The sequence below is a fragment of the Microcaecilia unicolor genome, chromosome 3, assembly GCF_901765095.1.
Source record: "Microcaecilia unicolor chromosome 3, aMicUni1.1, whole genome shotgun sequence".
NCBI lineage: Eukaryota > Metazoa > Chordata > Amphibia > Gymnophiona > Siphonopidae > Microcaecilia > Microcaecilia unicolor.
In genome coordinates, this window is record NC_044033.1 from 205803525 (window position 1) to 205912089 (window position 108565).

Consider the following 108565-nt stretch of genomic DNA (forward strand, 5'->3'; position numbering starts at 1 on the left):
TCTATCCTGCCCGGAGAACTGCCCTGCATGCATCCTTCCTGTTGCTGATCTCGGTGCTGATTCAAAATGGCCGCCAAGAGTTGAAGTCTCGCGAGGTCACTGCAACTCTCGGCGGCCATTTTGAATCAGCGCGGAGATCTGCAACAGGAAGGATGCGTGCAGCACAGCGCTCCGGGCAGGAAAGAGGGGGCTCCTTCCTGCCCCGAAGGTGGAAGAGGTCACTAGACCACCAGGGCAGTAGTAAGGTGAGGGGAGGGGAGGCCATCCTGCCCGTTTGTCCGACGGCCCACCCACCAGCCTGCCCGTTTGTCCAGAAATCTGGACACACGGGCAGATTGGCAAAACCCGCCCGGTTGCCCGGACGTGTCCTCAAAAAGAGGACATGTCCGGGTAAATCCGGACATATGGTAACCCTAAGTAACACCATATTGTTATAAACTCCATTGGTTACCTGTGAAGGTGAGACCTTATTTTAAACTACGAACTGTGGTCTGTCAGTCCCTATATGTAACAAATAGAAGTAAAACAAGAACATAGAAAAGAAAAATAAGGTGATACCTTTTTTATTGGACTAACTTAATACATTTCTCAATTAGCTTTCGAAAGTAACCCTTCTTCTTCAGATCAGAAATAAGCAAATGTTAGTAAAGATCAGAATATATAAGTGAAACACAAAAGCATTTCAATGATAGTCTCATAGAAAGAGGGTGGGGTGGGTTGGGTGAGAAACGGGGAGCTGGGTGGAAGAGAGACAAAGAGAGATGCATTGTAGATAAGAGGGTAACAAAGCAGTTGAATTTTGTGGTTTATAAAGGGCTATATTCCCTATATGAAAATGCTCCTTTGTATAATAAAAACGTCTTTTTTAGCAGTGCTTCAGTCAACTGAGAGACCTGGAAGTCTCTGAGCCAATCACAGCGCGCTGTGATTGGCTCAGAGACTTCCAGGTTTCTCAGGTGACTGAAGCACTGCCAAAAAAGACGTTTTTTATTATTGCGGAGGTGAATCACTGCAAAACAGATGGCTTTTTTCGTTGGCCGGCCTCAACTGCACTCTTGTTTTTTATTATTGTGGTGGGGGGGGGGGGGGTGAGTGGCGCGGCGTCTTTGGGCGGCACAGAGGCGTATTTGGCATGTGCAGAGCAGACAGCATAACGTTTTGCTGCTCTGCACATGCTCGACCAGCCGATTGGCCGACTGTTTTAAGATGGAATACAGAATGCAAGTGAGCTACAATGAGTAGCTCATTTGCATTCCCTTTCCTTGATGCATAGCCGTTCCCTACCGATTCGCTATGGAATTCGGTAGGGAACGGCTCTAACGACGACTTTAGTGCATCTTGCCCTTAGTAGGCTTTTAAAATCTTTTAAATAGATTGCGGGGGCAAGTATTATTAAGATTTCCATTAGTGAGTTTGGTCAGATTTATTAGACAGCTGTCACTCTTGGCCTTACCAGGTGGCTTCTGTTTGGAACTCTCTTCCGACTTCAGTGCGTTCCTTGAGGGATTATGTAATGTTTTGTAAGCAACTTGAAACTTTCTTATTTAAGAAATATGTGAACTGATTTATAGTTTAGAATGTTTAAGGTTGCTTTGCAGTTCCTGGATAAATTGTTCCAGTTATTATTATTGAGATCAGCATTATTGAGTGCATTCACTCTGCAGCTCCTCAGTACCTCTCCACTCTCATCTCTCCCTAAGTAGTAGTAGGTTTTTGCAGAATATACAATCAAATGCAAAGTAATTGATAACTAGGCAGCTCTGTATTAAATCATGCTTGAAATCCAGAGCAGGGCAAGGTCAGGGTACATGCTTACCTGCTTGTACACACATCTATAGCAGGGCTGGTTGATGCTATTGTGGTGGCCTTGTTTGTCTGCCTCTCTCAGGTGATGTAACAACTCTTCCTAGGTTTGAGGAGGGGACTTCTGGGTGTTTTCAGTGGAAAGTCCCTGGCCCGGGGCCAGAGGCCACCAGCTCCACTTCCAGGTTTCACATTCACAGTCAGAAGCCCAACAGTATCCAGAAGTGAGAGTCACAGACCAATAGCAAAGCTGGGCAGGCTTCACATCATCAGTTACTGGGCAGAGTTTCTATCAAAGAATTAATGCATTACTTTGGATACAGTTTAAACGCCAGACTTAGGATCACGTGGAGGGGCATAATCGAACGGGGCACCCTTGAAGAGGGGAGGAAACCCGTATTATCGAAACAAGATGGGTGTCCATCTTTCGTTTCGATAATACAGTCGGGGACGCCCAAATCTCAACATTTAGGTCGACCTTAGAGATGGTCGTCCTTAGGTCATCCTTAGAGATGGTTGTCCCCGGTTTTCAGCGTTAATAGAAACCGAGGACGCCCACCTCAGAAATGACCAAATGCAAGCCCTTTGGTCATGGAAGGAGCCAGCATTCGTAGTGCACTGGTCTCCCTGACATGCCAGGGCACCCTAGGGGGCACTGCAGTGGACTTCAGAAATTGCTCCCAGGTGCATAGCTCCCTTACCTTGGGAGCTGAGCCCTCCAACCCCTCCAAAAAACCCACTCCCCACAACTGTACACAACTACCATAGCCCTAAGGGGTGAATGGGGGACACCTACGTGGGTACAGTGGGCTTCTGGTGGGTTTTGAAGGGCTCACATTTACCACCACAAGTGTAACAGGTAGGGGGGGATGGGCCTGGGTCCGCCTGCCTGAAGTGCACTGCACCCACTAAAACTGCTCCAGGGACCTGCATACTGATGTCAGTGAGCTGGATACGACATTTGAGGCTGGCAAAACATTAAAAAAAATTTTTTTTTTTTAGGGTGGGAGGGGGTTGGTGACCACTGGGGGAGTAAGGAGAGGTCATCCCTGATTCCCTCCGGTGGTCATCTGGTCAGTTCGGGCACCTATTTGAGGCTTGGTTGCAAGAAAAAATAGACCAAGTAAAGTTGGCCAAGTGCTCGTCAGGGACGCCCTTCTTTTTTCCATTATCGGACGAGGATGCCCAAGTGTTAAGTACGCCCCAGTCCCGCCTTCGCTACGCTGCCTACACGCCCCCATGAACTTTGGTCGTCCCTGCAATGAAAAGCAGTTGAGGACGCCCAAAATCGGCTTTCGATTATGCTGATTTGGTCGACCCTGAGAGAAGGACGTCCATCTCCCGATTTGTGTCGGAAAGATGGGCACCCTTCTCTTTCGAAAATAAGCCTGCAAGTGACTCCACTTTATCAGAATAGGCTAATCCAGTCCTGGATTTCTTACAATAAACACTAGGATTTATAATAGGATTGTATATTTGTTTGAAACGACATGGAAAACGTCAACAAACATAACCCAGATCGTTTCATTTCATTATGAAATGCAAATAAGCAGGAAAAACTCTCAAAATGTCATGTTTATTTTCTTTCGTCACCTATAGTGTGTACTCTTTAAAAAGTGTTCATGTTCTTTCTCAAAAACGCTATTTGCAAGAGGGATGCATTATTTAGAAGAAAATGTGCACTGTTTTCTGATAGCTCATGCATGCATCTAACCTTCTTTGGAAATAATGTGCACTCTTCCAAAAGAGAGATCCTCGGAACGACATTCCTCCCGTAATGAAAACATGCCCCAAAAAAACTCCAAACAAAATTAACATTCCCTATGGGAAATAACACAAAATGAACATTTTCTGGCTTACACACCCCTAATTTTATAATCCCTGCTGTTTTTATAACAGAACGACAGCAGTTGGTAATGGAACCCAAGCGGGATGGGGCCATAGTGAACTCAGTGCTTGCAAATGGGAACAGTGTTTCTGATGTTAAAGTGGGTGCTCATCTCGTATCCAGTGATCACTAGATGATGTGGTTCAGTATTAAGAAAGGGAACGCAGGGAGTTCAATGACTCCTGTAGGCAGGCAGCAGCAAGGGTGTTCGGATCAGTATTTCCTATCTCTCCATCCTCTTCCCTATCATAACTACATAAGTATTGCCACACTGGGACAGACCAAAGGTCCATCAAGCCCAGCATCCTGTTTCCAACAGTGGCTGATCCAGGTCACAAATACCTGGCAAGATCCCCAAAATGTTCAATACATTTTATGCTGCTTATCCAAGAAATAAGCAGTGCATTTTCCCCAAGTCAATTTAATAATGGTCTATGGACTTTTCCTTTAAGAAGCCGTCCAGACCCTTTTTAAACCCCGCTAAGCTAACCGCCTTTACCACATTCTCTGGCAACGAATTCCAGAGTTTAATTACAAGTTGAGTGAAGAAACATTTTCTCCAATTCATGTTAAATTTACTACTTTGTAGCTTCATCGCATGCCTGGCTGATCGCAGAGGGATGTATAATGGAAGTTATATTAGAATCCATAATAGGAATTTTTGTTAGTGGGGAAACACTTTAGTTATTGGGATTAACCACGATTCACCCAAATGGGATTTTGGATATATCCAATGAATTTTTTGGTAGCAGCTCAAGGTGAGATACATTCAGGTACAGTGGGTATTTTCCTGTCCCTGGAAGGTTACGTGCATTGCCTGAGATCACAAGGAATGAGAGCAGAACAGCTGCAGTTAAGGAAGGTAAATGATTCCCCTGCCTGAAACTCCAAAATGAGAAGCTGTATCAGTAACTCATCCATACCACCCTTCCCGTCACTCCAGCCTCTGATCCACGGAAGGACACTGGGATAGTACCACAGTCCCTTCAGTACCAATCACATGTCCTACTGAGCCACACTTTGATCTTACCCCATTGAACGCTGGGGGACTCAGAAGTATAAATCCATGCATGGGGGCAATTAAAACAGGACCGGATTGATCTGTCCTTTTACTTTTACTACTACTACTACTACTACTACTACTATTTAGCATTTCTATAGCGCTACAAGGCATATGCAGCGCTGCACAAACATAGAAGAAAGACAGTCCCTGCTCAACGAGCTTACAATCTAATAGACAAAAAATAAAGTAAGCAAATCAAATCAATTAATGTGAACAGGAAGGAAGAGAGGAGGGTAGGTGGAGGCAAGTGGTTACAAGTGGTTACGAGTCAAAAGCAATGTTAAAGAGGTGGGCTTTCAGTCTAGATTTAAAGGTGGCCAAGGATGGGGCAAGACGTAGGGGCTCAGGAAGTTTATTCCAGGCGTAGGGTACAGCGAGACAGAAGGCGCGAAGTCTGGAGTTGGCAGTAGTGGAGAAGGGAACAGATAAGAAGGATTTATCCATGAAGCGGAGTGCACGGGAAGGGGTGTAGGGAAGGACAAGTGTGGAGAGATACTGGGGAGCAGCAGAGTGAGTACATTTATAGGTTAGTAGAAGAAGTTTGAAAAGGATGCAAAAACGGATAGGGAGCCAGTGAAGGGTCTTGAGGAGAGGGGTAGTATGAGTAAAGCGACCCTGGCGGAAGACGAGATGGGCAGCAGAGTTTTGAACCGACATGGGATTGTTAATGACCCTATCCAGATCCCACAATGCACCAGAGATTTAACATCATAACCCAAAACTGAGCCAAAGCTACTTTGCAAAAACACATAGGGCCTGGTGACGAGGCACAATAACCTTAAACATAGTCGGAAAAACAACGCCCCCCTCCCTCCTCTGTTGTAATCACCAAAATCCATGAATAAATTCCATTTTCCATGAGCTTATCTCTCCCCAACCCTATGTAAATCACAGGTTCCCCTCTCTCAAGCTCACTCTTTCCTAATCACTTACATCCCCTATAAAGGACAGAGGGGTCCTCTCCCCTTTCTAACCCCATGTGATCACTGACATTAGGTGGGAAGGATGGAGAATCCTGTATCTTGCTGTCTGAGGAGGAACGAAGGAGGTTCATCTGTTCTCCCGTCTCTGGGAGGCTCTACAGTGTAAGTAGAAACCCCCAATAATACTGGTCAACCGTCATACATGTAACATATAAAAGGTTTATTGTTACCAAATGGTACAACACACAGGGCAGAGCAGCAGGAAGAAACGTACAGCTGACAATGTAATTCTGATTCAAAATTTTAAAAGTTCAGTAATTAGCTAAAGACGTCCTTTATCCTGCAGAAATAAATCACAAGAATCTCTTCTCTTTATGAAGGTGCATCCTATAAGCAGAAGCCAGAATACCTCAGTGTTACACTCAGGGTAGACCCTCGCAACCTCCCAATGTCCCCATTCCCTAAGCCCTCCCGTCCCCAGGATCTTTACCCATTGCCCTATAATCCCCGTGTTCTTGTTAGAACCCGAATGAAACCAGGGTCTTTGCTTTCTGCCAAAACCGAATCTGCACTTGAAATTAGCCACTCAGATTTGTCAGAAAGAGCCCACCCGACCATAAAAGGCCCATCCCCCTACCGGCGGTGGCCCCACTCACTCTCCGCCACCCCCATCCTGTCCAACCACCACCCATAGGCCATCCCCTGGCCTACGTTACGTCCAACGGCCTGTTTGTGGGTAGGAATGAACCCTACTCATTCCTGCCCTGTGCCGTTGCTCCATCAAAATGGCTGGCAAGAATTGTAAAATGGCTGCCGGGCCCTCCCACGGCAATCTTGTGAGGCTGCCATGGGAAGTCTCAGCAGCCATTTCAATGGAGCAGCGGCAAGAGGCAGGAACGAGTGGGGTCTATTCCTGCCTCCTGAAGAGTCCACTAGACCATCAGGGCTTAAGGTAGGCCAGGGGAGGGGGCTGTAATTTCAGTTTCAGCCAATAATGCACCGACATTTTCAGCTGAAATCCGAGTCCAACACTGAAATTTGGTCGGCCTCTAGTTCTTGTCCCCATCCCCTGAGCTCTTCAGTCCTAGAGGTGAGAGGCTCTGTGTGCTGAGCTCTCCAGTACTCTGAAGTGACAAACTGGCCCCGTCCTGACCTGTTCTGTATATCAGGTGTGAATCACTGTTGCATCACTATTTGATTGTGGATAAATGCCTCACACAGGAATAATTACAGATTAATGACTGTAAGTAGCATTATTATCACTGTAAGAGATTTCGGGTGCCCTTTAAGGTGAGAAAAATGTGATACTGCTCCTACGGTGATCAGAGTATCTTTCATAGAACCTTAAATATAATGGGGAAGAGGGAGGAAATGATCTAGTTTGGGGGACGTTAATACATGAGCCAGAATACTCCTAACAGATTCAGAGTTACTGAACACGCTCTCAAAAATAATAGACAAAAGATCTGAGATCCCTAAGCAGTACAGAACAGATAATGCAACAGCCACAGCCGGGGCTGAACCCCCTCCCCGGGGTCAGAGAAGAGGCTCAGCTGTAGGTGTGAGGAGCATTGATAGAAATACTGATTCCACTAAATCCCGGCTGCTAATGCAGGAGGCGCTTTTCTGATCCTTAGGCTGTGGAAGGCTTTAGATAGAAGTTTGCTTTTCTGTCACAGATGACGTTTTGGAGGTCTCGGAGATCAGCTTAACTCAGGAGACCTGAGGAGAACAAGCATCGGAGAGCTGTAAACAGTGGTTATTATTCTAGAGAGGAAACAAGAACTGTAAATGAGAGGTGAGGGTGTTATTTCTCAGACTTCTCTTTTCTGCCGCCCCAGTTGCGTAGCTACAGGGGGGGGGCCACGGCGGCTTGTCCCCCCCAAATTGGCTCCAGGGCCCCCGGTTTGGCTGGTGGAGGTCTCCAACCCCACCAGCTAAGGCGTTTGTCCAGCGCTGGTCTTACATTGCCTGGCACCCTGTCCTGTTTTCAGCGCCGTGCACAGCGCTGAAAACAGGACAGGGCGCCAGGCAATGTGAGACCAGAACGGGACAAATGCTTTAACTGGCGGGGGTTGGGGCCCTGCCAACCAAGGTACCTTCCAGCGGCGGCAGCGGGGGAGGCAGAAGCAGCGGCAGGAGGGTGGCAGTGGGGCCAAAATGTGCCCCCCACCTTGGGCTATGCCCCCCCTCCTGTCGAGGTCTGGCTATGCCCCTGCTGCCCTCACATCAGTAAGACCTGAATTTGTATATGCTGACCCCTCCCTCCACCCCATCCCACAGCAGACCAGCTCTGTCTATCTGTGTGTCCGTGTCTTTTCCTTACGGTCTGTGTTACTGTATCACCTTCTCATGTAGTGAAATATGTGTTAGGAAAACTGCTTTATAAATAAGTGATATTCTGAACAGAGCCTCCCTATTCACCCCCCACCCTCCTGGTGTTTTCTGCCCAATTGTATGATGAGCAAGGAATCCCCAAGATATTTTCTGAGCATGGGCTCCCTCCCAGGTGAATTCTATGTAGGAAACCACTCTGGGTATGTATTGCAAAGCACCCCAGCAGATATATTAAATACAAGGTATCCTGCTCCCTTGGGTGCACTCTAGACAGAAATTCTCCTGGCTGTACATGGTCCCACTAAATATATGTTGAGTAGGTCACTGTTCCTCTGACTGCACAGATACTATCACAAAGAGAACCATCAGGCACAGTCACTCTCATGCAACATATCCAACAAGAAACTTTCAGGTACAGTCATTTTCAGTCTCTGTCCAGAGATTATTTACCTTCATTTGGAGGAATCCTCAGTTGAGTTGTACCTGAAAAAAAAAAAGAAGAAGAAAACCAAAGTAGAGTTACTCACTTTGACAAACAGCAGTATTTTCAGAAGGACAGTAAGATCAGGAATTTGAGCAGGACCAGGATGTGCCTCAGCCAATCAGCAAACTCTCTAAGTCACCACCCATAACACACACAGTGGTGACATCATGAAGTTCTAACCAACAGCAGCAAGATTTTAACACAGACGGACAACCTAAGGGAATACGATACTGTCTGACCTTATCCACAGTTTTTACAAAGGATTCGGATGTGTATGGGGGTAATGCTATAAATCGGAAACCACAATGGGCCGTGCATAGCATGAATTCGATAACGACATCTGGGATCCAAGATTCCTTTATAGAATTGAAGCATAAGTCAGCATTGGCATGTGAACATTTAGACGCATCCCCTTGTCGCATCGATAGCAGGCGTAAGTGGGCGCAACTAAGCACACCAAGGTCCGCTTGTATTCGATAGAATTCTATAAGTTGCGCATGTTACTTGGAGCCCATCCACACTGCGCTCATGTGCAGCCCCCCCCTCAAATTTATACACTAACCCTGTAATTCTATATAAGGTGTGTGGACGTTTATGCGTAGATTTGTGCGCATGCCAAAATCTACGTACGTGACTCAATTGTTTAATGAGTCATTTAGGTATGATAATTACAATCAATCACCTTACTTTCTAATTCTTCCTACTTTCTTACTCATCTATATGTTACAACTTTGCCTTACCCTTCACTGCCAATTATAATGTTCTAGTACATATTGTGTTGTCATTGCAAGTAGTATACCATCTAACTCTCTAAAAGGAGTTTGCAAATGTTATAATTAGTTAGTTTGTGAGTGTCCCTTTAATTGTGGAAAAACCTCCACTTTAAATATATTACAAAACAATTGAAACCTCAAACCTCCAAACAGGAAAAATACAAAAGTATTTACTATATCCTTGTTATATCAGGAGTAGGTTAATATCATTGGTTCCCTAAGAAGGAAAAAGAGAAAAAAAACCCAGACGCAAAAAACTCATATTTAGTGAGAAAAAGCGAATGAGATGAAAAACTCTCTCACCTTCTTTTTGTAACTAATAAAGGGACACTCACAAACTAACTAATTATAAAGTTTGCAAACTCCTTTTAGAGAGCTAGATTATTTCAACAGAGTTTGTTTTTCTCCTGCTAAATATTAAAGTAGTATACCATGCCATACTTTGTACTGTTCGAATATTTTTACTGCTCTAATTGCCTACTGCTCATGTTTGATCTATTCTTACTGTACACTGCCTTCAGTGAATTCCTTGAAAAAGGTGGTAAATAAATCCTAATAAATAAATACAAATAAAGAAGATGTCCCCTAGAGGTCAGATGTTGGCCCTTGACTTGGTCTGGTTCTCTGGGTTCCTTCCTGTTGGTCCCAGATTCACTTCTTAGGGGCAGGAGGGTTTGTAGCACAAAAATATAACACACAAAGGTGGATTGGCAAAAGATATTTTATCTAGAAATAGGCTTAGGGAAGAAAGATAATCCAGCACTGCTTAGCACACCTGAGTCAATAAATGTGCTGAGTAGTGGGCTGTGTGGAATGGATGCAGGTGGGAGGTGTGTGGATGTGTGTCTGAAGCAGTGGCGTAGCTATGTGGGGCCACAGGGGCATGGGCCCCCCAAATTTCCTCTGGGCCCCTGGTTTTGCTGGCAGGGGTCCCCAACCCCCGCTAGCTGAAGCCTTCATCCAGTGCCGGTCTCCGGCGCCGCTGCATTGCCTGTCCTGCTCTCTCTTCCCCTCACATCCTGCACGCTCCTTTTAGTGAAATTGAGCATGCTCAGTTTCACTAAAAGGAGTGTGCCGGACATGAGGGGAAGAGAGAGCAGGGCAGGAAACGCGGCAGCTCTGGTCAAGGCTTCAGCTGGCGAGGGTTGCGGACCCCTGCCAGACAAGGTATTTGCAGCGGCAGTGGGTGGGGACCAGCAGGGCAGTGAGGCGGCCTATGATATTATTTGGTCTGCTTTGATCCTATGTATCCTGATTCACCAAGAAAGTGTGAATTCCTGTGAACTAGTACAGTTTATGGAGACAGTGGCTTTTTCTGGTGTTTTATTGCTCGGAAGCACAGATGTAGAAACATCCAGAGGCAGCAGACATCCTATATTGACATCCCCAGGGATCAGACTTGGGGGGTGGGGTGTCGAAGAATGTCAGAGCGGCTCTCCCAGAGGGCCTTAGGCTGACACAGAGTAGGCCCCAAAGCCTCAGTTAGGTTAACTCTTAGGGCCTTGCACAGCATAAGGTAATACTGACAATAATTAGCTGATAACGACCAATTATCAAACCTAATTGGCCGTAATTAGAATACGAACATGCTTTGCTAGGCGTATTCTGTAAAGCATCGTGCGTAAATTCTCACACATGAGTAGTGTAGGTGTGCCACGCCTATCAATCACATCTCAGCACGCGGTTACAGGCCAGTGAGTGTAGATTTAGGCAAAGGTATTTACACCAAATTTTCATAGGAAGTAAATGGACGCACCTAAATCTAAGCACAGACACACAGCCCAGGAATATTCTATACACACATCTGAACTTAGGCGTCTTATAAAATACGCCTAGGTGTCTCTATCAGACATGCCTAGATTCTAGGCACCATATACAGAATGGGCCCTTAAATGACTTAGGAGCAGACATTATAGAATACAGCTAGCATTAACACATCTATGACATAATTTTAGGGGCCAGTTTAGAGAATTTCTTTTTACATGTTTCTGGAGGGCTCACAGGAGTAGTGACAGGAGTCTGCCTTCAGCACCTCACTCCGTATGGATGTGAGTTTGGTTATGTTTAGTAGTGAAGGTGACAGTAATAGGAGAGGTGACATTATCCAGTTCTGCTCATTTTACCTTTTTTATTCTTCAGGTAAATGATGAGTCCCACTATGAAGAACACAACCCCCAACACGAACCCCACGATTCCCGTCAGCAGTTTGCTCCTCGCAGACTCCGAGGTCTCAGGCTCTGTAAAAAACACAACACAAAGCCTAAGTGTTCACAGGCTGATTGACAGGGAGAGCAGAAGCCCAAACTCAGCTACAGGAGTTACACAGATTGAATAATGGGGAGCAAAAAACATTTGCCAATCCCCTGGAATTAGAGACTCTTAGGTGATATGTACAACAGACACTGTCTCCTCACACTCATGTGTCCCTAGAAATTTTGGAACTGTGGAATAGTGATTTATTTAAATAAAGAGCATTTTATTCACACAAATTAGCCATCTGAAAATTCTGCACCCTCATTGCCCTTGGGGGGGCAGTTTTGAAACTCCCCATAGTAGTGCACCATCTTTGGGGTCTTTTCACACATGATTTCTGCACCAAAAGAGAACATGAAGAGTTTTACTTTTAAAATGCCTGGGTTGAGAGTACATGCAGGTCACTTGCACCTGCTTTGGGCAGGAAGAATTTTGCCTGAATCGTGAGAAGGTCCCCAGAAAAATATGGTAGTTAGGATGAACTGAACTGGGCTGGGCCATTTTGTAGATGGCAGCCCAGAGAAGCGTAAGTGAGTGGGTATTGCTCCTGCTTCCATCTTACAGCTATGGGGGTGGAGACAACGCTAGACCACCAAGGATAACTTCTGATTTGGGGTGTATCTGGGGCCACCGTAGAGGCTGGGGAGGCAAGCAGGAGTTTTTTTTTTTTAGTTATGTGGGAGTCAGAACTATGCTCAAGGGGAGGCATTTTGGAGGGAGTCTGTCTGGAGTACAGTGTCGCTTTCTCTTCTCGCTACCAACCCTTCTAATGCTAGCCCGGATCTGGCGTTATGCTTCCAGTGCTAAATGCGCCAGTCAGCGTTTTTTTAAAGGAATTGCTGCGGTCTGTGCTAGTGGTTTTAGCGCATGTGCTGAAACCATTAGAGCATTTGGTGCACAATAATGTCAGAACTGACCTGGTGGTAACCCCCTTTCAGGTCCGGAATTAGCTTTGAGCCTTGGCCCTACATAGTGTAAACAATGGATTTGCATTACCTGCTCCACTCCACTCAGGATTTTACAGAACTCAATCATATCCCTCCTCAACCATCTCTTCTCCAAGCTGACCAACCCTAACCTCTATAACCTTTGCTCATAGGAGAGTCATTCTATCCCCTTATTCATTTTGATCTCCCTTCTCTGAATCATTTCTAATTCCTCTGTATCTGATTGAAGATGTGGAGACCAGAACTGCACACGGTATTCAAGACGAGGTGGCACCAGAGGCGTCATGATATTCTCTGGTTTCTTCTCCACTGGAACCACAAGCTGAGAGTGAAACATGAGGGTCTGGGTTCAATCTGCTCAGACCTTAGAGCCTACTACTACTACTATAAATAATTTCTATAGCGCTACCAGCCGTACGCAGCGCTTCACAATTAAACATGAAGAAAGACAGTCCCTGTTCAAAGAGCTTACAATCTAAAAGTTCCCATTCCCCCTCTGTGTGACAAAGGACTAAGAGCTCTTCACCCTGCTGAGGACGGGGGATGGGAGGCTACACTCCTAATAGAAGGACACTGGGGGGGGCACACTCTGAATAGAAGGAAACGGGGGGACTACACTCCTAATAGGACACTGGGGGGGCCACACATAATAGAACACTGGGGGGGCTACACTCTGAATAGAAGGAAACGGGGGGGCTACAGTCCTAATAGGACACTGGGGAGGGGTTACACTCTGAATAGAAGGAAATGGGGGGGGCTACACTCCTAATAAAACACTGGGGGGCTACATTCCTAATAGAAGGACACTGGGGGGGCTACACTCTGAATAGAAGGAAATGGGGGGCTACACTCCTAGTAGGACACTGGGGGGGCTACACTCCTAATAGAAGGACACTGGGGGGCTACACTGAATAGAAGGAAACAGGGGGCTACACTCCTAATAGGACACTGGGGGGGCTACACTCTGAATAGAAGGAAACGGGGGGGGGACTACACTCCTAATAGAACAGTGGGAAGGGGGGATCATTTTAAAATGGTTTTTCCTTGCACAAAATCTGTTGTCTGCACATAAAAGGTTTCTTATGAAATTATCCCCCTCATGAAAATGCGCCTGGTGACAAGAAGGTTTCTCACTTTTACAGGACTCTGGCGTGTTCAGTGCCATAGCTTGTGCAGAGTGTGGGTGGAGTCAGGAAGTGCACACAAAGGTTATAAAACACTCACTGATGCATATTCTTCAGCTTTATACACTTACACCAACCCCTGAGCAGGTGTGAATGGACCCTGGCTGCATTGTAACCATCGTTTCAGCAGATTTTTTTAGGCCTTTAAGTGTATTTATAAATCAGCCTTAAAATATGCATCTACTTGTCCTTGCAGCCTAGGGAATTTGCTATAAAAGTATTACTCAGATAAACAGCTGGGGAAGGGGGTGATCTTACCCCAGTTCACTCTGAGGGGCTGCTGCAGGCTGCTGTGCTCCACCTCACACGTGTAGGTGTCTCCGTGCTCCAGGACAGTCTCCAGTATCGCATCCACCCGATAGGTCCAGTCTCCATTCTGTAAGAGCTGTGCATAGACCACCCTGCTCTCTTCCACCCCATTCCTCAGCCACTTCACCTGAATCTCAGAGGGGAAGAATCCGCTGACCATACAAACCAGCAGGTTCTGGTGTTCCAAACTGGGAGACCTCGTAGGGGTGATTTTCACTTTGGGGAGGACTGTAAAATAGACACACAGCCTGATTATTATTCTCTGGGGAGGGGCAGATATGGTCTGTGAGATTTGGGACTCTACGTAAATTCATCAGAGCTGATGGGAGAGGGAAGAGGCACCACTGAGACCCCAGGAAGCATTAAATGATGGGAGGATCCTGGCTCTATGCCTGGGGTGGGGAAGGAGTCACTTAATGGTGACATCCAGAGGCTGGAATAAAGATCAATGATTACAGGACTCCCCAAGACAGAGGAATGTCTCTGCAGTGACCAGGCAAGATAAAGGGGAGGGGGGGGGTGAAGGCTGATGGTGCCTTATCTGAACACTGTCTGGCATTCAGCTGGAGGCTGTAATTGGGGGGGGGGGGGTTCAAAAGTAATAACTGAAGGGGAATTATCTGCCTGCAATGGGGAGAGGAGCCTGTTGAATGTGGCCAGAGGTCAGAGGGACAGAAAATGACAGGGGTGCAGGCCAGGGACAGAAGGACACAGGGTGACAGATGGAGCATGTCACAGGGACTGGTAGATGGATAATAGCGTATGGGGAGGGGGGCCTTTGATCCCATGTCTTTGGGGCATCTTTTTCTTTAAACCTCTGAGCTGGGGTCTGTACTGGTTCCCCCAGTTCTGTTCAGGGAAGAGAAGGGGAAGGAGTGAGTTTTGAGCAGAAGAGAAACCGGTCACTTGACTGCTAATCCTTGCTCTTGCCGTTGCCCTATTTGTCCCCTTATTCCTGGTGGGGAGGGGGCCATTCTGTTCTCACCTCTTTTGTGTGCTGTTAGCACTGGGGGGGGGTCCTGTCTGTTTTCTCTCGAGTTTCTCAAGGGTCTCTGGTTTCTTCTCTCCCGGGTTTTATATCCCCGTTTGGCGGGAAGTGGTGAGGAGGGGTTGTGCTCGTTTTTCTTTTCTTTTGGAGGGGGGGGGGGGGGGGTCTGTGCTCTGACCTGGCTCTGCATAATGTGGGGGGGGGGGGGGGGGGGGGGGGGGGGTTGTTCTGTCTCGTCTCTCTGCTGTGGTGTCTCTGTTCTCACCTCTCCTCTGCTCGGTGAAGGGTTTATCTACCCCGTAGTTGTGTCTGCAGGATGTCTCCACTTCAGCCCGTTTCTGCTCCATAAACGCTGTGTTATTGTTCCAATAATCCGCCTGCACCACTCCCAGCTTCGTCCTGCCCACGAAGCGCCCGATGTCACTGTCGAAGTACAAGTTCAGCTCCCGGTTAATGAAGTGCCGTTCCAGGAGCCGCATCCCCTGCCCGCCGGCTCCGAAGTGACACTCAGCCTTCCACTGATACAGGAAGACCGCTGAGAGAGAGAGAGAGAGAGAGAACTTGTCATCCTGAAAGTTAAAGAGAATCCAACCCCCAGAGAGAGACAGACTGTGATCCTTCCATTTGGGTTTACATTATCCTTATTGCAGCTCAGTTCTCAGGTTTTCAGATCTTAAAACCTATCTTTTGGGGAGATTTGTAAATGCTTCTTAAATGTTAATATTGATCAGATACTGTACTTTCTAGAAATGCCCAGAAATGTGTCTCTAATGCGGTAAATGCGGATAGAAATGTCAATTGTATTGTATTGTAGACTGTCACACTCCTTGACAGCCAGAGAGAGATAGAAAAAGAGACCGTCTCACCTCCGACCCTGAGAGACGTTTAAGAAACCATCCATCACATGCAGAGAGAGAGAGAGAGAGAGAGAGAGAGAGAGAGAGAGAGAGAGAGAGAGAGAGAGCGAGATTGAAAAGCCCTTAAAAAAAAGTGGGAGCATGAAAGAGAGAGAGAGAGAGAGACAGTAATATTCTGACAGTCAGAGAAAAAGACCATCTCACCCCCAGGGACAGAAAGACAGTCCATCAGAGAAAATGAAAAGCCCTAAAAATGAAGAACTATGAGACAGATAGAGACAGAGAGAGAGAGAGAGAGAGAGAGAGAGAGAGAGAGAGAGAGAGAGAGAGAGAGACTGCCTGCCACACTTCAGTAGATAAATGAACCATCAAAGCCTCAGACAAAATGATAGAGAACAAAGAGACACCATCACAAACTGACAGCACGAATGAGAGAGAGACTGTCCGACCATGTGACACCCAGACACTCACACCATGAACAACAGTCACTGCCAGGGAGACAGGCAGAGAGTGTGATACCCCACCCCAAAAAAAGAATATATATATATAGAGAGAGAGAGAGAGAAAGAGAGAGAGAGAGAGAGAGAGAGAGAGAGAGAGAGAGAGAGAGAGAGAGAGAGGCAAAATGATGGATAATGACACGGTTCCTCTCTCAGCCCTCTCTCCTGCTCTTCTCTTCATTTCTTCACAGTTTCTCATATTGGTTTATTTTTCATTTGTTTCTATTACCTTGTTTTACTGTATCTGGTTTATTTATCTTTTACTTTAAACTGTTTATCAGAGAAACAAAGAAATACTCAGAGGGTGAGACAGTGGCAGAGACCGTCACATCCTAAGAGAGACATGAGGAATTGGAGGAGAGAGAGTTTTACTAGAGGGAGGTCTTGTCAGATGGATCTGATTAATTTCTTTGCCTGGTCCAGGTACCAGAGAGTTGGACTGAGGGAGAGGCTAGATGTGGTTTATTTAGATTTTAGCAAAGCCTTTGACACAGTTCCACATAGATGACTTATAAATAAACTGACTGATCCCTGTAGGCGCCTTAAAGTGACTGACTGAGGGGCCGATGCTCAAAACCACAGATAGACCCACAACGCAACAGTAATGCAAGAAACTAGTTCAGTGATGCTTGAAGCGAATTATATATACATCTGAGTGATGCCAGTTAAATTGCACTATTAAACATGAAGTGGAGGGAGGAACATGCCTGACACATGTGCAGAAAGGTTTTGTAGTAAGCGCGGATGTTGTGCACTGGTGCAGAGAAAAACCGAAGTGTCAGCCCACATTAGCATTTTTTCTTCAAGACCTAAATATGAGCCTTCCAAATATTACTAGCACTTGGGAGATTTTCTGAGGTTTATATTTAAGCATAGAAGAACTGGAGCTGATGTGTATTTCACTCGGACACACGCACATATGGTGTGCACCTGGGGCGGACCGCCCCTCCCGCCCCCCCCCCTTGGTACGCCACTGCCGGCCTGTAGTTTCCAGCTACTTCCCTATCACCACTTTTGTGAAGAGGGACCACATCCGCCGTTCTCCAATCCCACGGAACCTCTCCTGTTTCCAGTGATTTATTAAACAAATCCTTAAGAGGACCCGCCAGAACCACTCTGAGCTCCTTTAATATCCTGGGGTGGATCCCGTCCGGTCCCACGGCTTTGTCCACCTTTAGCTTTTCAAGTTGTTTATACACACTCTCTTCCGTGAACGGTGCTATATCTACTCCATTTTCATTTGCACTTTTGCCAGTCCATCGCGGTCCTTCTCCAGGATTTTCTTCTGTGAATACAGAACAAAAGTATCTATTTAGCAAATTTGCTTTTTCTTCATCGTTATCTACATAGCGGTTCGCAGCGTCTTTCAGTCTCACAATTCCTTTATTTGTTTTCCTCCTTTCACTAATATACCTGAAGAAATTTTTGTCACCCCTCCTTACATTTCTAGCCATTTTTTTCTTCCGCTTGCGCTTTCACCAGACATATCTCTCTCTTGGCTTCTTTCAGTTTCCTCCGGTATTCCTCTCTGTGTTCAGCTTCTTGAGTTTTGGTGTATTTCAGGAACGCCAACTCTTTAGCCTTTATTTTCTCGGCCACTTGCTTGGAGAACCATATCGGTTTCCTTTTTCTCTTGCTTTTATTTACTCTCCTTACATAAATGTTTGTGGCTCTATTTATAGCTTCTTTCAGCCTGGACCACTGTCCTTCCACTTCTTGTTCGTTCTCCCAGCCCATCAGCTCCTTCCTCAGGTATTCCCCCATTTTACTAAAATCAGCACACCTGAAATCTAAGACTTTGAGTTTTGAGTGGCCGCCCTCCACTTCAGCTGTCATATTGAACCAAACCGTTTGATGGTCACTGCTGCCCAGGTGGGAACCCACTCGGACATTTGATACACTATCCCCATTTGTGAGTACCAGATCCAGCGTCGCTCCCTCCCTCGTGGGTTCCATCACCATGTGTCTGAGCAGAGCACTTTGTAAAGCATCCACTATCTCTCTACTTCTTTCCGATTTTGCAGACGGAACCTTCCAATCTACATCCAGCAGATTGAAATCTCCCATCAACAGAACCTCTGTTTTCTTTCCTAATTTTTGAATATCTGCGATCAGATCTTTATCTAGTTCCTCTAATTGTGTCAGAGGTCTGTAGACAACACCCAGGTGGACAGAGGTTCTATCCTCTCTTTTTAAGGTGATCCATATCGCTTCTTCCTTTCCCCAGGTCCCTGTCATTTCAGTCGCTGTGATTTCATTCCTCACATACAGAGCTACTCCTCCACCTTTACAACCCTCTCTATCCTTCCTAAATAGATTATAGCCTGGTATGTTTGCATCCCCTTCATGGGAACCATTGAGCCACGTCCCCGTGATTGCAACAACATCCAAGTCTGCCTCCAACATCAGGGCCTGAAGGTCATGAACTTTATTGCTTAGACTGCGAGCATTTGTGGTCATCGCTTTCCATCTACATTTCCTGGTATGCGTTTCAACATTAGTGATTTGGGGGTTTCTTTTCTCTTTGGGTACCTTAATATCTTTTTGTTCCACTTTTATTGTTTTTTCTTTGGCTTCCGTTCTGTTTTCAAGAACATCACAGTGCTGAAATGGAGTAAAAGAATTTTGTAGGGGCAACACTTGTGAGGTCGGATGCTTTCTTGTCACATAACGAAGTTTGCCTGAGCCTACCGTGATCCATCTATTCTTAGGTGGTTTTATCCTTTGTGGTAGTGGTGATAATTTGGTATGATTCTGTGCAGTATGATATTGTGCGGTCCTAGATGCTGCTTTATGTGCATCTAGTTCCTGTTTTACTTTACTGAGCTCGTGTTTTAATCTAGTGAGCTGCAGACAGATAGGACAAGCCTTAAGTTTCCAGATAATTGGTCTTGAAACCAGGGGCGTAGCTACGGGTGGGCCTGGGTGGGCCCAGGCCCACCCAATCTCGGTCTAGGCCCACCCAGTTTCTCTGATCCACCAATTGGCGCCGATCTTCTAGGTGCCAGTTAAGCACAGCTTTTTAGTTCAGCTCCACAAGCCTGGAGCGTTAAGGCCTACCTTGTTTTCTTGTAGTGCTCGGGTCCGGATCACAAGTCGGTAGTGGAGTTACTCGCTGCTAATGCCACTGCTGCCATAGTGGTTTGTCTGCACTCTGCAGCTACTCTCACCGGTACCTGCTGCTTTGCCCCTCCCCCGCGGCGTGAATGCGACTCGTCGGGCCCGGTCTCTTCCAACTGTGCCTGTGTACCACTGCCAGCACTGAGCTCCTCCTAGGACCCGTCCCAAATCTGGGTCGGATCCTAGGAGGAGCTCCGTACTGGCAGCGGAACACAAGCACAGTTGAAAGAGACCGGGCCCGACGAGTCGCATTCACGCCGCGGGGGGGACAGGGCAGCAGGCACCGGCGAGAGTAGCACAATGCTGTGTCACTTGGGACTGCCCAATCTTCAATGGTTCCTCAGCTCACACCCTCAATGGATTATTGAGGATCCCAGCTGCAGGGGCTAACGGTGCAGATGGCCTCTCCGTCGGAGCAAGGGAGAAAAGTCAAGATGGCACAAGCTGAATCTTCCGCAATCGTAAAGTTGGACTTGCTTAGTCTTTTTGCCTTACTGCGCTGTTTTTTGCTTACCTGATGCCTCGCAAGCAGAAGGGGAAGTGGAATTTTCTCTGAGCAAATTTCTGCTGTGCGACAAATGGCTGAAGCACAGCCAGTTCCTGAGCTTCAACTGCTGCCCTTGGAGAAACCAGCGACGGTGACGTTGGATTCTCTTTGGGGTGCAATGGAATCCTTGCACAAGGTATGCCTGAGTTTTGTTAAGACTTCCAATGCTAATATGATAAAAATGGATTGTTTACAATGAGAATTAGCATCCCATGTGGCAAGCTTAAAACAAGTGGAACATTCAGTGACTCAAATAAAAGAACAAGAAAATAAATTACTCCAGAATGCTGATCTGGTACACAGAAAAATCGAAAACTTAGAGAATGGGGCAAGAAGTTTAAATCTGAGAATTTTGAATTTTCCTTTTTTCAAATTCACCCCTTTGAGAGACTCATTTAATAAGTTTCTTAAAGAAGTTTTTAAGAACTCTGAGGATAATCTCCCTCCAAAACAAAAAATATATATGTTGCCTAATCCTGGTTTAAAATCAAAGGAGCCAGTTCAAGAGACTTTAGATGTTTCTGCTCTGTTGGAACAGTCACAAGAAGATATTGTATATAGATCTACTTTACTGGTGTCTTTTGTTTTCCTTATGGATAAAGAGGCCTTACGTAGGCAATACTTAAGACAAATTTCCTCTGTTACATATATGAGTGAGAATATCCAGATTTTTCCGGATGTTTCCAGAATCACGCAAGAAAGGAGGAAGACATTTCTTCTTTTACGATAAGAGACAGTACAATTGGGGGCTAAATTTCAGTTAAGATTTCCATGTAAATGTGTTATCTTTTTCGAAAACAAGACATACCATTTTTTTGATCCAGTACAACTTAGATCCTTTTTAAATGCGAGAGTTATAAAATCCCCTCAGGTATCTAACATCGGACTTTGATAAATGAAAGATGTAACATCTTCAATGCCTATTTTTTCTAAATATATGTTTCTTTGTGAGATATCCTTATCCTCTATATAAGGTTTATGTATATTCAGTCTCCCACATTAGAGGACTAAGTAATAAGGAAATTATTTTCTTTTTATGGATCAAGTCACATCAAATTCAACCACGTCCAAGACATGGATACCTGAATGTGGAGTCCCACAGGGATCACCTCTCTCTCCAACTATATTCAACCTAATGATGATCCCTTTAGCAAAACTCTTATCAAACCATAACCTCAACCCGTACATATACGCCGATGATGTGACAATATACATCCCATTCAAACAAGACATCAAAGAAATCTCCAGCGAAATCAATAAAAGTCTACACATCATGAATACATGGGCAGATGCATTCCGCCTGAAACTGAACGCAGAAAAAACCCAATGCCTGATACTCACCTCCCAATACAACACAACAGAATTCAACGTGATAAACACACCAAACCTAAAACTTCCAATATCAGAAACGCTAAAAATCCTTGGGGTGACTATCGACCGCCACCTAACACTCGAAACTCACGCAAACAACATAACCAAAAAGATGTTCTTCAGCATGTGGAAATTGAAAAGAATTAGACCATTTTTCCCAAGATTCGTCTTCCACAGCCTAGTGCAATCCCTCGTCCTTAGCCACTTGGATTACTGCAACTCATTATACACTGGCTGCAAAGAGCAAATACTAAGGAAACTTCAAACAGCCCAGAACACAGCAGCCAGGCTCATCTTCGGAAAACCTAAATATGAAAGGGCAAAACCACTACGAGAGAAACTACACTGGCTTCCACTCAAGGACCGCGTTACTTTTAAAACTTGCACACTAGTCCATAAGATCATTTACGGTGAAGCCCCAGCGTACATGTCTGATTTAATAAACCTACCACCCAGAAACGCCAAAAGATCATCCCGAACTCACCTCAACCTTCATTACCCAACCTGCAGGGGCTTGAAATACAAGACGATACACGCGTCAACCTTTTCCTACAAGAGCACGAAGTCTTGGAATACATTACCACGCAACCTAAGAATGATCAACGAACAAACCTCCTTCCGTAAACTACTGAAGACACACCTGTTCGAACAAACTTATGGAAAGAGCCAAAACACATAGAGACCACTCACTGTCCACAATGCAATACACATCCACATCCGATCCATCACCCCTTTATCCAGTCAACCATACATTCGTCCACGGAACTATGTACACTATATGTCTAGGCACCTAATAATGCCCTTTTTTCCCATTGTCTCTTTTAATGTTTCTATGTTGTTGTCCCACTGTTACACTACCAATGATATTCGAATGCCTCGCACAACTCTGCTCAATGTAATCCATAACTTATTTGTAACAAATGTATTTCTATTATTCAAGTCTTATTGTAAGCCACACTGAGCCCGCAAATAGGTGGGAAAATGTGGGATACAAATGTAATAAATAAATAAATAAATATGTATATTTCTTTGAAATGTCTTATATTTTTTGACAAAGTTTAGCTTTGGGTATATAAACTGGAAAAGATATAAATAAAGAATTAAAAAAAAAAAGAAAAATACCAAGAGCCTCTGAAACATCAACACTAAACAAGATAAAAAGTATAACTTTCAATCTGACATCACAGTGTCTTTCCCCTTCCTGAAGTTACAGACTCCAGTACATCCATCCAGTCCTGCCACAAGGGGGCAGTGCAGGTGGAACATGTGTGTCTGGGTGCAGGGAGCTTTAAGTGTGTTTGTGGGGAGCTGGGGGGTGGGGAGTGGTATTCAAGTTTGCAAAATCAGAACTAATAAAGCTGTTCAAGCACAAAACATCTAAAAGAATGCAAAAACCTAAGCGAAAAAGCAAGAAAATTCTCTAACCAGAGCAGAAAAAGTCCCCACAAGAACATGTAAGGGGCACCTGATTTTATAAAATCTGAGAGAGTATAGAACAATATGAAAATGGAAAGAGATAGGAAAAAAAGTTGTATAAAATCAAGAAAGTCACAGATAACTCCTTCTGGGACAGTGGAAGAGGTGGAAACCCCATTCTACATTGTTAGACAGAGAAACAGCCAGACAGACATGGATCCCTTTAACGATTCAAGTTATTTCCTCTCTTACAAAGCATACAAATGGAACTGGCTGCAGTACCTCCAGTGGCCACAATGTGTCAGTATTACCATATTTATGGAACATAAGAACTAATGTGAAATAGGTTCATGTCTGTCTGTCTGTCTATGAGTAAAATTACTTTCTGAACACACGAGGGAAAGTAACCAAATTATACATGCAGGAAGAAAATGGGAATCTTTCATGTAAGTTCAAAAACAGGAAAAAAAAGATCAGGTTACTGTTTTCAGAGAACAGTAACTCCCGATAAATCACCCTCTTTAGCAGAATATTCACAACTGGTGCAACTCAAATTCTTCACTCCCAGAGCCAGAAAAGGCAGACCAAGAAAGACATACTCCCCCCCCCCCCCCCAACACACCCTCCACAATTGGACACCTTCCCTCCCTACACACATCCCTCCAACATCACCCCCACACACACACACACACACACACACAATACACACACTAACACACTCTCCTCAATCAGATCTGTCACATAATCACATGCAAAACTCCAACATATCCCACCTCATACATAGCCACTATCCAAACTCATAACTCTAGACCCACAAACCCCAACTCACAAATCCCACACACAAAACAGACCCCCCCCCCCAGACAGACACACTCTCCATGCACACCAGTCCGTCTCCCTATAGGCAAAACATCCCCACAACCACAGCACACACACACACACACACACACACACACACACCCACACATCACCCCTCCTCCCCAATCCTTCTTCATAGATGTTTAAGTGAAGAGTCCTGTAATGAGCTATGTCAGTTCTCAGCACTATCAGCATCAGATATTTCCTGACCTTTGATTTCAGAGCCCCTAAATGATCTTTATCTGTGGGTCCCTGCACAGTGGGTTTTCCACCTGGAGGGTCCCTGTAGTGAGTGCTGTCAGTCCTCTGCACTGTCACTATCAGAGATCTCTCTCGGTTTCTTACCTGGAGGGTTCCCGCAGTGAGTTAAGTGGGTTCTCAGCACAGTCAGGATCACTATCAGAACTGCCAGACTGCAGCCCCCAGCTCCAGGCGCTCGGACAGACACCATCGTGTTTTTATTTATTAAACAAAGCAAAAGAAGTGACTAAAGCCAGTAAAGTCCCCTTTCTGGGTGACAGGGAGACTGGCACTGCTGCCCCTACTGACACTGGCACACCAGCAAAACCCCTCCCCTGAAACACTGGAGAGAGGTGTGTGAGCCAATCAGGGTTTGAAGCTCAGTTGTGTCATCAGTCACCAGGGAGAGAGAAGTGTCAGCGCTACTGGGAGCCTGGAGTTTGTGCACCAGTCAGACAAGACCCGGGACAGGAGGTACATGATGGGGCTTAGAAGTTTTCTTTTCATTTAATAAGGTCTTTTAACAATTAATGTGCAGCGCATTGAACAAATAAACATTGAAAAATGCGACTAATATACAATAAAAGAGTAAAAACAACTTAGCCCCAAATCACTATAAAGAGATCCTCCGCTTGCTTTATATCAGGCATAAAGGGAACTAAGCACAATCTCACTTTTCAAAAGTTTTTTTTTAATTAAGGTTTAACACACTCACTCCCTCCTCCCAAAATAACTCCACACCACCCACCAGGAAGGTGGGCATCGAGATGGCAGATGGCCTTGTGAGCAAGTACAAAGTGATGCATTTTGGGGGAAACAGGAACCCAAATTATAGCTACGTCATGCAAGGTTCCACATTAGGAGTCACCAACCAGGAAAGGGACCTAGGCGTCGTCATTGATGATACGTTGAAACCTTCTGCTCAGTGTACAGTGGCGGCTAACAAAGCAAATAGAATGTTAGCTATTATTAGGAAAGAAATGGAAAACAAAAATAAAGGTGTTATAATGCCTTTGTTTTGCTCCATGGTCCGACCACACCTCAAATATTGTGTTCAGTTCTAGTCACCACATCTCAAAAAAGATATAGTGGAATTAGAAAAGGTACAGAGAAGGGCGATGAAAATGATAAAGAGGATGGGACGACTTCCTATTAAGAAAGGCTAAAGCGGCTAGGGCTCTTCAGTTTGGCAAAGAGGTGGCTGAGAGGAGATATGATAGAGGTCTATACAATATTGAGTGGAGTGGAATGTGTAGACGTGAATCGCTTGTTTACTCTTTCCAAAAATACTAGAACTAGGGGGGCACGCAATGAAGCTACAAAGTAGTAAATTTGAAAAGAATCAGAGAAAATATTTCTTCACACAACGTATAATTGAACTCTAGAATTAGTTGCCAGGGGGGGTCACATGATGACGTGGAGCTGAGCGGATGCCCTGAAAACCGGCTCCGACCTCCGCGCTCGATAAATTCACCCGCAAAGACCCCGTAGCGAACCCCAAGTAGCAGAGCTGGGATTTTAAAAAAGCGAGAGCGGTGAAAAGAAAGATCGCCGTACCTTCTTTGGTGGGGCAGCACATTGGTTATGCCCGCTAAGACTCCGCGGGGCAAAACGAGTGCTCGAGCAGTGCATAGCAAGATGGCGGCGGCCCCAGAGCCGATGGTGACAGGAATGTTACCGTCTGATATGGCGAGGGATCTGGCACAGGAGATCTCTGCTGTGTTGGAGGAGAAGCTGTCGAAGCTGCAGGCATCTGTGGATCAGATTCAAGAAACATTGGAGTGCCAGGGCATGCGTCTCCAGCACGCGGAAGAGCGCATATTGCAGTGTGAAGATGTGGCGGCGAGCACAACAAGCAGAGTGGAAGCGCTGGAACGGCGATGCGAACAACTAATACAGAAGGCAGAGGATCTAGAAAATCGGAGCAGGCGGAACAACTTGAGGATTGTGGGAGTCCCGGAATCAGTGAAAGCAGCGGATCGTCGAAAGTTAGTGGAGCACTGGCTTCCCACACAGTTGGGCCTGGAGTTGGAGGGATCTTCTCTGCAGGTAGAGAGGGTTCACAGAGTGGAAGCTGTAAGAGCCAATGAAACAAGGCCGCGACAGGTTCTGGCAAGAATCTTAAACTACAAGGAAAAAGAAGCACTTCTGCAGAAGTATAGAAGTAAGCCAAGGCTGGAATATGAGGGGAATAAAATCTTGCTTTTCCAGGACTACTCTGCTTTGGTGTCGGACCAGCGGAAGCAGATGGGGCGCCACTGCAAAAGACTGTATGACAAGGGACTACGGTTTGCCTTGCTGTACCCAGCAAAAGTCAGGGTCCTTCACGACAATAAATCCCTGTACTTCACCGAGCCTGCGGAATTAGAAGCGTTTGTAGAGAGACTGTAATGAGGAGAGGAATTACAAGAACTGGATTAAGGATATTTGTTCCAGCTACAAGGTCTGATGGAGTTGGACGGGGAGAGCATAAGTCTGGATAATGAGGTCTGCGATCTTGCTAACTTGTGGTGGGCGAGGATGTTGCGATGAAGGCCGCAGGGACCTACATTCTCGCGGGAATCGAGTATCTTAATTGTTGGACAGTACTGCAAGCAGTCTCAAAGTGATATGATAAGTTCTTTTTCTGCTGTTAATGGTTGCCCCCTTTTATGTTACTGAAACTACAATGTTGGGAACCTGGGGGATGTTTGTATAACTGTTTTAATTCGGAGGGAGGTACTTGGGGGGCTGGTACGGGGAATGGTTGAGAGAGTGCGGGGAAAGGAGTTCGGGAGAGTTGGTGGTGTGAAAGGGGGGGAGTGTGTGAAGAAAATTGTTGTGCACACGGGGGGATGCTTGGATTGGGGGGGTTGGGGGGGCACTGAGGTTAAGGAAGGGAGACGGGAGGAAGGGGAAGAGTTGGGAGTGGGTGGGCGGAGGGTGGGAGAGGGTAGGTAGGATCCTGGATTCGTATAATAATAGGAATTATGGGGAACAAGGGAACAGGAGAGGGGAGAGCATGGCTGGAGATGATGGACAATATTGGCTGGAAGAACGAGAGTACTGGGAGCTGGGCTGGGAGGCTCCCGGGAAATTACAACAGGGTATGACAGTGATTTTTGGACGCTTCAGATTGGATACTGGCTAATTTAAAAATAGTAACATTGAATGTTGATGGCGTACATTCCCCTATCAAATGTAAAAAAATTCTGCAGGCATTAAAGAGACAGAAAGCTGACGTAGCACTGATACAGGAGACACACCTAAGTAAACAAGAACATCTTAAATTAAAGAGGGATTGGGTAGGGGACATTTGTTTTGCAGCTTATAATGGAAGGCAGCGTGGTGTTGCCATTTTGATTCGCAAGTCAGTGGCGTTCAGCCTGCATAAAATGTACCAAGATGAAGAGGGAAGATTTGTGATAGTGGCAGGCTCTTTGCAGGGTGTTAAGGTGGGATTCTGCAGTGTGTATGCGCCCAATGTTTATACACACAAATTTTTCACTACAATGATCGCTAAATTAATACCATTTGATGAATACCAGCTAATTGTGGGGGGAGATTTTAACATAATCAGCGATCCCACCATAGATTGCAAGCCCCCAAAGAAGGTGGGGAAAGACCATGATGAGAGAGGGGTGAATTTGGTAATGGGAAAATTGGGGCTAGTGGACGTTTGGCGCTTTCAACATCTAGAGGAGCACGACTACACTTTTTTTTCACATCCACATGGGGTTCACTCGCGCCTTGACTATTTGCTGGTGTCCCAGTCGTTAAGCCTGATGACCATTAAAACGGGAATTGGCGAACCAGATGTCTCTGATCACGCTCCGGTGTGGGCGGATTTGCAGTGGGGGAGCGGCGGTCGGCCGGCTAGATGGAGGATGAATTCGGCAATGTATCAGAGTAGTGAATTTCGAATTTTTTTACACCAGAGCTGGTTGGATTATGCATCGGATAATGAGGGATCATCAGGGAGCCCAAGAATATTTTGGGAGGCTGCAAAGGCAGTTTTGCGGGGTAGGATTATCTCTTATACAGTTTCACAGAGGAGACGCCGGGAGGCGCAGTTTAGAGACCTCCCGGAAAAATTGAGAGAGGCCCGTAGGAATCTAATTGGGCCCGCCTCTGAGAGTAACAGACAATTGTACATGAAGTGCAGGAAAGAAATACAGGAAGTGTTAGATGCTACTACTACTACTACTACTATTTAGCATTTCTATAGCGCTACAAGGCGTACGCAGCGCTGCAGAAACATAGAAGAAAGACCGTCCCTGCTCAAAGAGCTTACAATCTAATAGACAAAAAATAAATAAAGTAAGCAAATCAAATAATTAATGTGAACGGGAAGGAAGAGAGGAGGGTAGGTGGAGGCGAGTGGTTACAAGTGGTTACGAGTCAAAAGCAATGTTAAAGAGGTGGGCTTTCAGTCTAGATTTAAAGGTGGCCAAGGATGGGGCAAGACGTAGGGGCTCAGGAAGTTTATTCCAGGCGTAGGGTGCAGCGAGACAGAAGGCGCGAAGTCTGGAGTTGGCAGTAGTGGAGAAGGGAACAGATAAGAAGGATTTATCCATGGAGCGGAGTGCACGGGAAGGGGTGTAGGGAAGGACGAGTGTGGAGAGATACTGGGGAGCAGCAGAGTGAATACATTTATAGGTTAGTAGAAGAAGTTTGAACAGGATGCGAAAACGGATAGGGAGCCAGTGAAGGGTCTTGAGGAGAGGGGTAGTATGAGTAAAACGACCCTGGCGGAAGATGAGACGGGCAGCAGAGTTTTGAACCGACTGGAGAGGGGAGAGGTGACTAAGTGGGAGGCCAGCAAGAAGCAGATTACAGTAGTCTAAACGAGAGGTGACAAGGGTGTGGATGAGGGTTTTGGTAGAGTGCTCGGAAAGAAAGGGGCGGATTTTACGGATGTTGTAAAGAAAGAAACGACAGGTCTTGGCGGTCTGCTGGATATGAGCAGAGGAGAGAGAAGAGTCAAAGATGACTCCAAGGTTTCGAGCTGAGGAGACAGGGAGAATAGAGAGCCATCAACAGAAATAGAAAATGGGAGGAGCGGGGAGGTGGGTTTGGGGGGGGAGCGCTATATAATATTAAACTATATAAATTTAAGTTGCACCGCTGGGGCAACAAAACAGGAAAGCTATTGGCAGCTTTGGTGAAGCAACATCGGGGGAAGAAGTTTATTGCAAAGGTGAGGGATGGAGGGGGAAAGACAGTCAAAGAGCAAGATGCGATTCAAAGGGAATTTACAAATGATTACGCGTCTCTCTATCAGGAGGGTACATTTTCGGAGGACCAGTGTAGGGACTTTCTGGCTGGGGTGGACCTTCCCACTCTGACAGTGGACCAACAGCGAATGCTGAGTGAGCCGTTTCGGGGGGAGGAGGTTCAACAAGCCATTAAGCGGTTGAAGTTGGCTAAAGCGCCAGGCCCAGATGGGCTGGGGGTGGAATATTACAAAATTTTGCAAGATTTGCTCATATCTCCTTTCATAGCCATGTGTGATGAAGTAAAGGATACGGGCATTATGGGCCCAGTTTTAAATCATGCTCACATTGTGGTTCTCCCGAAGCCGGGGAAAGATGAAGAGCTGGTAGGTTCTTATAGACCGATCTCGTTGTTGAATCAAGATGTCAAACTACTAGCAGCAGTGTTGGCAGAGAGGTTGGGACGTGTAATCCCGTGCCTGGTCCATTCGGACCAGGTGGGATTCGTAAGAGGCAGATTCGCGTCGGCTAATATCCTGAAAGTGGGTCGAGCTCTGTATGAGGGGCGGGGGCGAGCAGGAGATGCGTTGCTGGCCAGCCTGGATGCCGAGAAAGCCTTTGATAAGGTGGTATGGAAATATCTGTTTTGGATATTGAGGCGTTTCTGCATCCAGGGCGGTTTTCTGGAATGGATTCAGGCTCTGTATAGTAACCCAACTGCTCAAATTATTATCAATGATGCTCTCACTGAGACCTTCCCATTAAAGGGAGGGACCAGGCAGGGCTGCCCGTTATCCCCACTGTTGTTTATTCTGTCTTTGGAACCGCTGGCAGCCAGAATAAGACAGGAGGCTGAGTTGAAAGGTGTAATAGTGGGGGGTGAAGAGTACAGAATAAATTTATATGCAGACGATATGTTGCTGTTGTTGAGCAAGGCGACGCGCACTCTTCCAATAACTATGAATATCATTAAGAGATTTGGGGAGTTCGCGGGCCTCAGCATCAATTTTGGCAAGTCAGAGGCGTTGCCCATCAGCGAACCATGTGCCAGTACAGTGTTGGGTGATTTCCCCTTAAAGTGGGCAGTGGGAGGGATTAAGTATCTAGGAATATATTTGGGGGCAGATCAGTCCTGGGTGTATAAGAGGAATGTGAAAGACTGGAAGAGACAAAAAAGTTGTGTCGTAACTGGATTGATCTGCCTTTGAATTTTTTGGGGCGAGTTGCTTTGGTCAAAATGGTGGTGTTGCCTAAGCTTTTATATCCGTTGCAAATGCTCCCCTTGTGGGTGCGGAAAAGGGATGAAAATTTGTATCGCAGCGTGGTTAGCACGTTTATATGGCATGCCAAGCGACCTCGGATAGCATTTGGGAAGCTTACTCATGAGAAACGACAGGGAGGTCTCAGATTACCAGACCTGCGCATATATAATGTGGCAGCGCTGCTGCGGTGGATTCATGAATTGACATCCGGAGAGGGCTTTTATGCAATGTCGGGTTTTTGGGAGAGCTGGTGTAGGCCAAATGACCCGTTTACTGTCTTAGAATCTTGGGCAGTGCAAGGGGCTAAGCCCAGCTGTGACCTTCCCCGCGGCCCCGCCTACCTCCTTCTCTAAATTCAGCCTGAGACGACTCCCGACTCAAAATCTTCTGCTGCCGCCTCTTCTGTTGAGCAGCGCAGTGGCAGCCTGCAGCCAGGAACGAGACTACGATCAGCCAGCATAACATAAGAAAAAAAAGAAGCGCGGGGCCGCAGCAGCCTTCAGACATGCGCTGACGGCTCTGCCGGTCTCTGCCCCGTGACGTCAATTTCCCGTTCCGGGGGCAGAGGACCGGCAGAGCCATCAGCGCATGTCTGAAGGCTGCTGCGGCCCCGCGCTTCTTTTTCTTCTTCTGTCAACGCTCCTGTAAAGAGGCCCGGCCGGAGGGAGAGAAGAGAACGTGGTCACTGGCGGGAAATGGTAGGAGGAGAGAGAGGAAGAGCAGGGGTGAGCCAGGGGACATGGACAAGAGCAGTAGAGAGCCAGAGAGCAATAGGAAGAGAAAGAGGGGCCATGGAAAAGAGCAGGGGGGAGAGCCAGGGACATGGAAAAAAGCAGGGGAGAGCCAGAAAGAGATGGGGAGAGAAAGAGGGGCCATGGAAAAGAGCAGGGGGGAGAGCCAGGGACATGGAAAAAAGCAGGGGAGAGCCAGAAAGAGATGGGGAGAGAAAGAAGGGCCATGGAAAAGAGCAGGGGAGAGCCAGAAAGAGATGGGGAGAGAAAGAAGGGCCATGGAAAAGAACAGGGGAGAGCCAGGGACATGGAAAAAGCAGGGGAGAGCCAGAAAGAGATGGGGAGAGAAAGAGGGGCCATGGAAAAGAACAGGGGAGAGCCAGAGAGAGATGGGGAGAGAAAGAGGGGCCATGGAAAAGAACAGGGGAGAGCCAGAGAGAGATGGGGAGAGAAAGAGGGGCCATGGAAAAGATGCTCCGATGCCTCACCTTTACTGCTAATGTGCTGGGGGTGGGAGGGTGGGGGGGGGGGTTGACTGACAGAGTGTGTGTGTGTGTGAAAGAGAGAGGCATAGGCGCTCCGTATAAGGGGGAGAGCCAGGGACATGGAAAAAAGCAGTGGAGAGCCAGAAAGAGATGGGGAGAGAAAGAGGGGCCATGGAAAAGAGCAGGGGAGAGCCAGGGACATGGAAAAAAGCAGGGGAGAGCCAGAAAGAGATGGGGAGAGAAAGAGGGGACATGGGCAGGAGAGAGAGAGAAGCTGCTGGGGAGAAACTGGGGGAGACCCTAGCTGTCAGACTGAGAAATGCTGGCTGGATGAAAGGAGGGAGAAAGAGGAAAAATGCTGGAAGGAGGGGGCAGAATGAGGGAAGACACTGGTAGAGAGGGAAAGAAGAAAGACACTGGAACGATGGTGTGAGAGAGGACATGCTGAATGGAAAAGGGTCAAGAGAGAGAACTGTCTAGAAGGAAGGGGAGATAGAGGGAGACAATGGACGGAAGGATTGGGAGAGGGTAATGGGTGGAAGGATGGAGAGAGAAAGAGGGATGACACTGGATGGAAGGGTAGGAGAGAAAGAAGGAAGGTGCTGGGCATGGATGGAGGGGAGGGAAGTATATGCACATGGATGGAGGGGCATGAGGAGAAATGCTGGATATAGATGGAGGGGAAACTGTTGAATTTAAGAGCTGGATCGGGATACTGAAGGATAGGGACAGGGCTACAGATGGTAGATAGGACGCATAAGGACACAGGAGGATGGAGGACACTGCAGAGAAAAAATATCAAATGGAAAGAAGACACTGCATAAAACAGAAGACACTGGGACCAAAGCGAATAGAAAAACTAAATGATCAGACAACAAAGGTAGAAAAAAGTCAGAATTTATTAGCTGCAATATGTCAGTTTTTGGAAATGTGCATCTGTGATGTTTTGCATGTAAGTTTCAATTTTTCTAGTATTTCTGCATGCTGAGGTGACTTGAGGTAACTTTCCAGTTCAGTATTTTGCCTTCATATCTGTTGTGTCATGTGTTTTTCATGTGATCAAGGTGCAGTATTCTGCTAGCGTGTAGTATTTTCAGCCCTTTTTGGGTTTTTTTTTTGTTTTACTAGGTTGTGCACTGGTGTGTTAGAGCCCGGTGTAATTACAGTGCTGCCTTTCCATGCATAAGGTTGTAGCTTGTCCTGTCCTTGGAATTAGTACTGTTATGGTTTGGTAAGGTTATGAGTGTGTTTTTGCACAAATTTGTGCATAGTGTTTTGCAGTTGAGCAATTGTGGTTAGTACATGCTTTGAACAACCACTTTATTCTTTGACATATGATACATATTTAATATCTAAATTTAATAAAAGATATTGTGACTTATTTTTTTTCTATGTTGTCAGACAATTATGGATGTAAGCCCCGCCCATGGCCCCACCCCTAACACCGCCCCCTTTAGCCTCCACAACAGTTGGGCCACCGACCGCCTATGGTTGTGCCCCACTGGCAAAGAGTCTCCCTGGTACTGAGATTGGCAGTAGGTCAGAGCTGGCAGAATGGTGTACAACAGGGCCGGTCTTAGCAAGTGCGGGGCCCTATGCAGACCAATTTGGTGGGGCCCCATCCTAGCCCCGCCCCCAGCCCAAGCTAAATTTGTACAGAAAAACTGATTGAAATAATAAGCACAATGCTATTATGAACCCCCCCCAGAAATTATTCAGTTCAAGTCCACTACAATTAGTAGTTCCAATTCTCATAACCCCAGGGGGGTCAGAGGTGCGGACACACAATCTCTCCACTGCAAAACACTATACACAAACTTGTGCAAAAACACACTCATAACCTTACCAAATCATAACAGTACTAATTCCAAGGACAGGACAAGCTACAACCTTATGCGTGGAAAGACAGCACTGTAATTACACCAGGCTCTAAAACACCAACACACTATCTCGTGAAAAACACAAAACAAAAAGGGCTGCAAATGCTACATGCTAGCAGGATACTGTACCTTGATCACGCATGAAAAACACATGACACCAGGAGCGTAGCTACGGGTGGGCCTGGGTGGGCCCAGGCCCGCCCAGTTTGGGCTCAGGACCATCCAGAGAAACTCCCAACACCTCCATCCCCGACATGTCTCCTCACACCCTCTCCCATCCCCACCGTAGCGCTTCCCTTTAACGCTATCGGCGCTGCTTCCTCACCTCTCAGTCTCTGTTTTCCACCCCCGCGGCAGCGCTTGCAATTTGCTATCATTGGCGCGCTGCCTGACACAGCTGACAGATGCAGCGTGACGTCCTACTCCGGGACCTTCCCTCTGCCGCGTGTGTTCCGCCCTGCATAAACAGGAAGTTGAATTAGCGCAGAGCAGGACGTCGTGTCGTGTCTCTCAGCTGTGTCAGGCAGCGCCGACGATAGCAAATTGCAAGCGCTGCAGCGGGCGTAGGACACGGAGACTGTGAGGTGAGGAGGCACTGGACTTACAGGAGGGAGGTTGCAGGGAAGGGGAGGAGAGGTGCTGGATTTGCAGGGGGGAAGGGGAGAGGAGCTGCATATGTGGGCGGGTGGGGGGTTGGAGGGAAAGGGGAGGTGAGGTGCTGGACATGTAGAAGGGGGGCTGGGATAGGTGCTGGATATGCAGGGGATTGGGGATGGCTGAAGGGAAAGGAGAGAGATGTGGACCATGTGGGGAGTAAGGTAGAGGTCCAGCATGGAGTGGGGTAGGGACAGAGCATGGGTGCCCACCCATCCAACCTGCTGGCCCACCCAAAAATTGCTTCCTGGCTACGCCACTGCATGACACAACAGATATGAAGGCAAAATAAACTGGAAAGTTACCTCAAGAAGTCAGACTCAGCATGCAGCAATACTAGAAAAATTGAAACTTACATGCAAAATATCACAGATGCACATTTCCAAAAGCTGACATATTCCAATTAATACATTCTGAATAAAATACTTTTTTCTACCTTTGTTGTCTGATCATTTGCTTTTTTCTATTCGCTTTGGTCCCAGTGTCTTCTGTTTTATGCAGTGTCTTCTTTCCATTTGATATTTTTTCTCTCACCATGTCCACCATCCTCCTGTGTCCTTATGTGTCCTGTCTACCATCTGTAGCCCTGTTCCTATCCTTTCTCCAGTTTCAGCATCTGCCTTCAAAGTGTTCCGATCCAGTCCTTAAATTCAGCAATTTCCCCTCCATGCATATCCAGCATTTCTTCTCACTCCTCTCCTTCCATGTGCATCTACTTTCCTCCCCTCCCCTACATCCATGTCCAGCATTTCTCCTATATACCTTCCCCTCCATCCATGTGCATCTCCTTCCTTTGTCTTTCCTTCCCTCTATTCCTGCCCAACATTTCTCCTCTCTCCCCTGCCCTCCATGTCCAGCAATTTCTCCTCTCTCCCTGAGCCCTGTCCTCCCATCCATGCTCCTCTCTCCTGCCCCCTCCATTCATCATCCCTATCCAGCAATTCCCCTCTCTCCCTGAGCCCCCTCCCATCCATGCTCCTCTCCCCTGCCCCCTCCATTCATCATCCCTATCCAGCAATTCCCCTCTCTCCCTGAGCCCCCTCCCATCCATGCTCCTCTCCCCTACCCCCTCCATTCCATTCATCATCCCTATCCAGCAATTCCCCTCTCTCCCTGAGCCCCCTCCCATCCATGCTCCTCTCCCCTGCCCCCTCCATTCATCATCCCTATCCAGCAATTCCCCTCTCTCCCTGAGCCCCCTCCCATCCATGCTCCTCTCCCCTACCCCCTCCATCCCTATCCAGCAATTCCCCTCTCTCCCTGAGCCCCCTCCCATCCATGCTCCTCTCCCCTGCCCCCTCCATTCATCATCCTTATCCAGCCATTCCCATCTCTCCCTGAGCCCCCTCCCATCCATGCTCCTCTCCCCTGCCCCCTCCATTCATCATCCCTATAAAGCCATTACCCTCTCTCCCTGAGCCCTGCCATCCATGTCCAGGTCCTCTCTCCCTTACCCTCCCGCTCCCACGTTCAACTGCCTGCCCGCCCTGGCGCCCTCTTTTTCACCCCCCAACCAAGGATGGCTCTTCGTTTTTTTTTTTAACTTTACCCGCCTCCATCGCCGGAATCCAAGTGTCACTAAAAGCGCTCCTCCGCTCCCGAGTCCCACTCTCTAGCAGAACGCAGCAGAACTGGAGCTCTTCCTGATTCATTCATTCTCAGTGTCCCGCCCTTGAGGGCGGGACACTGAGAATGAACGAATCAGGAAGAGCTCCAGTTCTGCTGCTGTGTTCTGCTAGAGACGTTGGGGGGGACTCGGGAGAGGAGGAGCACTTTCAGTGACGCTCGGATTCCGGCGAGGTGGCGATGGAGGGTAAAGTTAAAAGGAAAATGAAGATCCTGGCGGCCGGGAAGAGGCTGACTGAGACACGCCGCGTGGGGCCCCCCTAAGCACGGGGTGCCCTATGCGGTCGCCTCGGCTTAAGACCGGCCCTGGTGTACAATGCCCTCTATCAACAACATTCAAGGTAATAACTAAGTTCTCTAACGTGGATAACACATGAAAGGGATCTAAAACTGGCTGACAAAAATGGCCACTACCTCATGGACTACCGGAAACAAAACTAGACACACTCTGACCCAGTTAGCAGGGGGAAAAGCACCATGGGAGTAGAGCCCACTACCCTACACCCACCACAATGCATTGCTGATGTGACTCTGCAGTGCACCTAACAGAAAAGGTGTCACACTCACCCGAGAGCCACATCACAACCAGGGAAAGGCTGTCAGAGGATAGAACACATTCTGCTGTCATGGCGGTGGGTACGGCATTTGAGGCTGGCATACAGGCTGGCAAAAAATGTTTTTAGTTTGATTGTTTTAGTGTGGGAGGGGGATGGTGACCACTGGGGGAGTACGGGGAGGTCATCCCCGATTCCTTCCGATGGTCATCTGGTCAGTTGGGGCACCTTTTTGAGGCTTGGTCGTGAAAATTAAAGGACCAAGTAAACCCGGTGAAATACTGCTTAATGCCGCTTTTTTTTGTTCCATTATCGGCGAAAGCCGGCTATCTGGTAGCCATGCCTGCCCATGTCCCGCCTTCTCTAAGCCGCTGACACGCCCCCTTGAACTTTCGCCAGCGAGGTGATGGAAAAGCGGCGATGCTGTCAAAAAAAGCAGCTTTCGATTATACCGATTTCGCCGCTTTTAAGAAATCGCTGGCCATCTCCCGATTTATGTCGGGAAATGGCCGGCGATCACTTTCAAAAATAAGCTGGATAGTAACATAGTAAATGACGACAGATAAGACCTGTACGGCCCATCCAGTCTGCCCAATAAGATAAACTAATTTTTCATGGTATGTGATACTTTATATGAATTCCCGAGTTTGATTTGCCCATGCCTTTCTCTGGGCACTGACCGTAGAAGTCTGCCCAGTACTGTTCTTGTACTAAGTTCTGAAGCTAACATCGAAGCCCCTTAAAATGTACACTCCAGCCCATCCCTATCTATTCAGTCACGATCAGGGCGTAGACTGTAGAAGTCTGCCCAGCTCCCATTTTGTTTCCAATTACCGGCGTCGCCACCTCAAACTCCGCTAAGACTCCACTGAACCATTCCTTCTAAACAGGATTCCTTTGTGTTTATCCCACGCATGTTTGAATTCCATTACTGTTTTCATCTCCACCACCTCCCGTGGGAGGGCATTCCACATATCCACCACCCTCTCCATGAAAAAATACTTCCTGACATTAGTCCTGAGTCTGCCCCCCTTCAACCTCAATTCGTGTCTAGTTCTACTGCCTTCCCTTCTCCGGAAAAGGTTCGTTTGCGGATTAATACCTTTCAAATATTTGAACGTCTGTATCATGTACAATGCATGAAAATTATTGTAAATGTATCTGTACAATGCATGAAATGTATTGTAGTGTTTCGGGATCTTGCTTCAGTTGTCACATCTGAGAAATTATTCACATCTGAAGAAGGGACCTCAGTGGTCTTAGAAGCTCATGTGCAATATTTTTGGATAAAACTCACATAGATCCGATAAAAACCATCACTGCCTGCCAAAGACTCCATCTATAAAGTGACGAGCATCACCTTACATATTCCAGTCAAAAAATTGAAAATAAGAGGCTTCTTTCTGCATTTGTTTTCTGTTTGTTTGTTTTATTTTGTATATGTTGGCCTCTTATTCTGATTTTCTATTCTCTGTCTTCTGAATCCTTTTCCAGTCTCTCCACTTTTTCTTCTCCCTGCTGCCTTCATTACATTTCTTCAACATAGACATTAATTTTCCCTTCAATCTCATTCTCTTTCATTTCTTTGTTTTCTGTCCCTAAATCTCTTCCTTACATCCTCATCACTTTATGTTCTCTCGTCACTTTCAGGTGAATCTCAGTCCTCTTTCTCCCTCACTCCTCTTTCTTTCCCTATCTTTTACCCTCCAGTTCTTCCTGTCCTCATCAGCCCCTCACCTCCTCATAAATGGTAAAATTGTGGAGGGGGGGGGGGATGGAGCCTGAGGCTGTGACCCAAGCAACTTTCTGGCCAATACAGTATTGATAACTAGACAGCTGTAGGGAGGGGGAGACCAATTTGCCCCACTTAAACACCCTCCTCCCTGGCTATGTAGTCTTCTACACAGGCCCAACCAAGGCAAGGCCTTTCCTGGAGTTTTTTTTGTGCCAGAGCTGACCCTGTCACCTGATTTACACTGGCCCTGGGTGAAACCTCATGCACCAGGGATCCCTTCCTGTAATCCTGGATCCTGAATTCAGCTATTAGGTAATACCCTTGAGTGATGACCATGACACTTTCCTTCTAGGATTTGTGACCACCACCTCCTCAGCACCGCTGGTCTGGCCAACCTGTGGAGCAGAATAACCAACTCAGGGCTTGAACCAGAAAATCCAAATAAGCTGCAGTCCTATGGTACTAAGTGAGTCACAGACTTACCACAGTGAACAGAGAATCACACACAGAGTCATTATAGAATAAGATGGGAAGGAGGAAGACATTAAGAAATGGGATGAATATTTCTTTATTGGTTCAAACAAATTAAAATAAAACTTGAATAACAAATTATGTTCTGGTGAATATAAACAACCTATATAATACATCCTTTGCTTACTTGTTAAAGAGAGAAACAAAGATTAATGAATCATTAGTATGAAAATAATATAAAGAAATTAAACCACAACTGCCCAGAGAGATCATCCAACGCTGTCCATCTCAAACTGGCTTCCTACCACTAGTTTCCAACAAATTATACTCGGTAAAAAGAGCAATGAAAAGCTCCCCAAAGGGAGAAAAATGGCTTCCAAAAAAGCCGAGTATAGAAAAAGTATTTAATGGCTCCAATATCCAAGTTCTCTGAATTAACAGACTCACATTATCAAACAGTTTCTCAAAAATGAAGCTTCATGCTGTGCACTTATCTGAACGTGGATTAACTTCACCACTTTTCCCGTGTTCCAGATTTAACATTTAAGAGGGTGGTGTATCCAGACCACAGTCCTCGTTGCTGAAAGGACTTCAAAATCCTCCACAAGGAATAAGGATCCCCCTTGTTTTGCCCTGATGCATCAGGAGGTTTTGTTTTGATCTTGTACACCACTTTGTTAAAATATTTTCCAGAGCGATTTCTTATTTAAGCAAAATTAACTATAAACCAATCACTTTCAAGTAGCCCATTTTCCTGGCTTATTAGCCACTTATCTGGTAAATGACTTTTGGGAATCACCTGCATTACATATCACCTTTCAAACAAAGTTTAATATTTAAAAGTGAGAGTCCATTTCTGCATTTTTACAGGATGGATAATGTTGGGATAATCAGGATTGTTCAGTTTAATTAGGAAGATCTGACTTTGCACCAGCCCTGTTTCACTGCCCCAATTGATCAGGTTTTTTTGTTTTGGCTGCTCCCATTTGCACAGCTACAACAACTGGTTTCAAAACAAACAACCCAATAACACTGACTGCACTGAAGGACCCCCTCCCCTGCTTTAAGCTCTGCAGTGCTGAGGTTCTCACAGTAGGATCCACTTGCATGTCAGTCCTTAGTTGTGACTGTCCTGTTGATGTGATCATATCACAAGTCTACCCAGTCCATCAGCTGGTTTCAGAATGAAGATAGTACCATAGTGCAGTAAGTTTCTTGTGTAGCGGAGGGGAGGAAATGATCCAGTCCAGGGGGTGTTAATAAATGGGAGAGAATATTTCTGTCAGTCACATATCATACAGGAAGGGAAGGGGAAGGGAAATGGGACTTGATATATCGCCTTTCTGTGGTATTTTGCAACTACATTCAAAGTGGTTTACATATATTCAGGTACTTATTTGTACCAGGGGCAATGGAGGGTTAAGTGACTTGCCGAGAGTCACAAGGAGCTGCAGTGGGAATTGAAACCTAGTTCTCCCAGGATCAAAGTCCACTGCACTAACCACTAGGAATAGATCTGAGATTCTTAAGTGCTTCAGAACATACGGTGCAGGGGCTCCTTACAGGTCGGGGTTCAGTCCTCTCCCATGGTCAGAGAAGGGGCTCAGCTGTAGGTAAAAGGAACACTGATGGAAACCCCAAGGTGTCGGTAGGGACTGCAGTGGTTCCTCTAAATCCTGGCTGCTGATGCGGGAGGCACCTTCCTGATCCTTAGGCTGTGGGAGGCTTTAGACATAAGGTTGCGTTGCTGTCTCAGATGATGGATTGGAGGTCTCGGAGATCAGCTTAACTCAGGAGACCTAAGGAGGACAAGCATCAGAGACTATCAAAGGTTATAACTTGAGAAGTTATTTATTTTAGAGGGGTAACAAGAATTAGAAAGCTATAAATGAGAGCTGGGGAGGGGGTTATTTCTCGAACTTCTCCTCTGTCCTCTGATACCTCATTAAGTCCTGGATTTGTACATCTTTCCCCCTCTCTCCATCCCATCCTACAGCTGGGCCAAGTTTCTATGTCTGTGTCTCTCCATCACGGTCTTTCTTTCTGTATCACCTTCTCATGCTTTATGAAGCAGCTTTCCTAACATATCTCTTACTGGGATTAAAACAATAAGGGATATTCTGAACACAGCCTCCTCCCCACCAATGCTTCCTGCCCAACTGTACTGTGGGCAAAGAATCCCCAAGAAATGTTCTGGGCAGGGGCTCCCTTCCAGGTGAATTCTATGTAGGAAACCATCCAAGGTATATACTGCAAAGCCTTCACCATAGGAGCCAACTTTTCAAAATGATTGGGGGTGGTGACATTTTTTTTTTACAGGTGGTGCATTCCCCCCTCCACCTCTCCCCCCTTCCCTTCCCCTCTCCCCCCCCTCATTTCCTGTTTCCACAAGGGCGGGACCAGAGCTGAGAGAGAAGGAGAGAGAAGGGCCGAGCCTGCACGCATTCCATCGCTGCTGCAGGCCACTGTAAAATTTGGAGGGAGGGAGGGGGCCTGGAACTCGAAGGAAGGGAGGGAGGGAGGGACGATGACCCTGGAACTCGGAGAAGGAACGAACTACTTCCGGTGAGTGGAATATTGGGGTGCTCCAGCACCCACAGCACCCACAGAACCCACGGAGTCGGTACCTATGGCCTTCACCCCCACTCATTGTATTAAGTACAAGGTCTCCTTCTCCCTGGGTGCATTCTAGACAAACTCTCCTAGGTGTTTTCTGCACACTGTCCCATCCATCATCTTTCTATATGCCGAGGGACATAGGAGCCAACTTTTCAAAATGATTGGGGGTGCTGAATTTTTTTTTTAACAGGCAGTGCGTTCCCCCCCCCCCCAATACCTTAAAACTCTGTCTACTGCAGTCTTCACCTGGGCAGTGGCAGCACCACTTATAGGCTGCCTGCAACCTGCACCAGGACTGAACAGTCCCACCCCTCAGTTCCCCTGTACTGTGGAAATATAAAGAGATGTAAATTTCAAAAACTGACATATTTCAATCACTATACTATAGGTTAAACAAATACAAATAAAATAAAAAATGGAAAATATGATAATATCATTTTAGTGGACTAAATACATGTTTCAGTTAGCTTTCAAAGGCCAAAACCTCTATCCTCAGGTCAGGACAGTATACTGCTGTTATGGTATTCTGTTCAGACACAAGAAAGGAGGGTTTGGTCTCCAAACATTAGTCAAAAATGTATAAAATTAGTCCAGTAAAGATATCACCTTACTTCCATTTTCTGTATTTATTAACACAGCTACCACACTACTTTATCCTAAACTAAAAATAAAATGTAACGCCGATTTTTAAAAAAGGTTCCAGGGGAGATCCGGGAAATTATAGACCGGTGAGTCTGACGTTGGTGCCAGGGGAAAATGGTAGAGGCTATTATTAAAAACAAAATTACAGAGCACATCCGAGGACATGGATTACTGAGACGGAGTCAGCAGGGCTTTAGTGTGGGGAAATCTTGCCTGACCAATTTACTTCAATTCTTTGAAGGAGTAAACAAACATGTGGACAAAGGGGAGCCGGTTGATATTGTGTATCTGGATTTTCCAAAAGGCGTTTGACAAGGTACCTCATGAAAGGCTACAGAGGAAATTGAAGGGTCATGGGATAGGAGGAAAAGTCCTATTGTGGATTAAAAACTGGTTGAAGGATAGGAAACAGAGAGTGGGGTTAAATGGGCAGTATTCACAATGGAGAAGGGTAGTTAGTGGGGTTCCTCAGGGGTCTGTGCTAGGACCGCTGCTTTTTAATATATTTATAAATGATTTAGAGATGGGAGTAACTAGCGAGGTAATTAAATTTGCTGATGACACAAAGTTATTCAAAGTCGTTAACTCGCGACAGGATTGTGAAAAATTACAGAAGGACCTTACGAGACTGGGAGACTGGGCGGCTAAATGGCAGATGACGTTTAATGTGAGCAAGTGCAAGGTGATGCATGTGTTAAAAAAGAACCCGAATTATAGCTATGTCATGCAAGGTTCCACGTTAGGAGTTACGGACCAAGAAAGGGATCTGGGTGTCATCGTCGATAATGCACTGAAACCTTCTGCTCAGTGTGCTGCTGCGGCTAGGAAAGCAAATAGAATGTTGGGTATTATTAGGACAGGCATGGAAAACAGGTGTGAGGATGTTATAATGCCGTTATATCTCTCCATAGTGCGACCGCACCTTGAGTATTGTGTTCAATTCTGGTCGCCGCATCTCAAGAAAGATATAGCAGAATTGGAAAAGGTGCAGTGAAGGGCGACTAAAATGATAGCGGGGATGGGACGACTTCCCTATGAAGAAAGACTAAGGAGGCTAGGGCTTTTCAGCTTGGAGAAGAGATGGCTGAGGGGAGACATGATAGAGGTATATAAAATAATGAGTGGAGTGGAACAGGTGGATGTGAAGCGTCTGTTCACGCTTTCCAAAAATACTAGGACTAGGGGGCATGTGATGAAAATACAGTGTAGTAAATTTAAAACAAATCGTAGAAAAATTTTCTTCACCCAACGCATAATTAAACTCTGGAATTCGTTGCTGGAGAACGTGGTGAAGGCGGTTAGCTTGGCAGAGTTTAAAAAGGGGTTAGACGGTTTCCTAAAGGACAAGTTCATAAACCGCTACTAAATGGACTTGGGAAAAATCCACAATTCCAGGAATAACATGTATAGAATGTTTGTACGTTTGAGAAGCTTGCCAGGTGCCCTTGGCCTGGATTGGCCGCTGTCATGGACAGAATGCTGGGCTCGATGGACCCTTGGTCTTTTCCCAGTGTGGCATTACTTATGTACTTACCTTTGTGGTCTGGCCGTTTACTGTTTCTAATTGTGTTGGTCCCAGTCTCTTGTTTCTTATTTCCTCGATCTTTAACTTTCTCCCCTTTCCATCCAGCATCTACCCCCTCTCTCCCCCCTTCCTTCCAGCATCTACCCCTCTCTCCCCCCTTTCCTTCCAGCATCTGCCCCCTCTCTTTCCCCTTTCCATCCAGCATCTGCCCCCTCTCTCTCTCCTTTCCATCCAGCGTCTACCCCCTCTCTACCCTCTTTCCATCTAGCGTCTATTTTCTCCATCCATGTGTAGTTTTTCTCCTCTTTTCCCTTTCCCTCATCTCTGTCAGTATGCACAGGGCCGTGCCTAGGGTCTCTGGTGCCCCCCTGCAGACTATCAGTTGGCGCCCCCCCCCCCCCCCACCGTGTGGCACAAGATGCAAAGGAAATAGGAGCTGAAAGATGGAGTGCATCTTTGTGGGATTGCTGAACAAATATCAAACCAATGACAAATGCTCCAGTTTTCCCCCCCAAGATCTCCTGTCTCTGCTACCTCCACCCAGCTCTTGCCCCTCATAGGTCCATGCCCCCTTGCAATTGCTCACTACAGATTCTGCATGTTCAATTTGCAGCATCTCAACTAAGGGCAGTTAGATGCATAACTCCAAATTTGTGCCAATTAACAACAATTAACATCAATTATATGTCAACTAGTAAAAAAGGCCCGTTTCTGACACAAATGAAACGGGCGCTAGCAAGGTTTTCCTCGGAGTGTGTATGTTTGGGAGAGTGTATGTGAGAGTGACTGTTTGAGAGTCAGAGTGAAAGTGTGAGTGTGTGAGAGAGAGAGTGAGTCTGGGTGTGAGTGTGTTTGTGAGAATGAGAGTGTGTGCAAGTGTGTATGTGAGACACAGTGTGAGAGAGAGTGTGTGTGTGTGGGCGAGAGAGAGAGTGTGTGTGAGACACAGATTCTCTGTTTGAGTGAGTGTATGAGACCAAGCGAGTGTGTGAGTGACTGTGTGGCACATAGAGAGTGAATGTGATACAGTGTGAGACAGAGTGTGTAAGAGTGAGAGTTAGAACGACATTTCATATCAGAGAGAGAGAGTGTGAGCCGTGCCCTCCCAATCCATGGCCATCTGTCCCCTGCTCCCTCCATTCATCTTTTCCAGCAATTCCCCTCTCTCTCTGAGCCCTGCCCTCCCAATCAATGCCCATCCATGCTCCTCTGTCCCCTGCCCCCTCCATTCATCCCTTTCCAGCAATTCCCCTCTCTCCCTGAGCCCTGCCCTCCCAATCCATGGCCATCCATGTTTCTCTGTCACCTGCCCCCTCCATTCATCCCTATCCAGCATTTTCCCTCTCTGCCTGAGGCCTGCCCTGCAATCCATATCCATCCATGCCCATCTGTCCCCTCCATTCATCCCTATCCAGCATTTCCCCTCTCCCTGAGTCCTGCCCTTCCAATCCATGCCCATCCATGCTCCTCTGTCACCTGGCCCCTCCATTCATCCCTATGCAGCATTTCCCCTCTCTGCCTGAGGCCTGCCCTGCAATCCATATCCATCCATGGCCATCTGTCCCCTCCATTCATCCCTATTCAGCATTTCCCCTCTCCCCGAGTCCTGCCCTTCCAATCCATGGCCATCCATGTTTCTCTGTTACCTGCCCCCTCCATTCATCCCTATCCAGCATTTCCCCTCTCTGCCTGAGGCCTGACCTGCAATCCATATCCATCCATGGCCATCTGTCCCCTCCATTCATCCCTATTCAGCATTTCCCCTCTCCCCGAGTCCTGCCCTTCCAATCCATGGCCATCCATGTTTCTCTGTTACCTGCCCCCTCCATTCATCCCTATCCAGCATTTCCCCTCTCTGCCTGAGGCCTGACCTGCAATCCATATCCATCCATGCCCATCTGTCCCCTCTATTCATCCCTATCCAGCAATTTCCCTCTCTCCCTGAGTCCTGCCCTCCCAATCCATGGCCATCCATGCTCCTCTGTCCCCTGCCCCCTCCATTCATCCATTTCCAGCAATTCCCCTCTCTCCCTGAGCCCTGCCCTCGCAATCCATGCCCATCCATGCTCCTCTGTCCCCTGCCGCCTCCATTCATCCTTTTCCAGCAAGTCCCCTCTCTCCCTTCCATGACCCCCCCTCGCATCCATGCTCCTCTCTCTCCCATGTCCCAGCCTGGCCCGCCCTCTTCTTCCCCCCCCCCCCTCGCATCCATGCATCGTTTTGTTTTTTTTTTATTCTTTTTCAATTTACCTCCGTGGCGTTTCCGGCAACGAAGCGTCAGGGAAGGAGGCGGCGCTCCCGACGTCTAGCTTTCCCTTCGCTGTGTTCCGCCAAAAGAAGGCGGAACACAGCGAAGGGAAGGCTAGACGTCGGGAGCGCCGCCTCCTTCCCTGACGTTTCGCTTCCCGATTTGTTTGTTTTGTCGCGAGGGCGGGGCAGAGACGGCTGGCTGGCTTGAATGTTTCACACCACGAATCCACGAACCCTTCAGCCTCAGTGACGTCAGATGGCTTCAGGGCTTCACAGAACGTTGTCCTCAGAACGTTGAGGGTGCGTTTTATTATATTAGATTATTGCCTAATTATTAAATTTAACGACACTATTCTATAACTGTGCCTAACAAGTTTATAGAATTAGGGGGATTGTGTCCACCCATCTGCCTGTCCTGCCCAGGAGCCTAGTTATAAACTCAGCAAATAAGGAGAGTAATTTTCACTGTGAAAATGATCAGAAAAAGCACCTAAATCATGTAGATGTTGTTTTCAGACTAAAAATGTGCACATGCTTTTGTAATTTGCCCAGATGGTGCGGTATATCAAATGAGAAATAAACTTGGAAATGAATTGCACAGAGGGTAGATGAGATTTTCAAAATAGCTCTATAAACATTTTGCCTGCTTACAGGGCAGGTGAGCTTTTGAAAATAGCTCTATGCATGAATGTGTTACTTGCATGGAGGGTGGGCAAGATTTTCAAAATAGCATTATGCATGAATGTTTTACTTGTATGAAAAACAGGTGAGATTATAAAAGCTCATTTCTGTGGGTGCAGCATTGTTTTACACCTACTGCCTAATGCCAGCAGTTATCACGAGCTGTACATTATAATCACAGACCTCCCAAAGGAGCCCACCAACCTACAGGTTAGACTGGATTAGCTGCATACACATTTAAAAATGGAATAAGGGAAAAAAATCCTTTGTTACCTAAATTTCACTCACTCTTCCCTACTATGAAGCAATTGACTTCCTTTTCTCTCTGGAATACAGAGCTGAGCTGGGAAATTCCAGCGTGGTAGGGCCGGGGAATGTTACAAGGATGTCTTTAGTTCTTTGGCATGCTGTTGAAGGATTTTTGCAATGTTTAGGCTCGACTAGGGACTTAGTATACCCTACTGTGATCCTTAGGCAGCTCTTGTGACTGAAGACTGGAGAATCCCCTCACTTTATGGGAAACTAGCAGACAAGGACAGCAGCTAAAGATCTCCCCTTCCCCTTCCCATCCAGTCTTTGCCCATTCCCCCATACTAACTTCACCCCATCTCCAGCTTTATGCCTCACTTTCTTGTGTATAAGGATCCTGATCCTCTATGCTTAACTCTTGCATCCGCTCCAAGGTGCGTGGGAAGAGCTGGGCGCATGCGCATAGGCGGTAAGGTTTATTTTTTTAAATTTTGAAATACAACTGGACGGCAGCGCCGGGCGCGGCGCCCTTGTAGGTGGGCGCCCCCCTGCGGTGCTTACCCCGCTTACCGGGTTGGCACGGCCATGAGTATGCATCTCCTTCATCTTTCTTCACTCCCCTCCATCCATATGCAACTCCTTCCTCTCTCTTCCCTCCCCGTCATCCATGTGCATTTCCTCATGTCCTCCCTTCCCTCCATCCATGTCCACCATTTCTCCTCTCTCCTCCATGTGCATCTACTTCCTGTCTTTCCTCCACTCCATGTCCAGCATTTCTCCTCCCTCCCCTCCATCCATGTTCATCTCCTTCCTGTATTTCCTCTCCTCCATCCATGTCCAGCATTTCTCCTGCCCTCTCCTGCCCTGCCCTCCACTGCATCCATGTCCAGCAACTCTCCTCTCTCCTCTGCCCTTCCCTTCATCCATAGTAACATAGTAACATAGTGGATGACGGCAGAAAAAGACCTGCATGGTCCATCCAGTCTGCCCAACAAGATAAACTCATATGCGCTACTTTTTGTGTATACCTTACCTTGATTTGTACCTGTCCTTTTCAGGGCACAGACCGTATGTCTGCCCAGCACCATCCCCACCTCCCAACCACCAGTCCCGCCTCCCACCACCGGCTCTGGCACAGACCGTATAAGTCTGCTCAGAACCATCCCCGCCTCCCGCCACTGGCTCTGCCACCCAATCTCGGCTAAGCTCCTTAGGATCCATTCCTTCTGAACAGGATTCCTTTATGTTTATCCCATGCATGTATGAATTCCGTTACCGTTTTCATTTCCACCACCTCCCGCGGGAGGGCATTCCAAGCATCCACTACTCTCTCTGTGAAAAAATACTTCCTGACATTTTTCTTGAGTCTGCCCCCCTTCAATCTCATTTCATGTCCTCTCGTTCTACCGCCTTCGCATCTCCGGAAAAGGTTCGTTTGCGGATTAATACCTTTCAAATATTTGAACGTCTGTATCATATCACCCCTGTTTCTCCTTTCCTCCAGAGTATACATGTTCAGGTCAGCAAGTCTCTCCTCATACGTCTTGTAACGCAAATCCCATACCATTCTCGTAGCTTTTCTTTGCACTGCTTCAATTCTTTTTACATTCTTAGCAAGATACGGCCTCCAAAACTGAACACAATACTCCAGGTGGAGCCTCACCAACGGTTTATACAGGGGCATCAACACCCCCTTTCTTCTGCTGGTCACACCTCTCTCTATACAGCCTAACAACCTTCTAGCTACGGCCACCGCCTTGTCACACTGTTTTGTCACGTTCAAATCCTCAGATACTATCACCCCAAGATCCCTCTCCCCGTCCGTACTTATCAGACTCTCCCCGCCTAACACATACGTCTCCCCTGTCCAGCAACTCTCCTCTCTCTCCTGCTCTCTCCTGCATCCATGTCCAGCAACTCTCCTCTCTCCCCTGCCCTCTCCTGCATCCATTTCCAGCAACTCTCCTCTCTCCCCTGCCCTCCCCTGTATCCATTTCCAGCAACTCTCCTCTCTCCCCTGCCATCCCCTGCATCCATATCCAGCAACTCTCCTCTCTCCCCTGCCCTCTCCTGCATCCATGTCCAGCAACTCTCCTCTCTCTCCTGCCCTCTCCTGTATCCATGTCCAGCAACTCTCCTCTCTCCCCTGCCCTCTCCTGCATCCATTTCCAGCAACTCTCCCCTCTCCCCTGCCCTCCATGTCCAGCAACTCTCCTCTCTCCCCTGCTCTCTCCTGCATCCATGTCCAGCAACTCTCCTCTCTCCCCTACCCTCCCCTGCATCCATATCCAGCAACTCTTCTCTCTCCCCTGCCCTCCCCTCCATGTCTAGCAATTTCTCCTCTCTCTTCCCTCCTTCCCATCCATGTCCAGCGATTTCGCCTCTCTCCCCTCCCTCCCATCCATGTCCAGTGATGCCCCAAACTCCACCTGCACCCCAAGTTCCAGTTCCAACCCCCCATGCCCAACCTCTTCTCCCTCAACAGCCCTCCTTGCCTTCCTGCCGCCCAGCCAGCTCTTAAAATTCATTTTACCTGACTGAATGGGAGTGAAAGAAGCAGAGCAGAGCAGGCTCACCTTCAGCCTTCTCCTTCTCTCTCAGTGTCCTGCCCTCATTTCCTGTTTACGCATGGGCGGGACACTGAGAGGGAAGGAGAAGGCTGAAGGTGAGCCTGCTCTGCTCTGCTTCTTTCACTGCCGTTCAGTCAGGTAAAATCAGTTTTAAGCGCTGGCTGAGTGGCAGGAAAGCAAGGAGGGCAGCTTTCAAAATATTGGGGGTTCTCGAGCACCCACAGCACCCAAGGAGTTGGCGCCTATGCTGAGGGAAACCATCAGGCACAGTCACTCTCAGTCTTTCTCTAGGGATTATTTACCTTCATTGGGAGGAATCCGAAGTTGAGTTGTATCTGAAAAAAGAAAGAAATCAATCAATTAATCAATTCAGAGTTATTCCTAAATCTAGATACAGGAAGATCAGGAATTTGAGCCTGTGAAGATTTTTAGGTTTAGAGCACACCTTTTTCAGTTGTAGATGAAAAACCGGCCCGAGAGCTTGTCTTGAAGGGCCCCCCTTAAATGAGGGCTGGGCCCGTTCGAGAAGGCTCGGGAAGAGGAAGCGGGTGGGGGGAGGGGGGGTGACCCGAGTGAGGGAGCTGGGGAGCGTGGTTGGTTAGTTCATAGTATGCGGGCTGGCCCTGCTACCTCAATGGAGTTGCCCATTGGAGGAGAGGCAGCTAGAGGGCGGGGCTAAGGGAAAAATTAAAAGCAAGAGCTCCTCTGAGGCTCAGGGCATTCCCTGATCCTCAGAGGCAGTTTGCCCACCCTCCCACTCTCATAGCGGGGTAGGAGGTGAGGCGGTGGGTTGTAGTGGAGTTCGTTGTTCTTGTTTCTTTCAGATAGATGACAGTGGAGTTGTCGCAGCGGCAAAAAAACAAACCCCGAGCTACGGAGAGTGGGCTCAGGGGGTCTGAACCAGGGCTTGACAGGCGGGTCGGGTGACCCGGAAATTGTGTGAAGGTCCACACGGATCGGGGCACTTGCTGTGAAGGCAGAGCCCAGAAGATGGCGGCCAGAAGCGGAAGTGCTGCTTTGCTAACATGGCGGAAGGCGGGGGGGGGGGGGGGGGCGACTGATGAGGCTATGCCTGGACACTTGTAGATGGGGGGGGGAGGGGGCTATCCTGTTATAATGTTAAAGTTGGATTGTTAATAATAAATCAAGCTGCGGCCTATGGTTATCCCACACTTGTGTAAAGTGAAATATGTGTTAGGAAAACTGCTTTATAAATAAGTGATATTCTGAACAGAGCCTCCCTATTCACCCCCCACCCTCCTGGTGTTTTCTGCCCAATTGTATGATGAGCAAGGAATCCCCAAGATATATTCTGAGTATGGGCTCCCTCCCAGGTGAATTCTATGTAGGAAACCACTCTGGGTATGTATTGCAAAGCACCCCAGCAGATATATTAAATACAAGGTATCCTGCTCCCTTGGGTGCACTCTAGACAGAAATTATCCTGGCTGTATTCTGCACATGGTCCCACTAAATATACGATGAGTAGGTCACTGATCCTCTGACTGCATAGATACTATCATTTTTCTGTATTCAATGGGAAACCATCAGGCACAGTCACTCTCATGCAACATATCAAACGAGAAACTTTCAGGTACAGTCATTTTCAGTCTCTATCCAAAGATTGTTTACCTTCATTTGGAGGAATCCTCAGTTGAGTTGTACCTGAAAAAAAAAAGGAGAAGAAAACCAAACTAGAATTACTCACTTTGACAAACAGCAGTATTTTCAGAAGGACAGTAAGATCAGGAATTTGAGCAGGTCCAGGATGTGCCTCAGCCAATCAGCAAACTCTCTAAGTCACCATCCATAACACACACAGTGGTGACATCATGAAGTTCTAACCAATAGCAGCAAGATTTTAACACAGAGGGACAACCTAAGGGAATACGATACTGTCTGACTTTATCCACAGCTTTTACAAAGGATTCGGATGTGTATGGGGGTAATGCTATAAATCGGAAACCACAATGAGCCGCGCATAGCATGAATTCTATAACGACATCTGGGTTCCAAGATTGCTTTATAGAATTGAAGCATAAGTCAGCATTGGCATGTGAACATTTAGACGCATCCACTTGTCGCATCGATAGCAGGCGTAAGTGGGCGCAACTAAGCACACCAAGGTCCGCTTGTATTCGATAGAATTCTATAAGTTGCGCATGTTACTTGGAGCCCATCCACACTGCGCTCCTGTGCAGCCCCCCCCCCCTCAAATTTATACACTAACCCTGGGATTCTATATAAGGTGTGTGGACGTATATATGCGTAGATTTGTGCGCATGCCAAAATCTACATATGTGACTCAATTGTTTAATGGGTCATTTAGGTATGATAATTACAATCAATCACCTTACTTTCTAATTCTTCCTACTTTCTTACTCATCTATATGTTACAACTTTGCCTTACCCTTCACTGCCAATTATAATGTTCTAGTACATATTTTGTTGTCATTGCAAGTAGTATACCATCTAACTCTCTAAAAGGAGTTTGCAAACTTTATAATTAGTTAGTTTGTGAGTGTCCCTTTAATTGTGGAAAAACCTCCACTTTAAATATATTACAAAACAATTGAAACCTCAAACCTCCAAACAGGAAAAATACAAAAGTATTTACTATATCCTTGTTATATCAGGAGTAGGTTAATATCATTGGTTCCCTAAGAAGGAAAAAGAGAAAAAAAACCCAGACGCAAAAAACTCATATTTAGTGAGAAAAAGCGAATGAGATGAAAAACTCTCTCACCTTCTTTTTGTAACTAATAAAGGGACACTCACAAACTAACTAATTATAAAGTTTGCAAACTCCTTTTAGAGAGCTAGATTATTTCAACAGAGTTTGTTTTTCTCCTGCTAAATATTAAAGTAGTATACCATGCCATACTTTGTACTGTTCGAATATTTTTACTGCTCTAATTGCCTACTGCTCATGTTTGATCTATTCTTACTGTACACTGCCTTCAGTGAATTCCTTGAAAAAGGTGGTAAATAAATCCTAATAAATAAATACAAATAAAGAAGATGTCCCCTAGAGGTCAGATGTTGGCCCTTGACTTGGTCTGGTTCTCTGGGTTCCTTCCTGTTGGTCCCAGATTCACTTCTTAGGGGCAGGAGGGTTTGTAGCACAAAAATATAACACACAAAGGTGGATTGGCAAAAGATATTTTATCTAGAAATAGGCTTAGGGCAGAAAGATAATCCAGCACTGCTTAGCACACCTGAGTCAATAAATGTGCTGAGTAGTGGGCTGTGTGGAATGGATGCAGGTGGGAGGTGTGTGGATGTGTGTCTGAAGCAGTGGCGTAGCTATGTGGGGCCACAGGGGCATGGGCCCCCCAAATTTCCTCTGGGCACCTGGTTTTGCTGGCGGGGGTCCACAACCCCTGGTAGCTGAACCCTTCGTCCAGTGCCGGTCTCCGGCGCTGCTGCATTGCCTGTCTCTTCCCCTCACATCCTGCATGCTCCTTTTAGTGAAATTGAGCATGCTCAGGTAACGAGGCAGCGTAGACCACCCTCTCTGGAGGTTTAAAAACTGAATTCTTTTCCCACACACCGGCCTATGATATTATTTGGTCTGCTTTGATCCTATGTATCCTGATTCACCAAGAAAGTGTGAATTCCTGTGAACTAGTACAGTTTATGGAGACAATGGCTTTATTTCTATCATTTCCCTCTGCAGATTCTGATGTTTTATTGCTCGGAAGCACAGATGTAGAAACATCCAGAGGCAGCAGACATCCTGTATTGACATCCCCAGGGATCACACTTGGGGGGGGGGAGGGGGGGAATGTCAGAGCGGCTCTCCCAGAGGCCTTAGGCTGACACAGAGTAGGCCCCAAAGCCTCAGTGTAATGCTGACAATAATTAGCCAATAATGACCAGTTATCAAACCTAATTGGTCATAATTAGAATACGCACATGCTTTGCTAGGCGTGTTCTGTAAAGCATCGTGTGTAAATTCTCACACATGAGTGCGGGTGTGCCACGCCTATCAATCACATCTCCGCACGCGGTTACAGGCCAGTGCGTGTAGATTTAGGCAAAGGTATTTCCACCAAATTTTCATAGGAAGTAAATGGACGCACCTAAATCTATGCACATACACACAGCCCAGGAATTTCTTTTTACGTGTTTCTGGAGGGCTCACAGGAGTAGTGACAGGAGTCTGCCTTCAACACCTCACTCCATACGGATGTGAGTTTGGTTGTGTTTAGTAGTGAAGGTGACAGTAATAGGAGAGGTGACATTATCCAGTTCTGCTCATTTTACCTTTTTTATTCTTCAGGTAAATGATGAGTCCCACTATGAAGAACACAACCCCCAACACGAACCCCACGATTCCCGTCAGCAGTTTGCTCCTCGCAGACTCCGAGGTCTCAGGCTCTGTATAAAACACAACACAAAGCCTCAGTGTTCACAGGCTGATTGACAGGGAGAGCAGAAGCCCAAATTCAGCTACAGGAGTTACACAGATTGAATGATGGGAAGCACAAAACATTTGCCAATCCCCTGGAATTAGAGACTCTTAGGTGATATGCACACTGTCTGCTCACACTCATGTGTCCCTAGAAATGATTGGACTGTGTAATAGTGATTTATTTAAATAAAAAGCATTTTATTCACATAAATTAGCCATCTGAAAATTCTGCACCCTCAGTGCCCCTTGGGGGGCTGTTTTGAAACTCCCCATAGTAGTGCACCGTCTTTGGGGTCTTTTCACACATGATCTCTGCACCAAAAGAGAACATGAAGAGTTTTATTTTTAAAATGCTGGGTTGAGAGTATGTGCAGGTCACTTGCACCTGCTTGAATCATGAGAAGAAAGGTCCTCAGGAAAATATGTTAGTTAGGATGAACTGAACTGGGCTGGGCCATTTTGTAGATGGCAGCCCAGAGAAGCGGGAGTGAGTGGGTATTGCTCCTTCTTCCATCTTACAGCTACGGGGGTGGAGACAACGCTAGGCCACCAGGGATAACTTCTGACTTGGGGTGTATCTGGGGCCACCGTGGGGGTTGGGGGGCCACCAGGAGCTTTTTTTTTTTTAGTTATGTGGGAGTCAGAACTATGCTCAATGGGGAGACATTTTGGGGGGAGTCTGTCTGGAGTAGAGTGTTTCTCTTCTCTCAACCAACCCTTCTAATGCTAGCCTGGAACTATGGGGGAGGGGGGGGAGGCCAGTGCTCAATGCGCCAGTCAGCCTTTTTTTAAAGGAATTGCTGCGGTCTGTGCTAGTGGTTTTAGTGCATGTGCTGAAACCATTAGAGCATTTGGTGCATAATAATGTCAGAACTGACCCGGTGGTAACCCCCTTTCAGCGCCGGCATTAGCTTTGAGCCTTGGCCCTACATTGTGTAAACAATGGATTTGCATTTACCTGCTCCACTGCACTCAGGATTTTATAGACTTCAATCATATCCCTCCTCAACCGTTTCTTCTCCAAGCTGACCAACCCTAACCTCTATAACCTTTGCTCATAGGAGAGTCATTATATCCCCTTAATCATTTTGATCTCCCTTCTCTAAATCGTTTCTAATTTCTCTGTATCTGATTGAAGATGTGGAGACCAGAACTGCACACGGTATTCAAGAAGAGGTGGCACCAGAGGCGTCATGATATTCTCTGGTTTATTCTCCACTGGAACCACAATCTGCTCAGACCTAAGGGCCATAACAGTTCCCATTTCCCCTCCGCATGAGAAAGGACCTAGAGCCCTCCACTCTGCTGAGGATGGGGGATGGGAGTCTACACTCCTAATAGAAGGACACTGGGGGAGGGGATAATTTTATAAAGGTGTTTCCTTGCACAAAATCTGATGTCGGCACATAAAAGGTTTCAAATGAAATTGTCCCCCTCATGAAAATGTGCCCGATGACAAGAAGGTTTCTCACTTTTACAGGACCCAGGCGTGTTCAGTGCCATAGCTTGTGCACAGTGTGGGTGGAGTCAGGAAGTGCACACAAAGGTTATAAAACACTCACTGATGCACATTCTTCAGCTTTATACACTTACACCAACCCCTGAGAAGGTGTGAATGGACCCTGGCTGCATTTTAACCACTGATTCCAAAGATTAGTGTATTTATAAATCAGCCTTAAAATACGCATCTACTTGTCCTTGCAACCTAGGGAATTTGCTATAAAATTATTACTCAGATAAAGAGGGGGGGGGGGGGGTAGCGATCTTACCCCAATTCACTCTGAGGGGCTGCTGCAGGCTGCTGTGCTTCACCTCACACGTGTAGGTGTCTCCGTGCTCCGGGACAGTCTCCAGTATCGCATCCACCCGATAGGTCCAGTCTCCATTCTGTAAGAGCTGTGCATAGACCACCCTACTCTCTTCCACCCCGTTCCTCAGCCACTTCACCTGAATCTCAGAGGGGAAGAATCCGCTGACGATACAAATCAGCAGGTTCTGGTGTTCCAAACTGGGAGACCTCGTAGGGGTGATTTTCACTTTGGGGGGGACTGTAAAACAGACACACAGCCTGATTATTATTCTCTGGGGAGGGGCAGATATGGTCTGTCAGATTTGGGACTCTACATAAATTCATCAGAGTTTATTGGAGAGGGAAGAGGCACCACTGAGACCCCAGGAAGCATTAAATGATAGGAGGATCCTGGGTCCATGCCTGGGGTGGGGAAGGAGTCACTTAATGGTGACATCCAGAGGCTGGAATAAAGATCAATGATTACAGGACTCCCCAGACAGAGGAATGTCTCTGCGGTGACCAGACAAGATAAAGGGGAAGGGGGGGGGGGGGGGGGTGAAGGCTGATGGTGCCTGATCTGAACACTGGCTGGAATTCAGCTGGAGGCTGTAATTGGGGGGGGGGGTCAAAAGTAATAACTGAAGGGGAATTATCTGCCTGCAATGGGGAGAGGAGCCTGTTGAATGTGGCCAGAGGACAGAAAATGACAGGGGTGCAGGGACAGAAGGACACAGGGTGACAGATGGAGCATGTCACAGGGACTGGTAGATGGAGGATAGCCTATGGGGAGGGGGGCCTTTGATCCCATGTCGTTGAGGGGGCATCTTTTTCTTTAAACCCCTGAGCTGGGGTCTGTACTGGTTCCCCCATTTCTGTTCAGGGAAGAGAAGAAGAGGGAGTGATGAGTTTGGAATAAACTGGTCACTTGACTGCTAATTCTTGCCGTTGCCCTATCTGCCCCCTTATTCCTGGTGGGGAGGGGGCCGTTCTGTTATCACCTCTTTTGTATGCTGTTAGCACTGGGGGGGGGGGGGAGGGTCTGTCTGTCTTCTGTCAGTTTCTCAGGATGTCTCTGGTTTCTTCTCTCCCAGGTTTTATATCCCCGTTTGGCAGGAAGTGGTGAGGAGGGGTTGTGCTCTTTTTCTTTTCATTTCTTTTTTTTTTTTTTTGGGGGGGGGGTCTGTGCTGTGACCTGGCTCTGGATAATGCGGGGGGGGGGGGGTGTTGTTCTGTCTGGTCTCTCTGCTGTGGTGTCTCTGCTCTCACCTCTCCTCTGCTCGGTGAAGGGTTTATCTACCCCGTAGTTGTGTCTGCAGAATCTGTCCACATCAGCCTTTTCGCCTTCTATGAACGCTGTGTCATTGTTCCAATTCTCCGCCTGCCACACTCCCCGCTCCGTCCTGCCCACAAAGCGCCCGATGTCACTGTCGAAGTACGCGTACTCCTCCCGGTTAATGAACTGCCGATCCAGGTACCGCATTCCCTGCCCGCCGGCTCCGAAGTGACACTCAGACTTCCTCTGAATGAGGAAAACCGCTGCGTGAGAGAGAGAGAGAGACCTTGTCATCCTGAAAGTTTAAAACTACTACTTAACATTTCTAGAGCGCTACTAAGAATCCAACCCCCAGAAGGAGACAGACTGTGATCCTTCCTTCTGGGTTTACATTATCCTCATTGCAGCTCAGTTCTCAGGTTATCAGATCTTAAAACCTATCTTTTGGGGAGATTTGTAAATGCTTCTTAAATGTTAATATTGATCAGATACTGTACTTTCTAGAAATACCCAGTAATGTGTCTCTAAATGGGGTAAATGCGGAAAGAAATGTCAATTGTATTGAATTGTATTATAGACTATCCTTGACAGCCAAAAGGAGATAGAAAAGGAGACCGTCTCACCTCTGGCCCTGAGAGACGTTTAAGAGACCATCTATCACATACAGAGAGAGAGAGAGAGAGATTGAAAAGCCCTTAAAAACGAGGGAGCATGAAAGAGAGTGTCAGAGAAAGAGACCATCTCACCCCCAGGGACAGAAAGACAGCTCATCAGAGAAAATAAAAAGCCCTAAAATAAAGAACTATGGGAGAGAGAGAGAGAGAGAGAGACTGCCACACTTCAGTAGATAAATTAACCATCAAAGCCTCAGACAAACTGATAGAGAACAAAGAGACACCATCACAAACTGACAGCATGAATGAGAGACTGTCCGACCATGTGACACCCATACACTCACACCATGAACAACAGCCACTCCCAGGGAGACAGGCAGAGAGTGTGATACCCCACCCCAAAAAAAGAATATATATATATATATATATATATATATATATATATATATATATATATATATATATATGGAGAGAGAGAGAGAGAGAGAGAGAGAGAGAGAGAGAGAGAGAGAGGGGACAGAGAGAGAGAGGGGGGAGAGGGGGGGGGGGAGAGAGAGAGACTATTCTACTGGCCTAGATTGCAGATTAAGTATGGGGAAAGCTGAATTTTGGGTGGGGGTAGTTGAACAGAATTGGGGAAGGTACCTGGTTTAAGCTCCTCAGCAGTCTCTCAAGGTCTGTGAGTGCAAAATTATGGATATTGACACTGTTCCTCTCTCAGCCCTCTCTCCTGCTCTTACTACTACTACTAATTAATATTTCTAAAGCGCTACCATGGTTGCGCAGCGCTGTACAATTAACAAAGAAGTACAGTCCCTGCTCAAAGGAGCTTACAATCTAAAGGACAAAACGTGCAGTCAATCAAGATTGAGGCAGTCTAGATTTCCTGGATAGAGGTACAATGGTTAGGTGCCAAAAGCGACATTGAAGAGATGGGCTTTGAGCAAGGATTTGAAGATGGGCAGGGAGGGGGCTTGGCGTATGGGCTCAGGGAGTTTATTCCAAGCATAGGGTAAGGCGAGGCAGAAAGGGCGGAGTTGGCGGTGGTGGAGAAGGGTACTGAGAGGAGGGATTTGTCCTGTGAGCGGAGGTTATGGGTAGGAGCGTAAGGGGAGATGAGGGTAGAGAGGTAGTGAGGGATTGCAGATAGAGTGCATTTGTAGGTTAGTAGGAGAAGCTTGAACTGTATGTGGTACCTGATCGGAAGTCAGTGAAGTGACTTGAGGAGAGGGATGATATGAGCATATCGGTCTTGGCGGAAGATAAGACGCGCAGCAGAGTTCTGAACGGATTGAAGGGGGGATAGATGGTTAAGTGGGAGGCCAGTGAGGAGTAGGTTGCAGTAGTCAAGGCGAGAGGTAATGAGAGAATGGATGAGAGTTTGGGTGGTGTGCTCAGAGAAGAAAGGGTGAATTTTGCTGCTGATATAGAGAAAGAAGCGAGAGGTCTTGGCTGTCTGCTGGATATGGGCAGAGAAGGAGAGGGAGGAGTCAAAGATGACTCCGAGGTTGCAGGCAGATGAGACGGGGAGGATGAGGCTGTTATCGACTGAAATAGAGAGTGGAGGGAGAGGAGAAGTGGGTTTGGGTGGAAAGACAATGAGCTCAGTCTTGGCCATGTTCAGTTTCAGGTGGCGGTTGGACATCCAGGCAGCAATGTAGGATAAGCAGGCCGATACTTTGGCCTGGGTTTCCGCAGTGATGTCTGGTGTGGAGAGATAAAGCTGGGTGTCGTCAGCATAAAGATGATATTGGAAACCATGAGATGAGATCAGCGAGCCCAGGGAAGAGGTGTAGATTGAAAAAAGAAGGGGTCCAAGGACAGATCCCTGAGGAACTCCAACAGAGAATGGGATGGGGTGGAGGAAGAACCATGAGAGTGTACTCTGAAGGTACGGTGGGAGAGATAAGAGGAGAACCAGGAGAGGACAGAGCCCTGGAACCCGAATGAGGACAGTGTGGCAAGAAGTAAATTGTGATTGAGTGTCAAAAGCGGCGGATAGGTCGAAGAGGATGAGGATGGAGTAGTGACCTTTGGATTTGGAAAGGAACAGGTCATTACAGACTTTAGTGAGTGCCGTTTCTGTCGAGTGTAGAGGGCGAAAACCGGATTGAAGCGGATCGAGGATGGCATGAGAGGAGAGAAAATCTTCTCTTCATTTCTTCACAGTTTCTCATATTGGTTTATTTTTCATTTGTTTCTATTACCTTGTTTTACTGTATCTGGTTCATTTATCTTTTACTTTAAACTGTTTATTCAGGGAAACATCAGAGAAACAAAGAAATACTGAGAGGGTGAGACAGTGGCAGAGACCGTTACATCCTAAGAGAGACATGAGGAATTGGAGGAGAGAGAGTTTTACTAGAGGCAGGTCTTGTCAGATGGATGTGATTAATTTCTTTGCTTGGTCCAGGTACCAGAATGTTGGACTGAGGGAGAGGCTAGATGTGGTTTATTTAGATTTTAGCGAAGCCTTTGACACAGTTCCACATAGATGACTTATAAATAAACTGACTGATCCCTGTAGGTGCCTTAAACTGACTGAGGGGCCGATGCTCAAAGCCAGGGATGGACCCACAATGCAATAGTAATGCAAGAAACTAGCTCAGTGATGCTTGAAGCGAACTATATTTACATTTGATGCCAGTTAAATTGCACTATTAAACAGGAAGTGGGGGGAGGAACATGCCTGACACATGCGCACAGAACACGCCTGACACATGTGCAGAAAGGTTTTGCAGTGAGCGCGGATCTTGTGCACTGGTTTATATTTAAGCATAGAAGAACTGGAGTTGATGTGTATTTCACTCGGACACGTACACATGTCTTGCTAATTCTTGTCTGTCTTGAACACTTGCAGGAGCCTCCGTCTACATGTTAAAGAAGACAAAACCAGTCTTCAAATCTAAGCTAAAAGCCCACCTTTTTGATGCTGCTTTTAACTCCTAACCCTTATTCACTTGTTCAGAACCCTTATTTTATCATCCTTACCTTAATATTCCTTTATCTCTGGTTCGTCCTGCCTGTCCTAATTAGATTGTAAGCTCTGTAGAGCAGGGACTGTCTCTTCATGTTCATGTTCAAGTGTACAGCGCTGTGTACGTCTAGTAGCGCTACAGAAATGATAAGTAGTAGTGGTAGCAGTTCAGGGTGAAAAACTGACAAGAAATCCTCTGCTCAAAACCTTCTATGCTGCCCCTCCCTCACCTGGCGAAAACGTTTCATAGTAACATAGTAGATGATGGCAGAAAAAGACCTGCATGGTCCATCCAGTCTGCCCAACAAGATAAACTCACATATGCCATTTTTTGTGTATACCTTACCTTGATTTGTATCTGTCTTTTTCAGGGCACAAACCATATAAGTCTGCCCAGCACTATCCCCGCCCCCCCCAACCACCAGCCCCACCTCCCACCACTGGCTCCGGCACAGACCGTATAAGTCTGCCCAGCACTATCCCCGCCTCCCAACCACCAGCCCTGCCTCCCATCACCGGCTAAGCTTCTGGGTATCCCTTCCTTCTGAGCAGGATTCCTTTATGTTTATCCCACGCATGTTTGAATTCCGTTACCGTTTTCCTCTCCACCACCTCCCGCGGGAGGGCATTCCAAGCATCCACCACTCCATCCGTGAAATAATACTTCCTGACATTTTTCTTGAGTCTGCCCCTCTTCAATCTCATTTCATGTCCTCTAGTTCTACTGCCTTCCCATCTCCGGAAAAGGTTCGTTTGCAGATTAATACCTTTCAGATATTTGAACGTCTGTATCATATCACCCCTGTTTCTCCTTTCCTCCAGGGTATACAGTGGTGGAAATAAGTATTTGATCCCTTGCTGATTTTGTAAGTGTGCCCACTGACAAAGACATGAGCAGCCCATAATTGAAGGGTAGGTTATTGGTAACAGTGAGAGATAGCACATCACAAATTAAATCCGGAAAATCACATTGTGGAAAGTATATGAATTTATTTGCATTCTGCAGAGGGAAATAAGTATTTGATCCCCCACCAACCAGTAAGAGATCTGGCCCCTACAGACCAGGTAGATGCTCCAAATCAACTCGTTACCTGCATGACAGACAGCTGTCGGCAATGGTCACCTGTATGAAAGACACCTGTCCACAGACTCAGTGAATCAGTCAGACTCTAACCTCTACAAAATGGCCAAGAGCAAGGAGCTGTCTAAGGATGTCAGGGACAAGATCATACACCTGCACAAGGCTGGAATGGGCTACAAAACCATCAGTAAGACGCTGGGCGAGAAGGAGACAACTGTTGGTGCCATAGTAAGAAAATGGAAGAAGTACAAAATGACTGTCAATCGACAAAGATCTGGGGCTCCACGCAAAATCTCACCTCGTGGGGTATCCTTGATCATGAGGAAGGTTAGAAATCAGCCACCAACTACAAGGGGGGAACTTGTCAATGATCTCAAGGCAGCTGGGACCACTGTCACCACGAAAACCATTGGTAACACATTACGACATAACGGATTGCAATCCTGCAGTGCCCGCAAGGTCCCCCGCTCCGGAAGGCACATGTGACGGCCCGTCTGAAGTTTGCCAGTGAACACCTGGATGATGCCGAGAGTGATTGGGAGAAGGTGCTGTGGTCAGATGAGACAAAAATTGAGCTCTTTGGCATGAACTCAACTCGCCGTGTTTGGAGGAAGAGAAATGCTGCCTATGACCCAAAGAACACCGTCCCCACTGTCAAGCATGGAGGTGGAAATGTTATGTTTTGGGGGTGTTTCTCTGCTAAGGGCACAGGACTACTTCACCGCATCAATGGGAGAATGGATGGGGCCATGTACCGTACAATTCTGAGTGACAACCTCCTTCCCTCCGCCAGGGCCTTAAAAATGGGTCGTGGCTGGGTCTTCCAGCACGACAATGACCCAAAACATACAGCCAAGGCAACAAAGGAGTGGCTCAGGAAGAAGCACATTAGGGTCATGGAGTGGCCTAGCCAGTCACCAGACCTTAATCCCATTGAAAACTTATGGAGGGAGCTGAAGCTGCGAGTTGCCAAGCGACAGCCCAGAACTCTTAATGATTTAGAGATGATCTGCAAAGAGGAGTGGACCAAAATTCCTCCTGACATGTGTGCAAACCTCATCATCAACTACAGAAGACGTCTGACCGCTGTGCTTGCCAACAAGGGTTTTGCCACCAAGTATTAGGTCTTGTTTGCCAGAGGGATTAAATACTTATTTCCCTCTGCAGAATGCAAATAAATTCATATACTTTCCACAATGTGATTTTCCGGATTTAATTTGTGATGTGCTATCTCTCACTGTTACCAATAACCTACCCTTCAATTATGGGCTGCTCATGTCTTTGTCAGTGGGCACACTTACAAAATCAGCAAGGGATCAAATACTTATTTCCACCACTGTACATGTTCAGGTCAACAAGTCTCTCCTCATATGTCTTGTAATGCAAATCCCATACCATTCTTGTAGCTTTTCTTTGCACCACTTCCATTTTTTTAACATCCTTTCCAAGATACGGCCTCCAAAATTGAACACAATACTCCAGGTGGGGCCTCACCAACGACTTGTACAGGGGCATCAACACTTCCTTTCTTCTGCTGGTCACACCTCTCTCTATACAGCCTAGCAATCTTCTAGCTACGGCCACCGCCTTGTCACACTGTTTCGTTGCCTTCAGGTCCTCAGATACTATCACCCCAAGATCCCTCTCCCCGTCCGTACCTATCAGACTCTCCCCGCCTAACACATACGTCTCCCTTGGATTTCTACTCCCTAAGTGCATCACTTTGCATTTCTTCGCATTGAATTTTAATTGCCAAACGTTAGACCATTCTTCTAGCTTCCGCAGATCTTTTTTCATGTTTTTCACTCCCTCCAGAGTGTCCACTCTGTTGCAAATCTTGGTGTCATCCGCAAAAAGGCAAACTTTACCTTGTAACCCTTCGGCAATGTCACTCACAAATATACTGAACAGAATCGGCCCCAGCACCGATCCCTGAGGCACTCCACTACTCACCTTTCCCTCCTCCGAGCGAACTCCATTTACCACCACCCTCTGGCATCTGCCCTTCAACCAGTTTCTAATCAAGTTCACCACTTCGGGTCCTATCTTCAGCCTGTCTAGTTTATTCAAGAGCCTCCTGTGGGGAACCGTGTCAAAAGCTTTGCTGAAATCTAAGTAGATTACGTCCATAGCACGTCCTTGATTTAATTCTCCGGTCACCCAGTCAAAGAATTCAATGAGATTTGTTTGGCACGATTTTCCTTTGGTAAAACCATGTTGTCTCGGATCTTGCAACTTATTTGCTTCCAGGAAATTCACTATCCTTTCCTTCAGCATCGCTTCCATTACTTTTCAAATAATCGAAGTGAGGCTTACTGGCCTGTAGTTTCCAGCTTCTTCCCTATCACCACTTTTGTGAAGAGGGACCACCTCCGCCATTCTCCAATCCCTCGGAACCTTTCCCGTCTGCAAGGATATATTAAACAAATCTTTAAGAGGACCCGCCAGAACCTCTCTAAGCTCCCTCAATATCCTGGGGTGGATCAAGTCCGGTCCCACTGCCTTGTCCACCTTTAGATTTTTAAGTTGTTCATGCACACTCTCTTCCGTGAACGGTGCTATATCCACTCCATTCTCACATGTACTTTTGACAGTCAATTTCGGTCCTGCTCCAGGCTTTTCTTCTGTGAAAACAGAACAAAAGTATCTATTTAGCAAATTTGCTTTTTCTTCATCATTATCTGTAGAGCGGTTCGCAGCATCTTTCAGTCTCACAATTCCCTTTTCAGTCTTCCTCCTTTCACTAATATACCTGAAGAAATTTTTGTCACCCCTCCTTACATTTCTAGCCATTTGTTCTTCCGCTTGCGCTTTCGCCAGACGTCTCTGTCTTGCCTTCTTTCAGTTTCATCCGGTATTTCTCTCCGTGTTCCTCTTCTTGAGTTTTTCTGTATTTCAGGAACGCCAACTCTTTAGCCTTTATTTTCTCAGCCACTTGTTTCGATAATGAGAACATCACGTCCTCCTGTGCACTGCAAAGGAATACTTCCTGACCTCATTATCACACATTTCAATACAATTTAGGGCCATCTTTATCATGTGCATTTCCACCGGCACTCGAGACCTCTGAGCATTCGACGCACAATTACATGCACAGATACCTGGCACTAACCGCATGCTAATGCTGGCGCTAGTTTTGAGCATTGGCCTCTGCGTTAAGAACTGGTTAAGTGCGAGGTGACGAAGAGGGAAGAGTAAATGGAGCTGACGCTGAGGAATGGGATGGTTACTATTGATGTGCCCCAAGGATCAGTTCTTGGTCCGATTCTTTTTAACATTTTTATAAGCAATATTGCAGAAGAGCTGTTTGGTAAGGTCTGTCTCTTTGCAGATAGTACACACGCCTGACAATGTGGATAAAATGAGGAGGGATCTAGTGAAGTTTGAAGAATTGGAAGATTTAATACTTAAAAAGGCAGCCAGGGTCAATCATTTGAGCTGCAGGGAAAGTACAGTTTAGGAGGGGAATAACTTTTCTGTGATCGTATGGTTGGGATGATCTTAAGTTGTCTGAACTGGTAGAAAAGGAGACAACAAAAGCCAGAGAGATGTTTGGGTGGATAGGGAGAGGAACAGCCAACAGGAAAAAGGAGGTGAAGATGCCCCTGATTTACTTCTACTCGTTCTACATCACTCAAGATTTTGTAGACCTCAATCATATCTCCCCTCATCCGTCTCTTTTCTAAGCTGAAGAACCCTAACCTCTTTAGCCTTTCCTCATACAAGAGGAATTCCATCCCCTTTATCATTTTGGTCGCTCTTCTTTGGACCTTTTCTAATTCCGCTATATCTTTTTTGAGATACGGCCACCAGAACTGAACGCAATATTCAAGGTGCGGACGCACCATGGAGTGATACAAAGGCATTATAGTATTTTTGGTCTTATTCACCATCCCTTAATAATTCCTAGCATCCTGTATGCTTTTTTTGGCCACCACTACACACCGAGCAGAAGATTTGAGCACAGAGGAGCTCTGAGGGAGAGGAAGGGATTGGAGAACTCAGTACTTGTTGTGGATCACTTCACACTGGCACTATTCAGATATAGTGTCGTTAAAATTTTTTTCCTCCTATTTGTTTTAAAAGTATTTCCATGGAGGTCACGTGATGCCGTGCTAGTAAGCGGGCGTTGATGGAGCGTGATCCTGGGCCCAAACCTCAGAAAAAGTTCTTTATAGAAGATATATCGGTGCCTGGTACCAGGCTAGCGACGGATTGATATTGGTAGCTGTATATTTTTACAAAAATTTGTGTCTAGACAGAAAGATGGCACTGCGAGTGCGCGAAGAGACAAGGAGAAGCCACGCCCGAGTGAGAACAAGACGGCAGAGGAAGGAGAGTCGGGGCCCTGCTCGATCAGCTCCGCCTGGGTGGCAGAGATTTTAAACATAGTTTAGCAGGCTATCGATGCCTCGTTAGATAAGCGTTTGCAGAACATTACCAACAAGCTCAACATAGTTGACGGTCGGCTAGAATCCTTAAAAGGAGAATTTACTGCGTATTGCCAGCATGTATCAGACTTGGAGGACAAGGTGCAGCAACTTTCTACAGGTAACGAAGAGCTACATAATAAGGTACGTGCACTGGAAGACAAACTAGATGATCTGGAAAATAGGTTGCGAAGAGGGAACTTGCGTTTGGTAGGTATACCTGAAAAGATTGTGGAATCGGAGCTTCGGGGGTTCTTGGAATCCTGGTTGGTCACCAGTCTACAGCTACAGTCTGAAGCGGGAGAGTTGCGCATTGAAAGAGCACATCGCTTAGGTCCACGGAGGCCCATAGAGGTGCGTCCTTGAGTTGTTATCTTCAAACTCCTGAATTTTGTGCATAAAAATGAAATTCTACATGCAATTCGGAGCAAGGGGACACTGACATTTGAAAATAAGCCAGTGCTGTATTTTCAAGACTTTTCACCTAGAATCTCCTTGTTGAGAAAGGCGTATGCTCCGATTTGTGGGGAATTACACTGGCGGCATATTCAGTTTTCCCTACTGTACCAAGCTCGTCTTAAAGTGTCCACAGAGGGGAAACTGCAAATTTTTGATGCAGCAGAACGGGCGAAGGTGTTTCTTCAAACGTTACCCCCCCTTAAGCAATTAACCATGATTACAAGCATAGACTGGTTTGGAAGCTATGGATCTCCTTGTGAGTCACTAACAACGCGTTGGAATAATGCTGGAGATGCTTTTGTGACACCCTTTTGACGCAGCAAGTCGAGACGACATGTTTTTCACAAGTTTGCAGTTTCTAACTACTTCGCTGGATGTTTCCTCATGGGAGAGTCTAGCTGATGTGGTCCTGCAAATACGTTACTGTTAGCTATCGGGGGATTATATAACTACTTCGCTGGATGTTTCCTCATGGGAGAGTCTAGCTCATGTGGTCCTGCATATACGTTACTGTTAGCTATCGGGGGATTATAAGATGAACTGTTGATATACATCTTTGCTATGACAGATTGGGTAAACCTGTTTCTGCGGACTCCTTCGTGTTTTGAGCAATCTACTTTGCAAGTTAACTTGGAGGGGTTGGATATTGCAACTCTGGAGATGAGATTTTCACGGATTGGATGGAACATTGTGGGACATACTTTTTACTGTAATTCTTTGCTGCAGCAGACCGGGTGAAATAACCTTTTCAATTTACTGTAGATATGCATATGGCGGACTGTGGATGTGGTAGAGAAGAATATGAGCGTTCATGATTTGTTTGGAAGTGGTAGGAGGTGCTGTTAGGGTATTGGTTGGCTGCAGCAGACGGAGTCAGGATTATGTGAATTACTGTTAAGTTTTTCTTTTTCTTTTTTTTTTGAATAATCATTTGTGAATATTGGCATACAGAAGTTTAGCTGACAAACTGCAATATGTCTGGAAAAGGATTGAATGCGTATAGAATTGAATGAATGACATGTGGGGTATATGTGGATGCACGTGCGTGGGATATGTTGCTGAGAATTATTATAAGCTCTTAATAATTGTGAAACGCCGCACCTTGCCCGGGCTGGTACCTAAGTTATAAGAGGTGAGGGTTTGGGGATGGGATCTCCATGCGGGCCTCGACCCACATTGGGTGGTATAAGATGGGTGGGCAGAGAAGAGGGCGGAAGGGTGGGAAGGGGATAATTTTGTCTGAGTATTCTGGGAATAAGGATAAGAAAGAAGATACTGTTTTGGACTGGGGAGGGGTTTGGTATTTTTGTTTTATCTTTTTTTCTTTATTGTTTCATTTTGTTGGGCAATTACAGTGTGCTAGGACGGCGTGTGTCGTGGGGAAGAGGAATATGGTCTGGTCTTCTGTTGAGGCTACTTTGGGTTGGGGGGCTATGAGCTGGGGTGGCCCCGTGACCTGGTTAGAGGTGTTAAATCTATGGACATACTGCCATTATTATCAACCATGACCCCGATTAAGTTAATTTCATGGAATGTTAACGGAGTAACTTCTCTCATTAAGAGACAAAAGATCTTGCAGGCTTTAAATCGGCAGAGAGCAGATATGGTGTTGTTACAGGAAACCCATTTATCAACTCTAGAACACCTTAAATTTAAACGATGGTGGGTTGGAGAAGTGGTAGAGACGCCAGCAATAAATCGTAAAGCGGGATTGATGATCTTATTCAGGAAAGGGTTGGCTATTCAAATATTGCAAACATGGATCCTAAGGGTAGATTTATAATTGTCAAAATTACTCTTTGTAACAAGGAACTGCTCTTGTGTAATGTTTATGGCCCTAATGTGTATGATCATAAATTTATCCTAACAATTATCCACAGGATTTTGGGGACACCTGATATCCCAGTGTTTATGGGAGGAGATTTCAATTTGGTCCATGACCCGACCTTGGATAGATCTCCCAGTTCGGCACAAGATGCTGGGAATTTGAATAGGGGTATTCCCTTGCTTTGTTCTACTTTACATCTTTTGGATATCTGGCGAACACTACACCCCATGGATAGAGATTATATACATTTGTCAAGGGCTCATGAGTCTCAGTCTCGTATTGACTACTGACTAGTATCGTCTTCGTGTTTTTCTTCAGTATTAGAGGCAGGGATTGGTTCCTACAGTGTTTCTGATCACGCGTTGGTGTGGTGTCCCATTGCTTTTGAGACAGGAGGGGGTAGGACTTATCGCTGGCGCTTTCCAGTACACTTGTATAGTGACGCTGAGTTTCGGGATTACCTCCTGCATAAATGGATGGATTATCAAAATAATAATGCTGAACATGTACACACCCCAGTACTTTTTTGGAGGCAGCTAAGGCAGTGTTACGAGGAGAAATTCTAGCATATACTTCTTTTAAGAGGAAGGCGCGAGATCGGGAGATTTTACGGCTAGAAAAGCAGCTGATTAAGGAACAGGTTCAGTATGGGAAGTTTCCGTCTGTGCGTCAGCGTGGCTTATTGTTAGCTTTGCAGACTTCGTTAGGTGAGTTACTTCATGCGCGGGCGGTAAAATCGCTGCAATATTACAAATTTCAGTTATATTGTTATAGTAATAAATCGGGGAAGTCATTGGCAAATTTGGTTAAAACATCGAAGGGCTCTCCTAGTATAGTGCAGATAGATCGTGGAGATGGAGTTTTGGTAGGGAAAGATTCAGAGATTGCAGCGGTTTTCTTGCAGTATTATCAACGTTTACACTCGACCAGTGGGAGAAGATTTGGAAGGAGAAATATTTCTAAGTAGTTTGGACCTGCAACGGTTCTCAGAAGAGGATAAGGATAAACTCGACGAGCCTATAACTGAAGAGGAGGTCTCCCTGGCTATTCAGCAAAGTGCCCTTTGTAAGGCACCAGGCCCTGACGGTTTTAGAGTTGAATTTTACAAAATTTTGTCGCCGTCCACTGTTCCTATGATGCAGTCTCTGTTTACGCAGTTTATTGCAGATGGGTGCATGCCTGATTCCTTGCATTTAGCCCAGATCATATTGCTACTGAAGCTGGGGAAGGATCCTACACAGCCTTTCTTGTATAGACCTATATCACTGTTGAATGTAGAAGCTAAGTTGCTTGCTAAGATTTTGGCGAATAGATTAGCGTGGGTTCTGCCTTCAGTGATAGCCGAACCACAAGTTGGCTTTGTCGAGGTCGTACAAGGAACTTGAGGAAAATTCTTATTTCATTAGAGCACGTAGAGCGTTGGCAGGTGCCGTCCTTGTTAGTCAGCTTTGATGCGGAGAAAGCTTTTGATTGTGTGGATTGGAAGTTTTTATAAGCTACTTTGCGTCACTATGGTCTGGGTGATTTTTTCTTAAAGGCAGTTCAGACTCTATATGCCTCGCCGCAGGCAGTGATCTGGATCAATGGGGTTTTTTTGTCCTCTTTTGGGATTCGTAGAGGCACGAGACATGGTTGCCCTTTTTCTCCATTATTATTTGTACTCTCTTTAGACCCTTTGATTAGAGAAATTCTGGGTAATCCTGAGATTAAAGGGGTTAGGATAGGGACGCAAGAATTTAAAGTGTCTGCATTTGCCGATGATATCTTAGTGCACATTACGGAGCCTCAGAGATCTTTGGAAGCACTTATGGATAGCTTTGTGGAATATGGCGATTTTTCTGGCTTCAAGTTAAATCTTGAAAAATCGTTAGCTCTCCCTACTATTGATTCAGTGCGAAGAGGTTGGGTAGGAGTGTTTCTTATGTGTTGGGAAACCATTTAATTTGTCTACCTGGGAATTAGATTAAGTGGTAAGACCACCCTATTACACAATTGTAATATAACGGGATTGCTGGACTCGACTAGAGAATGTTTGTCCCGGTGGATGTATCTTCCGTTGTCGGTGCATGGTAGAATATAATTATTTAATATGGTTTTGTTTCCCAAATGGCTCTATACTCTCCAGTTACTGCCTCTTTGGTTGTTGAAGCGAGACTTACACGTATTGCGGAAGCTTCTATCTAAGTTTTGTTGGGCAGGTAAAAAGCCAAAAATGGCTTTTAAATATTTGATCAGGTCCTGGAAATATGGGGGTATGGGGCTGCCCAATTTACGTGTATACAATGAAGCCTGTTTATTTTGTCATCTTGGAGAATGGTTCTTAGGCGAGCAGGATTTCACCCCAATACATTATGAAAATGCATTTTATTCACCATGGCATGTTAATTATCTGATGCAAGGAAATTTGAAAACGCTGCCGAAGGGGTTACGTCACAGTATAATTCTTAGACCTTTGCGAGAGGTTTGGTGTTATCTGGTGCTTTTGTTGGGGGGGGGGGGGGAATCCGGAAGTTTCAGATCAGCTTCCGATTCGAGGTAATTTACAATTTCCACCAGGGCAAGATAATGCTAGTTTTAGGCGATGGGCTGTACAGGGAATGACACTTTTACAGCATGTGTTGGGCGAGGATGGTCGTTTACTAAATTGGGCACAGTTGCAGACCAAAGGAGTGGAGCCAAGAGATCTGATGGCGTACCGTCAAATACATCATTACCATAAGTCCTTGGATAGAGGGGGAATGGCTTTTCGTTTAGGTATCATTTAGAAGAATTCTTTGGGAAGTTCCGGGAAGGTGGCCTGTCTGTTTCTGCTCTATATAAGGAGCTTCAGAAGCTGTTAGTTGCTAGACCTCGGATGGCACTCTTGGAGAAATGGAGTCAGAGCCTAGGGGTGTCTATATCTCTGTAGGATTTCTTGACACTAATTAAGCGTATTCCTGATATTTCTATAAGTGCGGAACTGAGAGAGTGTCAATATCAGGTATTACACAGGGCTTACTTTACACAAGAGCAGCTGTTTAAGATTGGGGGAGTTGAAACACCGGTATGCCCGAAGTGTAGACAAAGCCCTAATTCATTTTTTCATGCCTTTTGGGAATGCTCAAAGGTGCAAGTATTTTGGAAATCTATTTTACAGTATGTGGGAGGACTTTTGGGATGCTCTTTGCTGATTGTGCCTAGGGGTTTGCTTTTAGATAAACATGAAACTTTTTGTGTCCCTAACCGCGATGCTGTTCTTTTCATACGGAAAGCGGCAGCTTTGGGTAAACGAATTATATTAGGGGTCTGGATAGGTGAAGTAGTCCCATCTTTTTGGGCATGGAGAAATTGTTTACACACATTGTTGCTCTTGGAACAGCTCGTGGTTCTCCAAAGAGAAAGAAGTTATTTTTGGCAGTATGGGGTGCATATATTCAATCTCTTTCACATAGAGCAAGAAGTTTGATTTTGAATAGTCTTTGAAATCACTATTTCTTTGGTGCGGGCAATGGGAGGGGTTTCTCTGGCCCATTCTTGACTGGAGCATTCCCCCTGCCAAACACGCTGAAAATCTGGAAATCTCGAGGTGTCTTTTTTTTGTGTGTTGCTGTTGGGAAGGATCGGGTAGGGGAATAAGGGAGGAACATTTAGTTATTTGAGGGGGAAAAATATTGATGAGTGTAACACTGTTATTGGTTTCAACATAAATGGTTAAGACAGTGTGCTTATCAGTGTATTATTTGATAATGTACCTTCATTCTCTGTATAATTCTGTATAGATGTATAATTCATCAATAAAAATTGTTGAAATATAAAAGTATTTCCATGTAACTTCCTCAAGTGTCCCCTAGTCTTTGTACTTTTGGAACGAGTAAACAATCAATTTACTTCTACTCGTTCTACACCACTTAGGATTTTGTAGACCTCAATCATATCTCCCCTCATCTGCGTCTTTTCCAAGCTGAAGAGCCCTAACCTCTTTAGCCTTTCCTCGTACGAGAGGAATTCCATCCCCTTTATCATTTTGGTCGCTCTTCTTTGAACCTTTTCTAATTCCACTATATCTTTTTTGAGATACAGCCACCAGAACTAAACGCAAATACTCAAGGTGGGGATGCACCATGGAGTGATACAAAGGCATTATAGCATTTTCGGTCTTATTCACCATCCCTTTCTTAATAATTCCGAGCATCATGTTTGCTTTTTTGCCCACCACCACACACCGAGCAGAAGATTTGAGCACAGAGGATCTCTGAGGGAGAGGAAGGGAGTGGAGAACTCAGTACTTGTTGTGGATCACTTCACACTGGCACTATTCAGATATAGTGTCCTTAAAATCCCATAGATAAAATACCTATACTTTTATCTGCTGCTGCTGTATATATAAGTGATAAACTCCTTAACTGACAGACCTCAATCTTATTATCTATCAAACCACAGGCAAATAGTCCTGTGCTTCAATGGATCACAGCAAATACCAGCAAAATCTTTACAAAGTAAAGAAAAATACCAAGAGCCAATGAAACATCAACACTAAACAAGATAAAAAGTATAACTTTCAATCTGACATCACAGTGTCTTTCCCCTTCCTGAAGTTACAGACTCCAGTACATCCATCCAGTCCTGCCACAAGGGGGCAGTGCAGGTGGAACATGTGTGTCTGGGTGCAGGGAGCAGGAGTGAGGGGCTTTAAGTGTGCTTGTGGGGAGCTGGGGGGTGGGGAGTGGTATTCAAGTTTGCAAAATCAGAACTAATAAAGTTGTTCAAGCACAAAACATCTAAAAGAATGCAAAAACCTAAGCAAAAAAACCAACAAAATTCTCTAACCAGAGCAGAAAAGGTCCCCACAAGAACATTTAAGGGACACCTGATTTTATAAAATCTGAGAGAGTACAGAACAACATGAAAATGGAAAGAGATAGAAAAAAAAGTTGTATAAAATCAAGAAAGTACTACTACTACTTAACATTTCTAGAGCGCTACTAGGGTTACGCAGCTCTGTACAGTTTAACAAAGAAGGACAGTCCCTGCTCAAAGGAGCTTACAATCTAAAGGACAAAATGTCAAGTTGAGGCAGTCTAGATTTCCTGAATAGAGATATGGTGGTTAGGTGCTGAAGGCAACATTGAAGAGGTGGGCTTTGAGCAAGGATTTGAAGATGGGCAGGGAGGGGGCCTGGCGAATGGGCTCAAGGAGTTTATTCCAGGCATGGGGTGAGGCGAGGCAGAAAGGGCGGAGCCTGGAGTTACAGATAACACCTTCTGGGACAGTGGAAGAGGTGGAAACCCCATTTTACATTGTTGGACAGACAAACAGCCAGACAGACATGGATACCTTTAACAATTCAAGTTATTTCACCTCTTACAAGCCATACAAATGGAAGAGGCTGCAGTACCTCCAGTGGCCACAAAGTGTCAGTATTACCATATTTATGGAACATAAGAACTAATGTGAAATAGGTTCATGTCTGTCTGTCTATGGGTAAAATTACTTTCTGAACACACGAGGGAAAGTAACCAAATTATACATGCAGGAAGAAAATGGGAATCTTTCATGCAAGTTCAAAAACAGGAAAAAAAAAGATCAGGTTACTGTTTTCAGAGAACAGTAACTCCTGATAAATCACCCTCTTTAGCAGATAGTTACAGGCTCAACTCAAATTCTTCACTCCCAGAGCCAAAAAAGGCAGACCAAGAAAGACATAGCCCCCCCCCCCCCAACATACCCTCCACACTTGGACACCTTCCCTCCCTACACACATTCCTCCAACATCACCCCTCCCCCCACACACACATACACTAACACACTCTCCTCAATCAGATCTCTCACATCATCACATGCACAACTCCAACATATCCCACCTCATACATAGCCACTATCCAAACTCATAACTCTAGACCCACAAACCCCTCCTCCCCAATCCCTCATAGATGTTTAAGTGAAGAGTCCTGTAATGAGCTATGTCAGTTCTCAGCACTATCAGCATCAGATATTTCCTGACCTTTGATTTCAGAGCCCCTAAATGGTCTTTATCTGTGGGTCCCTGCACAGTGGGTTTTCCACCTGGAGGGTCCCTGTAGTGAGTGCTGTCAGTCCTCTGCACTGTCACTATCAGAGATCTCTCTCGGTTTCTTACCTGGAGGGTTCCCGCAGTGAGTTAAGTGGGTTCTCAGCACAGTCAGGATCACTATCAGAACTGCCAGACTGCAGCCCCCAGCTCCAGGCGCTCGGACAGAGACCATCGTGTTTTTATTTATTAAACAAAGCAAAAGAAGTGACTAAAGCCAGTAAAGTCCCCTTTCTGGGAGACAGGGAGACTGGCACTGCTGCCCCTACTGACACAGGCACAATAGCAAAACCCCTCCCCTGAAACACTGGAGAGAGGTGTATGAGCCAATCAGGTTTTGAAGCTCAGCAGTGTCATCAGTCACCAGGGAGAGAGAAGTGTCAGTGCTACTGGGAGCCTGGAGTTTCTTCTGCACTAGTCAGACAAGATCCAGGACAGAAGGTACATGCTGTGGCTTAGTTTTCTTTTCATTTAATAAGGTCTTTTAACTAAATTAATGTGCAGCTCATAGAAGAAATGAACATTGGAAAATGCAATTAATATACAACAAAAAGAGTAAAAACAACAGCCCCAAAGTACTATAAAGAGATCCTCCGCTTGCTTTATATCAGGCATAAAGGGAACTAAGCACAACCTCACTTTTCAAAAGTTTTTTTTTTGTGGAAAATATCTTTATTGATACCAGGAAAGAGGTTTACATTACATTATGACTCTGGGGTGTGTAACATTTGTATACATTTTACAATCAATTGCCACTCATATTCTTTCCATCAACACTTTACTTAGTAACCAACATCCCACCCTGCAAAGCAATAGAAGACGCCTCCTGGTTTTTCTCTTTAATAATGTTCCCCCCCCCCTCCTCCCTTCCCTCCCCTCCCAATCCCCTCCTCCATTCCCCCCTCCCTCTCCAGGTGCCTTCCGCTAAAGCTTAATCGCTCTAAAGGGTTTCAGTGGGGGTTTGCCCCCTTTGTCATATAGCAGAGAATATGTTTTCAAGATGTCTCGATATGCCTTATGTCTACCCTTAGAAGTCAATGTGTATTGCAACTCTACCCATGCTGCCATCTCCTTCATCAGTTGGTGCCAATTCTGGTTTGGGGGCGGTGCCGGCTTTGCCCAGAACTGCAAAATACATTTTTTGACCAGAAGGTACGCCAAAAGAACAAATTTGCCTTACGCTTCCGATAAGCCCTCTTCTCTTAGCCAATCTATCCCAGTAGCAGTGCTTGAAATGACCACTCTAATTGCTTCTCTACGACGTTTTCAATGACTTCCAGGGAACGAGTCCATAACTCTGCTAATGCTGAGCACTCCGTAAAGGAGTGAAGAAACGTGCCTTTCCCTCCATGGCATTTTATACACCCATCTTCCTCCCACAGTCCCATCTCTTTTCCCCGCTGTCGGGTGATATATACCTTATGAAGTAAATGAAATTGAATATCTTGTAGCGCTGCGTTAGGCGTAGTCTTAGAGATATTTTCAAATACTTCCCCCAACCGCTCCTGTGTTATTCTCTCTCCCAATATGTCACTCCACCTTTCCGCTAATCCAGCTAAAGGCTTCCTCCTCCTGAAGTCAACCATGCTCCGATACCATTGGGAGAGCCCATTTGAGGTCAGCAATGTCGCCAGAAACACCTTGTCCAAGGCCGTAAATTGGATTGGGGAACCCGCCACCCTTGCCAGTTTTTGACAGTAATCATGCACCTGTAAAAACTGAAAAAAAATGTTTATTAGTTAGATTCCACGTCCTCCTAATTTGGTCAAACGATGGGAATGCCAAGCTATATATTTACACCCTCCTCCACTCAGGATTCAAAACTACTTCGCCCCATCCCTGCAGGAAATGCTGGGTTATCTACCAATGAAAAAAACTGGTAGCCTTTCCTTGCCCCTCCTATCACTCCTCTCCATCATTTCCAGCCTTTCCCCAGGGCCACTATAAAGGGGTTCTTGCGAATACGTGCCCCGATAATCCCCCCCGGCTCCCCAGAGCGAAAATACGTCAATAGGGGCACACCAGCTCTGCCAGAACTCCGGGAGCGCAAACCTATCGGATCCAGTGTGACATTCATGAAGCCAGCATAGCAGAGCCATCACATTATATAACTGGATGTCTGGTAGTCTCAACCCTCCCTCCCTTCTGATCCGAACTAATTTAGCGAATGCGATTCGGGGACGCTTATTATGCCAAATAAATATGCCAACTATGCTATGGTATAGATCCTCTTTGCAGCGCACCACCCATAAGGGTATCATTTGCAATGGGTACAGTAACTTAGAAAGGAGTACCATCTTAACCAGTGCTATGCGACCTCGAAAACTAACTGGAAGGTCCTTCCACTGCGTGCACATTCTCCGAACCAGTTCTACTTTCTCTATGACATTTTTCCTATCCACTCGTAATCAGAACTCAGGTACACCCCTAAGTATTTTATCCCTGTACTAGCCCATAACAAAGGGAAGATTTCCACAGTAGTGCTAAGACACTGAGCTGACACTGCCAGCACCTCCAACTTCCCAAAGTTATGTTTCAACATTTTTTATTGATGATTACACAGTGTAACACATTCTTTTGAATGAGTACATGGCAGGTTTTAAATTGATCAGTCTTATGCACAATATTCCAAAGTCACTATCATCAATTTTTGTTGTTACAGTTTCCTCCCCTCTCCCCCCTTTTACCCCCTTACTTCCATTATCCAACTTCCCAAAGTTAATACGCAACCCGGCAAATTCTCCAAATTCTCTGATTATCTCCATCACTGCCGGTAATGATTCCTGCGCCTTGTCCAATAGCAACAACATGTCATCTGCGAACATGTTAACCCGATACTCAATACCTCCCATACTTATACCCTGCACCTTCCTTTCTTGACGTATCCGAGCTGCCAATGGTTCTAGCGACAGCACAAACAGCAAAGGTGAGAGCGGGCATCCCTGCTGCGTCCCCCGCCCCAACAACATTTTAGGCGTGAGGGTCTCATTTACTAACAGCTGGGCCGTGAGGTTACTATATAATACTTGTACCCAATCCAGAAAGGCCCCTATAATACCAAAACGTTGCAGGACCCAAAAAAGGTATGGCCACAAGACCTTGTCAAAGGCCTTCTTGGCGTCCAAACTTGCTATTATCGCATCTCCCCACCTGTGTCTACCTTCTCTTAGTATTCGACAGACTTTCAAAATATTTGCTGATGCGAATCTACCCTTTACGAAGCCCACTTGGTCTGTATGTACCAAAAGGGGAAGAAATTCTCCCAGCCTTGCAGCTAACACACTTGCCAGAATCTTAAGATCTTGATTTATGAGAGATATAGGTCTATACGATCCCACCAACTCCTTATCTTTCCCCGGTTTGGGCATCACAGTTATAAAAACGTGATTCATTGTGTGCCCCAGTGTCTGGGACTCACGAATATCATCACTCATGTCAACAAAGGCTGGTATACAATGATCTTGCAGAATTTTGTCAAATTCTGTTCCTAGCCCATCCGGACCAGACGCTTTGGCAATTTTTAATTGTTTTATCACTGCCTGTACTTCTTTTCCTGTTATGGGTGCGCTTAATTGTGCTATCTGTTCTATTGCCAATTGCGGCAGCTGCAGATGTCGAAAGAACTCTTCGCACCTCTGACTAGAGAAATCACGGGCTCATATAGTGATGCATAAAAGCGCGAGAACTCTTTCTGTATATTGTTGGAGGAGGCTCAGAGAAGGCCTCCAATATTCCATGCACAAAATTAATTTTTCATTTTTTAGACAGGGAGAAATGAAGATCTCGCCCCTTCTGATTATGAGAACAGCTATTGCTGGAAGCAATTCACTCCACCCCCTTCCTGCTCAGCCAGGTAATTGTAAACCTGACTGCCCATGATCTCTCCCATAAGTGTGGATAAGGCCTCAGGGGGTTTGGGAGACAGAGTTCTTTGTGTCTTTTGGGTGAGGCCACTTCAGAGCAAGAGAGAATGATTTTTTCTGTAACCAGGAGGAAGGAAATAAGCACATGCAAAGATCTGTTTCAGAGGGACAACAGATCAAATACTGTATCTCACAGAAAGGGAAGAAACCCCCCTCAGTGAAACAGATCTCTGGAGCCAGATAAAATAAGTTTTATTATGTATTTCCTGGAACACAAGAGAATCTATGTCTCCCCTCTTTAGAATAAGAATGACCTGAGCTGTCAGAAGCTTGCAACATATCACCTCTAAAGGAAAGCAGTTAACTCCTGTCTCCTCTCTTTAGAATAGGGAAAATACTGAGACAAAAGATCAAAAGTTCTGACAGATATTCTTTTGTGGGAAAGCTGCAAATATGACCAAAATAGAGATAATGATCCAAAACATTTTGTTACCTTTTTGACAAAAGAACAAATGCATCTTCTCAGGAAATGCAAACATATGCAATGTATTTCTTTATTGATACTATAAACACAGGAGATCCTGACTGTATTTACAAGATGCTAACTAGGGGGGGGAGAGAACCTCCCTCCTTTGTACTGTAAGAGAAGAAACCCTATTTAAACTCTTTTGTAAGGCAGGAAAGGGGAGCAGTGTACATCTCTTTTGGCCCCAAGCCAGGGAGTCTGAAAGAATATCCTGACCCCTTTTCCACTGTATTTCCATTTCTGTAAAATGCTTTTCTTTCTATCCTGTTCTGTGTCTATTCTATTTCTTATTTTTTGTCCTAATTGTGGATAAAGAATAAAGCTGTGTAAACCCCAAGAAGCTTCTTTTGGTTCTCGTTTCTTTTTGTTATTGTTTTAAGCAGACTTAACCAGCTGTTCCCAAGATAACAGTTGGAGGTTTTGTATGTGTAAGTAGTGCTGATTTTCAACGGCTCTAGAATGCAGCACGAAAAGGCACAAACAATGTCTACTTGTTTGGTGATCCTTTCTCCCCCTGCACCTTTCAACTTTGCAATGTAGCTTTTCCCCAACCGTTGCCGCACCAGGGAGGCCAGCAGCTTCCCAGTCTTATTCCCCCATCTATGGAGACCATACTTATATAGTTTAATACTGTGCAAGGCACGCTCATTCAGCAAGTTTGGAATCTCCTTCCTTTGTGCCACATATAATCGCCTATTCTCCTCCACTTGATGAGATATATACCTTCGCCGGGCTTCTCCCAGTCGTCGCCCTGCCAGTACTACATCCTGGTTCCCTGTCTTATGCTTTGTTGCCATATATGCAATTATTTTCCCCCTAAGGACTGCCTTTGCTGCCTCCCAGTATACTCGCGGCCTTACTTCTTCCACCCCATTTTCAGCCACATAATCTGGCCATGCCACCTTCAAATATTCTCTGAATTCTGCGCTTTGATATAAAGCTGGGTTCATGCGCCATCGAACTGGGCAAGCGCTGACATTCCACTCAATATCAACCCATACTCCTGCATGATCTGAAATTTCCGCCTCCCCGATTGCCGCCCCTTGTGCCCTACCTAGCCAAGCTCCCGGCACCAGGACATAATCCAACCGCACATGGGCCTTGTGAGAGTGAGAGAAGAATGTAAAATCTCTCTCCTCTTCATGTAACAGGCGCCAAAACTCTACCAGCGCCAGCTCCGCACTCCCTTATTATGATGGTCCCTCATAGGTTGCCTTGGAGGATGACAGTCAATAGATGGATCACTAGTGATATTAAAGTCGCCCCCCCCCCCCACACTATAATGGGATAGTCATCCAGTGTTGCTAACTTAGAGCAAATGTGGCTAAGGAACTGATGTGAATATATGCATAGGAGCCAACTTTTCAAAATTATTGGGGGTGCTGAATTTTTTTTTTAAGGTGGTGCATTCCCCCCTCCCCCTCCAGTGCCAGAACCCCCCTCCCTCCTCTCCAGTTCCAGGCCCCCCTCCCCCTGAGTTCCAGGGTGTCCCCTCCTCCCTCCGAATTTTAAAGTAATCTTACCTCGTCGTCGGGGGGGGGGGGGGGAGGGTTAAGGAGGGAGGAGGCAGTCAGCAACAGTGATGAAAAGTGTGCAGCACTGTCTGCGTGCAGGCTTCGGCTTCAGTGAGTCTTCTCTCTCAGCTCTGGTCCCGCCCTCATTTCCTGTTTCTGCAAGGGTGGGAGTCTAGAGCTGTGAGAGAGAGAGAAGACTCACTGAAGCCGAAGCCTGCACACAGACAGTGCTGCACGCTTTTCATCACTGTTGCTGACTGCCTCCGTAATTAACCCCCGCCCCCCCAACGATGAGGTACGATGACTTTAAAATTCGGAGGGAGGGAGGACTGGACGCCCATCTCAGAGGGAGGAACGGAGGGAGGGACGGTCAGTCACCTTTGCCTGCCTCTGCTGAACTTCCGGTGGGTGAATTGTTGGGGGTGCTCGAGCAGCCACAGCCCCCACAGAGTTGGCACCAATGAATATATGTTCGGGGCATAAAGACTGCAGAGTGCTATTCTAACCCCCTGAAGGTGGCCCGTGACTATCACCCATCTTCTCTCTGGGTCCTGCATTATCTCATGTAATGTAAATGCCAAGACCTTATTTATCAATACTGCTACTCCTCTCTGGCACTCACTATATGATGCAAAGTATACCTCTCCTACCCAGTCTCTCCGCAATTTAGCGTGCTCTATCTTATCCAGATGAGTTTCCTGTAGCAATGCTATATCTGTCTTCAGCCTTTTTAAGTATTGCAAGAGCCACGTCCTCTTGACAGGGGAGTGAATCCCATCAACATTAAGAGTCACAATGCACAATTTTGCTACAGCCAGATTTTTGCATATTTCTTGACTCTTAGAAAATTAAAATCTCTAACAGACGGGTAGGCCCCCCCCCAGCCAGGCCCTCCCGTTGTCCACTGTTCTTCCCATATTCCCTGTCCACTGATCCTGTGATCAAATCTACCCGCACCTGGAGACCCACCCCTATCCCCTGAACCCCTCAGGTTCAGTCCCCCTCCCTCCCCCCAATCCCCCCTTCCCCAATTCCCCCCACCTCCCCCATTCTCCTCTATGGCACCCATAACCCACACAAGCCATACACTTCCCCAAATCCCCCACAGCCATACCCCCACGTCTCCCTTCCTCATCAGACATAACATCCCCCCCCCCCCCCTTGCTGCTTTTAGGAGCTTCACAGCACATAGCAAACATTTTGAACACAAAACAACAGAATTAGAGTAACAAAAATAAAGAGGTACCCATGGAGTGTTTCACAGCCGATTATAGAACTAAGTTCATTCAGCAATCTCCTTCCTCTTGGCTCGCTTCTCTTCCTGTGACCACTCAAGTAACTCTTGGTACCTTCCAAAAACTAACCAGGAATTGTAACTTTTCTCGCTGAACGCTCAACCGTTTCCATCCAGTGACTTCGCCACTCATGCCGCCTATGTCCCACCCATACAGGTTCATAGCTTGTCCACGAACACTTTCAGGTCAGCTGGGTCAGTGAAAAAAAAGGTACTGTTATTGTGTACCACTTGTACTTTCGCAGGGTAAAGTACTGCAAAGCGAGTACCCCTGTCGAACAAAGGCTTACAAAGCTGTCCCATTCTTCTCCACTGCTCAGACACTCGGGCGGAGTAGTCTTGAAACAACAGAACACGGCTTCCTTTATATTCCACCATGAGCTTGACTCTATGCTCTTTATCAGTGTAGAACCTTTGCCAGCAACGGTCTGGGTTTTTGAGCTCCTTCCCAGGCAACACTCACCCGATGAATGCGCTCCACAATCAGTGGTCCACCCTTCAGTTGTATGTCAACATAACCTGGGAGCCAGCTGGTCAGGAATTCTCGTAGCTCCTTATCTTGTACTGTTTCTGGCAGGCCCACAATCCGGATGTTATTGCGTCTACTCCTGTTTTCCAAATCATCTGCGAGCTGTAGGATCTGCTTGGCTTGTGCCTCTGCCGCCTCCAGATGGCTTTCTACTGCCTCCACCCGGTCTTCCTGCCTGCTGATTCGTTCCTCAGCCATTTGCAATCGCGCTGCCTGGCTCTCAAAATTCTCCCGGATGTCATCCACAGACGCTTGTAGCTTCGATAGCTGATTGTCCAAAACTGCCGTTAGTTGCTTTGTAAGTTCCCTTATGGCTTCCTCTTGGATCGTAACCATGGGGGTGTTGGCTTGCTGTGCCGCCATTTTAGGGCGTCCTGCAGGGACACGCTCTTTGCCAGGCCTTGGGGTTTTCACCGGTATGCCCCGACACCCAAATCCACGCCAACGCCCAACTTTCTCAATGTCACACGGGCCCCATCCGCTATGGATCAACTTAAGCTCCGGCGCTCGGGGGGTTCCCGGAGGGTCCGAAAAAGCAGAATATTTTGTGGGTGTGGAGGAGCTGAGCGATCGAGCGTCTTATCTGCCCAACATCACGTGACCCACCAACGGCATCACGTGACCCCCCAAAAGTTTTTTTAAATTAAGGTTTAACACACTCACTCCCTCCTCCCAAAATAACTCCACCCCACCCACCAGGAAGGTGGGCATCGAGATGGCAGATGGCCTTTAATGTGAGCAAGTGCAAAGTGATGCATTTTGGGGGAAACAGGAACCTGAAAGCGAAAGCTACATACCTGTAGAAGGTATTCTCCGAGGACAGCAGGCTGATTGTTCTCACTGATGGGTGACGTCCACGGCAGCCCCTTCGATCAGAGATCTTCACTAGCAACAGCATTTGCTAGCCCTCGCATGCGCATGCACCGTGCGCATGCGCAACCGTCTTCCCGCCCGAACGCGAGCGTGTTCGTCAGTCCAGTACATAGCAAAGACAAGGGAAGACACAACTCCAAAGGGGAGGTGGGTGGGTTGGTGAGAACAATCAGCCTGCTGTCCTCGAAGAATACCTTCTACAGGTATGTAGCTTTTGCTTTCTCCGAGGACAAGCAGGCTGCTTGTTCTCACTGGTGGGGTATCCCTAGCCCCCAGGTTCACTCAAAACAACAAATATTGGTCAATTGGGCCTCACAACGGCGAGGACATAACTGAGATTGACTTTTCCCAACAAACTGAGAGTGCAGCCTGGAACAGAACAAAAATTGGGCTTGGGGGGGGGGGGGGGGGTGGAGTTGGATTCTAGACCCCAAACAGATTCGGTAGCACCGACTGCCCGAACCGACTGTCGCGTCGGGTATCCCGCTGTAGGCAGTAATGAGATGTGAATGTGTGGACAGATGACCACGTCGCAGCTTTGCAAATCTCTTCGATAGTGGCTGACTTCAAATGGGCCACTGACGCTGCCATGGCTTGAACACTATGAACTGTGACATGACCCTCAAGAGTCAGCCCAGCCTGTGCATAAGCGAAGGAGATGCAATCCGCTAGCCAACTGGAAATGGTGCATTTCCCAACAGCCACTCCCCTTCTGTTGGGATCGAAAGAAACAAACATTTGGGCGGCCTGTCTATGGGGCTGTGTCCGCTCCAGATAGAAGGCCAATGCTCGCTTGCAGTCCAATGTGTGCAGCTGATGTTCAGCAGGGCAGGTATGAGGACGGGGAAAGAATGTTGGCAAGACAATTGACTGGTTCAGATGGAACTCTGACACCACCTTCGGCAAGAACTTAGGGTGAGTGCGGAAGACTACTCTGTTATGATTAAATTTCGTATAAGGAGCATGAGCTACCAAGGCTTGAAGCTCACTGACTCTACGAGCTGAAGTGACTGCCACCAAGAAAATGACCTTCCAGGTCAAGTACTTCAGATGGCAGGAGTTCAGTGGCTCACATAGATCCACATTATACCTCCTCCAGTCAATTCCACAGAGGAGGACCCAGCTTTTACTTATGGATGGAGGGCAAGAAAGGAGGAAAGTAAAGAAATAAGTGGAAAGGAAGCCCTGGAAATGGAGTTAAAAGAACAGATAGAGAGCAGCAAAATCAGAGACAAGGACCAATATTGAGAGAAAAACAAAATCACCAGACAACAAAGGTAGAAAAAAATAATTTTATTTTTATTTTAGTGTTTGGAATATGTCCAATTTGAGAATTTACATCTGCTGTCTTATTTTGCACTGGGTATACTGGAGCTGTAACAGCTTACAGAAATGATTTATAATGAAAAAAAAATCATGTTATTTTTTTCTCCTATACTAGTATAATATTTTCAATGATGTCTGTTTATATGCGCCATGGCTGGTGTAAGGGGTGTGGCTATCATAGGGGTGGAGTCAAATGTGGTGACCCCGCCCATAATGAGTACTGGCACCTGTTATTCAGGTTAAATTGTCCTATTGGCACTTTGCGATAAATAATTAGATTTTGGGGTGCTGTTTGGGCACTCGGTCTCTGAAAGGTTCGCCATCACTGGTCTATGGACTTTTCCTTTAGGAAGCTGTTCAGGCCCTTTTTAAACCCTGCTAAGCTAACCGCCTTTACCATATTCTCTGGCAACAAATTAGAGTTTAATTACACATTGAGTGAAGAAATATTTTCTCTGATTCGTATTAAATTTACTACTTTGTAGTTTCATCGCATGCCTGGCTGATCGCAGAGGGATCTATAATGGAAGTTAAAGTAGAATCCATAATAGGAATTTTTGTTAGCAGGAAACACTTTAGTTATTGGGATTAACCATGATTCACCCAAATGGGAAGGGAAGGGATTTTGGATATATCCAATTAATTTTTCGGTAGCAGCTCAAAGTGAGATACATTCAGGTACAGTGGGTATTTTCCTGTCCCTGGAAGGTTACATGCATTGCCCGAGATCACAAGGAACAAGAGCAGAACAGCTGCAGTTAAGGAAGGTAAATGACTCCCCTGCCTGAAGCTCCAAAATGAGAAACTGTATCAGTAGCTCATCCCTACCAGTAGCCTAGTGGTTAGTGCAGTGGACTTTGATCCTGGGGAACTGAGAGTTTGATTCCTACTGCAGCTCCTTGTGACTCTGGGCAAGTCACTTAACCCTACATTGCCCCTGGTAGAAAATAAGTACCTGAATATATGTAAACCGCTTTGAATGTAGTTGCAAAAATCTCAGAAAGGCAGTATATCAAGTCCCATTTCCCTTTCCCGTCACTCCAGCCTCTGATCCAGGGAAGGACACTGGGATTGTACCACAGTCCCTCTCAGTACCAATCACATGTCCTACTGAGCCACACTTTGATCTTACCCCATTGAATGCTGGGGGACTCAGAAGTATAAATCCATGCACGGTGGGGGGGGGGGGGGGGGGGGAATTAAAACAGGACTGGGTTGATCTGTTCCTTTAGACATGGGATTGCTAATGACCCTATCCAGATCCCACAATGCACCAGAGATTTAACATCATAACCCAAAACTGAGCCAAAGCTACTCTGCAAAAACACATAGGGCCTGGTGACTATGTCCCAGAGAGGCACAATAACCTTAAACATAGTCGGAAAAACAACAACCCCTCCCTCCTCTGTTGCAATCACCAAAATCCATTAATAAAGTCTTCCGTCTTCCATGAGCTTATCCCTCCCCAACCCTATGTAAATCACAGGTTCCCCTCTCTCAAGCTCACTCTTTCCTGACCCTGTGTAATCACCTACATCCCCTATAAAGGACAGAGGGGTCCTCACCCCTTTCTTAACCCCATGTGATCACTGACATTAGGTGGGAAGGATGGAGAATCCTGTATCTCACTGTCTAAGGAGGAACGAAGGAGGTTCATCTGTTCTCTCGTCCCTGGGAGGTTCCACAGTGTAAGTAGAAACCCCCAGTAATACTGGTCAACCGTCATACATGTAACATATAAAAGGTTTATTGTTACCAAATGGTACATCACACAGGGCAGAGCAGCAGGAAGAAATTCAAAATTTGAAAAGTTCAGTAATTAGCTAAAGACGTCCTTTCTCCCTGCAGAAATAAATCACATGAATCTCTTCACATGAAGGTGCAACCCAGTGCATTTTTACTAGCAAAAAAGGTGCTGGTACTCAAATGCTAGGTCACCCTTCAGGGGTGAAGTGATCACTGAGGGACCCACCCCACAATAGCCAGGCCACCTGCAACTAGTCACAGAATCTATGACAAGGTAGAATTGGTGTGTAGAGCCTGAGCTCTTCCATTAAAACTTGGGGTGCATGGGTCAAATTTAGCAGACAATGGAAAAGGTGCCGGTACTCAGTACCCCCAAGTACCCCCTCAAACAAAGCCCTGGTGCAACCTATAAGCAGAAGCCAGAATACCTCAGTGTTACACTCAGGGCAGACACTCGCAACCTCCCAATGTCCCCATTCCCAAGCCCTCCTGTCCCCAGGATCTTTTTTTTAATGTTCTTTATTTATGCATTTTGTCACAGTCATAAAACATCGGTACCAGTTAATACAGTTCTATCTCCTGGTTGACATTACTCAGTAACATTTCACAAACCTTTAACAGTTATAACTCTAGACATTGAATACTAACCATTTTGCAACCCCCTTCCACCCTCAATCTCTTCCCTCCCTCCCTTCCACCCCTGCCCTACCCCTATAGCCATCCATATAAGAAGTACTTAAAAGCTCACTTTGGTGGATGACCATGTATCATACAAGTCCCAGATCTTCTGATATTGAGCTATTTGTCCCTTATGTAATGCGGTAAGCTTAGACATCAGCTGAATATATTTCAGTTTCTCCAACACAATTGATAATTCCGGCAGTCGGGGCCTCTTCCAGGATGCCGCTAGTACCAATTTACCTGCAACAAACACTTGCGTGGCAAACTGGTGAACATGTTTTTTCACTTCTGGCGGTCTAAAGTGTAGGAGGCAGTAGTCCATTTTCATCTGATACTTTATAGTGTTGCAGGAATGGATGCATGAATTTGTGATACTTCGGGAGTCAGACAGCACACACCAGAATGAGATATAAATCTTCTTTATTTGCCAGCAAACAAAGCAGGACATCAGCATTAAGTCTCTTCTCCTCTTTCTCTCAGCTCTCTGGATCTTTTGGCTTCTGTCTCAGCTGCTTCTCTTCTTATGCTGTCTTCTCTTCTCTTCTGAGCTTCTTCTGTCCTTCTTTCTTTTGTCTGTTCCTTCTGACGTAAACTGCTTCTGCTCTTACTTAAATACAGTTCTAAGCCCCCTCCTAGCCTAGCCCCCCTTACTCTCCAATTGGTTAAGGAATAGATTGATTACCTTGCCTCAACCAATCAGCTCTATACAAATATCAGTTACATAGGTTCCAGACATCCTAAACTGACCTGTGACCTGGGGCCCCTTACACCAGACATTTGGCTCCCCTCTCCTGCATGTTATTATGATTAATTTCTCATATTCCTAGTACTAACTGCTAACTAAACTCTGGCATTCATTAAAGGGGTCAAAGGCCAATCTTACTTAATGGCATACATATCAGTTATTACTTTCAAGACCATTCCTATACTTAGCTATAATTAATCAAGGAGAAGAGAGCTGACCTCTCTGACCTCTTAGCTTCATACCCTGAACCAGCCAGAACTGCAGAATAACTTAAAACACATGTTGGCCTCTTCACTGCAGTCTAATCTTACTTAGAACGTCAGACAAAGAATGATACAGAATTTAAAAAGGTTTCCTACATATTAACTACACAGAATACATATTCTAAAATAAGCATAATCAAATTCCCTATAAAACAAATCTAAACATCAGGAATATCTACATATTAAGCACTTCTAAATAGTATTTCAGCCTATTCTTAAACTACAATATGTCATATGTCTGGCTCATGCCTGCTTACAAAACTATTCAGTATGCCTAATAGTATACAGATGTTGAGCTAGCCTTCATCATTCACAAGGGACAGAGTTTCATTTCTCACTGACCTTTCTAACCTTTAGCTCGGCACGCTAGACTTTCAAAATAATCTGAACCATCTGACATTCCTTCACTGTACTTGCAGAACTGAACCAAACTTTTAAACCCCAATTAATATGGCTTCTTATATATGTATAATTATGCCTATGGCTGCCTCATTCCCCCCTTTGAGACTAAAATCAGCTTATGCAGAGATAAGTCTCACTACTCAAACTCTGGAGATTATAGTGGTCCTAACTAGGAATAGACTTGTGAATCACCATTACCCTACTTGTTAAGGTTCGACAGCATACTGCCGAAGCACATGAGGCCAGGAAACAAAACAACAACCCTGCTAAAACTAAGACTATTAGGGAAATGAACAAAGGACGTATCCATGAGGTCAATGACCACCACCAGGAGGTAAGGTCTAATCCTCCTCGGTAATCCTCCACATTAAGGCTGGCCAACTGTAGGACTTTATCCATAGCATGCCTAACTACATGCGTCCTATTTATGACAATAGTACAGCACTCTGAAGAATTTAGCACTGTGCAGAGGCCACCCTGGGCTGCAAAGAGATAGTCAAGACCCATACGGTTATACCGAGAAACTATACTTAATTCATTAATTTGATCCTGCAATGCATTGACTACCACATTCAGCTCATGAACTAAAACATGGAGTAGGGATTGAAGTCTCCGGGTAGCCATACCTAGTTCAGTAATACCCGCTACCGGACCCCCAATTGGAATCCAGGCCATGGCAGAAAGGGCTACAAGTCTTTTTAGTCAGAGGATAAGTAGAGTTAATATACTGGAGGGCTAATTCAATCGCCTCATCCTCTGTGGCAACGGAGGAAGGTAAGGCCAAGGCCTCTCGCTTAGAGCGGTGCGGGGATGGTGGCTTGAGAAGAGGAATAACTTTAGGAAAATAATTCAAGGTTACCAATACACAAAAATCATATGTGGGGGGAAGAATCATGTGGAGGACATTATCACAGAGCCAGTAATGACCAAGGAGAGGGCGACGAAAGTTCCCAATAAATGTAGGCACAGGATGGAGATTAGGATGGCCATAATGCGAGCCCCTATCCCAGGGGGAACGAAGAAGAAATGGAGACTTTGTACACCATAGGTGCCAATCCCCAATTGTAACAGACCGCTCATATGATGCAACCCCTTCATACCCCGGGGACTTATGAAAGTAGAAAATAGGATGGGACACTATAGTCTTCTCAGTAGTATAGTTAGGAGCCAGATAATCACCCTGGTCATAATCTACAGGTATGGTAGTAGGGCACATAGGAGTACCTGGAGAAACTACCCACACAGGTTCCTCCTTCTCTGGAAGAACATTAGTATAGTTACAGGGAATGGGAAGAACAGTTGAGATGTCTCTTGTTAAACAAAACACTCCAGAAGCTGGATAGGGAGATGTAAAGACTGGCCTTAGAGAAGAATCAGAGGGGGAAGTAGCATTATAAAAGGACCACCAAGTATAATCCTGGCTCCAAGGGCCTGAACTCGAAAAGTAGGGAGGTATAAGAGCTGGGAGCTGCACAGGGACAGGAACAGCTGGGACATCTGTGGTATAAGGAGAAAATCGGGAACACACAATACAAGGGGAAGTAATCTTTGCCTGGCTAATTAGTTCCTGGACAGAGTGTAACCAAAGGTTGGAGCGAGTTGGGGTTTTAGGAACAAGGAGGCAAGGAGTAGAAAACAACAAAAGCATCCAAACTACTAACATTTTCTTTCTTCCTAATCTAAAACAAATACAGCAAACTAATTAAGCAATAATATTTCAACAGTCTGTGCTAATCACAGATTATTCTAATATAATGTTCTCAGTCTTTGAGTTCTTATACCAGTTGGGATAAACCCTCAACTGACAAGGATCAAGCTCTCAAATTCCAAGAAAGCCAGAATCAGGACAAGAAAGAGTCTCAGTGTGAAGCCGAAGTTCAGCAGCTCCTGCAGTATGCAGTTGACCCTTCTTTTCAGCTAGTAGATTCTTTGGTTCGGGTCAAGCGCAACTTCAATGGCTCCGCTGGATCTCTTTCTGCTCTCCACTGTCTAGGCTCCGTCTGATCCGTGCTGGGCTCAGTCTGGTCAGCAGACTTAATTCGAGACCAATGGACCCATGGAGTTATCCCTGCGACCTTCACAGCTGTAGGGGTAGAAAGCAAAACAGTAAAAGGTCCTTTCCATCGGGGCCCCAAAGGCTGGAGCCTCCAGTCTTTCACCCAAACTCTATCCCCTGGCAGGAAGGAATGTACCTGAGCCTGGAAGGGGACAGGGTTTATTTCTCTCACATAAGACTGAAGCTCAGAAATTATCTTGCCCAAGAGGGCTACCTGCTCCTGTACCTGGGCAGACCCTAAAGTCCCTATGTCTCCCTTAATTCCCTGTAAAATGGCTGGGGGCTTCCCATACACAATTTCAAAGGGAGAGAGGGCTGTTCCTTTAGTTGGGGTACATCGGAGGCGGAAGAGGGCTAGTGGCAGTGCCTGTGGCCATTTCAGTTGAGTTTCCTGGCAAATCTTTGCTAGGCTATTTTTCAAGGTTCTGTTTGCTCGCTCAACCTGCCCTGAACTCTGGGGACGATAGGCACAATGCAATTTCCAGGTAATGCGCAATGCGCGGGACAGGGCCTGAAGTGTAGCTTCAACAAAGGCGGGATCATTATCTGAACCTATGGCAAGGGGCAATCCATACCTGGGGATGACATCCCTAAGGAGGGCTCGAGCTACCTCTGTAGCTTTCTCAGTGACTGTAGGATATGCTTCCACCCACCCAGAAAAGGTACAGACCATGACCAAGAGGTATCGGAGCCTACCGCTCCTGGGCATTTCTGTGAAGTCTATAACTAGAGACTCAAAGGGTGTTAGTCCTCTAGACTGAACTCCTGGTGGAATACGGGGTCCCTGACGAGCATTATTCTGGGCACAGAGAGTACATCGGGCAGAGGCAGTGGCAACCAGACTATCCAATCCTTCCAGCACCACTACTCGACTGAGTAGGCGAGCTAGTGCTGTTTTCCCTAAGTGTGATAGGTCATGAGCTTGAGACACTACAGGCCAAGCTAGGTGGCGTGGCACCAGAACTCTGGTATCAGGGAGATGTAACCAGCCATCAGATCTCCTTACTGCACCTTCCTCTTGAGCCCATTTCTCTTCCATTTGGGTATACATAGGCGTCCATTCTTGCAGTCGAATTTGGAACAGGGGAGTCACAGTACTTGCTGGGGGTCCTCGAGCAGCTTCCTTGGCCACCCGATCAGCATGGCGATTCCCTCGGGCCACTGGAGTATCTATCCTTTGGTGTCCCCTGCAGTGAATGACAGCTACCTTCTTAGGTGCCCAAACAGCCTCTAGCAACTGAAGTATTTCAGGTCCATACTTAACAGGTTGGCCTGCAGCATTTATGAGTCCCTTTTCCTTATACAAAGCTCCATGAGCATGTAGAGTTGTGAAGGCATACTTGGAATCAGTATAAATATTGGTCACTAGTCCTGCTGCTAGCTCCAGAGCTCGTATGAGGGCCACAAGTTCTGCTTTCTGGGCTGAAGTTCCTTGGGGCAGGGCTCTTGCTTCTATCACCTTATCTTCTGTCACCACAGCATAGCCTGCCAATCGCTTGGAGTTCTCCACATAACTGCTTCCATCTGTGAAATAAATTACATCTGAGTCCCTCCACGGAACATCTTTAAGATCTGGTCGACTGGAGTACACTTCATCCATGGTTTGGATACAGTCATGATCCGGTGGTCCCTCAGATGCTGGCAAAAGAGTAGCGGGATTGAATGTAGCCACTGTTTCCAAGTGTATCCGTGGATTCTCACACAAGCTAGCTTGGTACTTAACCATGCGGTTATTTGTAAACCAGTGGTTGCCCTTATATTCCATGAGGGTGAGAACTGCGTGGGGGACTTTAACAACCAGTTCTTGCCCCAAGGTCAACTTATCAGCTTCCTGGACCAGTAAGGCTGTTGCTGCAATGGCCCTCATGCAGGCTGGCCATCCTTTAGCCACTCCATCCAGCTGTTTAGACAGGTATGCAACAGGCCTCTGCCAGGATCCCATCATCTGGGTCAGCACACCCAGAGCAACCCCCTGTCGCTCATGGACATACAATGAGAAAGGTTTCTCCACATCAGGAAGGCCTAACGCAGGGGCTTGGAGTAGGACTTTCTTTATGGCAATGAAGGATTGTTGAGCAGTAGGTCCCCATTCAAATGGCTCCTTTTCACCCCCCTTTGTGGCCTGGTAAAGGGGTTTCGCCATCAATGCAAAATTTGGAATCCAAATTCTGCAGAATCCGGCTGCTCCCAGGAATTCCCTAACTTCCCTTCTGGACTTGGGTTGGGGAATTGCAGCAACTGCTTGCTTCCTACTGACATCCAGTCTCCGACTTCCCTGGGAAATGCAAAAGCCCAGATACTTCACTTCTGACTGACAAAGTTGGGCCTTTGAGCGTGAGACCTTATAGCCTGCATCCAAGAGTAGCTCCAGCAATTCTCTGGTAGCCTCAAAACACTCTTCCTGGGTCACTGCTGCAATCAGGAGGTCATCTACATACTGGAGTAAAACTCGCCTGGAAGGCTCAGATTTAAAAGTCTTAAGGTCTTGTCCTAGGGCTGTCCCAAAAATGGTGGGGGAGTTCTTGAACCCCTGTGGCAGGCGGGTCCATGTATACTGAAGCTTCCTCCCTGTTACTGGGTTTTCCCATTGAAAGGCAAAAAGCAGTTGACTGGCGGGGGCCACCCGAATACAAAAGAAGGCATCTTTTAGGTCTAGTGTCGTAAAATGGGTAGCTCCAGAAGGTATCAATCCTAGCAAAACATATGGATTAGGCACTACAGGGTGTAATGAAATAGTGGATTTGTTGACCACTCGTAAGTCTTGGACTGGCCGGTAGTCCTCAGTCCCTGGCTTCTGGACTGGCAATAGTGGCGTATTCCATGGAGACTGACAAGGTCGAATAATTCCATGGGATAACAAACGATTCAGATGTGCTTGAATCCCTTCCAGAGCCTTTCTGGGAATTGGGTATTGGCGAAGATGGATTGGCCGGGCACTTGGAAGTAAGTCTACATGGACAGGAAGAATATTTCGGGCCAACCCTGGGGGATTATCTTCTGCCCATACCCCACTGACCTGAAAGCTGTCCGCCAGGGGTAGGTCAACTTGGCCATGTGACTGATGCAGCCGCCATTCTTTTTCAAGAGGGCAGCAGAAACTCAATATACCCTTAGGGCTGGATGTCGGGGGCCGAAAGGAGACTAAAGTCTGGCCATCAGAGTCAAAGGAAATTTGGGCCCTAAGCTTGGACAGCAGGTCTCGACCTAACAAAGGGATTGGACAGTCTGGCATATACAGGAATTCATGAGTGACTGTGTGTGAGCCTAATTGGCATCTACGGGTCGTCAGAAAGGGCCTCCGGTTCTGCACCCCCGTGGCTCCCACCACTCGGACAGTTTTTCCAGACACAGGCGCTAATCGCTCCGTCACAACAGAATGTTCAGCTCCTGTATCAATCATGAATGGAATTGAGCGGCTCCCTATAGTTAACTTGACCAAAGGTTCCTGGGAGCCCAGTTTGTAGGAACCCGGTCTGTCCTATTCGTCCCATTCTGCCATCTCGGCTATCCCGATGATGTCAGATTCAGCAGGCTCATATCTTCCCTCTCGAACTCGGCCTCGGCTTCCTCGATCTCCTGGTCCCCTTCTCAGTCCCTGGCGCCTCTGGGGACATTCATCTTTCCAGTGCCCTCTTTCCTTGCAATAGGCACACTGGTCCCTCTCCAATCTTGGTCTGGGATTCTCCCCCCTTGGCCGGGATTGATTGAAGGAATCTCGGGGCCTGGCTGGTGGTCCGGGGTCCCACTTTGGCTTCCCATTAGCTAGAGGTCGACCTCGGTTAAGGGTGGAATTAGTAATGGCTGCTGCTAAAAGGTCGGCCTTCTTCTGCATCTTCCGGTCAGCCTCTCGGCGCACCTCCTGATCCCTATTAATGAAAACCTTGGTTGCGATCTCAATTAGCTGGGTGGTATTCATCCCTGCGAATCCCTCCTGACGCTGCAACTTCTTCCGGATATCTGGCATACTCTGGGCCACCAATGCACTATTCACCATTCTCTGGTTTTCTAGGGCTTCAGGGTCAAAGGGGGTGTATGTTCTGTAGGCTTCAATTAGTCGCTCTAAAAAGGCCCCAGGGGATTCAGTTGCCCCTTGGAGAATTTCAGAGACCTTTGCCAGATTAATGGGCCTCTTTATGCCTTTCCTCATACCTTCCAGCAAGTCCCGGCAATAGCCAGACAACAGTTCATAGTGCTGCCCATTATTTGGATCCCAAACTGGAGCTGCGCGAGGAAACCGAGCTCTAACCCATCCCTCTGGGTCCTGTGTCCCCCCGGGGACACGCTCTCGCGTGATGGCCTCAGCATTTTGCAAAATCTTCCGCCTCTCCTCAGTTGTGAAGAGGGTCAGGAGAAGTTGTTGACAATCAGTCCAGGTTGGGTTATGGGTGGCCATAATGCTAGCCACTAGGTCCACCACTGCCTGAGGCTTTTCAGTATAAGAGGGGTAATGCGTCTTCCAATTCAGGAGATCGGTGGTTGTGAAGGGTACATACTGGTAGGCCTGTGCCTGTATAACCTGACCCTCATTATTAGGATCCGGTCGAGTGATGGTTACCTGTCGGAGTGGCAGAACTCTCGAGGAGGTGGGAATGGAATCTGAGGTAGAGCTAGGAGCTACCCTCCTATCATGCTCAAAAGTGATTGCAGCAGGTCTAACCCATTCAGTGGAGGTATGTTGAACCCCTGAGGGATGGGGAGGGGTACTCATAGACTGAGAGGTGGTCACAGGTGATTCAGTCCATTGAAAGAGATGCCGGGCCCCTAATGAGTGGGTAGGGGTACTAGAGGGAAAGGCTGGGCTGTCGGGAGTTGAGGAGTCAGGGGGTGCAGCCCAAAGCGGGTCTTGGGAGGTTAGCAGGGGAGAATGTGGCAAAGGAGGGTAGAGGTTGGCTGAAAGGTCCACCCTAGGATGTGACGGGGTTTGCACAGAAGAGGAGCTATCCGGAGAAGCCTGTGCTGGAGAGGCTTGGGCTGGGCGGCGTGGATCTCTAGGGGCGGCACGGAACCCCAACAATGGGCCATAAGGTGGTGGCTCAAGGTCTGAGGGGTCATCAGAGAGTATGGGTTTCTCAGACAGGGTAGGGGCGGAAGCCACCGATTGGGTGGTAGGCTTCCTAGGGCTCTTTCCCTCCTCTAGTTTAGATTTTTTAATCTTTCTCTGAGCACGGCCTAACATGAATTTTACTGGGGATCCCATATAAGTTTTCAACCAAGAGGGAGGGTCAGTCACAAGGCTGTCCCAGGAATCTATATAGGGGAGTTGTTCAGAATATTCTGGTTCTCCTACAATTATGCTGTAGACCTTCCGGATTACTTCAATATCTAAGCTGCCACTAGGGGGCCACCCCACTCCCATAGATGGCCACTCAACTTCACACAAGGTTCTTAAAGTACTTGAGCTTAAAGTCTGTCCATAGTCATTAATTAAAAATCCTTTTTTGAAGTTCTTAAGCATACAGTCTAGGGGAGTATCAATTTGTCTAGACGATTTCCCTCCCATAATGCTTACAGTTACAACACACAAAAGGGGAGGGAATTTTTGAGAGTGCAGTAAGGGGTCCACACTCTCGAGACACAAGGTAAGACAGACAACAATCGCTTCCTTCGGTCACTGGCCAATTGAACTCGCGTTAATTGGAAACGCAGTTATAAGAAGTCCGCACTCATTTAACATTCACGCATCACACATTCTGCACAAAAAATCCCACCCAACAATTTCAGATTTCTCAGATACAGATAAGCTTAAGCGGTTTCGCTTCTAATCTCCACTAGACTAGAAGGTACTAGGGCCTTCGCTGAGAGTTGATCAGGCTCTCCTTCCCCCAATTTTTGAGGGGCTGGTTTACAATTTTCTAGCTAGGCTTACAATACAGAATACAGAATACATACCCGGCGAATGTTCTTCAGTCAGTTGGGTGCTGGGATTAATGCAGGATTCAGGATCCCACCGCTGCCACCAAGAATTGTTGCAGGAATGGATGCATGAATTTGTGATACTTCGGGAGTCAGACAGCACACACCAGAATGAGATATAAATCTTCTTTATTTGCCAGCAAACAAAGCAGGACATCAGCATTAAGTCTCTTCTCCTCTTTCTCTCAGCTCTCTGGATCTTTTGGCTTCTGTCTCAGCTGCTTCTCTTCTTATGCTGTCTTCTCTTCTCTTCTGAGCTTCTTCTGTCCTTCTTTCTTTTGTCTGTTCCTTCTGACGTAAACTGCTTCTGCTCTTACTTAAATACAGTTCTAAGCCCCCTCCTAGCCTAGCCCCCCTTACTCTCCAATTGGTTAAGGAATAGATTGATTACCTTGCCTCAACCAATCAGCTCTATACAAATATCAGTTACATAGGTTCCAGACATCCTAAACTGACCTGTGACCTGGGGCCCCTTACACCAGACATTTGGCTCCCCTCTCCTGCATGTTATTATGATTAATTTCTCATATTCCTAGTACTAACTGCTAACTAAACTCTGGCATTCATTAAAGGGGTCAAAGGCCAATCTTACTTAATGGCATACATATCAGTTATTACTTTCAAGACCATTCCTATACTTAGCTATAATTAATCAAGGAGAAGAGAGCTGACCTCTCTGACCTCTTAGCTTCATACCCTGAACCAGCCAGAACTGCAGAATAACTTAAAACACATGTTGGCCTCTTCACTGCAGTCTAATCTTACTTAGAACGTCAGACAAAGAATGATACAGAATTTAAAAAGGTTTCCTACATATTAACTACACAGAATACATATTCTAAAATAAGCATAATCAAATTCCCTATAAAACAAATCTAAACATCAGGAATATCTACATATTAAGCACTTCTAAATAGTATTTCAGCCTATTCTTAAACTACAATATGTCATATGTCTGGCTCATGCCTGCTTACAAAACTATTCAGTATGCCTAATAGTATACAGATGTTGAGCTAGCCTTCATCATTCACAAGGGACAGAGTTTCATTTCTCACTGACCTTTCTAACCTTTAGCTCGGCACGCTAGACTTTCAAAATAATCTGAACCATCTGACATTCCTTCACTGTACTTGCAGAACTGAACCAAACTTTTAAACCCCAATTAATATGGCTTCTTATATATGTATAATTATGCCTATGGCTGCCTCAATAGCAGTTACTGAATACACAAAATCCACAATTTTCTCCCAGTACCTTTGTGCCTGAGTGCATGCCCACCATATATGACACGTCTCCCTCCATCCCACATTCCCGCCAGCACATAGCCGAGCCTGAATTAAATATTTTAACCAGGCGGCTGGGCGTGTAATACCAGCTATATAGAATCGTGTCCATTTTCTACCATTGCACTGGATACCGACACTCTAAGCAGGGATTTAAAGGCTCGTGCCCATTGTGTTGCGTCGTATGCGGTCCCTAAAGCCCTCTCCCATTTTTGTGTGTAGTGTTCTACTGGGTAGGTACGTGCTAGTAATGCTTTGTATATTCTGGAGATACCTCCCGTTCCTCCACCTCCCATTAAACCCTTTTCTAATTGTGTTTCTTCTAGGCTTAGTTCCTCCACTGCTTTACGTCTAATGAAGTCTCATGCCTGGTAGTATTGAAAGGCCTGTAGTGGTGAAAGTTCATGCTCCCGGCAGAGCTCTTGGTATGAGGGGACCTGGCCTTCCTCACACATCTGCCCCAGCTCACACAGCCCATATCCTCCCAGTCCTGGTATGCTGTATCCAGCCTGCCTGGGCCAAACTGGGGGGCGAATCTAAGGAATGTGTGTCTAAAGTATACCCGCTCTGGAAAGAACTGCTCTCGTACCTTGCACCAGATATTCAGTGGCCACCGAAGAGTTGGGGGACTCTTCTTGATTAGCTCTTTAATTATATGTTTTGGTAATCAGGGTATTGCTCTAAGAGGGAATGGTTCTAGCCAACTTTGTTCTATACAGGTCCAAATTTTCCCTGCATCCTGCAGCCAGATAGCCAGAATTTGCAAGTGAGCTGCGCAATAGTATGTATAAAAAGATGGGACCTCCATGCCTCCCCTATTCCTAAGCTGGTACATCATCTCTCGCTTTACCCGTGGTGGCCTTTTCCTCCATATAAACGAGAACACTCTACTTTGCAGGCCCCGGAAAAAGGCATCCGGAATGTCAATTGGCAAGGCCATAAACAAGTATAGCAATTTCGGGAGGACTATCATCTTTATAGCGTTAATCCTTCCCACCCAGGACAGGGTCAAACCTTCCCATCGCTCTAGATCCTGTAAAATACCTTGTACTTTATTGGGGAAATTAGTACTGAAAATATCTTCCATCCGACGTGTTATATTAACCCCAAGGTATCTGATTGTCAGGTTCTCAGGTTCAGAGCCCGCGGGGCCGGGCTCTGGAACAAACGTGAGCCCTTGGGCTGCTGCCGAGGAGCGACAGCAGCAGGCAAAACCCACCAACCAACACTGGGCAAGCACACCGGCAGGGACTGCAGGCACTGCCCAGCGAACCGGAACACATGGACTGGAATCCCCCAGACTGGAGGACACAGGACTGGAACACTGGACTGCAATCCCCCGGACTGGAGGACACAGGACTGGAACACACACCGGACCGGAACACACTGGACTGGAGCGCACCAGACTGGAACACACTGGACTGGTCCACATAGCTTCACCTGCGCTTAGCTACTAAGCCCCCCCAGGAGTTGAGCTCCTGGGTTCGAGTAGCCGGCAGGACTTACTGGATACCGGATGACTCAGGGACCAGGACTGGAAACAGAAGTGCTCCTAAACCTAAACTGATCTACGTGCTCCCAAGCCCTAAACCAACAGGAGTGTTCCTAACAGTAAACTGACAAAAGGACTTCCTAAGCCCTATACTAAACAGGAGCTCCTAAGCCCTGCTCAAGAAAGGGACTTCCTAAGCCCTAAACTAACAGAGCAGGGAACTAACACAAAGCTAACACAGGTGCTACTAAGCACCAAGCTACAAGCAGAGCTCTACACTAATAAGCTAAACACAAAACTACCAAGCTACCTAAGCACTGCTCTAGCAAGCTAGATACAACTAACAAGGTGCTTCCTAAGCACTACTCTGGCAAGCAACCAGAAGAGCTCCTACCACTAAAAGGGAAGACAGGGGAGCCACAAGGAAAAAGCAGGGAAGCTAACACATAAGCCAAAAGTGCTTCTAAAGCACCAAACACCAACAGCAAAGACTGCAATGCTCCCAATAGCACAAACACCAGAAGTACTTCTAACAGCAAACTCTGCAGTGTTCCTAACAACACCAAACCCTGAAGTACTTCTATCAGCAACAGAGCTTCCAAAGCCCTACACACAGCAATGCTTCCAAAACCAAGAGCAGGGGAACCATAAGGGAAAAGCAGGAAAGCTAAACACACAGTCACCAGTGCACACTGCACTAACACTAACCTGGACCTTAGCAAAAGCAAGCAGGGAAACTAGACACAAAGTCAGAAGTGCACACTGCACCACCTTACCTAAGCAAACACCACTGTTGCAAAGGCTCTGAAGGAAACAACACCACTTCCTTATCAAGGCCCTCCCTGATGATGTCACACTCCCTAGACCTAGGCAAAAGCACATTGACCCAGAGAGGCCCAACCCACACCAATGCAAAACCATGAAGCACTTGAAGCCAGTACACCCAAAGAGAGGTAGAGCAACTCAGGCAACACACAGCTGTAGTAAAGTAAAACAATTAACCCCATGCTGCTGGAAGCTGCCAGCACAGAGAGACAGAGCCAGCTCAGAAAGGACAGAGAAAAGAAACAGAAGCCAGCTAAGAAGCTGACCCCCAGGAAAGAGGTAAGTTTGAGAGGGGTTCTGACCCCAATCATAACACTGATATATTTACTTGCCCATCTATAGGGGAACTGCTCTTTCAACAATTGTATCTGAGAATTAGGTAGATTCACATCCAGTGCCTCTGACTTATCAAAATTAATTTTGAATCCCGAGACCACCCCGTATTTTTGTATTTCTTCTCCAATGACCGGGAAGGCTGTCAGGGGATCCTTTAAGGCCATGATGGCGAACCTATGACACGCGTGTCAGTACTGACACGCTTAGCCATTTTCGGTGACACGCGGCCGCATACAGAGAAGCAGCGGCGTTCCCCGGGGCGGATCGCCGATGCGTCCCCCCCCAGGTGCAGCGCGACCTCCCCCCCCCCGGCAAAATCACCCCCCCCCCCGGTGCATGTTTACCCGCAGGGGGGGTGCCGTGTGCGCTCCTATTGGCTCCCTCCGAGTCCTCCGCTTGTTCCCTCCCTGCTGCTCCCTCTGCCACGGCTCCTGCACGGCCGTTAGGGGATCTTTGACCTCACTTCCGGCCGGCGGAGCAGAGAGCAGCGGAATGCCGTGGGGGACGCATCTCTGGGGGCCCTGTGATCGCCATTACCACATAACCACAGCAACCATCATCCAATCTACTGTTCTGGGGTGTCGTGGATTTCTAATTGACCATCATTGCTGAGATAGGTGAGGGGGAGGCTGGGAGAGGCGAGGGCATGTGCTATGGGTGCCGTTTCCCGCCATTAGAAATAGCGGCAGCCATCTTAATTTACATAAGGTGGTCAGTTAGGCTAGTTAACCCCTAATTGCCTGCAGGGCTAACAGGCTATCTATAATTCTATCTTCTGTCACTGCCCCCCTGATGGAGAACCCAAAAAATAAAAAACCAAGGTTAAGTAAAGGAAGTGGTAGTAGCAGTAGCCGACCCTTTCAAGAGACATGGACCGAGATGTATGGCATTATAGAAAAAAATGGCAGATCATTTTGCGTTCTATGTACTGAAACGGTAGTAAGCAGAACGTGGAATATAAATAGACATTTTGAAACTAATCATTCCCAGCTCTTGAAAAAAAGTGAGGATGAAAGGAAGGAATACATTTCCAGGCAGCTACACTTTTATAAGAGCCAATCTAAGTCCATCCTTAAATTTGTAAAAGGTTCTACAAATTTAACATCTGCAAGTTTGAGCATTGCTCACTCCATAGCTCAGCATGGAAAAGCACTCAGTGAGGGAGAATTTATTAAAGAAACTCTCCTAAGATGTGCACCAGTTCTATTTCACGATATGCAGAATAAAGATGCAATTATTAAGAGAATATCTGAGTTACCAGGAAATTTGGAGTGCCTGGATCCGATTACCAGACACTTTTAGCACCCTGAAAAATATAGCAATGGCTTTACTCACAATTTTTCCCTCTACGTAGTTTTGTGAAACCTTATTCTCAGCGTTAAATAATATCAAAACCAACAAAAGAAACAGATTGAAAGATGAAGTTAGTAGTGCTTGCTTGGGCTTGAAGTGTACAAAATACCAACCTTCAATTGAAGATTTAGCCAATGAAATTCAGCAACAAAAAAGTCACTAATAGGCAGATTAGTTAAAGAATTCCCCCTCCCCCTCACTTATCTTAGTTCACGGCACCCCACACAAGTTAAATAATATCAAGACCAACAAAAAAAACCGACTGACAGATGAACAAAGAAGTCACTAAGCAGGTAAGTTAAATAAATAGGTTTTGGTTTATTAAATACAGTTATATATTACAATTATACATTTTTGTTATTTAAACTATAAATATCGCAAAATTATGGTTTTTTTCTCAAAGTGACACACCACCCGAGTTATGCTCGGTTTTTTGGCGAATTTTGACACACCAAGCTCAAAAGGTTGCCCATCACTGCTTTAAGGTAAGCAAGATGTTGTCTGCAAATAGGAGGATTTTGGTTTCTATTTCCCCTCCTCTCAGTCCCCGAATACCTGAGTTTGCTCTGATTGTGGCTGCCAATGGTTCCACCACCAGAGCAAACAACAACGGGGACAGCATGCACCCCTGTCTAGTACCTCTGTGAAGGGAGAAGGGGTGAGTGAGTGTCTCATTAATCTGCACAGCTGCTGCCGGTGTCTTATATATTAAATGCAGCCATTCTGCAAACTTCCCCCCTATGCCAACCTTTTCCAGAGTTGCAAAAAGAAATGGCCAGCTAACCCGATCAAAGGCCTTCTCTGCGTCCAGCGACAATATACACAGGGGGGTATTAGTTATTTGCACCCCCTGAATTAATTGTAATGTTCGCCGTATGTTATCAAAAGTCTGGCAGTTCTGTACAAACCCAGCCTGGTCTTCGTGGATGAGTAATGGAAGATATTTCTGCAGCCTAGTGGCCATAATCTTAGAAAATATTTTGTAGTCCACTCCCAAAAGAGAGATAGGCCTATACGAGCTGCACAGCTGTGGGTCTTTGCCCGGCTTAGGCAGAACAGTTATCGTCGCCAGATTCCACGTCGGGGGCAAGCCAGTGGTCTCATCTAGCGAATTGAATACTTTGAGCAGTAGGGGGGCTAGCAATGTCCCAAAAGGTTTATAAAATTTGTTCGTAAACCCATCGGGTTCCGGGGCTTTATTATGAGATAGTCCCCTAATCGCCCACTCCACCTCTTCTAACGTAATGGGAACCCCTAGGTTGCGGGCTAACGTCTCGGGGGAGTCTTGCAAGTCCAACACCTGCTAGGTAATTTGTAATCGCCTCTTTTCCACAGTCAGTCTCTGGCCTATAAAGCGTTTTGTAGTATCCCCTGAATGCTGATTCTAGGAAGTCAAGGTCTGAGTGTATAGTCCCCCCTGCGTCTCGAAGACCCCCAATCATATTTCTGCTAACATGTTGTGATAGTTTGTGGGCCAGAAGCCTACTAGGCTTATTGCCAAATTCAAAGTGCATCTGACCTACTCGTAGTTTTTCTGCCAAATCCGCTCATTCAAGATCATGTAATTGAGTGCGGAGCTCGTGTGCCCGCTCCCTGAGACACGAGGGAGCCCGAGCAGTCCCCTGCTGTAGTCGCGCCTCAGTCTTAGCCAACTGCTGGCGTAGTTCGTTCTCTTTGGCGCAGCGCTTCTTCCACACCTGTGATCGCAATGCTATCAAGTGACCCCTTAGGACTGCTTTGAAACCCTCCCAGACTGTAATAGGGGAAACCTCTCCATTGTCATTAAAGTTGATATATTCTTTAATGTGTTGTTCCACCTGGGATATGTTAGTTAGATCAGCCAGCAAGGCGTCATCTAGGCGCCATGTACGCTTCAGTTTGTCAGGTCCTAGACCTTTAAGTTGTAGTATCACCGAGGAGTGATCTGACCACGTGCGAGGGAGAATTTTATGATCCCCAGCCACTCCCAGGTGTCCCCTAGCCACATATCTATTCTGGATGAGGTTTGATGTACTGTAGAAAAGTAAGTGTATGTGCGCTGTGTGGGATTGTCTTTCCGCCAAAAGTCTATTAATTGCCAGCGTGTTATAAATTCTTGGAATTTCCGCCTATCTTGTTTGGCATATGTTGTGTTGGATGATGAGTTGTCTACAGATGGATTTATTGTAAGATTAAAGTCCCCTCCCACTAGTAGGGATCCCTCGATGTTTCTGGTAAGCAACTGATCTAACTTTGTAAAGAAGTCTCCCTGGTTTGCATTAGGTCCATAGACATTTACCCAGTGGCGTACCTAGCATAATTGACACCCGGGGCCCATCATTTTTTAGCACCCCCCCATATGAAAATATTAATTTTAGTAATAATCCACGAGTCACACAACATAGGTGTACCTGGGAAAGGCAGCATCTTAAACACTGCAGTGAACACTAGAACATCAATACACCCATTGTAAAACCAGGGGTGTAGCTACGGGTGGGCCTGGGTGGGCCCAGGCCCACCCAATTTCAGCCCAGGCCCGCCCTGCATGCCAGCGCCAGCCCCCATTGCCGGCCACTGCTGCTTTTCCTGTTGAGCAGCAGGGCCGGCGCTACAAAAAAGAAGAAGCGCTAACGGCGCTAAGGACGAGAAATGTTTAAAAAAAAAAAAAAAAAAGCGCGGCACCGGCAGGCACTATCTCGGCAGCCTTGAGGCATTGGCTGCTGAGGCATTGGCTGCTGGCTCGCAGGCTCCTCCCGGGAGGAGCCTGCGAGCCAGCAGCCAATGCCTCAGCAGCCAATGCCTCAAGGCTGCCGAGATAGTGCCTGCCGGTGCCGCGCTTTTTTTTTTTTTTTTAACATTTCTCGTCCTTAGCGCCGTTAGCGCTTCTTCTTTTTTGTAGCGCCGGCCCTGCTGCTCAACAGGAAAAGCAGCAGTGGCCGGCAATGGGGGCTGGCGCTGGCATGCAGGGCGGGCCTCGTCGAAGAAAAGAGGGAAAACATGGAAGGATGGGGAGAAAAGAGGGAAAACATGGAAGGATGGGGAGAAAAGAGGGAAAACAGATGGAAGGATGGGGAGAAAGAGGGAAAACATGGAAGGAGGGGGAGAAAGAGGGAAAACATGGAAGGATGGGGAGAAAAGAGGGAAAACAGATGGAAGGATGGCAGAGAATGAGGAAAAACATGAAAGGATGGGGAGAATGAGGGAAAACATGGAAGGATGGGGAGAAAAGAGGGAAAACAGATGGAAGGATGGCAGAGAATGAGGGAAAACATGGAAGGATGGGGAGAAAGAGGGAAACATGGAAGGATGGGGAGAAAGAGGGAAAACATGGAAGGATGGGGAGAAAAGAGGGAAAACAGATGGAAGGATGGCAGAGAATGAGGGAAACATGGAAGGATGGGGAGAATGAGGGAAAACATGGAAGGATGGGGAGAAAAGAGGGAAAACAGATAGAAGGATGGCAGAGAATGAGGGAAAACATGGAAGGATGGGGAGAATGAGGGAAAACATGGAAGGATGGGGAGAAAAGAGGGAAAACAGATGGAAGGATGGCAGAGAATGAGGGAAAACATGGAAGGATGGCAGAGAAAGAGGGAAACATGGAAGGATGGCAGAGAAAGAGGGAAACATGGAAGGATGGGGAGAAAGAGGGAAAACGGAAGGATGGCAGAGAATGAGGGAAAACATGGAAGGATGGGGAGAAAGAGGGAAACATGGAAGGATGGCAGAGAAAGAGGGAAACATGGAAGGATGGGGAGAAAGAGGGAAAACGGAAGGATGTCAGAGAATGAGGGAAAACTATGGAAGGATGGGGAGAAAGAGGGAAAACATGGAAGGATGGGGAGAAAGAGGGAAAACAGATGGAAGGATGGCAGAGAATGAGGGAAAACATGGAAGGATGGGGAGAAAGAGGGAAAACATGGAAGGATGGGGAGAAAGAGGGAAAACAGATGGAAGGATGGGGAGAAAGAGGGAAAACATGGAAGGATGGGGAGAAAACATAGAAAACAGATGGAAGGATGGGGAGAGAAAGAGGGAAAACGGATGGATGGGGAGAGAGACTCTGGTTGGAAGGATGGGGAGAGAAAAGGGAGAGACTGGAAGGATGCAGAGAAAGGTGAGAGACTGGAAGGATGTGGAGAGAGAAGGGACACTGAACAGAAAAGGGTAGAGTGATACAGAGACACTGGTTAGAAAGAGGGAGAGAGACATTAGATGGAAGGATCAGGAGAGAGGATAGATGGATGGAAGGATGGGGAGAGAAAGAGGGAAGACGCTGGATGGAAGGGTAGGGAGAAAGAGGTGACACTGGACGGAAGGATGCAGAAAGAAAGAGGGGAGACTATTGGAAGGATGGGGAGAGAGAGGGGAGACTGGAAGGATGGGGAGAGAAAGAAGAGAGCTGCTGGATGGAAAAGGAGAGTAGTGAAAGACTGGAGAATAAGAGGAAGGCATGGGGAGAACAAGGGTGAGAAAAAGATGAAAAGCCATAAGTAGATGAAGGAAATTAAAGAATGGATAGTAAGAATGAATTAAATCAGGACAGAGAGAGAGAGGCAGAAAAATATTGAAGAAAGCAAAGAAAAAGGAGAGAAAAATGAGAAATGGCCAGGAAACCGTGGCAGAAGAGTTAAGTGAAAACGAAGGAAAGCAGAATCTAGAGACTGGGAGCGACACAATGAGAAAAAGTAAATGGCCATACAAGAAAGGTAAAGAAAATAATTTTATTTTTAATTTAGGATAAAGTAATATGGTACCTGTGTTAATGAAGTTTCAGAGACCAATACTTCCTTCCTTAGGTCAGGCGAGGATACCGTAACAGCATTATACTGACCTGAGGCAGGAGGTTTTGGCCTCTGAAAGCTCACTGAAAAGGATTAGGCTATTAAATAAATTTTCTGAAATCTGATGCACTGAAAAGCAGCACTTTACCCTGTGTGACAAATGCATCTGATTAGCGTGACTAAATTTTGCTGGGGGAGGGGGGTAGAGAGAAAATTTTGTGCCCACCCACTTTGGGTTCAGGCCCATCCAAAATTGGCAGTCTGGCTACGCCACTGTGTAAAACTAACCAAGACATTAGTAAAAATGATTCTGCCAACAGAAAACCATGTCTTTTTCATAGATATAGAACATCGATACATGCTCACCAAGTAAAGTAACCACAAACTAAAATTAAACTGAACCCCAAGAGGCCAGATCCAGCATACAATGCAACATCACTTTACAAATTAACAAATAGAAATAAAATAAAAAAATAGAAAATAAGATAATACCATTTTATTGGACTAATACATTTTTCAATTAGCTTTCAGAGGCCAAAACCTCCTTCCTCAGGTCAGTACAGTATACTGCTGTTACGGTCCTGTTCTGACCTAAGGATGGAGGTTTTGGTCTTTGAAAGTTAGTCCAAAAATGTATCAAAATTAGTCCAACAAAAAGATCACCTTATTTTCATTTTTTATTTATCACCACAGCCACAATACTACTTTATTCTAAAGCAAATAAATAAATCTTTTTTTCTACCTTTGTCGTCTCTGGTTTCTGCTTTCCTCGTCTTCTCTAGAAAATTGTTTGTGAATAAACAATTTTCTTGGTATCCTCATTTATTCTCCTCACTTTTTTGTCTTATATCTCACGGTTTCGTGAGGGTTTTTACCTCCTTTTTGTTTTTCCTCATCTTCTCTTCAGTCTCTCCCTTCCATCCAGCATCTGCTCTCTTTCTCTCTTCCTTTCATCCAGTGTCTGTCTGCTTTATCTGCCCATTCCATCCATTGTCTGCCTTTTCTTTCCCTTCTATCCAGCATGTGCCTCCCTCTCTCCTTTTTACATGATGCATTCCAGCATCTCCCCTTCTCACCATCTTTCTCTCTCTCCACTCTCTGTTCCCCATCCATATCCATCTTCTGCTGATCTATTTGAATTTTTTCTCTCCATGTTCATTGTCATTCCATCTTACTCCCTCTCTCTCCTATCCATAACCTCCCCTCTGTGTTTCTGTCCCTATTCCCCCATGTTCAGCATTTTCTCTGTATCCCCATCCCTTCCCATGTTCTTCAACCTTCTTTCTCCCTCTCTCCTGCACTCCAAACCCAGGGCCAGTGTCTCTCTCCCCTGCTTCATGGAGTTTATTTCCAATGTAATTATCATAGGCAACATCTACTTCGACAACCAGACCAAGCACAACACCAAAGAAGTAGTGGACTTCCTGGAATCGTGAGAATTTAAACAACCCAAAGCCACCGAGAGATGTTACTGCAGCAGGAAGGCGGAAGGCCAAGGTGCACTGGCGCGAAGGGTGCCGCAGGGGGAGGAACGCGAACGAGGAAGGCGTCTGGCGTCATGACGTCAGATGGGCGGGACTCGTCTCTGACTCAACTGAGAGGGAGGGAGAGAGAGAGGAGCCGCTGGGAGGAGACAAGTCAGCCTGAGCCCGAGCCACAGAGGTGTGTAAGGCGCGCCAGTGCAGCATTAGGGCCCAGGGGAAGTCGAAACTGATGGCCGGAGCAGCGGAGGTAAAAGTTTTAGAACACCCCCCATTGGTTAGCACCCGGGGTGGTCCGCCCCCACCGCCCCCCCCTCGGTACGCCACTGCATTTACCACAGTATATACTCTTCCAGCGAGTGCAAAGACAATTAACAAATACCTCCCGCCCTTATCCTTCATTACTTTCCTTATCTCCCATGGTTTCGTGCCACTGAATGCTATAAGCACTCCCTTACTTTTCGTATTGTCGCTACTAGACGCAAAGTAGATAGAGGGATATTGCTTATGTTTGCACAGACATTCATATCTTGACTTAAGATGGGTCTCTTGTACAAACCCTATATCCGCTTTGAGCCGCTGCGGTTCCCGGAATAGCAATTGCCGTTTTCTTGGTATATTTAACCCTCTTACATTGAGTAACATACATTTAATATCCCCCATTATTACTTAATATTCGTAATGCCTCCTTGTCAGCCCCACTTACATTTAGGACATTTTCCCTCATCTTGCCATCGTCTTGCATCATACATAGTACATTTCCATCCATTCCCATCCCCCGTATAGAAATCCCCACCCCCCTTCCTTTCTACCCTTATTTATTATAGAGCACTACTGTGTGTCTAGATTAAGAGAAGGAAGCCGCTGTTCTGCTTCCCACATACCCCACCACAACATCATAACCCAAACTACCTTTTGCCCATGGCTGGAGAGTTGCTCAACAGGTGCCTCTCTGAAACCAACAATAACAGTAACTTTAGTAACAGTCCCATCAGTTAGGTATTTTCAAATTCAGGTGATTCATGTAGCTGACTGCTGGCGCTGCAGCCTCTTCTGACCTTTTCCCACTCTTTGCCATTTTGGAGGAAGTGACCTCTGAGTGGGCTTTCTTCCATTGCCAGCCGCTGTTCTGTCTTCTGGTTCCACTGCCTCCGGACATATTACCCTCGCCTCGGTTACAGACTTGACTTGGTGTTGTTTCCCATCTTTATAGAAGACCAAGGCAAAAGGGTGTTTCCATCTGTATTGTATTTTGAGCTCTCTGATGCTTTGTAAAGGGCTTCAGTTCTCCTCTCCTCCGGAGAGTCGCCGCCGCCAGATCTTGATATATTTCAATTGCATACGAGTCCCATTTGAACTCCTGGGTCTGGGGCGCCAATTTCAATACCTTTTCT

The 108565-nt window shown here is 46.3% G+C and overlaps 2 protein-coding genes and 1 long non-coding RNA gene across 4 annotated transcripts; 1 reads left to right on the forward strand and 2 right to left on the reverse strand.

Moving 5' to 3' along the window:
* Positions 1-5876: 5876 nt before the first annotated feature.
* On the reverse strand, positions 5877-24183 carry LOC115466161 (H-2 class II histocompatibility antigen, E-S beta chain-like). The gene is made up of 6 exons (XM_030197246.1): positions 23967-24183; positions 15218-15487; positions 13914-14192; positions 11395-11508; positions 8465-8497; positions 5877-7399 (listed from the first exon to the last, which is right to left on the reverse strand). The coding sequence occupies exons 1-6, from the start codon at positions 24070-24072 to the stop codon at positions 7386-7388; spliced, it is 816 nt and encodes a 271-aa protein (XP_030053106.1). The 5' UTR covers positions 24073-24183; the 3' UTR covers positions 5877-7385.
* LOC115466168 lies at positions 24043-40368 on the forward strand. The gene is made up of 4 exons (XR_003941507.1): positions 24043-24122; positions 28222-28223; positions 39700-39707; positions 40358-40368. It is a non-coding gene; the product is annotated as an uncharacterized LOC115466168 (long non-coding RNA).
* LOC115466159 (HLA class II histocompatibility antigen, DR beta 3 chain-like) lies at positions 39888-74168 on the reverse strand. 2 transcript variants are annotated; one of them, XM_030197241.1, is made up of 7 exons: positions 73977-74168; positions 56466-56735; positions 55177-55455; positions 53260-53373; positions 50623-50655; positions 49293-49325; positions 39888-40253 (listed from the first exon to the last, which is right to left on the reverse strand). In XM_030197241.1, exons 1-7 carry the CDS (start codon positions 74080-74082, stop codon positions 40240-40242), a joined length of 849 nt encoding a protein of 282 aa, XP_030053101.1. In that variant the 5' UTR covers positions 74083-74168; the 3' UTR covers positions 39888-40239. The 2 variants fall into 2 exon arrangements, with proteins under 2 accessions (XP_030053101.1, XP_030053102.1); XM_030197242.1 differs by lacking the exon at positions 49293-49325.
* Positions 74169-108565: the final 34397 nt, after the last annotated feature.

What these genes read in the sequence shown, in the direction of transcription:
- LOC115466161 (XM_030197246.1), bottom strand. Translation starts at nt 24,072, where the DNA reads ATGGTGTCTGTCCGAGCGCCTGGAGCTGGGGGCTGCAGTCTGGCAGTT. An exon ending in TCACTGCGGGAACCCTCCAG is followed by an intron (nt 15,488 to 23,966) that starts GTAAGAAACCGA and finishes TCTCTCTCTCAG; the next exon opens with CGGTCTTCCTGTATCAGTGG. An exon ending in GCCCCTCAGAGTGAACTGGG is followed by an intron (nt 11,509 to 13,913) that starts GTAAGATCACCC and finishes TGTTTTTTACAG; the next exon opens with AGCCTGAGACCTCGGAGTCT.
- LOC115466159 (XM_030197241.1), bottom strand. Translation starts at nt 74,082, where the DNA reads ATGGTCTCTGTCCGAGCGCCTGGAGCTGGGGGCTGCAGTCTGGCAGTT. An exon ending in TTACCTGAAGAATAAAAAAG is followed by an intron (nt 50,656 to 53,259) that starts GTAAAATGAGCA and finishes TTTTTTTTTCAG; the next exon opens with GTACAACTCAACTGAGGATT. An exon ending in GAGGATTCCTCCAAATGAAG is followed by an intron (nt 49,326 to 50,622) that starts GTAAACAATCTT and finishes TTCTTTTTTCAG; the next exon opens with ATACAACTCAACTTCGGATT.